Genomic DNA, 144,179 nt, shown 5'->3' on the forward strand with positions numbered 1-144,179 from the left:
AAAAAAATTAAATACCCTTGTGTGCTGACTAAATTTAAACTTCAATACTCCTTCAGCAAACACCGTTCTTTTCTGTTTCCACCTCATTTGATCCAGCCCGTGTAGTCTGCAGAACCAGAGGTCAGTGGAACTGAAGTCTCATATCTGTCCTTTTTTGCATTTAATTTGTTTCCAACTAAGTCAATATTCCTCCTTACTAAAGATATATCTAGAACAAAAAAAGTGATAAAAAATAGAAATGGAGTTTAGCCAAGGAAATTTTGCTTTCTTGTATATTTTTTGCAATTATTTTCAATAACTAAGGGTGATTGGTAAAAGTAAACTGTTAGTGAGTGAGCACGTGAGTATCTTTTGATATGAAAATTAGACTGAAATAATGTTATAACCTGGCAAAAAATACTGAAGGCCCAACACCAAAGGGAACAAGCAATTCAAGAGAAAAATCGCCTGGGGAATTTTGATCAGAAGTCAGTAAAGAAGGCACCCCTCACTGTCCAGTGGTGGAGTCTGTGTATAAGTACCAAGGCTGCAGCTGGGAGTGTATTAGAAATGTAGGAACCTCACAGAAGCAGTTTGAACATTACTCATATCACCTGATGATGCATTTGCCTATCAATAATGAAACTTAGCTAGTTTGTGATTATAAAACGTTATGCAAGGGATGGGTATGTGGCTCAAATGATAGAGCATATATCAAGCATATATGAGATTGAGTTTGATATCCAGCACAGCATACCTTCAAGCACCCCTTAATTGCACAGGCAGTAGGCCCAATAACATTAAAAAAATTAAAAATAGAGGGCCGGAGAGATAGCACAGCAGTAGGGTGTTTGCCTTGCACACTTCCGATCCAGGACGGATGGTGGTTCGAATCCTGGCATCCCATATGGTCTCCCATGCCTGCCAGGATCCCGGCATCCCATATGGTCCCCCATGCCTGCCAGGAGTGATTTCTGAGTACAGAGCCAGGAGTAACCCCTGAGTTCCACTGAATGTGACCCAAAAACCAAAAAAAAAAAAAAAATTAAAATAGAGTAATAATTATACGTGATCAAAATACTCTAAAAATTAGAGTCCAATGATTAGGGCATTTGCCTTGCATGTCTGTTACACATTTATTCCTTTGTATGTAGAAATCATGTAGATTTATATGTGTATAAAATGTAATATAATGTGTAACTATGAGTTTCTTCAGAAAAAAGATATCTAGATATTGGGGCTGGAGTGATGGTGCAGCGGTAGGGTGTTTGCTTGCATGCGGCTGACCCAGGATGGATCTCAGTTCGATCCTTTGGCCTCCCATAAAGTTCCCTAAGCCAGGAACAATTTCTGAGCTCATAGCTGGGAGTAACCCCTGAGCATCACCAGGGTAAAAAGTAAAAAAAAAAAAAAAAAAATCTAGATACAGTAGTCAAGTATATTCAAGTCATAAAATCTGTAGATGACATATTATAACCTTGAATTATCTTCTAACCAGAAATCTTACATTATATAAAATCTTACATTATATAAAAATACTATACATTAGATATTTTCAGGTTTAAGTTTTTGTATAAATACTATTTTCAATATTATTCTATGATGAATTTTAAATAAGAATCAGGTTATTTCTAGAAAGGCAGAGATTTTATTCTCCTGTTGTTATGGTATTTTAATTTTATACATTTATTAAGCAGTTAAGTATTTTTTATAATTGGCTGTATTTTTAATATCTATGTTCTGATTCTAAATATAGGCTTCACTCTAGGAGTAATTTAAATACTGAGAATAGAATCCAAATAGTCATTTCATTGTAAGTTACCATTTTTAAAATCTTAGTTTCTTATCCTTGATTATATTTAATTTATTCAATCTCTAACATGTGAACCATAAAATATGCAATGGTAAAGTGAACTCTCTATTTTCCATTAGTCATTCAGTTATGCAGCACCATCTGCATAGATGAAGTCCCTTTTTGTTAGAATATTAAAACACATTAGCATCAAATGTTTTTACACACAAATAACACCTTGTTATCTCTGAAGACTTAAAAATCATGACAACATATGCTACAATAAAAAAAACTGTGAAATTGAATTATACCATGATAACAAAATATAAAAATGTTCAGACACAAAGGAGTAGTACTGGATTTAGAGCCAGAGTATATTAGGAAGGGCACTTGCCTTGTAAATGTCCAAACCAGGTTTGATTCCTGGCATCCCACATGGTCCTTTGAGTGCTGCTAAGAATGATTCCTTAGCACAGAGCCAGGAAGCCTTAGCACTTCTGGTCTGGCTCAAAACAAAATGAAACAAATAAAAGAGAAAGTAATGTAAAAGTTTAATTTACAAGTACATAGTAATATTTTATCATCCAAGATACTAACATAATAATTTATGCCCTTTTCAATACAAAGTATACTTCGTGTGTAATGTATATATAAGAAGCCCTCACATTCTATAGCTTGAATTTTATGTTCTTAATGATGAATTTAGAGAAACATATGGTCTTAATTTTAATTGAATTGAGACTATTAATCTTGAGTTAATTATTTGGTTCTGTTAAAAAATTATATCCTGAGCTTCTAAAAATGTTTGCTTTTACTTTCATATTTGCATTTAATTTCTTATTGGTTTTTATTGCCGCATGGTATTGCAATTAACTATTTTCCCTCATGGATATTAAACATCACAAAATTATATTTGGATCATTATCATTTTCTACTGTAATTTCTCACCACTTTTTAGAGTACTTTTATTATCAGTCAAATGTCCAGTAGCACAGAGTTATGGTTCTGGATTCTTTATTCACTTGCTTACTATAGTTTTACTTTTTGTGACAGTGTTATTATATTAATTATTTTAGTTATGTATATTAAACCTTTCATTAGAGATTGAATTTGCTTAATAGAATATTTCTTTTCTTTTTATATAAATGTAAGCAAATGTTATTTTTCTAGAATATCTAACAAACATTAATAGAAGTTTCAGAAGGAAAAGAAGAAACTTGAAGACAGAACAACCAAGAATTTTCTGTAGTTGACAAAAATCTCTTATTCATAGATATGAGAAACTCATGCTACAGTCAAGATTGTGAAGTAAGAGGCAGAAATGTAGAAAAAATGATAAAAGTAGTCACACAGGGCTAGGAATGCAGCTGTGATAGAGTACCTGCTTTGAATCCTTGAACTGAAAAAAAAAAAAAAGTAATAAAAGGAAAGAAAATGGAACAAAAAGTGGAGTACACCCTCAAGATGATGCATTTTAACTTTTAAATTTTTGATGTTAGTCATAAGAGTCCTACACTAGTTAGATTGCATGTAAATGTTCTAAGTGCAGAACCCATCTGATATTTTTTTACACTGATACCAACCGCAATTTATGTTAATTAAAGTACATTCAAGTGTGAGTCACCATTGGTAGGGTCCAGTGTCAATGTGTTAAAGTCAATCTACTGCCTCTTCAAGAGCTCTTTTACTTCTGCTTTACTTTAATTCTTAGAACACAATATTTGGAACCTGCATATATATATTTGGGAATTTTTAAAACTCCTACCACTGATGGGCTCATAAATAAAACCACTGTTACCTCTTCCCCCAATTCCTTCCACAGTGCTGCTTGGAAGCCTTGCTAACAGTTCAGCATTCACTAAAGCAGCCACAAAGGCTGACTCAATGTGCTAGATACTTTTCTCATTTAGTAATTATTTGTTTGCATCTTGATTATTTTTTAAAAATAACCTATTTAAAAAATAGCATATTTTATGCAGGACTATTAGTTATCCCATATGTGAAGAGTGGTCTGTTTAGACTGGAGTGCCACTTCTGGTAAGGTACGACCCCTTTTAGTATTTTTTGACAGGTATGAAGGTTATCATTGCACTTCTTCCTAATCTAGTTAAATCTAGATTAAATATATTCTAGAATATACAACAAACATTAATAGAAGTTTTAGAAGGAAAAGAAGAAACATAAAGAGAGAACAGCCAAGAATTTTCTGTAGTTGACAAAAATGTCTTATTAAATCTAGATTAAATATTATTAAATCTATATTAAATTCACAAAATTTTACACTTTTAATTTTACATTGAAGTTGAATTGGGAATTCTATGAATATTCTCCCATCCTAAATCCATGATATTACGCTTGGTTGCTGAATGAATAAAATGAAAACAAGACCAAATGGTACAATCAGTTAACAGGCTCTTGGAGACAACTATCAGAACATAATGGGAGTTAGTTTAAAATAGAGTCAAAGCTTCTCAGTTTATCCCCCTCCCCTTTTTTTTAAATATAAGTAAGAAATGCACAGTTCATTGGCAAGGATGAGCTCACTTACTGAATTTGAATAAACTCAATTTTGCTTAGTGCAAAATCTGTTCAAGGATGTTTGCTAACATTTGAGGATAGATAAAGTAGCTTAATAAATAAAATTGTGGGTACCTTTCTAGAAGTTTTACCTATGTAAATGACATATATATAAAGCCTAAGCCATGCAAGTTCCATTAATTAAAGTATGCTCTAGAAACTTAAAGTTTATTTTTAATACAATTGTTGTAATTAAGAAAAATAAGACTCTCTAAGAGTCATCCACATTATGAAGACACTAGGATAATTATATTTCAAACAAATACAATATGAAGACTATAATAAAAATAACCTTGCATGAAAGACTAAGCTTGAATTATAATTATGAGATGGAAGAGGGTAGCTGATGTTCCACAAAGAATAAATTATCAACAGTAAGTCAAGATATACAATCAATCAACCAAAAAGTCAGTGGTCAGGATTGGTGAACATTTATTTATAATGGCAGAAGTCAATGATAAAGACATTTGAATATATGATACAAAAAGTTGAGTCAGAATTCATTGTTAGCAGAGTGGTAGGGTATTTACTTTGCATGTGGTCTATCCAAGAAGGACCCGGGTTCAATTCCCGGCATCCCATATGGTACCCTGTGCCTGCCAGGAGCAATTTCTGAGTGCAGAGCCAGGAGTAACTAAGTGCAGCTGGATTTGCCCCCTCCATAAAAAGAAACTCACTGTACCTATTCATCTTCTAATTATATCAGACTTTGAGATTTAGAAATTATACATGCTTGATGGCCTGGTTTCTACCAAAAGACATCCTTTAATGTTAGCACCTATCATGTATTGAGCTTAGATCTAAGAATACTGGGTGAACATTAAATCTAAGTTATTGCAGGGCCTGGGAATGGTTCAGTGGTAAAAGGACCCCCACTAGGAGTAGAAAACTGCAAATTTGACCCCTGCTACTCACATATGTTGCACCTAGTAACTCTATTAATTGACTTCCAGGCCACAGAGCTAATATAATTTCTGTTGCACTATTGGCAACTGTATTGAAGAACCACAACAAAGTGTGAGGCCCTTATGATTCCTTCTGCCCATGAGCTTGTAGGCAAGTTCCAGAAAAAATGTAGTTTACCTCTCCCCACCCCTGTGAATACTCAGCAATCATGTTTGCATGAACCTTCATCATAGTAACAACAAAGGAAAGATTTGGGGAAACAAAATTAGAGATCACATTCGAGTTGTGTGGATATGTCAGTGGAAAAACTAAGAATTTTTAAAGTCAGACAGCAATGTTCATCAGTACTTGCCACTTCCAGCTAAAACATTTTGCTCTAACCTAATTTGACCTTGATAACTTGATATTATAAGCCTAGCTGTGGAGACCACAAAAAATTAACTAAGGCTGAACCATTGACCTGAGTTATCAAGATGCCTTTGGGAGTTCTGCTGAAAAACAAGCAATAATGATTAAAAATGGCTTCCAAGGTACCTCATCACAAACATAAAGTCTCATGGTCACATCACAGTGCCTATGAAGGCTTGACAAAAAGTGTAAATGAGAGTACCCTCCACTTCTTAGGTACTTATGTCAAAAAGTACTTGTCGGGAGCTATAGTGCACTCTTGCAAGAGTAGATTGCTTGCTTTGCACAGAGCAAGAAGCCCTGAGCAGTTGGGTGTCATTCCAAATAATAATAACAACAATAACAGCATCCCATCTGGCAGTACATGGGGGACCATATGTGGAGTCAGAGACCCAAGCAGGATAGGACACATGCAAGGCTGTCTTCTCAGCAGCCTGAATTTACTTTCAGAAACCCAGGTAAGTGAAGTAAACTCATTATACCCAGGTAATGCAGTCAATTTGGAGAGGCAACACTAGAGGTCTCCCTTCCCCATACTCAGAATTTTGCTCATGGTGCATCAATCATAATGGGTGGGTGAGCAGTCCTGAGACATGAGGTGCTACTTCTGAGAAAATTAATATAGTCAGGTGGCCATCTATGAACCTGACAGAGTATCTGGCTTTCTCTCAGCCTTTCTCTTCTGCAACCCTCTGGAACTTGACATCTGACAGAGTACATGGTATAATAAAGTTTCTTTTACTCAAATCTTCAAAATACCATCAACAAGCAAGAAGAAAGATGGTTTTACAGAAATAATGACAAAAGTGTGACACGTTTTTGTTTGGCCCCATACTCAGTTATGCAATGTGAGGGGCCAGAGTGGTGGCGCAAGCAGTAAGCCATCTGCCTTACCTGCGCTAGCCTAGGACAGAATGCTGTTCGATTCTCTGGCCTCCCATATGGTCTCCCAAGCCAGGAGTGATTTCTTAACACATAGCCAGGAGTAACCCCTGAGCGTCACCAGGTATGGCTCAAACACAAAAACAAAAACAAAAAGCAACAACAAAAAGAGACAATGCAATGTGAAGCTCATTTTTAAAAATTGATTTGAAAGCATCTTTGTGTCAATTTCTGTGCCAGAAAATGGTAATACTCTTCATTTTTTTCACTACAGTGCTTCATTAAAAAAACTTTACGTTCGATAGTCTGGGCCATAAATCTATGGGACATTATAACTATAGAAATAAGCTATAGTTTAAACTCAATAAAATATTTATACAAGGGGCTGGAGAGATAGCATGGAGGTATAAGCATTTGCCTTGCACGCAGAAGGATGGTGGTTCAAATCCCAGCATCCCACATGGTCCCCCGAACCTGCCAGGGGCGATTTCTGAGTATAGAGCCAGGAGTAACCCTGAGAGATGCTGGGTGTGACCCCCAAAAATATTTATACAACAGGTTTTATTTTGAGTTATTGTATATAATAATGGATATACATAGAAAAGTACATTTAGACATTTTTCCTTTTTTCTTCTTTTTTCTTTTTTTTTAATCTAAGTCAGCTTGCTTTTATTTCATGACTCTGTCCACCATGCGCATTTCCTCACATCTGCTTTCTCTGCTAAGCTTTTTGCTGCCCCCCCTTTGCCTTTTTCTTATCTATCTTGTACCCCCTCTCTAGAGCTCTCTGCTGCTTCTCCCAAAGCCAGCATGCTTTTATTACCTATTTAAAACAGCCTGCCCCTGCTGCAGGCGTCTTGCATCTCAGCATCTCTAGTGGGGAGCAATCCTTCACGACAGGAAAACGGGTAACACGAGCGGCCGAATATGAAATATGAAATAATGAAACCACACAGAGTATGTGGGGTCAACACATCTTCTGGCAGAGTGCGACAAGTTTAATTTTTTGAGCAGGGGAATTTATAGGGGTAAAATTATCCAGAGGTAAAGAATAATTATAATCACAAAGTATAGTACAACAATAACAATACCTAAGCTATGAGTGTGACTGTAAAAATTCTAGGTTACAAAAGAGAAGGTCACAACTCAGGGCAACTCCTTGCAAGCTTACTTCAAATGCAAAATCAGGATTAGGAGGAAGTAGGAAATATCTAGAAATTTGATCTTCCTGGGCTGGACTCTACTGCTTTAGAGGTTAAGTAAAGGGAGGAGCCAAATCCCCAAAAGTGAGTTTCCCTATTTCTAAAGGAGGGTCAATAGTCAATAGCCAGGATCTGCATTCTGGTTACATCCTTGATTAGCAGAAAATATAGCTGTGGGGGGAACGCCAAACCCTACCACTCCAGCATCCATACTTTTTCTTGTTTTGTTTTGATTTGTTAGTTTTTTACTTTATTTTTCTTCTCTTTTTTCTTCCACTTTTTCTTTTTTACTCTTGTGGTTATTATTTAGATATTTATTTTATTTTTATTTACTGGGTCCATTTTTTTTTCTTCCTTTTTTTTTTTTTTTTTGCCTTTTTTCTCTCTCTTTTTTCATTTTGGGTAGTTGTACCAACATTTTTTTCTCCCTTTTTTCTTTTTTTTCTTTTTTCTTTTTTTTGGTTTTTGGGCCACAACCGATAACGCTCAGGGGTTACTCCTGGCTATGTGCTCAGAAGTTGCTCCTTTCTTGGGGGACCATATGGGACGTCGGGGGATCCAACTGTGGTCCGTCCAAGGCTAGCGCAGGCAAGGCAGGCACCTTACCTCTTGCGCCACCGCCCGGCCCCCTCCCTTTTTTCTTATCCTTTTTATCTCCAATGACGGTGGAATAGATGCTCAATCTACAACAAGCTGTAAAGTGGAGACCAGTTGCACTAGCATTCAGGGGGGGTAAAAGAGGGAGATATGGGATGCATACTGGTAACAGGGGCTGAGGGAGGACAGCACTGGTGGAGGGAATGCCCCTCATTCATTGTCATTATGTACCATAAATGATGCAGTGAAAGATTTGTAATGCACTTTGGTCACAATAAAAATAAAAAAAAAGAAGAAGAAAATGTAGCTGCAAGGACATATTTGAAAAAGAGAGAAAAAGTATTTGCTTTTAGGGCTGGTTATTATCCAGAAAGGGGTTCTCAAACTTTGGTGCTGGAATTTCTGGGCCAAATTATTTGATAGAGGCCAATATTTTGCCTGATATATACAAAGGAGAGATAGTCAAATACTGGCTGAAAATATAATGCCAGGCATCTCTTTGGAAATTCCTCAACCATCCATGCAGGGGAAAAAGGTGTCCACAGCGGGCCTTTTGAAGGAACCCCATGGGGGTTAAATTAGTTCTACCCACCAGGAAAATCTGAGGATACATCTGGTGGGCTGAGCCCCCCTAAAAGCTTAGGTATGCCCTGGCTTGCTCCATCTCATATTTGGGCGAGTCTGATCATCCAGGTGGGATTAACATCTCCAAAGAACTCTTAGATTGGGGGCAGGGCTATAGGATCCCAAGATGTAGAAGTCATTTATGAGGTCAGATACCAAGTGAGTAGAGCACTCACGAAAAAGCATCTGACAATCACTTCAGGAGAGTAACTCCCTACATATAAACTTTTTTTATCACTGGGCCAGAGCAATAGTACAGATTTTATGTTGCTTGCCTTGTAAGTGGCCTGCTGGGGTTTGGTCCCCCAAACCCTCTATGATTCTTGAGCTAGCCAAGAGTATTTTCTAAGCTCAGAACTAGAAGTAAGCCCAATCAGGAGTGACTCCCCACAAAAATTTCAAATTTTATTATCAATTGCATGCAAATTAATATTTTAAAATATCTGCCTGCTTTTAAAAGCGTTTAATCATACTATAAACAACATTTAGAAGTTGTTACTTTCTTCTTTTAATTATTTTTCAATGACTTTTTTATTATGAACATACTCATTAATAATACTATAACTAAAATTTAATATATTGCAATTTTAAAATGCAACAGAGTAGTAAGGGAGTTATTATAAAATTTTTTTCTAAACAAATCATTACAAAGGTGATACCCAAAAGGTCTCCATCAATTTCATAGACTCAAATCTCTATCTCATGTTTTATTTTATATAAATATAAAATACAATATAATAATAAAATAAATTAAAATATAAAATATTTCCCGGTATATAAGACTTTTTAACCCATGAAAAACTTCTTAAAAGTCAGAGGTAGTTCTTATACACCAGTATACGGCATGTTGAAACTTACTCCAGCTTCAGGGATGAGTGATCCGCCCCCCTCTTACCAATGCATCCCATCCAGCTGCCAGCCATAATCACTCAGTCCTCTGCTTGTCCTGATTCATCTTTCAGGGCACACAGAGGAGCTGAGTTACCAAGCGTCGCATCTCATCCAGCTGCAGGGTATGCAGCTTTCCGGTTCTTGGTCCTCTGTTGAGTTTTTATGGGTCACAAAGGAGGTACTTTCTACCTTTAGCTGTCCTATTAATCACTGCACCCTAACCAGTTGCTCTTGGAGGAGCCCCCTTTCCCTGCTCTCAATGTAGATCACAATTAAAAAAAATCACAGTCACTCACTACAAAGGACAAATGTAAAATGATTGTCGGCACTCCAAAGTCTAGCTTTATTAAACATATACTGTTAACCTTTGAGAGTTCTACTCTTTTTCTCTTACATTTCTTAATTTCCATTTGGTCTGTGTTAAAAGAGAGGTAGTTTTATATGGAGAATATAGCACAAACCCTATATTTTAACAGAAAAAATAAGGGGTCATATTATATGCCCAGTCATCTTATACTCCGGAAAATATAGTATTTATATTTTATTCTTTGGATGAGGGTGGGAGTTGGACCACACACACTATGACTATGCTCAGGGCTTATTTCTGCCTCTGTGTTCAGGGATCATTCCTAGTAAGTCTCAGAAAATTTATATTTGGTGCCTGGGATCTAATCCAGGCCTGCCACATGCAAGGCAAATGCCTTAAGCCTTGTCATGTCTCATCATCGGCTACTTTTCTTTCTGAATTATTTTGGAAATCACCCTCTGGTGCTCTGGGCCACCAGGGTCATACTTGGCAGTGCTGGGGAGCAGGTTGCAGGTGATTCTGGGATTGTATCCATTGTCTGTTGGCTATCTGTGAAGTGCAGATTCTGACCCTTTAAACCTTGAATTTATACATAAGGAGGGAGATGCTCTTTGTGTTTAAAAATCTTACAAACTTTCCCTACAAAGTAAGTATGGAAGAAGATGCAAAAACATTAGTGGTGCGTGGTGAATGGATCGAGTCAAAAACTCAGATGTGAAGGAAACAGAACTGGCTCTTGTCATGCTGGTCCCTTCCCAGTGGCACCTGCTGAGAGGAGCACTTTCTCTCAAACTCATATGGCTCACAGATGGGATTAGTCAGTGGCAATGGATTCATTATCCTCTTGACTTCAAAGTTTTCTATTCCAATATTTTCACCACCACAAAGTTCATCCTTAGCAGCTTGGGAAAGGAACAGTCGGTGCTTGCATGTAAAGATGCATGATGCAACACACATTACCTCAGATCTTTTAGGCCTAGACACTCTTCATAAAAAGGGTCACTCTGGTCTTGCTGCTTTCTAGAACTTTCCTTGTCGCTGGCCAGCTGAGTTGGCCAGCACTGAGAGGGGCTTCAGGGTTATTTAATAGGAGGATGGGAGCAAGGAGTCGGCGAAGAATGGGTTCTCAGAAACCAAACACACTCAAGAGTAGTTGGAACTGAGTTCGATTTATTGGGAGTTATGCTTCATATTTAAGCAAAAAGTTGACAATGGAATGAAGTTAGGTAGGTCAAGTGTAACATGCTTTTTGCTATAGAATAAACATTACGTGTGAACATAATCATTAGTAAATCATCTAAACGGTATATGTATATTGTAAATTCTTGTCATCAGTTTCATTTACCATAAACAGGCATCAGAAAAGTACTTACTATTTCATTTTGGATATGATTCTAGGTAGTCAACAGAAATCAGAAAAATACTTATTCTTTCTTCTTGCTAGTCAACTATTAATTGACAAAATACAATGCCATTGTCCATTTAATATTATACCAAAGAGCTATAGTAAGGAAAGGGCAAATGTAATTAAAAGACCAAACACACCTGTAGGCTACACAATACTAAAAAACTGACTAAAAATATTATTATTGATTCTATCAGCTTGGAAAAATCTTATTGTAGATTCTATGAGCTTGAGAAAAATATTATTGTAGATTATTTTTATTAACTTAGATTAAAAAGGTATTTTCCAGCAATTCTTGTTTTAATGCAAGGGACAAAGGCACACAGTTTGTTTTACTTTATGTACTTGGCACTGTTAATCCTCATGATACATTAATGTTTAGTAAGTTCATGATTGCTATCATACCAAGTGCGAACTTAAGGCACAACTGGCTTTTCCTCAAAGTGTCTGCCAGGACCGCATCCTCTTTTTCAGGGAGAAGCTTGGCTGTACCCAGCATTCCTGCTATCATGCCTGTAAGGTTGGGGACTATGGCATTTTCTCACACTGGGATTCAGAAATCTTCCTTCAGCCTTGAATGTGAAGATTTATTTTTCTTCTTCATTTCTGGTGTCTGGCTTCAAAAGCCAGCCAGGATACAGAGCATGTTCCTGGGAAACAGACCAGTAGCATCTTCTCGTCTAGCCAACTTTCATATTATCTCCAGAGACAGGTAAAATGTGTCTGGCAGAGTACTCTTCTGACAATTAGAGATTAAGTACTGACATCTGCTCATGTCCTCTTGTCTCCAAGGCCAGCGCTCTTAGGTACTGGATGGATGTATATTGTTCTGGCTGATGAAAGGTGGTTGGAGGGAAGGGAAGGAGTGGAAGCAAGGATCCTGGCATAACTAGGAGATTATCCCACCAACTCAGACTGATTTGAAAAAAAAAAAAAAGTCAGAAATGAGCTACAGAGGCGGGAGAGATAGCATAGCAGTGGGGCATTTGCCTTGCATGCGGTCAACCTAGGACAGACCTGGGTTTGATTCCCAGCATTACACCTGGTAGCACAAGCCTGCCAGTAGAGATTTCTGAGGGAAGAGCCAAGAGTAACCCCGCAGTACTGCTGGGTGTGACCTCCCCTCCCCCCGCAAAATGAACAAACAGAAATCAGCTACACAAGTTTAGGGGAAAGCTCTTTGTGGTATGAAAGGCCAAAATACGGATCTTACATCTGCCAGACAAGAACTCTGTTATTAAAACCACAGCCTTTGTAGAAGAGGAAAAGCTTTTAAATGCTATGGAATTATTGATGTTAGAGGAACTGTGGTGTGAAAAGTTTACACTTAAGAAGCAATAGAATGAGTAGAGCCTCGGGTAGAATAGAAATGTATGCATATACCCAGGCAAGAGGCAGACTGAAAAGTGAGCTTACCAAGATCCAGTTTTTTAAGATATGTAATTGTATTTATTTTTGCTTTTCCCGCTAAAGCTTACTTTTAATTTTTTTAAAAGCTCTGTGGGATATAATACAGTGGCCTTAAATTTTCATTCTTATTTTTACAGCATATTATTTGGCATTCATATGTAGTTATACAGTTTTAAATCTGGAAAAATTAAAAAAAAATATTGGAAAAGGAATGAGACAGCTGCTCAGTGAAGATTTACAGCCCTACCTTAGATGTGTACAAGTATTAGGCGTGGGAGTTCCATTCCTTTCCTTTTTTCTTACATTGATCTTTTCGGGTTGTCACTAAAGTATCACTTGCATTTTGGGGGGTCACACTCTGCTGCGCTCAAGAGTTACTCCTGGCTCTATGCTCAGAAATCGCTCTTTGGGGCCGGGCGGTGGCGCTAGAGGTAAGGTGCCTGCCTTGCCTGCACTAGCCTAGGACAGACCGCGGTTCAATCCCCCGGTGTCCCATATGGTCCCCCAAGCCAGGAGCGAATTCTGAGCGCATAGCCAGGAGTAACCCCTGAGCGTCACTGGGTGTGACCCAAAAACCAAAAAAAAAAAAAAAAAAAAAAAAAGAAATTGCTCCTGGCAGGCATGGGGAACCATATGGGATGTCAGGATTCGAACCACCGTCCTTCTGCATGCAAGGCAAACACACTACCTCCATGCTATCTCTCCACCCCCTTGCAATTTTAAGATATTGTATACGTTAAAACTTAATTGCCGGGGCCGGGCAGTGGCGCTAGAGGTAAGGTGCCTGCCTTGCCTGCGCTAGTCTTGGACGGACCACGGTTCGATCCCCCGGTGTCCCATATGGTCTCCCAAGCCAGGAGGGACTTCTGAGCGCATAGCCAGGAGTAACCCCTGAGCATCACCGGGTGTGGCCCAAAAACCAAAAAAAAAAAAAAATTAATTGCCACCACAGTCCACATTGGATTTCTGTGTGTAGCCCAGTTGGCTCAAGCTCTGCCAATTATGTGATTGCTTTACACTAAATAGGATAATATGAATTTTATTCTACACAGTAATGGAGAAAAGATTCAGACAGCAGTCCATAAAGGTATTATATTCATTCAAGAATCAACAATCTGCTTAGACAGATGAGAAATGGATGAACAGCAGTATTTCTGAGGTGAAAACCCTGCTAGACTTGACCTTGAAAGCTGACTGCACAGATACTGGGCACCCCTGCAGTAGGCAGCCAGACATATGTACTTGCAAAACAACAAATCAGTCTTGAGCTATCCTTTCCATATCATCCATCTTGACATTAGAAAGATCTTTAATCTCTCCCGGAAAGTGCCATTTATATACCATATGACAATATTTGTTCTTATAAAGATTTCTCCATAATAAATTTTTCTTTACTTTCCCCTCCTACTTCTGCTGAGTGCAGCTGCTCTTTCCATCCGGCATGGGGCATGCCTTACATATGAACTTGACTTGGCTGCTTTCCTGGAAGTCCCCAATGGGTTTTCTGTTTGAGTAAGTACATCAGGATATTTTCAATGACAGGTAAAAGGAAATTCTTCAAACTAAAGTGCCTTTCATTGCCGGATGGGATAAAGATCTGGCAAGAAGAAATTGCAGGAGTGTTTCAACTGGAGATTTTGCTGTTTCTGTGCAATGCTTAAATGTGTTGCTGAAACTGTGTTTCATTAGTTCAAACCCTCAATAATTCTAACATAGCTGTTACTAACAGGGCAACCAACCTGAGTTACCATTCACAGCTGTGTCTACTAAAAGTAAGGGAGGGAGGAGGACAGATAGTCCAGCAGGTAAGCCACTTGCCTTGCAGATAGCCAACCTGAATTCAATCATTCCCTGGCACCTAATATGAACCCCTGAGCTCCCCAGGATGATTTCTGAGTACAGAGTTAAAGTAAGTCCTAAGGGGCCGGAGAGATAGTATGGAGGTTTGCCTTTCATGCAGAAGACCAGTGGTTCGAATCCCGGCATCCCATATGGTCCCCTGAGCCTGCCAGGGCAATTTCTGAGCTTCGAGTCAGGAGTAGCCCTTGAGCACTACCAGGTGTGACCCCCCCAAAACAAACAAACAAACAAAAGTAAGTCCTGAGCATAGCCAACAATCCTCATCACTACTACCAAAGAGTTGCATTATTCAGATTTTTGGAGATCAGATGCTATATTCTCATGCAACTAGACTAAAATATATTGAAGATGATGCACCAAAGCTAGGTAAAGAAGCAATAATATAATAAATAATTTATGTCAGGCTGTCTGAATATAACAAAGAGGCAATTACTTTATAATGTTGCCAAGTAAGAAGACTGTAAAACTCACAAGCTAATCCAAGAATGTTTATGCAGTTTATTTATTGACATTGCACAAGGGATTTTTGTTTGTTTGTGGCTCCAGCCCCTTGAGACTATAACTTACATGAAGAAATTATTTTACATTTTACATTTTGTCACTTACAAGTTATGAAACATATCTCTATAGAAAAATGGAATTGTTTACTCAGAATGTACACTGTTAGACATACAACCAAGGTTAAAAAATAATAAATAAGCAATCTAATTGGTTCCATTTCCAAATCTGGTGGCATGGTTTCAGGTACCTTTCTGGTAGAACTCCCTTGTTTTCATCCATAGTGCAGGTTGACACTATAGTAATCTCTTTGCTGCTTTTCTTATGTCAGACCTAATTGACACATAAGTAGACAGAGGTACAACCTCTATTAGTCTTAACAGGTCTGTCTCATACATAAATCATACTATAAAGCCCCCAAGAAGCATATTTAAAGAATAATTTTTCTTAGTATGTATCTGTAGAGATACTTTCTTTTTCCCTCCCTTCCCTTCTCTTTCTTTACTCCCCCACCCCCTTCCTCATTCTCTCTCCCTCCCTTCCCTTTCCTTTCCCCTTATCCCTTTCTTCCTCCCACCTTCCCCCTTCCTCCATCCCTCCCTCCCTTCCTTACTCCCTCCCTTTCTTTCTTCCTCCCTCCCTCCCTCCCTTCCTTCCTTCCTTCCTTCCTTCCTTCCTTCCTTCCTTCCTTCCTTCCTTCCTTCCTTCCTTCCTTCCTTCCTTCCTTCCTTCCTTCCTTCCTTCCTTCCTTCCTTCCTTCCTCCCTTCCTCTCTTTCCTTCTTTCATTCCTTCCTACCTCCTTTATCCCTTCCCTCTTCCTTCCTCTTTCCCTCCCTCCCTCCCTCCCTTTTTTCCTCCTTTCCTCCTTTTTTCTTTATTTGTTCATTCCACCCTTCCTTCCTTTCTTCCTCCCTCCCTCCATTCTATCCTCCCTCTTTCCTTCCCTCTCTCTTTCCCTCCCTTCCTTTCTTTCTTCCTCCTCCCTTTCTTCCTTCCTCCCTCTCTTCCTTCATTTCTTCCTCCCTTCCTTCTTTCCTTCCTTCCTCCCTTCCTTTCTTCCTCCCTTCCCCCTCCCGCTTTCCCTTCTCCCACCCTTCCTTCCTTGCTTCCTCCCTTCCTCCCTCTTTCTCTTCCTTTCTCTCTCCTTCCCTCTTTTCCTCCCTCCCTCCCTCCCTCCTTCCTTCCTTCTGCCTGCTTGCCTGCCTCCTTCTTTCCTCTCTTCTTTCTTCTCTTCCTTCCTTTACTTTTACAATTTTTATTCAATTTTGACAATCAGAAATTAAGAACTTAAACTTTTCATTTTAGCTTGAATTAGCTAGTTTCCTTTTTGTAAATAGAAACATAATTTCTATAAAAATAAAAAAATAGAAAAATAATTTCCTACTAAAAATATCTGTTTCTGAAATTCTCTGAATTCTCACTTGACCTTTTTACTTTTTGAATTTCTACCATTCCCATTATACTCTTCCTGAAAAGAGAAGCTCTGTTTTTTTCAAATCCCTCCTTACAAAGTTCTAAGGGCTTAAATTCTTAGAAATGCAATTCAGAAAATCTCTCTTCCCTTGATTTCATCCAACTGAAGTTAAAGTAAATTCTACTTTTCTTATTTCTTTATTCTTCTTCCACGTGGCCATTCATACTGATCAAAGATTACTTGAGGAGATCAACTGCTACTTCTTTCTATTTTCCCCTCCTTTAAACAATTTCTCAGTATTTCCTTTGGAGCCAGAGAATAATCCCCATAAAGAAGGAGTCTGTAATACTTAGACACTTATATTTAGTAGTAACTTCATATCTTTTGAAGGAGCCATGTTGCATTTTCTTAAGTAATCATACATAAGGGAAAGAGAATACCCAAAACTTTCTAGAAGTGTTTTCTAAAAGACTGCATTTAATGTACTGAAGACCAAAGATAAATCATGATCTTACTTCAGAATCAAAGTTAATAACATTCAAAAATTAAAAAGGGGGCTGGAGTGATAGAACATTGGGTAGGGCATTTGCCTTGCACATGGCAGACCCAGTTCAATTCCCGGTATCCCATATGGCCCTCCGAGCCTGCCAGAAGTGATTTCTGAGCACAGAAAGGGGTAATTGTTGCAGAGCATAATAAATCAAAGATTCCATTAAATTATTTATTTTTGTATTTTATATTATTTTTGAGTCCTGAATTTATAACACTGCCCTTAACTAAATATACTCTGACACACACACACACACACACACACACACACACACACACTGATATATATACTTTTCTCTTTTAAACAAAATCTTGAATTTGTGAACTGTTGAATGTTGTTTCTCCCAATACAAAATCTTCCTCATTCTTTTTTTTTTTTTTTTTTTTTTTGATTTTTGGGCCATACCTGTGGGGCACTCAGGGTTTACTTCTGGCTCTGTGCTTAGAAATCGCTCCTGCCAGGCTTGCGAGACCATATGGGATGCCAGGAATTGAATGTGGTCGTCCAGTGTCAGCAGCTTGCAAGGCAAATGCCTTACTGCTGTGCTATCACTCTGGCCTCAACTTCCCCATTCTTTTAATTTTTTTTCTGAATTACAATATCACAATCTTATTTTTTCACAAATTATGTCAATTTGATTTAGTTTTTAAAATCTTCTGCTTTATATAAAATAATTTGTGTACTGACCTTAAATTTAAATCCTCTGTCATCTTATCTTCCTAAATAAATTAAAATTTTTCTGTGTAGAATTTATATTTTCTTAGTCTATTTTCTGTTGTTCCTGTTATTGTTATTGATTTATTACTAACACAAATAAGTACTTTAAAATTCTTTCCTGCTTACTCCATCATCTGGGTCATTTCACTCCATAGTTTGAGTCATACTTTTCTTTTTTGGGGGGAGGGGGGTCACACCCAGCAGTGCTCTGGGGTTATTCCTGGATTTACGCTCTGAAATCACTCCTGGCAGGCTTGGGGGACCATATGAGATGCCGGGATTTGAATCACTGTCATTCTGCATGCAAGGTAAATGCCCTACCTCCATGCTATCTCTCCAGCCCCTGAGTCATACTTTTCTTAACAATATATATATATATTGTATATCTGGTAATCTTAAAGACTCTCCTAACTATAGGGAATGTTCCATACTTCTGAAAAATACTGATTACTAAAATTTTGTTTTAGCAGACAATTAAACAAAATCTGTATATTTATTCTTTTGGGGTCCAACTTAAATCATGGATAAAACATTTTACCTTTAATGAGTTGTTTGGAGTCTGGTTGTACAAGGATTTAGTAAGTATGGTCAGAGGAGCTTTTGAGAAAGTATTTATCTATTCTTGGTCTAGTCCCACAATTTCCTTCTTTTGAAGTGATTCACACTTGTGGCTCTAGCTTAAAGTAAACAATAGAGCCTGGTTCTTAAATTTGGGATAAATTCACATATTATCACAATCCCCTTGTTATATATTTTCCTGTTAACTCTCACAAACCTATTCAAAATTCAGTCTGTTGTGCTGAGTGAAAGAAGTCAGAGGGAGAGAAGTAGACACAGAATAGTCTCACTCACCTGTGGGATTTAAGAAAAATTAAAGATAGTATTGTAATAATACCCAGAGGCAATAGATGAGGTTTCCCAAAGACAATAGAGGTGAGGTTTGAAAGGACCAGCCCATGATATGAAGCTTACCACAAAGTGTGGTGTGTGTAATCAGAGATATAACCACACCCACAACTATTATGACAATGGTAGTGAGTGAAAGAAATAGAATGCCTGTCTGGAAGACAGGCAGGCTTGGGGGAGGAGGGAGAAGTGGAGTGGTGGGAAGGTTGCACATTGGTGGTGGGAAGGTGAAGGTTTTTTTGTTTTTTTTTTTTAATGACTGAAACCCAACTACAAACATGTTTGTAGTCATGGTGCTTAAATAAATATATTAATTTAAAAAATCTGTTATTTTGTGTTGTTCATTTATTTTTTTGTATTTTTTTTGGCCACACCCAGCAATGCTCCAGGGTTACTCTGTGCTCACTCCTCCTGGCAGGCTCAAAGAACCAAATGGGATGCCGGAGATCAAACCCAGGTCAGCTGTGTGCAAAGCAAACACCCTACCTGCTGTGCTATTGCTCCAGCCCCTCAAAGTCTGTTTTGCCTCTTCATCTTGATGACAAAACCAAAGTAGTTTATTTTTCCCTGTCTGATTAGTAGTCTAGATTTGCTGGAGTTTATCATCAAATCCATCTCATTTATTTATCTTTTAAAAATTCTGAAATGTTTTGTGATGGTCAGTTTTTCTGCTTTGTTGTATTGTACTTTTGCATTTTCTACATTATCACGATTTAAATTTAAGGGAGATGGAAATGAAAGATCACATTGACTGGAAATTCATAAAATTAATAAAAACAGAACAATAACTTAAAACACATTAGTAAAGATGACTTTATTGGGGACAGGGCACATTAAAATCAAATAGACAAAATTTAATATTTATGAGAAATTTTAAATATTAAAAGAGACATTTTAATGTGTCTAAATTGTTATCCATGTTTATAACTTACATTTTTTAAGAGTAAGGCAAATACTTAGTTTTTCAATAAATAATCAAAGAGTTAAAAATAATCTTCATTAAAAATAATAATCTTCATTAAATGCTATTATCAAATAGAGCAAATTAGTTTTTATATAATAGAAGACTATTGAAAAATTATGGAAAAATTAGCACACCAAAGAATAATACTCTCACACCTCCTAAGAAAGTGTAATGAAAATCTCACATATAAAAATCTTAAAGTTTTATCTCTTCTTTTATTATTTGCTCATAAAGTTCTTTGGTCAAGGGGACATAAGATTTTTTCAAATTATCCATGAAGTAAAGTGGATCAGAAATCTTCAATGGATTAAATCCTTCTTCCACCAATTTAAATTTCTGCATTTTGAATGTCCCCGTAATTTCCATGATTTCCTATAAATAAATTTCTGTGATTAGTGGAATCATATAATATTATATATAACATGAATGATATAATGATATAGAATGAAATATTTAATCATATTTTATGTGTAAGAATTGTTTATATTTACTAAGATGATTTAACATCAGAAAACAAATGCTCTCTAGAGCATTTCCTTATAGTGTGTTTTGCCAGTGAAATTTATTCAATACACGACTTATGACTTATTAATTACTAGAGATGTGCATAAATATACTTACCACTTCACTGCAATACCAGTGCTATATTATATAAAGTAGCTGCTGCAAAGTCCCAGCTGGTAAAAGTCATGCAAGTTAGCAATCTATTCCATAAAGCAAAATTCTATGAGAACCAGAATATTTAAAGAAAGCTTGAAAACTTGGGATTCCTGCTGAGATGGCTTGTTGCAACTCATAGTTTCTAGGGCAGGGGTCTCAAACTCGCGGCCCAAGGGCCGTTTGCAGCCCTCCGTACAACATTTTGTGGTCCGCGGCCAGCCTTCAAATATCGCAGTATTCGCGATTATTCGCTTACCGAATAATCGCAATAAAAATCGCATTAGTAAGAAAAAATCGCATTAAACATTCACATACCCCGAGCAGTTCCGTTCGGGGTATGCACATGTTTGATGCAATTTTTTTGCGATTTTTTTTCTTACTAATGCGATTTTTTATTGCGAATATTCAGTAAGCGAAATTCCTTATGTGGCCCTGCCTCACCCTGACTTTGCCTCCTGCGGCCCCCAGGTAAATTGAGTTTGAGACCCCTGTTCTAGGGTCTTCAAGAATTACCCAGTGATACCTGTTAGTCATTACTGGAAAACTACCATTTTGATATTAGTTAATTCTACATACTACTCACAGATGTCACAGCTATATAATATATATGATTTTTGTGGCTGTTGTAATAAAAATTAAGCCCAGGGAATAGCAGAACAATAAAAAGTATATGCCTTGTGAGGGTGTTGACAAGGATGTGAGTCTAATTGTTGTCCCTGCTTCATATGTCTCCCGTGCTTGGAATACCCAGTGCCACATCCATGTATGCAATCCCTGGATTATTACAATAAAGGGAAGATAAAAAGGAGGATATAAAAACAACAACCAAAAAGGACAGCTCAAATAAGCAGAGTCCTCTCTAGATCAATCTAATTTTAAGCTTTGAATAGTTGCAAATGCCCTGGGAGTTAAAGATAAAATAAAAATAAAATTTGAATAGATTGATTATATCCAATGGAAAGTTTTTTTCTTTCATTTTTCCATGCATTATTTATTCAAATGGTAACTGACTGGCTAAACCTAAAAACTTATGCATTTGTTTTGACCTCACTACTTACTAACATTAATGTTTAGATATTTGATTTAACCAGAGTGACATGAACATTTACTTATAATAAAAGATGGCCATTAATCTAGAAAATTTAAGAATTTAGTTGAAGGTTTTTAAAGGAGATGGAAGTATATGGGGAAGCTTCAGGTAAAGGAAAGAAATCTTGCTTTTTGTTTATGGTTTTAGACAGGGGACTGAATGCATAAGGTCATAACAATAACATGTATTCTACTACTGAATCGTATCCTCAGCCCAAGAAACTTTGTTTTAAATGAGATGGCAGATAGAGATCTAGATATGGATCATTTTAATTCTCACTACACTAACTGAAATGCCAAATGCTCTCTTATTGTCTTTCCCTGATCTCTCTTCACTGTGGCTCATCCATTCCTCAATACTGTCATCACAACTTTAGATGTGGTTAACTATAGAGACGAACTCTTTTTTTCTTTTGAAAAACATTGTTTAATTTTTATTCTTTATGTATACCGTGTGATGTTCTGTCTTTTAATAAAGAAAAATATTTTAACTGTTTATTTTCCAGGTCAGGAAACTTTCACCCAGAGTTATTTTTAATGGTTTTATAATATATTATCTAATTATAATATATTAATGTTTTTCTCTTTAAGAGAATATTAAAAGATTTTTACTTTAAATACCACTTCAAAGAAAATTTTACAATATCATTTTGTGTGTCTTTGATTACATTCTAAAGATAATTTTGGACCTAAAATGTCTGTCAAAATACAGTTTTTCCAGTCTGATCGCATATATTAAATTGTTTTCTAAAGAGCCAATAATCAATTGTTTACATAAAAGTTTAAAAACAAAGTAAAAAGAAACTTAATATTGGTCAAGCCATAATGAGTATTATCACATTAATTTGTGGGGTTAAATTGAAAGTTTACAAATCATTTTTAAAATTTTGTGAATAAATTTGTGTGTGTGTGTGTGTGTGTGTGTGTGTGGTGTGTGTGTGTGTTTGTGGTGCTGGGGATGGAACCCAATGCTGCACTAATAAAATGTAAATGTTCTACTGTGAACCAGATCTGGGACTATATTTTCATATTTTCAATACATAGTTTTGTTTTATCAAAGTAAGATGTTTACTTTGCTATGTTAAATGACTTATCAGTTTATTAATCTGATAGACTGACAACTATGTGTCTTGCATTATGCTAATAATAGCAAATATGATGAATGTGACATCCAGGCTACCTATTCTTTTAGGTGTTGAAATATTTTCTAAATGTATAAAAATTTGTATACATTTGTACGAAACTAATGATTTAGTTTCTTAACAAAATATTTTCTTTGCTATTAAAAGAATTCTAAGTTGTACCAGAGAAAAATTGTTTAAAAATATTATTTAATTCATCAACTTCCCCCTTAACCAATTTGTTTCTGGAAGTATTTGTTTCAAGAAGTGCTGACATAGGGGAAATATGAGAGAAATTTCTACTGAAATTTTTTTACATTCTGACCCCGGTTATTGGTGCATTAAACTGCTTTGGTAGTACCATGTTTATAAAACAATACACATAAATATGAATGAAATAAAACAGGAAATCTTAAATAAGATTGGTTATTTGTAGCGAGATCATATCCTGGTTGTGATAGTATTGCAAAAGTACTATCCCCTAGGGAATCTGAGTAAGGGTACATAGGATATTTCCATACTATTACTTCCCACTATATGCAAATCTATGATCATGTGAATAAAACTTTCATGTAAAACTGTTATTTCTGTTTTCTAATAACTTATTTTCAGAATTTCTGAGGACTATTCCAAATATTATGAGGCAAAATATATAAAAGCTCTTAAAAATTAAAGATATATGGGCTGGAGAAATGACTTAACACGTATTAGGACCCAAATTTAATTTGTCTCTGCATGACACATGAGAGCCATCAGGAGAGGCCATAGTTACCCGCACATTACTGGATGCAAGGAACACAGACCCAAGTACAGAACTGGCATACGCACAACAAGGAAGATTGGTGTTAGGAGTAAACCTCAAGTCTCAGAAGCACTGCTTGAGAGACAACCTCCTCCCCAAATAAAACAAATACATGCATATGTAATACAAACTTATGTGAATGCAAATATGGGGTCTTATTGGCCCAATAGTGAATGACCAGACCATGAATATTTTAAGTCCCTTTTAAGATACCTGTTTTACTGGATTAGAAATCTAGTGCAGACAGAAAATTACCTTAATTCTTAAAAATCGAGGGCAGGCATAAGATGGTAGGAATGTCACAACGTGTTCATAAAAATTTTTCAGGTCTAATGACTTATTTGCTTTTAAGATAATAGAAGCCATTCCTGCTTTTCCTTCATAACCTGGAGGGAAATTATGAGAGAGTCAATTTTATAAATACTAAATGACTTCTAAAAATACTCCAGTTATATATTGTTGCAATTACAGTAACTGCAAGAAGAGACATTTACTTTATTATAAAAATAATAACATACCCTTATCATAAGTGATTGGGCACTTTCTTGTACAAATGCTTCTCTCCTTAAAAACAAGTTAGGATGGGCTGGAGTGGTAGCACACCAGTAGGGCATTTGCCTTGAATGCAGGTGACCCAGGATGGACCCCGGTTTGATTCCTCGCATCCCATATGGTCCCCCAAGCCACGAGCAATTTTTGAGTACTGAACCAGGAATAACCCCTAAGCTATGCCCTGTGTGGCCCCAAACAAAGAAAAAAAATTAGAGGCCAGAGTAATAGCACAGCGGTAGGGTGTTTGCCTTGTATGCAGCCAACATAGGACAGACCCTAGTTCAAATCCTGGCATCCCATACATTCTCCCAAGCCTGCTAGGAGTGACTTTTGAGCGCATAGCGAGGAGTAATTCCTGAGCGCCATCAGGTGTAATCCCAAAACAAAACAGCTATTCTTTGGGTACAGCTGTCCTTTGACTTCCATACCAGGTGGTATTTTCTTTCTATTTTCTATGTTTATACTTTCATACTTTCAACTTTCTATTTTCATCATCAGCAAATAAGTAAATATTAAAAAAATAAAACAAGTTAGGAATAGGAATGCACAAAAATTATTTTTCATTATCTGCACTACAGAAATGAAGTAGGTGGAATGAAAAAACACCACAAATGAGCCATAATTCACACCATACTACCCTCAGTGTAAAATATTAAGAAAGAAATCACTTATTAAAGCAAATAAGTTTCAGAGAAATGCCCATGTTAAATATAAATACACAAAATAAATACACAAAATAAAATGGCATATTTTACTGTTAAAACTAGCAATTGGTATTTTCCATAACTGAGTCAACAGATTCATGATATCTGCTTAGCGTGCCTTGACATAATTTTTTTCTTTTTGGTAGTGTTTTGCTACCAGCATTTCTCCAGCACTCACTGACTATCTGCTACAGTAAACATCTTTCTTCTCCACAATTGTAGTTCCTTGCTTCTTAAATGGAATGTAGAGGGGGAGTGAGTCACGAAAGAAGAAAGGAAGGAAGAAAAAAAGAAAGAAAAAAAGAAAGGAAGAAAGAAAGGAAGGAAGAAAGGAAGGAAATGAAAGAAAGGACGAAGAAAGAAAGAAAGGAAGATGAAAGAAAGGACGAAGAAAGAAAGAAAGAAAGAAGAAAGAAAGAAGAAAGAAAGAAAGAAGAAAGAAAGAAAAAGAAAGAAAAAAGAAAGAAGAAAAAAAGAAGAAAGAAAATAAGAATTGTTTAGGGGATATAGTACAGTTGTTAGGCCACTTGCCTTGCATATAGCTGACCTGAGTTGGATTTCAATAACCTATTTGTTCTTCTAAGCACCACAAGGATACAGAAAAAAGAATATGTTGGGTGAAGCCCCCAAACCAGGAGAAAATAAAAAAGAAATGTTTCCAAATGTATTTCTTTATGATTTAGTACCAGTAAACCTATATACTTGCGATTACATAGAAATTTCCAGGTGTAAATGGTTTTACATAGAAAGTTTGAGACCCTTTCCTAACAAACATCCCCAAGTGCATTGAAATTATCTTCATTAGTTGGAAAATATTGCCAATTATAAAACACAGTGGAATGGTACAGCTGTCCTTTGACTTCCATACCAAGTGGTCTCTTTCTATTTCCATCATCAGAAAACAATAATCATATGAATATTTATAGAAAACAATAAGACCTCCACAGGTCTCAAAAATGTTTTTCTATTTTTTTTTCTATATGGGCCACACCCTGTGATGCTTAGCTGTTACTCCTGGCTATGTGCTCAGAAATTGCTCCTGGCTTGGGGGACCATATGGGACGGTAGGGGATCTAACCAAGGTCTGTCCTGGGACAACCGCATGCAAGACAAATGCCCTAGCGCTGTGCCATCACTGTGTCCCCTCAAAAATAGTTTTTAAAAATTTCATTTAGGGGGCCGGAGGAATAGCATGGAGGTAAGGTGTTTGCCTTGCATGAAGAAGGACAGAGGTTCGAATCCCGGCATCTCATATGTTCTCCCGATAACGCCAGGAGGGATTTCTGAGCATAAAGTCAGGAGTAATCCCTGAACACTGCTGGGTGTGGCCCACCCCCCAATTCCATTTAGACAAAGCTCTATTATTAAGCATATTATCTAGAAAACATTTTAGTGACAAATATAAAATCTAGTCATAAAGAGAAAAATTAAATAGATAATCAAAAGCTGGACATATTTTAAACTAGTAAATTACTGACAGATTTTTTCTAATGTGACTGAATGCACACATATGGGGCATGCGAGAGGGTACTGTTGGTAAGGCACTTGCCTTGCTTGTATCCAACACAAGTTTGATGCCTGTCACTACATTTGGCACTTAAGCACCAACAAAGGTGCCAAGCTAGGAATAAGCCCAAAGCACTGCTGGGTATGGCCTTCAAACCAAAAAAAAAAAAAGCAAACAATATAAAATTAAAAATTTTTACAATACAAAATTTTAAACAATACGAGATTTAAATACAATACAAATATTAAAATTCAGTAGATAACTCTACCCTAACAAATCACAAAATTTGTTAGCTCTATTTAAAGCATAACCTGCCTAGACAAGAATGAGTGAGCTATCTGTTTCAACATATTAAAAAAAATGTTGACTTAGATCATTGCAAAAGTCAATAGTATTAGCACATTCCATTCAGGGAATCCTTCACAACTTGAACTGGACTCATACCTGGTACTGCCACTCCATAGACATTTGTTTCCTCTATGAAATCCAGCTTGCCAATAACATCAGCGACCTCTGTTGTTGCGACGTTCTCCCCTTTCCATCTAAATACAAAAAAAGAAAAAAAAATAGCTTTAGTCACTGCACCTTTATCTGAAGAACTAGACACCAGTGTTTATTTCACTGACTCATATTTCACTCTATGCCAGAGCCTCCTAAGCTAAAATAGTGGCAAAATAAAAGGCTTTTCAGAGTCTTGTATTTATTACAGCATTTTGTCATGTCTGTCTGGACTTCCCTATTCTTTCACGACTAACAAGTAAAGCAGAATGATTTCACAAGCCTGAAATAATCTTAAGGAATTAGAAAATAAAATATAAGAAAAGGAAATTTTTGTTTCACTATGTTTATCACTAGATAAAGAATTAGGCCATCATTTGACCTCAATGATTTCTGCTTTAAACTAAAAATGGTGCTTCATGTCTGCTGTTTTATTTTTTTTTAATTCATTTATTTATTTTTACAAAAAAGAACATATAGGAGTCAGAACGATAGGGCAGCGGTAGGGCATTTGCCTTGCATGCAGCAGCATCCCATATGGTCCCCCAAGCCAGGAGCGATTTCTGACACTGACACTTAGTGTCACTGGGTGTGACACTAAGACCAACCAAGCAAACAAAAGAAAAAACATATGCACAAATTGATTTAATTAAATTAAAATAACATTACCATCAATTTAAATTAATTTGTATGTTTTGATGTAGAAACAGATAGGTGCTGACTTGTTATGTCTTCCTTTTCTCTTCATTTTTATTTATTTATTTATGGTGCCAGGGATTGAACCCAGGTCTCAAGTGGCATGCCATATGCTGGCTAATGAAATTTTTCTAATGAGGTGCTTTTATGAAGATCTGCTTTAAAAATTGACTAAAGTCTGTTTTATGAGGATCTCACAGAGTCCTGCTCTTGACAAGGTTCATTCACAACCCAGAATGAGCAGTCCCACCCAAGAGGTTCTGTACCTAAAAGTATCTCCAATACGGTCCCAAAAATAGAGAAAATTCTGATTTTCAACTATTAAATCTCCTGTGTTAAAGTAAACATCTCCCTTCCTGAACACATCACAAAGCAACTTCTTTTTCGTTTGAGTCTCATTCCCAGCATAACCGAAAAAGGGACTCTTGACGCTAACTGGAGAGATGAGAAGTCCTGGTTCTCCTGAGAGAGAGAAAAGGCATTTTCAGTATTATATTTGAAGCCATATTACACACACCATGTATGCATCTAAATCATAATAGATAAATACAACCTGTGCTGTTCATATTAAGTTACTTTAAATTTTAATTGTATTACATATAACATTAACTTATAGAGGCCTTCCACAGATTGCCAAGAACATAGTTTACTCTGGGAAAAGTAACCAAAAAAAAAAAAAAAAGAATGCAAAGAAAAGTATAACCTGCATGTACAGACCAATGGCTACTTTGCTTTTGGATCATGTGCATATTAATGTCAGAAATAATAAAAATCATATAAATAATAATTTAAATAAAATTATATTAAAATAGTAAAATGATAGTTGTAATATTTGTTGGGAACTCTCTTTATATTAATCACCATGAACCAACTGAAATATCATTTAAAATATTGTTTATAAAAATACTTTACATTGGAGCTGGAGTGATAGCACAGCTGTAGGGCATTTGCCTTGCTTGCGGCCAACCTGAGACGGACCCAGGTTCGATATCTGGCATTCCATATCTGGGGATCCCCAGAATCTGCCAGGAATGATTTCTGAGCATAGAGCCAGGAGTAACCCTTGAGTGCTGCTGGGTTTGGCCCCAAAACTAAAATTAAAAATCCTTTACATTAACATTATAATATGGATATCACAGAAATACTTATAGAACTCACATCAGATCTCTAAGATTTCACAAGTCTCCTGTATATTATATGCAATCTAATACTACATAACTAGACGTTTAAAACATTATAATATTCTTCTACTATGTAATTTGGGGATTTTTTATAAGATAGAAATGACACATGAAATCTATTAATTTTACTTATAGTTAAATACATGCTTTGGAAGAGCTATTCATTTAACTTATTTAACATAATCTAGATTTTGCTCAGCAAACTGTCAAGATAAGAAGCATCTTCCAAAAGAAATCAAGAAAACAAATGGAGCAGCAATTTCTAGATAAGAGTATTTTAAGGCTATTTACTTGTTTTGTGTTGCCCTCTGTGAAAAGTAGACATTCTTAGGCTAGCTCAGATGGACTGAATTCTAGAAAACTACAAAGCAATTTGTGTCAGGCCAGAGAGACAGTACAGAGGGTAGGAGATGGTTTTGTATGTGGTCAACCTACATACAACCTGGCACTACATACGGTTCTCTGTCCTACCATAGATGATTACTAAATGCAGAGCCAGAAGCAGTCCCTAAGCAGAGTTGTATGTGGCCCCAAATGAAAAACAAACAAGGGGCCGGAGCGGTAGCATGGCATAGGGCGTTTGCCTTGCATGCGGCTGATCCAGGATGAACCTTAATTTTATCCTTGCACCCATATGGCCCCCCAAGCCAGGAATGATTTCGGAGTGCATAGCCAGGAGTAACCCCTGAGCATCACCATGTGTGGCCCAAAGACAAAAAACAAACAAACAAAAACAAAAAAAAAACAAACAAAGCAGTTCACTACATTTCTATATTCTTCATTCAACTCTTATTCTTCTTCCTGAATGCCCTGGCTTCCACGTGGCTACAGATCCACCATAGCAGAGATTCTTCAGTGTTGTCTCATCATCATCATCATCATCATCATCATCATCATCATCATCATCACCATCAGCATTAACATGACTACCAGCATCATCACCACTGGCACCATTATCACCATCACTACCACCACCACCACCAGCACCATCACAGTCATTATTACACTAAAGTGATCATTTTCTGGGGGCATAAACATAACTTTCCATGTTTTATGTATGCATCCCACTTAATCTTTACTATAAGCCTAATACTGTTTTATAGATCAAAAAAAAAAAACTGAAGAGAAAAAAGTAATTTCCCTGATGTAATATAGTGGATTTTTGAGAGATTGGGGTTTGAGGCATTTTGTTCTGCTTTAAATCAGGTCTATATGATTCTGTACCCTAACTTTGCTCACATTTTATTAGCCTACACTTCCTGTTAAAATAAAGAATCTTTCTAAGACTCTTCTATTTTATTTCTCTATTTATTTATTTTTGTCTTTTGGGTCACACCGGTGACGCTCAGGGGTTATTCCTGGCTCTGCACTTAGAAATCACTCCTGGCTCAAGGGACCATATGGGATGCCAGGGGATAGAACCCAGGTCTGTTGTGGGTCAGCTGCATGCAAGGCAAATGCCCTACTGCTGCGGCATAGTTCCTGCCCCAACTCTTCTATTTATTTTTAAATAGATTCTTTTTCATTTTCTTGAGAACACAGGTGATAAATCTTTTCTTGACTAATTATTCAAAGTACTTGAAATGTCCATAGTACATTTCCTAAGGATAATTTATCCTATGTAGATATGATTCAGTGGAGGAAAAAAAACTTGAATAACCTATAACAGAATATACCAAAAGTGAGATAGTTACAGTCAATCTGCTTTTTAAGAAACTCTAAGGTTGCAGAAGAATTCTGGGATTCAACTTTCAATAATAGATATTATGGTAGTATATATAACACACTAAAAAAAGAATGTTTGTTTCCTTTTGTAATCTTTTGAGAAATTGCATTTCTCTTGGATACCGTTCAGAGTTGAAATGGAAAAAATATTTGATAAATATTCTTAGGCTTGTAATTCAGGGAACTGGGCAACTTCTGTCTTTGTTTTTGTGGTTTGGGGCCACATGTGGTAGCGCTCAGGATCTACTCCCAGCTAAGACAGCTGGTGGGAGACTGAGATGGGATTTCTCATTCTATCTTACACATGCAAAGCATGCTCTGTATTCCTTTGAGCAATCTTACTAGCCTAGTCAATTTTTTTTTTGGATAGAGTTTTTAAAAATTGGTGATGGGGGTAGCACACATCCAATTGTGATGAGAGCTTATTCCCAATTCTTCACTCAGGAAACACTGCTGGTATTCTCAGGGGACCATACGGGATGCCAGGGAAGGTCAGTTGCATGCAAAGCAAGTGCCTTATATGCTGTCTTATCTCCCTTGCCCCTAAAATATAGGTTTAAAAACAAAATAAACAAACAAACAAAAATCTCATTTACCAGAAATAGGGTTGCTGGTTTGCAACCTCTATTTATTTCTCTAACTTTGGAATTTCTCAGAGTACATTCTCTCCACAATTCTTCAGGGAAAGAAAATCTCCTCAGAGTCAACTGGGAGAGTGAAGAAAAGGAATTTATAACTGCACAGTGGAAATTAACATTCATTGTGCAGTGTCCTGTCTTGGATTGGGAAGAATAGAGCTAAAATTCTGAACTATGGGGTGAAGGTGAGGAGAGAAGTCTTTCTAGGAGGAAGAGACGATGTCTTCATATTTACTCTGCAATAAAGATAGTTTTCTCAGAGAATATCTCTTTCTATCTTCAGATAACTCTACACCTGGCTAACACCCCCACAGCTTTCATTCTTCAAGTCAGGACAAGGGAGGGGTTACAGTCAGGAGAAAGGCAGGAATTTAGCCTCTCTAGGGCCTCTCCTGATCACAACTCAAAATATGTTTTCCAGATCAGAAAAATGGGGCTGGCCAGTCTATCCTGTGTTTTGTTTTGTTTTGTTTTGTTTTCTTTTTTCAGGGAAGAGTGCACACTCAGTCCCCCACTACCATAAATTACGCAGTCGAGTTTCCCACATTTGGGGAAATCGAAGGGGTCAGCACGCCCAGAGTACAATGAGCGAGCCTCACCTGAGGGAAACCACCTTCCTGATCATGGAATCGCCCCTTCCAGGAAAGTATGTGTACTGTGTTTTCATAGCAAAGAGATTAAAAGACAATCATCTTTATCACCTGGATGCTCCAAGAATGAGCCACAAGAAAAAGACTCGTAACAGTGAGTGCCGGTGGGGATGTGGTATAAAAAAGAAGTCTCAACACAGCTAGTGGGACTTCAGCCTGTTTATAAAACTGTTTGGAAGCTTTTCAAAACATGAGGAACTTGGAAAATAACTTTAATAACAGTGATATAAACTATAATAAATATTAAAATAAATAGTAAGAGAAATGGATGATAAAAAGTAGAGGCATCCTAAATTATCCTCAGAAGTGTTTGTTCATACAAATTTAAAACTGCTCTAAGATTTAAAATATAATTAAATAAAGGGGGAAAAATCAAGGTAACCCTCTCTGTATTATTCAAAAGCATTAGAAGAAGTGAATGGGGGGGGGGGGCGGAGAGATAGCAGAAGGTCGGTGGTTCGAATCCAGGCATCCCATATGGTCCCCTGAGCCTGCCAGGAGCAACTTCTGCACATAGAGCCAGGAGTAACCCTTGAGCACTGCCGGGTGTGACCCCCCCGCCCCCCCAAAAAAGAAGTGAATTTGGTGCTGGAGTGATAGCACAGCAGTAGGGAAGCAAATTTGATTTATTTAGACTTGATTCCTAACAAGCTCTATGTGCAGCTCTCCACATTTAAAGTTCTGAATAGGCAGTAACAAGTTAGTTGAAGTGTTTGCATGCATTAAAATTTGTAATCCAAAGTGTGAGCCTTGTCTCTTCCTAGTGAAGTTGGAGGGAGAGGGAGATAAAAGAGATTGAAGAAGGTCTTCTGTGGTCTTATATGCCACCATTACCTAATTTCATCATCAAAACACATCGTGTGAAATAAATACTTTCCCCTCCTCTTTATAGATAAAAAAAAAAATGAGACCAGGTTAAGTGGCTGCCCCAAATTTTACAGTTGTTAAGTGTCAGAATGCACATCCAAAGCCAAGACTGTCTGCCTTTTCATGTTTTTTTTTTCAGTGCTAGAGATTCAATCCAGGGTTCACACCTGCCAGTAGTATTATATCACTGAGCTACACCCCTGTTCCTCTGTTCTTCACTATTAGGTTTCATTTTTTGACACAAAGGAGCACTCATAGGTAACTAGATAGAAATGATAGAGTAGGAAAATATAAGCCACCATTTTTAATTTTTAACAATTAACTATTCAAATGACCCATTCAAGGATTCTTACATTTGATAGGTCACATTCCATTTATGAAATCATAATTTTTTCTTGTATAATTTTTGTTGTAAATAAAGAGAAGTTCAAGAAGCCTGCTTGAGGAGATCTCAACAGACATAAGATTCTTACCTTTTTTCACATGGCAGCACCAGCCCTGCTCATTTCTAATGGGCTCATCTTTCTGAAAATCATACTTTATTATGTCAAATTTGAAAATCAACTGCAAAAACAAAATCAAATAAAGAACAAGAATTTGGTTATTTACTTATGCAGTGACATCCACGTGTTGCAAATTTTATGCTCAGCTATTTAGGAATTTGAATGTGAAATGATTAAAATGAGAAAACAGTCCAGATAAATATTTGAGAACATGGCAGAGAAATATTAGCAAACATTCTCATTTACTGGCAGTGAATTTTCTATTACTGCACATTTCCTTACAAACCATTATGAAGCTTTTCCTTGAACAAATGATCAGGCAAACATGCAAGCCATATATTTAAATACAGTCTACTAACTATTGATTAGGAGATCACTTTCTTGCCTTTTCCTTTTGCAATCATTAAAAAACATATCTTGCAATGAAATGTTTTACTAGATCTAAATGTAAACTTAGCAAGTTCAAGAATCCATTAGTTATTCCTCCCCCTTATGATTCCAGATAAAAGAAACTAATACTACAAAGGATTTGTTTGAAACTTCAATCTTTGCTACCCAGGGCCTAGAACTTGTAAAACAAGTTGGGAATTGTGTTAGAACAGTCTCATCCTAGATTATAAAAATAGTCACCTAATATAGCATGACTAAAATGTCAGGTGTTACATTCTTTTTAGTTTTGGGGCCATTCCCAATAGTGTGCATGGATTACTCCAGTCTCTATACTCAGGGATCATTCTCTGGGGCTTCTTTGAACCATCTATGGTGATAGGTATCCAAACTGTGTTAGTAAGTGCCTCACTCATTGTACTATTTCTCCTGCTCCAGTTATTATGTTTTAAATTCTCTTACTAGTGCAGGGCATACACATGCTTGTTTAGGTGTGATATGTTCATAGCATTGCTGCAAGGTCTCCCTTTCCTGAAGATCTGGGTAAATGGAAATCAACGGAACAGAACAAGTACTTCCTTTGTGTCTGTGCCTACTGGTTCCAGGAGTCCCCACCACAGAGTGGTTTAACTTTCCATATTTAGATTTATGTAGTGAGAAAGTTAGACAATGGACACAAAAATTATGTGCCAGATGTATATGTGAGAGAACTTTGAATCAGGGTTGAATCAGCATTGGGACTAGAGAGAGCCCTGGTCATAGAGATTCTAACTTAAGTAATATGCTTCCAAGTTACACATAGGTGCATCATCCTAAGCAGTAGAGCTTCAATTTATCTGATATCATAGATTGAGGTCAGTTTCTGTCCTTAAAACAAAGGCCTTAACCATACATAGACACACACAATAAATATGTTAAATTTGTAGATTTATATACTTTTTATATTTTTGTGAAATTCTGAGCATTCTTAGGATGCAGTTGTGCAACTGCAGAGTTTTGAATGGTTTTCAGAGCAAACTGCAAAGCAAAATATTTAAAACCAGCCAAGCAAAAGAGAAAAAAATAAAAAAAAAATTCAACATTTCTACAAATCTCAAGCAAAGAGAATCTATTATAAATGGTGTATTATAGCCTCAGCATACTCTAGATATTACATTAAAGAGAAAATGGACCAACTCACTCCTCTGTTCAGACTATGTGCTTACTTCAACATCTCTATCACATCTGGTCCCTGATACTTGTCATGTATGTGGCTAAGACCATCTACTCCTGCACTAGCAATTGATTCTTTGCCCAAATGACTGCAAATCTTTACATATTTTAAATTTAAAGCAAGGCCTGAACTCCTTCTGTAAAACCACTGAATTAGAGCCTTCTTTAATCCCAAGATATTTCTTTCCAAAACAATATAAAAGTTCATGAAAATATTAAGACATGCCCATTCTGGGGGCCGGAGAGATAGCACAGCAGTGTTTGCCTTGCAAGCAGCTGATCCAGGACCTAAGGTGGTTGGTTCGAATTCCGGCATCCCATATGGTCCCCCATGCCTGCCAGAAGCTATTTCTGAGCAGATAGCCAGGAGTAACCCCTGAGCACCGCTGGGTATGATTCAAAAAAAAAAAGAAAAAAGAAGTGAGTGCTCCTAGAAGCACCTTGAATTTATATGGGAGGAGGACATATATATTGGTGATGGGTATTCCCCTGATTCAATGTTAATATGTACCTAAAAATACTACTGTGAAAGATATGTAAGCCATTATGGAAAAAAATTTGTGTTTTTAATCTGAAAAATAAAGAAATGCCCATTTTGACTAATTTTCTATTTTATCTGTTAAGTTGCCACTACACAAAATGATAGTACTAGTATAAGCTTAGAAGTATGTACACTTCTCTCCTCTCAGTCAACTTGCAGTTTTTTGTCAGTGTTCTAATCATTTTTAAGTTGTCAGGATTGGTGTTTCCAGTCTATCTTCAAATAAAAATCAGATAAATTCAATAAACAATTTTAATGTATTCAATGTTCATAATCAAAAATTTCCAATGGTGGTGAAATACTTTTAATTTCTAACCTCTGATTTGAATAATAGGTTAATCTTTAGGTTGTCCAGAAATTTTTGTGATTTTTTTTGAGTATTGCATTTATTGAAAATATGTGTTATATTCTCTGATTTCTTACAATTTGGAGAACCTTCTTTTAGTTGTTTTTAAATTTGTTTCTTGTGGTTTTATTTATTTTATTTTGTTCTCTTCCCATACTTTGGTTGTTGTTGATTCTCATGTTCAGCAACATGGGTCCCTCTGGTGCTCTCACATTTACTTGGGGGTTGGTCACACACCTAGGAGAAGGCCCTGTGCATCTTTAGCAGAAGTGCTTGATGGGATACTTATAAACTTTATTTGTGAGGCTTATACACAGTTATAGGACTTTGCAGGAGAGGAGTTTGAAGACAATTGCAGTGCTATAGGCCCCAGAACAAAAGCACTCCAGCGACAACACCTGGTGTATGTGAGTGGCAATGGGGATTGAACTCTCAGCCTCATTCTTGAAAGGCAGATGGCTCTGCCACTGAGTCCTTATGGGCCTTTGCCTTTATTTATATATAAAGTTCAGAACAAAATTCCTCAGTGAAAATGTTACTTTCTTTTTTTTCTGGCCTCGAGCATTTTATTTGTAAGAAATGCTTGAGAGAAGTGCACACACTTGCTACATACCTTGCTATTTTCCCGCCTCAGATTCTCCTTATAATTCTAAAATTCATATCTATTATCCCACCCAGATATATTTTTATGATGACAATTTTGTACCATATTTCTTTATCTCATGGCATGCAATGTTCTCTTTTGTCAACTCCTTGAGAAAGCTTTCTTACTATGTTTGAAATTTTTCCTGATTTTTTTCTGCAGGAACACCAGTTATGCTTTCAAAGTTTATATTTATATTGATATGATATTATTTGCTTATTATTTTTATTATGTTTGTATATATTATTACTTTATATTTTATTATGTTTGTATATATGATTGTATATATTATTATGATCATTTTAAGCCCTTTAATGTGGCATTCAACTCTATATTTTTATTTTTCCTTTCTTTTTTCCTCGAATTGAAATGCTAATTTTAGTTTTAATTTTAATATTGGTTTATGTTTGCTGTGAAAATTTTCATTTTGTTTGAGCTATTTTTTGTTTTGGTTTTGGACTCACACAGAGGTGCTCAGGGGTTACTCCTGGGTCTGCACTCAAGGGTCATTATTGGTGGTGTTCAGGGTACTATGTAGAATGCTAGGGATTAAACCCAAGTCAGCTGCATACAAGGCAAATGTCCTACCTACAGTTCTGTTGCTTTGTACTCTGAACTACTATTAAAAGAGAACACAATTGCAATTTTTCTAGCTTATAGAATATTGTTTTTCTAAACTTTTCTAGGCCATTTTCAAAGAACTATTACTATGTTATACACATATTTTTGACTGCCTTTTACCTACATTTTTAAAATTTTAATTTTCATCTAGTTTTTAGAGAAGGAGGGAAGAGGGGGATGAGAAAGAGGGGAGGGGGAGGGAGGAGGAGACTGAGGAGGAAGAAGAAGAGAATGAGGAGGGAGGAGGATGGAGGAGGGAAGATGAAGGAGGAGGAGGAAGAAGAGGAGGAAGAGGAGAAGAGGGAAGATAAGGGAGAGGAGGAGGTAGAGGAGGAGGAGGAGGAGGGAGGAGGATGGAGGAGGGAAGAGGAAGGAAGAGGAGGAGAAAGAGAGAGGAGGAAGAGGAGGGAGGAAGATGGAGGAGGGAAGAAGGAGTGAGAGGAGGTGGAAGAAGAGAGGAGGGATGAGGATGGAGGAGGGAAGAGGAAGGAGAAGGAGGAAGAGGAGGAGGAAAAGGTGGAGGAAAAGGAAGAAAAAGGAAAAAAGGAAGGAGGAGGGAGAGGAGGAGGGAGAAGAGGAAGAAGAGGAGGAGGGAGAGGAGGAGGAAGATAAAGGAGGGAAGAAGGAGGAGGAGAAAGAGGAGGAGGAAGAGGAGGAGGAGGAGGAGAAAAAGGAGGAGGAAGAGGAGAAGGCTTTTACCTAAATTTATATTCTCCTTTTTTCCAATTGCTCCACGAGTTTCAGGTTTGTTCTTTTTAATTATTAATCTCAGTGTCAAAAAGGAGAAGGTAGATATTAGTTTTTACCTGCAACTACAATGTTAACAATATTTTTTGTGTGTTGTCTGCCTGAGGAGTGTATATGGAACATATATTGTTTCAGTTGATTGTACTTATATAGTAAGCAGAGCAACAAGGACATTTGGGTCAGTAGAGTTATACTGCTGCCTCATCTTTTTCCTTCACCTTTTATATCATCTTTGTTACAGGCTGAATCCACTCGTAAGTCATAAATTCATTCTTATTAGGCCTCAAGTTTTGAAAGATATAGTTACCAAATATCTCCATGAAATTATGAGCTAGTTATAGTTTCAAAATATTCCGGTTACCTTTTATATAACAAAAAATATTTAAATAAAAACCCACAAGCTAGAATTTATTTCTTAGATTTGTTAGATTACCTTTTAGATTAGATTTATTAGATTATCTTTCTTATTTCTAATCAGAAAAGACCCTAAAACTACAAATAAATTCGTGACAAGCATCACTCTGCATTATTATTGTTATTACGGTTTTATAAAGAATGTGAAAATTAGAAAATGTTAAGTCAAGCTAGTAATAAAAATGCACATGTACTCTGTACTCCTGTATGAGTGATTCTGTAGCCAGTAATTTCATACTCTTGATTGAGTAATTATGAATTATGAATCATTCAGTGCACAAATAAAGTTGTTTTGTTTTATCAGAGAGAATACTGGGAGGTAATTCTTGGTCAGTTTTCCATGAACTATGCGGTTCCTGGAACTAAACCTCATATTTTTACTTGCAAAGTATTTGTTCTAGCAACCTGAGCAATTTTCCCCATCCCCGACCAAGGAACTTTAATGTAGTTCATTATATATTCTTCATACATATGCTTTCTTTGAAGTCAACAGAACACCCCAAATTCATCACAAAAATATTTTGCATTTCCTTAGGTTTTAAATGTTATGGAAATTTATATCTGCTTACATTAAAAAGTTTAAATTAAATGTTTAATTAAGTTTCATTAATGGTTTTTATTAAAACATAACTTTATAATTAGGGCCAGAGAGATAGTATAACAAATAGGGTGCTTTCATTGCACATGGCTGAACTGGATTTGATCTCCAACATCTTATATGGTTCCCTGAGGACCTATCAGAAGTAATTTTTGAGTGCAGAGTCAAGAATAATCCTAAAAACTGACAGGTGTTGCCCATAAACCTGAAAATAATTTTTATTATTATATTATCTTGGAACATTTCATTCTATTTCATTAATTCCTGCTCTTTATTAGAATTTTTTTTTAGTTTTTAAATTGTTTTGGTTGTTTTACAAACTAGACACAGAGGGGACCACTTATACTAGCAGCCCGGGGAACAAAGAAGGAGGATATGGGATGCATGCTGGGAAAAGGGGGGGGAAGGGAGGACAACATTGGTGGTGGGAATGTCCCTGATTCAATGTCACTATATACCTAAAATTTTACTGTGAATGATTTGTAATCCACTTTGGTCAAAATAAAAATTATTATATAAAAAAGAAAAAAATAAATTATTTCAGTTGTTTTAAATTACCTTATAAAATGGATATTTATTTATTTATTTAAATTTTTAATTTTATTCAAATCATTGTGATTTACAAAGTCCTTCATAGTTGAGTTTGAGACATACAATTAATCAGGATCAATACTACCACCAAAGTTCACTTCTCTCCACTAATGTTCCCCAAGTGTGTCCCATATGACCCCCCTAACCCTCAGCCTGCCAGTATAAAAGGCTCATTTTAAGTTTAGATTATTAAAGTTTGGGTCCCTTGATTTTATTGTTGTTTCCTGTGACTGGATATTTAGTTCTGTCTTTTTTTTTTTTTTTGGTTTTTGGGTCACACCCGGCGGTGCTCAGGGGTTACTCCTGGCTGTCTGCTCAGAAATAGCTCCTGGCAGGCACAGGGGACCTTATGGGACACCGGGATTCCAACCAACCACCTTTGGTCCTGGATAGGCTGTTTGCAAGGCAAACACCGCTGTGTTATCTCTCTGGGCCCAATTCTGTCTTTTTTTTTTTTTATGGTCATAAAGTGATTTTATTTTAATTTCAAAAGGGTCTATCAATGAAAATAATTCACAGGAAGAGAGAAAAGATGGGTGATTTTAGTATCTTAGCTAAAATATGAAGTAGAAAAGCATAATTATGATAATATCTGGGATATAAACTAGAGGCAGATTTTTGGTTTAGCTTTAGGTTTGGACCACACCTACTAGTACTTGGTAATTACTCCCACCCTGTGCTCAGTGGTGGTTGCTTCTGGCAGTTCTTGAGGGACTATGGGGTACTGGGCATTGAAGCCTGCCCTCCAGTATGCCAAGTTTTGCTCCTATCTTTTGGACTTTCTCTCCAACCCCCAAAATATAGATTAAAAAACAAACAAACAAAATACAGATCTCACAGACTTAAAAACACTCCTGGTCCACTAAATGAAAACAATAATAATAATAGCTCAGATTTGCATATATGATGTATATTATTATATGAACTTTAATTTCTTATGGATCATAGACTTGAAAATAAAGAAAGCCATAATTAGAAATTGTGCATGGCAAGTGCATTACCTGCTCTTCTAGCTCTCTGTCCTTAAGCCTTATTTTTTTATTTTTATTTTTTTTTAATTTAAACACCTTGATTACATACATGATTGTGTTTGGGTTTCAGTCATGTAAAGAACAACGATAAGATACCACCTCACACCACAGAGAATGGCACACATCACAAAGAATGAGAATAAACAGTGTTGGCAGGGATGTGGAGAGAAAGGAACTCTTATCCACTGCTAGTGGGAATGCCGTCTAGTTCAACCTTTATGGAAAGCGATATGGAGATTCCTCCAAAAACTGGAAATCGAGCTCCCATACGATCCAGCTATACCACTCCTAGGAATATACCCTAGGAACACAAAAATACAATACAAAAACCCCTTCCTTACACCTATATTCACTGCAGCACTATTTACCATAGCAAGACTCTGGAAACAACCAAGATGCCCTTCAACAGACGAATGGCTAAAGAAACTGTGGTACATATACACAATGAAATATTATGCAGTTGTCAGGAGAGATGAAGTCATGAAGTTTTCCTATACATGGATGTACACGGAATCTATTATGCTGAGTGAAATAAGTCAGAGAGAGAGAGAAAGACACAGAATGGTCTCACTCATATGGGTTTTAAGAAAAATGAAAGACATTCTTGCAATAATAATTTTCAGACACAAAAGAGAAAAGAGCTGGAGGTTCCAGCTCACCTCAGGAAGCTCACCACAAAGAGTGATGAGTTTAGTTAGAGAAATAACTACATTTTGAACTGTCCTAATAATGAGAATGTATGAGGGAAATGGAGAGCCTGTTTAGAGTACAGGCGGGGGTCGGGTGGGGAGGAGGGAGACTTGGGACATTGGTGATGGGAATGTTGCACTGGTGATGGGTGGTGTTCTTTACATGACTGAAACCCAAACAGTTCTGTCTTTTTTAATGTTACCAATGTACCTGAAAGTACTTGGCCTTGGCCCCCTTCCTTTTATATTTGTGTTTCTCCTCTTAGACTCAGTTTCTTTCTTTCTTCTTGCTATACTTTGGGGCCATAGAAATGGATAATTAGCTCATAATTTTTTATCTGTGCTTAGCTACATTTATGTGTTTGGGGGGTTGCGCTGAGGCCACAACCAGCAATGCTCAGAACTGACTCCTGGCTCTGAATCACTCTGAATCACTCCTGGTGGGGATTGGGGACCATCTGGGATGCCAGGAATTGAGTTAGACAAATGCAAATCAAGTGCTCTACTTGTACTATCACTCTGGCCCTGTACACAGTTTTTGAAATTTTATCATTCAGCTCAAATTATTTCCATATTTTGACTACTATTTTTGTTAATTCATATATATTTGGAGATATTTAACTCTCTAGTAAAAAAGAAGATGATTATTTTTTGAGGGGCTAAAATTATGTTTTTTTCAGTGGCAACAAGGACCACACCCATCTTTGCTATAGGGATGGTGATGGTGTACACAGGGACTGAAGATGTGGCCTCTCCCAATTGAGTCACATCCTTTCTTCAAAATTATCTCTTAATTAAACTGTTGTCAGAGAACATAGTTAATATATATTTGATTCACTGAAATTTGCTGAACGTTTCTAAGTGATACAATTGTTAATGAATTATGAATGTTTCATAAATCATGAAAAAGAAAGGCTACTCTGCAGTTTTCAAGTATAGTGTCCTACCTATGTCCTTTAGTGCAGGTATTTTACTGCATTATTTAAATATTCTTAATCACTGAAGATTTTTATTAAAATTTAAAAATTCTACTGTGATTCTGGATTTGTTTTCTATATTTGGCACAATATGAATTTTGAAAACTTGTTTTTCATTTTTATTCCTTTAAAAATTAACTGTTTTAGAACCATATAACTTGAATCATCTTGCTTTGTCTCCTAAATTGAGGGGGGATAAAAGATGGTACCAGGACCATACAGTCCTATAAACATGGAGCAGAAATAATACATGATCAGACTTAAACACTAAACCCAAAGTCAATGACATCGGAATCAATACCCAATCTACAACAAGTATACACAAAGGGGACCAGTTACACAAGCAGTCCTGGGGGCAAGGGAAGGAGATATAGGATACATGCTGGGAATGGGGTGGAGAGAAATAACATTGGTGGTGGCAATGACCCTGATCCAATGTCACTATGCACCTTAAATATTACTATGAAAGACTCGTAATTCATTTTGTTCACAATAAAAAAAAAAGGCTGCTATGCTTCTTCTGAGGAAACTGAGGACCTAAAGAGAACCCTGTCCTGTGCTCCTCTGTCTTTCCTGAATCCTTCAAGCTCTCCTCAGAGCCCTGGGAAGCAAACCCCCAAAAAACTGCATTCTGAAGCTACCCAGCGAGCGAGTGAGTGAGTGAGTGAGTGGCTGACTGTGGGGACTGCCAGGTAAAGTGCTGACTGCTTCACCTGTGGAGTCTCTGCCCTGCTGTGTTCTTCTGAGGAAACTGAGGACCTAAAGAGAACCCTGTCCTATGCTTCTCTGTCTTTTCTGAATCCTTGAAGCTCTCCTCAGAGCCCTGGGAAGCGAACCCCCAAAAAACTGCATTCTGAAGCTACCCAGCAAGCAAGTGAGTGAATAAAAAATGGCTGACTTTACAAGCCCAGAAAGGGGAAGTTGCTGAATTCTGCTGGAACTCAGATGCCAGCAACCCTATCTGCCTGTCTTCTGTGCTGTGCACCATTTTCGGCCTGATTTTATCCTGTGTGTGGCTCATCTGCAGATGGCTCGCCTTCCCTGGAGCCTTCCCTGGAGGTGAGCTTACACGCCCAGAAAGGGGAAGCCACTGAACTCTGATGGAACTCAGATGCCAGCACCCCTATCTGCCTGTCTTCTGTGCTGTGCTCCATCTTTGGCCTGATTTCATCCTGTGTGTGGCCCATATGTTGACGGCTCGCCTTCCCTGGAGCCTTCCCTGGAGGTGAGTTTACAAGCCCAGAAAGGGTGGAGCCAGAGGAGCACAGCCCCTACGCTTCACTTCCCGAACGTGCACATCATTTAGCCAATGAATACAACCACAACACATAAAAAAACCCACAATACAAGTCTGACAATGGGGAAACAATGCAGGCCAGCGCCAGTCATAGAGAATGATGATGGCAACTCTGATGACTTGAATATGACCAACTAACTAGTCAGTCCCTCAGATAAGGAGTTTAGAATCACAATATGGAAGATGTTCAAAGAACTCAAAGAAAGTATAGAAGAGAACACTAATAAGAATCAAGAGAATATGAAGATAGAAATCAGAAAACTCCAAACTAAATTTTCAGGTCAAATAACAGGTCTGAAAAATTCAGTAGATGAATTGAAGACAAACATGGTTGAGCTTTCCCATGGGTCAACAGGAGCTGAGAATAGAATTAGTACATTGGAAGATGAGATGAATAACAATTCCATACAGCAGAAGAAATTGGAAAAAAAGCCTTAAAGCAAACAATCAAACAATGGAAAAATTACTCAAAGAATGGGAACAGATGAAAATAGAAGTCTATGATAAGCTCAACAGAAACAACTTAAGAATCATTGGAGTCCCAGAGACCCAGGAAGAAAATCTCCAGGAAGAATCAACGTCAAGAACATCATTAAAGAGAAACTACCAGAGCTAATGAATACATGCGATCAAATCCTGCATGCCCGAAGAGTACCAACTAAAAGAGACCCCAGAAAAAAAACCCCAAGATACATCCTAGTCACAATGACGAATTCCACAGATAGAGACAGAATTATGAAAGCAGCAAGATCAAAAAGAGAAATTACATTCAAGGGAACATCCTTGAGATTTACTGCAGACCTGTCACTAGAAACACTCAAGGCCAGAAGGCAGTGGTGGGACATAGTGACAAAACTCAATGAAATAAATGATTTGCCTAGAATACTGCACCCAGCAAAACTCACTTTCAGGTTTGAAGGAACAATACATGGTTTCACAGACAAACAACAGCTCAGAAACTTTAAGACTCAAAACCATTCTTAAAAGAAAAACTGAATGGCCTACTCTAAGACAAGACTGACCAACAGACACACCAAACTTTGATACAGAGATGACACTAACTCCCAGGACAATTCTTTCTCTCAATGTCAATGGACTAAATGCACCAGTTAAGAGACACAGAGTGGCTAAATGGATCAAAAAACTCAAACCAACCTTCTGCTGTCTACAAGAAACACACCTGAATAGTCAGAACAAACATAGACTCAAAATAAAAGGCTGGAAGAAAATTATTCAAGCAAACAACACCCATAAAAAAGCTGGAGTGGCCATACTAATATCAGATGATGCAAACTTTATACTCAGGAAAATTGTAAGGGACAAAGATGGACATTTTGTATTAATCAAGGGATATGTACAGCAGGAAGAAGTCACTCTCCAAAACATATATGCACCGAATGAGGGGCCAGCAAAATATTTAATACCATTGTTGACAAATTTGAAAAATAATATCAATAATAACACAATAATTGTGGGAGACCTCAACACAGCCTTGACAGATCAACCAGACTGAAACCCAACAAGAATATACTAGACCTGAAAAGAGAAATGGAAGAAAGAGGCCTAGTAGATATAAACAGGACACTCCACCCCCAGAAGCCTGGATACACATTCTTCTCTAATGTACATGGGACATTCTCCAGGATAGACTACATGCTGGCACATAAAACTTACCTCCATAATATGAAGAGGATAGAAATTTTGCAGGCTATCTTCACTGACCACAAGGCCCTGCAATTGTATGTGAACCAAAAAGGGACACAGAAGAAAAACTTTAATACCTGGAAGTTAAACAGCCTAATACTGAATAACCAGTGGGTCCGAGATAAAATCAAAGAGGAAATCAAAACGTTCCTAGAAACAAATGACAATGGAGACACAAACTATCAGAACCTTTGGGACACAGCAAAAGCGGTACTGAGAGGAAAATTTATAGCTTTGCAACCACACATCAGGAAAGAAAGGGCAAACCTGAATAGCTTAATGACGCAGCTCATAGAATTAGAAAGTACTCAACAAAAGGACCCAAAAATTGGGAGACAGAAGGAAATAACAAAGCTGAGAGCAGAAATCAATGAAGTGGAAACCCGAAAAACAATCCAAAAGATCAATGAAAGCAGAAGTTGGTTCTTTGAAAAAATAAACAAGATTGATACCACTGGCAAAATTAACAAAGAAAGAGAGAAACTGATAACTCGTATTAGGAATGAAAAAGAAAGATCACTACTAATATGGTAGAGATCCAAAGGGTAATCAGAAACTACTTTGAGAAACTCTATGCCACTAATATGAAAACCTGGAAGAAATGGATGAATTTTTGGACTCTGACAATCTTCCATGGTTTATTGAAGAGGATGTAGCATATCTAAACAGACCCATCACTATTGAGAAAATTAAGACAGTAATTAAATGTCTGCCCAAAAACAAAAGTCCAGGCCCAGATGGATTTACTAATGAATTCTTTCAAATCTTTCAAGAGGAACTTCTACCAATCCTGGCAAGACTCTTCAATTAAATCAAAAATACAGGAACACTTCCAAATAGCTTTTATGAAGCCAACATCACCTTGATACCTAAAACAGACAGAGATGCTACAAAAAGAGAAAATTACAGACCAATATCACTGATGAATACAGATGCAAAGATCCTCAACAAAATCCTGACAAATAGGATTCAATGCCTCATTAAGAAGATCATACATGATGATCAAGTAGGTTTCAACCCAGGAATGCAAGAATGGTTTAACATCTGTATTTCTATCAACAAAATACACAACATCAACAACAAGAAAATAAAAATCACATGATCATATCAATAGACGCAGAGAAAGCATTTGATATGGTCCAACACCCATTCTTGATCAAAACTCTCAGCAAGATGGGAATGGAAGAAACCTTTCTCAATATAGTTAAGGCCATCTACCACAAGCCAGAGGCAAATACTGTCCTCAATGGAGAAAAACTGAAAGCCTTTCCTCTAAATTCTGGCACAAGACAAGGCTGTCCTCTCTCACCACTCCTATTCAACATAGCGCTGGAAGTACTCACTATAGCGATTAGGCAAGAAAAAGATATCAAGGGAATCCAGATAGGGAAGGAAGAAGTCAAGCTCTCGCTGTTTGCAGATGACATGATACTCTACATAGAAAACCCTAAAGTCTCTATGAAAAAATTTCAGGAAACAATAGACTCATATAGCAAGGTGGCAGTCTACAAAATTAACACACAAAAATCAATGGCCTTTCTATACACTAATAGCCATAAGGAAGAAATGGACATTAAGAAAACAACCCCATTCACAATAGTGACACACAAACTCAAATATCTTGGAAACAACTTGACTAAAATGTGAAGGACCTATACAAAGAAAACTATAAAACTCTGCTCCAAGAAATAAGAGAGGACACATGGAAATGGAAGCACATACCCTGCTCATGGATTGGCAGGATTAACATCATTAAAATGGCAATATTCCCCAAGGCATTATACAGATTTAATGCCATCCCTCTAAAGATACCCATGACATTCTTCAAAGAAGTGGATCAGGCACTTTTGAAATTCATTTGGAACAATAAACACCCTAGAATAGCTAAAGCAATTATTGGGAAAAAGTATATGGGAAGAATTACTTTCCCCAACTTTAAACTGTACTACAAAGTAATAGTTATCAAAACAGCATGGTATTGGAATAAGGACAGGCCCTCAGATCAGTGGAAAAGGCTTGAATACTCAGAGAATGTTCCCCAGACATACAATCACTTAATTTTTGATAAAGGAGCAAAAAATCCTAAGTGGAGCAAAGAAAGCCTCTTCAACAAGTGGTGTTGGCACAACTGGCTAGCCACTTGCAAAATATAGAACTTAGACCCCCAGCTAACATCATGTACGAAGGTTAAATCCAAATGGATGAAATACCTCGATATAAGACCCGAAACCATAAGATTTATAGAACAACACGTAGGTAAACCACTCCAGGACATTGAGACTAAAGGCATCTTCAAAGAGGAAACTGCACTCTCCAAGCAAGTGAAAGCAGAGATTAACAGATGGGAATATATTAAACTGAGAAGCTTCTGCACCTCAAAAGAAATAATGCCCAGGATACAAGAGCCCCCCACTGAGTGGGAGAAACTATTCACCCAATACCCATCAGACAAGGGGTAATCTCCAAAATATACTAGGCACTGATATAAATTTACAAGAAAAAAAAACATCTAATCCCATCAAAAAATGGGGAGAAGAAATGGACAGACACTTTGACAAAGAAGAAATACAAATGGCCCAAAGACACATGAAAAAATGCTCCACATCACTAATCATCAGGGAGATGCAAATCAAAACAACTATGAGGTACCACCTCACACCCCAGAGATTAGCACACATCACAAAGAATAAGAACAAGCAGTGTTGGCGGGAATGTAGAGAGAAAGGAACTCTTATCCACTGCTGGTGGGAATGCCGTCTAGTTCAACCGTTATGGAAAGCAATATGGAGATTCCTCCAAAAACTGGAAATCGAGCTCCCATACGACCCAGCTATACCACTCCTGGGAATATACCCTAGGAACACAAAAATACAATACAAAAATCCCTTCCTTACACCTATATTCATTGCAGCACTATTTTCCATAACAAGACTCTGGAAACAGCCAAGATACCCTTCAACAGATGAATGGCTAAAGAAACTGTGGTACATATACAGAATGGAATATTATGCAGCCATCAGGAGAGATGAAGTCATGAAATTTTCCTATACATGGATGTACATGGAATCTATCATGCTGAGTGAAATAAGTCAGAGAGAGAGAGAGAAAGACACAGAATGGTCTCACTCATCTATGGGTGTTAAGGAAAATGAAAGACATTCTTGCAATAATATCTTTCAGACACAAAAGAGAAAAGAACTGGAAGTTACAGCTCACCTCATGAAGCTCACCACAAACAGGGATGAGTTTAGTTAGAGAAATAACTAAGTTTCGAACTATTCTAATAATGAGAATGTACGAGGGAAATACAAAGCCTGTCTAGAGTACAGGGTGTGGTTGGGTGGGGAAGAGGGAGATTTGGGACATTGGTGATGGGAATGTTGCACTGGTGATGGGTTGGGTTCTTTACATGACTGAAACCCAAACACAATCATGTATGTAATAAATTTTTTTAAATAAAAAATTTAAAATACATATAAAATAAAATAAAAAAATAAAAAAGTTAAAGGTAAGTTGCAACAAAAAATGTTTTAATTGTAGTTTTAGAAACTTGATTATAGCTGCATTTACTCTGTACATCAAAGTGGCTTTGATATACAAAATTATGCTACCTTCACCAACAATTTTATTCTTTACAAATCTTTTTGATTATAAATCCTTTGCTGACCATTATTTCTTTCAAGCTAGCTGAAGACTCTGCCACAGTCTTCAATGACTGCTGTTCAACGCAGTTGTTTACTGTATTTTTTGCACTTACAAAAGTAATTCTGTAGAGTTTAAGATTATTTATGGCATCTTAATATAAGATATTTAAGAGATATTATAAGCCTATATTAGCTACATTATAGCGAATATTATATTAGGTATATTAGTTATTATAAGCCTATACATATTTTGAGTGATATAAAAATAAAAGGTAAGCATAAATAGTGCGTCAAGAATACTCAAGAGAAATGGATTAACAATGACACAGGACAGTGGTGGTGGGTCATAGGTACTTTGGAGGTAGTAGAGAACAGTAACTTTGCACAACATTACAATTCACTTTAACACTATTGTAACCCTGTTACCTAAGCTATAATAAAAAGTAATCAAAAGAAAAAAAGAGTCAAAATATAGAGCCTATATACCTATCTACTTATCTATCTATCTATCTATCTATCTATCTATCTATCTATCTATCTATCTATCTATCTATCTATCTATCTATCTATCTATCATCTACCTTAGTTCATTGCTGTTTGTTTACATATTATGTCATTGAATTGAAAGCTATTTCCAAGAATTAGGTGTAATCATTCACTTTAACAGAGGAAAACTGGGAGACACCTTCGATTTTTATTTATGGCACTATAGTTCATCAAGACCATGACACTATTTTAAAAAGTTTTCACTTTTGGGGCCAAGTGATAGTGCAGCGATAGGATGTTTGCCTTGCATGCAGCTGACCCAGGATGGACCTGGGTTCAATCCGGCATCTGATATGGTCCCCCAAATCAGAGGCGACTTCTGAGTGCATAGCCAGGAGTAACCCCTGAGCATCACTGGGTGTGGCCCAAAATGCAAAACAAGTTTTTTTCACTTTCAAAAAAAGGAATATATTCATCATAATTTTTTAGCACAAAATCTATAAAAGCAATAAGCAGTCTTTAAGATTTTCTTTGGTAAGGATATTACTTTACTTACATTATAAAAGAAATTTGTTCTTCCAATGGATCCAATTTTCCCAGTGTGATTCATAAAACAAATGTTTCCTTCAGTTGACCCATAAAGCTCACATATCTTTATATTTCCAAATCTATCTAAAAATTCTTCCCATACATTCCTTTGTATACCATTTCCAATTGCCAGGCGCACCTTATGATCCTTTTCACCTTCACTCTGTTGGAAGAAAAGATTGTATTTGCAATTTATTTCATAATAGGTATAAATTCTTTCCTTCATTACCATTTGATAAAGTGTAAATCTATAGAAGTTGCTCATGTATAATAAGATAAAGAACAAAAACAAAAAACAAAAGCAAGTTACAAAACTATGTCAAACAGCCAGGGAAATTAACACAGCAACAAAACAAAATAGCTTTTCTCTTCCCATGTTTGGGAAAAGTGCTTCAAAAATTCCATATTTCAAGGGCTAAATTTGCTAGAGATCAGGGACTGGTGAGGTGTCGCTACAGGTAAGGTGTCTGCCTTACAAGCGCTAGCCAAGTAAGGACCATGGTTTGATCCCCTGGTGTCCCATTTGGTGCCACCAAGCCAGGGGCAATTTCTGAGCACTTAGCCAGGAGTAACCCCTGAGCATCAAACGGGTGTGGCAGAAAAAAAATTTTTTTTGATAGAGATCAAATAAGAAAGAATGCATATTTCACGTGAGGGAGAAATAACTGAAATAAAAAGATAAACTATATGAGCTTGAATTTTCAAGTCTAGCATTTTTTAAAATATTTAATTACTTGGGTCACACCCAAGTAGTGCTCAGGGGTTACTCCTGGCTTTACGTTCAGAAATCGCTCATGGTAGGCTTGGGGACCATATGGAATGCCAGGAACTTGGTTGGGAACTTGTTTAAGTAGATTTAAGACTCTTAGTTTAAGACTTAAATTTGGTGGAATTTGCTTAAGCAGTAATACTCTTACAAACCTAACTGGTATATCTTGGAGCCAGTTCTTACAACTCAGTAGTCAATTCCTGGAAGCTCACTCTCAGCAAAAGTCAAACATGGCAGAAGATATTTTGGATTGAGAAATTTCCTGAGAACAATAGTTTTCAGTGAAATTCTGAAGACTATTTAGTGAGCTCACAGAACATTTCTGCTTTGATCTCAAGAACAAATCATTTAGTTACATCAGAAAGAATATGGCTCACATTTGGAAGGAAAATGACTGGTTCTTGAAAGCATCCGAGTTGAAATTTTCAAGGGAAAAAACTCAGAAAACTGATTTAAAGTATTTGAATATGACTGGAGAGATAATACAGTGGGTAAGGTAACTTCCATATTTGCAGTTGACTTGGGTTTGATTCCTGGCACCCTATATGGCCCTCAAAGCCCAAGATTGGTGTAAATCTTAGCCACATATGGTCCTCCAAAAAACAAACAGAAATTAAAAAAAAATCTTGAACAGTTGTTAAATATAAGATGCACAATTTAAGATGAATTAGTGACAGGCTCATAAAAAGCTAAACAAAAATAATGCAATTACTAAATTAAGAAATTGGCAATAATATGTTATCATCTATGATACTTTAAACAACTGATTAGCAATATGCCAGAATGTTTGGAACACTTCTGGCTCCTCTTTACTCAGGGATCACTCCTGGGGATGTTAAGGGGAATATATATGGTGGTAGGATCAAATTTCAGTTGGCCACATGCAAATCAAATGCTTTATCCATGTACTATATCTCCAGCCCCTATGAATATAGGTTTTTTTTTTTTTTTTTTTTTTTTTTTTTTGGTTTTGGGTTTTGGGTCATACCCGGCAGTGCTCAGGGGTTACTCCTGGCTGTCTGCTCAGAAATAGCTCCTGTCAGGCACCGGGGACCATATGGGACACCGGGATTTGAACCAACCACCTTTGGTCCAGGATCGGCTGCTTGCAAGGCAAACACCGCTGTGCTATCTCTCCGGGCCCATAGGTTTAAAACTATTATACATTGTCAATACTGGAAGAAGTCTGTGTGTGTGTGTGTGTTTGTGTGTGTGTGTGTGGTATGTGAGTAGAAAGCAAAACAGATGATAAACTACAAGCTAACCAGGTAGTAGATTAAAATAGGGAAAAAATAAGGAAACAGCTATATCTCATACATTATTCTGAAAAAGAAAAGTTTATAACAAAAATTTCTAAAAATTAGTAGTCACTCTAGAAAACAAATATGGCAATATGGTAAACTGTTCATCTCACAGGGAAGTTTTGGCTGTCATTTTCAACTACAAAAGTACTAATTTGGTAAAAATAGAAATTACATAAAATATACAATGAGATGATCAAGATTGGGGATACACAGTATATTCCAGTATATTTCATTAGAAATCTAGGCAGTTTTGTCCTATTTCCCATCTTCTATAAGCATGTCATATATTGCTTATTTGGGAAGGGAATAGCTGTTGTATTTCCACCACTATTTTCTGCATAAAACAGTAGTGCTGCCTGTATTTGAGACAGGGGTGGGGGAGGAGGGTGATGGGGGACACTGATAGTGGAATGCTGCACTAGTGAAGGGGAATGTTCTTTTTATGACTAAAACTCAACTACAATCATGTTTTTAATCATGGTTTTTAAATAAAGATATTATTAAAAACAAACAGTAATGATGCAAAATTTTAAGTTATTCTCCTTAAGCAGAGAACAATCATTTATATGAAATAACTTGATGCTTTATAGGCCAGAAATTAATTTTAACAAATAACATTGTTTATTTAAAATGTGTTCGCATGGGGCCGGAGAGATAGCATGGAGGTATGGTGTTTGCCTTGCATGCAAAAGGATGGTGGTTCAAATCCCAGCATCCCATATGGTCCCCCAAGCCTGCTAGGAGCGATTTCTGAGTATAGAGGCAGGAGTAACCCCTGCGCGCTGCCAGGTGTGACTCAAAAACCAAAAACCAAAAATAAAATGTGTTGGCATGCTCTGGAAACCAGTAACAAAGTGGTTTATACCAAATTTTGTAGGCTTTAACCTGTGGGGCCTACACTTTACTAAGTAAGAACAAATATTTATCAAATATAAAGATTCAATTAACATAGAGAAGCATAAGATCATAATCAAGATAAGACTCTTATATAGAAATATCAAATTTATTTATTTTACACTCAAAATAGATATATTCTATTTCACTCTCACTTGAAAGAAAATTCATAAGACTGCATTGTGGCTTATAAAGAAAGCTCAACCAACTCATTATTTACTGTTGTCAGGGAAACAGAGAGTGTATATTTCTGATATTGAAAGTCATGCATACCACAGAAAATCAGAAAGTAGAAATTTTTAAAGGATAAAATTATGACTATTTTAGTTCTTTTTAAAAATCAGGAAGGGGGCCAGAGCCATCACACAGTGGTAGGGCATTCACCTTACAGGTTGTTAACCCAGGACATACCTGGGTTTGATCCCTGACATCCCATATGGTTCTCTGAGTCAGGAGTGATTTCTGAGTGCATAGCTAGGAGTAACCCCTGAGCATCACTGGGTGTGGCCAAAAACAAACAAACAAAAGAATAAAAGAAGTATTAAAGAGGAGGATAATTAGAATGACACAAAGAAAAATCTTCCTGATTGGCAAAGGGTGCAAGTATGTAACCAAATACATAGCTATAGAAAAGAGACACATAGAACAGAAGAGAGAGAGAATGCTAGTGACTAAGATGATGTGACAAAGAGATGCATCATAAGTTATGCATGAGAGATAGAAAGTAGGAAAGACAGAGAAGCAGACTAACAAAAGATATCAGATACTACAGAGAGCATATGCACAGAAAAAAATACACCATGATCTGAGGTACCACACAGAGCTACACAAATGAGAAGAAGCTGCTCAGTGTGACACTAGAAGTGATACACAGATAGTAAATACTAATATGCTGATACTAAAATAGTGAGGAGTGCAGAAAGCTGGCAATACAGAAACCTAGATTACACAGGAAGACCACGGCAGTCATGTCTGCAGCCAAATCAGAAGAAGTAATTTGTCAATGACTATATTTGAACTCCACATCTGCATTTAATCATGACAATATTATAAAATTGGAACATTAAATCAAGGTCAGGTTCAAGGCTACAGATTATTTGACAAGAGAATCTGAAGTCACAGAAAGGTTACAATTATGTGGGCAGGGACTGTCACCTGTTGGGTCTTCTACTGTCTCCCATTGCCTAGGACAGTGGCAGGGATATAAGAAAGGGTCATATCCAATCTGTGGAATGAAGAGAGAGTGATAAGGAAAGAGAGAGAGAGAAGGAGGAGAGATAGAGTTGAAGAAAGGAGAGAGGGAATGGGAAAAGGAAAAATGAAGAACAAAGGAAAGCAGCAGGTATTATTTTTTAAGAGTTTAATAATACTTTTATTTAAGCACCATGATTACAAATATGATTGTAGTTAGGTTTCAGACATAAAAAATACACCCCACTTCACCAGTGCAACATTCCCATCATATAAGGTACCATACTCAGGCCAGGTCAGTACAGGGACTAAGTCAATTCTCTTGCACAAAGCTGAACTTGGTTTGATCCCTGACACCACATTTGATCCCCTGAAGTCACTCCTGAGTGTAGCCAGGAATAGTCTCAGAACACCACTCTGGTGTGTGCACCAACCATGCCACTACCCTAGCCCCCAAATCCAGGTTCTACTTTGTCAAGTCTTATCTCATGACTTTAATAATAAACAATCCAAATAGAGTTTCTAATTAAGGAGTTGTGGCTTAAATGCGTGTACACTTCATTCACTTAATATCTCATTAAAAATGTGAAAGAGTATTTGATGAATTGGTCAAAACTTTTAATATAGAGCACAGGGTCTTGCATTTCAATGGAAAATGCTTGCAAGCAACAGACATCAAAGTAACATTATAAGACCAGTAAAGGAGTGATTGCAATTTGAACCAAGGCTCTTTCTCCAGAACCTTCTTTGGGGGCTGTTTCGCAACACCGGTGGCAGAGTTAGTGGTTGAACTGCAATTACCTCCTCTTAGGTCACAGATTTATTCCTTCTCTGCTTCAATACAGGCTTATATCAATGTCCTCAGAAACAAAGTCTCTTTCTTCCAGAACAAATACTTAATCCTATTCAGAAAATTCCTAACATCTGGGTCTGAATAACCTCTTTATATAGCAATGAAAAGTGAACCTCTGGGATTCTGTTTAAATGCAGGTAATTTTGTATCAAGGTTACTCAGAAAACAAATGTCCTTTGACAAGAAAAGAAACAAAAGAAACAGCAATTCACCTTCAGCCCAGAAATAATCCACCATTTAATGCACTATATCTTTATGGGGCAACTAAATGTGCCCTGTCTGGGGGATTAATCTGGGGGATTAATGATTTCTTCCACTCAGATTCTATTCAAGATAGGACCGTTTCTCCTTAAAAAATACAGAAAATTACACTTTTCTATTTCAAATCAACATACCTTAAGCAAAGCAAAGAATTACAATATTTTCTGCAGTATAAGACAACTGGGCATATAAGATGATCCCCTACTTTTCCTATTAAAATATAGGGTTTGGGCTATATTCGCTGTATAAAATTACCTCTCTTTTAATGCACACCAAATGGAAATTCAAAAATGTAAGAGTAAAAGAGTAGAACCCTCAAAGGTTAACAGTACGTGTTTAATAAAGCTAGACTTTGGAGTGCCAACAATCATTTTACACTTGTCATTTGTAGTGAGTGACTGTGATTTTTTTCATTGTGATCTACATTGAGAGCAGGGAGAGGAGGTTCCTCCAAGAACAGCTGGCTGGTGTGCAGTAATTAATAGGACAGCTAGAGGGAGACAGAGTGCCTCCTCTGTGTCCCAAAAAAGCTGAACAGAGTACTGAGCACTGGAAAGCCACATACTCAGCAGCTGGATGAGATGCAGCGCTTGGTAACTCAGCTCTTCAGTGTGCCCTGAAAGATGAATCAGGACAAGCAGAGGACTAAGTGATGACACCTGGCAGCTGGATGGGATGCGGTGGTAAGACGGGGTGGATCACTCATCCTTGAAGCTGGAATAAGTTTCAGGATGCTATACTAGCGTATAAGATGACCCCTGACTTTTAAAAAGTTTTTCATGGGTTAAAAAGTCTTATACGCTGGAAAATATGGTATATACATTTTTAACAGTTGCTTTTCTTCACAGACACTCAGCCTTCAATAGAAGAACAATTTTGGAAACTGCCAAAAGTGAATTTTGGGGGCTATACAAAATAACAAATGCAGGCACTGAGATAAGTAGCCTTCATGTACTAGAGCAGGAAAAATGCTGGCGGTGACTGTAGTGATGGGGAAAGAGGAATGGCAGGGATCATATTTGGAGAAAAGACTGAGAAATACAGGTGCCTCTGCATAGCACAAGGTTGGGCGCAGTAGAGCTGAAAATCTCTGTTATAGAAGCTCTTGACTCCATAGGGGTCTGAGAGATAGTACAAAGGAGTAAGACACTCTTATTGCAGCCAGCCTGTGTTCTTATGTGGCAGCACATAAGGTCTTTTAAGCACCACCTGGAGTGATCCATAATCACAGAACCAGGAGTTAGCTCACAGCACCATCAGGTGTGTGCCCCCCAGCAAACAAACAAGTTAAAAAAGTATTGACTTCCCCCAAATTAACTACAAATAGCTTGCTGTGTGTCAGAAGATTTGCCAATGAGGTAAACCATTAATCACACCCTTTGAACTTTATGTGCATCATATACAATATTCTTACAGCAAAGTTGGTAAAAGTAAAGGAAAAATCATAAGAAATTTATCAGAGTACAGGGGGCTGTGGCATTAACAGACAGCTTGAAACTGAAACTGTATCACTGAGCACAGTCTCAAACAAGCAAATAAGTCAATATAAAAAAAGATGATTATTTTTATGTTTTGTATGCTATTTATGTTTTGTATATGCTGCTACCAAAAATGAATAATTAAATATTAGAAGTAACACTGATTTCACTAGATTTTAGGTTGCTAACTATTTTTTCTTGCCTTCCTTCATATTTATATATTTGTAGCTTTTAAACAGAAAAGAAGTTTCTGGTACTTTGCTATCTTTTCTAAGTGCTTTTATTAAAGTACAGTTTACTAAATTTAAGGAAAACAAATTTTAAAGGGTAGGTTATTTTCTCAACCACATGATACAAATATTTGAAGAAAAATAATTTAAAATTCCCAAATATATTAAAGACAAATAGGTCCTTGAAAAGAACTTTGTTTTGAAAGCTGCAGAGAAGGAAACTGGTAGTGAAACAAATGAAAACACCTTCACAAGTCTACATTAGTTTGAAAATGTCCTTTGTAGGTTATGTGTGAAAAGAATAGTTTCTAAAGCTTAATGTCTTGATAGTGACACCTTTTACAAGATGTGAAGTGGAAAGAAACTTCACAGTGGAAAAACATTGAGAATTAGGTAGGAGTTAAAGTGAAAATATTGTGAAAGAACCAAGGTTTTAAAACACCTAGACAAGCAAAGGGAATATAAAACATTCATTCAGTCTGTAAATATCTTTACACTCCCTCAATGAATATTTGGTAAAAAAACAAAACAAAACAAAAAAAACAATTAAGAGGGCCAGAGTGATAGGACAGCAGCACGACATTTGCCCTGCATGCTACAGTTCCGGGAAAACACACACACACACACACACACACACACACACACACACACACACACACCGAAAACCAACTAACAAGTCTAAAGATGAGGTCAGCACCATTTTTTCCTGCCCATGGGACCTTGATTCTTTCAGTACAAAAAGCAGCTTCCTCATTTCACTGATCGCTTACTGCCAATAGGGGTTCACTCTGATTCATTTCCATCCTCCCCATCACCTCATTCTAATTTGTTTTCTCAGAATTCTTTCATTCTTTCCAATTGTTCTATTGCTTTGTTTCCTCTATTAACACTTTCTCTATTTACTGACATGTAAATTCCATGAAAAAGAGGGTTCTGTGTCTATATTTTGTGTCTCTATATGTTCAAATTTACATTACTAGAATGAATAAGTGACTGAGTGAGTGGCATTTGATCCTATCCCTAGCTCAATGGCCAATTGCCAATTCCCCTTGGTGGAGTGTTTGATATAAAATGAATCTATAGCAGGAGGCTTCTACAGGCTCGTGGATGCCACCAAATTCCTCACCAATTAATGCGGCATTAATTCAAAAATATGAAAAACAGAATCTGCAGATCCATTAGCAGTGGGTATGATGGTGACTCAGTAATGCAGGAAAACTGGAAGCCTGCCTGGAGGGAGATAGGATTGAGCTATTTTTCTTGTTTCAGGTGAGAGTAATATATCTCTTGCTGGTGATATTAACAGCTACCTTCCATTTTATATTTAAGTTATTTTTATTATTCAAAAATTTTTACTTTAGGTCACACCTGGCTGTGCTTAAGGCTTATTCCTAGTTCTGTGCTCAGGGATCACTTTTGGCAGAGCTCAGGGACCCATATGCAGTGCCAGGGATTAAACCGGTTCCATGTATAAAGCAAGTGCCTAACATTACCTGACTATATAGCTCGGCTTCTGCTCCAGCAATTTATGGAGGCTTACTTCAAACCAACGGAACATTTGTAACTGAAGTTTTGAAAAGGAAAACAGGATGGAATTGGGTGTATTAGGGTGAGGATGGGGAGTGAATGCTTCCAAAGGCACCCTGACGTGTTTCATGCAAATCTCCATAAACACTCAGATTTCTTCCTGCAGAGATCTTCTGGAATCAATTCTTACTCAAATATTGAAAAGAGGTCTGGACTGACTTAGTGAAATTTTGGTTTTGTTTTCTTTCATGTAACGATTTATTTTAAGTAAACGTCTATAGGACTTTCAGCCATGGCCTTTGAGACACACAACTTTTTGAGGAACAGACTACTCTACCTGCTCACTCTGTTCTCCTGATTGCTGCTTTGTTGCTGTCCAGGCCTTCAAGGGAAAGTGTATGAAAAACAGAGAGAAGAAAGGCAAACTGTTCTTGTTTCCTTGAAAGAGTAAAGTGTTTTTATAATCTGCAATTTCAATAACAGCTTGTACTATTTTCTGTGAAATTACTGAAGGGAATTAGGCAGTATGATGCATCTCTGCATTAAATGATTATTGTTTACTACGGGAGGAAGTTCTATTTGCTTCTCTTCAGTTTACATTCAGGTAAATGTTTAAAGATGCTTTCACAAACACAAACTTATCTTCAAAGAAATTTGATTAGAAATTAAAATCTTTACTAACTAAAATCAGGAATACTATCCTCAATTTTTTAGTTATCTCAACTATCCGGATGCTATGGTACTTCCTTTTTATTCAAAGAAGTTGAAATATATTTTCTAAAAAACTGCAAAGGATTATACAAACCTTGGAGTAAACATAACAAATCATTAGTATCTTCATTAAAAGTTCAGATAAATAAAAGCATATGAGATAAATGATTAAAATATACAGAAGAGACTTTTATTGTTTTGCTTTTGGGCCACATCTGGCAGCACTCATGGGTTACTCCTGTCTATGCACTCAGAAATCGCTCCTGGCTCAGGGATCCTATGGGACACTGGGGATCAAACTCAGGTCTGTCCTAGATTAGCTACGTGCAATGCAAATGCCCTGCTGCTGTGCTATTGCTCCAGCCCCCAGAAGAGACATTTCAAAAGAGAAATACAGGTTAGGAAACAAAAATGTTTACTTGTAGTCTACAAAATTTAAATATTTTTCCATTTAAAAAACTCATCCTTCATCCAAGCAAAGTATTACTAAGACAGTCAGGAAAATTAAGTTTTTAGAGATTTTTATTGTCACCTACACCTAAAACACAAAAACATTGATTCATAAAGATTTGTGTACTTCTACATTCATTTACAATAGCCAACATCTGGAAAGAACCTGCAAACTCAGGAATGGAAAAGTGGCTAAAGAAACTGTGGTGGGGAAGCTGTACTTAGAATTTAACTTACCATCTTGTCCCCATGTGAATCACACAGCTGCCCAGCTAAGCCCCAGCTTAACTAGAAGAATTTAGCTGTGCAATTTTTCACCTCTTCATATCTCACTTACTTTAATTAAACACAGTGGTGACAAAGTTGTTCGTAATACAATTGGTTTTAATTGTTTATGTGGCATGAGATGATGCCTCATTGCTGTTTTGATTTGTATCTCCTTGATGATTAATACTTTGGAGCATTCTTTTTCATGTGTCTTTTGACCATCTGTATTTCTTCTTTGAGGAAATGTCTGTTCACCTTGACCCATATTTGGATGGAGTTATATATTTTTCTTGCTAAATTCTACCAGTGCCTTGTATATCTTGGATATTAGCCCTATATCAGATGACTCAAATAAGCATATTCCCACAAACCTTGATGAGATTTTAAATCATGACAATCACTTTGAACAGCAATATAGGAACATGTCATAAAAATAAAAAAGGTATTCAACATTATTCCACGAACTTCACTTTAGTGAAACCCATACAAACTAAAATATATAAAGACACTAATTGTAGCTTTACAACAGCAAAACTTTGGAAATGACAAAATAAGCTTTCCAGAGCAAGTCTGAATATTAGGAATGGTTGGAAACCTGTTTTGGCAAGGTCATGAAAAAGTAGATTGTAGAACCCAGTATGCCTTTTATTGAAAATGGCTTCTATGTTACCAGATGGCAATAATTTCTTTTAGTATCCTAACTTAGATCATTGCATTGTCAAGGAATACAATACAAAGGAATAACAGAAAAGGAAACAGTAAATTTCTGGCATTATTACTGTTTCTTTGGGGCTTTTAAGGTAAGACTCCAACCTTGATAGTAGCAATCTCCCCCAAGAAAAACACTTTAGAGCATTGAAACCCTTGACCTTAGATTATAAAATTCAGAGCACAAAGCAATGCCGTAGAGGCATGAAAAGTATTAAAGTGCTGGACAAACATGATTGTAACCATGCTATATTAACTATAATAAAATAGTATTTTTAAAAAATAGAAATAAAAAAGGACTTTATTATGGTGAAGCAAGGGGATTTATGGCTGTGGACAAATCCCAATAACAATAAAAAGAATTCTGCCACAAGGAGGAACCTAAGGAAGGCTCTTTGGAAATTCCAAATTATAAATGAATAAAAACATTTTACAAACAAAATAATTAAGTTTTATGTTCTTTCCTGTGTGATATTTCCTGAGCAATCTTCTATCTGTAGAAAAGTTATATTTCAGGACCAACAGAGTGGTATCAGCTGTGCTGAGGATAACTACAAGAGGAATTCAGTGTTCATACATCAGTGAGAGAGCACAGAGCAGATTTCCAACTCACTACCCTATAGCTTCAGAGAGTGGGGTTCCAACAAGACTGATATATGAGGACCCTTTATCTAAAAATGGCATTTCCAAGGTACTTCCAAGGTCAAATGCAGGTCAGGAGTTCGCTCCTACTCTGCATCGTGATGCTTCCTTTCTGTAAAGAGTTGATTTAATTTAGGATAAGAAATTTCCTCAGAGCCCCAAGAATTTTTAGAAAATAAGAATGAGAAAATAAGCAACTTCAGAATATAAATGAGGCCAGTAAAAAGAAAATAACTTCTGAGGTGCAGTAAAGCAAACAAAGCAACTGATGTCAGCTGCTGCAACTCTTCTTCCTGTCTAATTACAGATGGAAGAGATTGGAGAGAAATATGTGAAAATCATACATACTTTTAAGTTCCACAGAAAGTGAGATACACACAAATATTACTTTTGAAAAATATTTCATAGTTAAGTCAAAGGATTTTTTATAATAGAGAAATGAGAGAGAGAGAGAGAGAGAGAGACAGAGAGACAGAGAGAGAGAGACAGAGAGACAGAGAGTCACATGGTTAAGAGAGAACATGGACTTCTCCAGAATCGAAAAAGCCAAGGAGAGAAAGATGTGTCCAAGAAAGAACACAAGCTTGAAGGAAAAAAACCCCACAAGCATTCCTTCTATCTGAAACTACTTTTTCTCTCTAATAACAATTACTCTTATTTACCTTAGGTTGTTTGCAAAGGTAGCGACAGAGTTCTCCAATATATTGAAACACAGTCACATTATACTTTCTGCAATCATTCCAAAATTGGCTTGCCGAAAACTTCTTCTTTAACACACAAGTAGCACCTGTGAAAAAAATGTCAAAGAGGTACTCAGGAAGAAAAAAAAGAAACTTCCAAGGACAGAATTAACATAAAACACAATGATATTGCTTTGGACTACTTTTGTTTAATTTCTGAGTTTTTTAAAAAAAAATTTTATTGCCCATTTATCTCAAGTTCATTTGGAAACATCAAACTTACAGTCCAAAAAATCTTTCAAAATCTTTAAAAAGTATTCATATGGGGCCGGAGAGATAACACAGTGGTAGTGCATCTGCCTTGTACGTGGCTGACCCAGAGGGACCCAGATTTAGTTCCCGGCATCCCATATGGTCTGCCAAGCCTGTCAGTAGAGATTTCTGAGCACAGAACCAGAGTAACTCCTGAGAGCAGCTGGGTGTGGCCCAAAACAACAAAAAAAGTATTCATATGAAATTTTTTATTTTCATTGCAAATATGGTCTCTGCAACATGGGATGAAAGAAGTATTAGTACACAACAGAAAAGGGCCATCCTTCCTCAAAAATGCATAAATGCTTATTTAATTTGATCTTGAATATACACATATTATTTATTTTTATAAACTTTATAGTAGCTTCAATATCTTTTTAAATTAATATCTTTATCTAAGCACCTTGATTACAAATATGATTGTAGTTGGGTTTCAGTCATGTAAAGAACACCCCCCTTCACCAGTGCCACATTCCCATCACCAGTGTCCCAAATCTCCCTCCTCCCCACCGCACTCTCGCCTGTACTCTAGACAGATTTTCTACTTCCCTCATTCATTCACATTGTTACTATAGTTCTCAATGTAGTTATTTTTCTAACTGCATTCATTACTCTTTGTGGTGAGCTTCATGTCCTGAACTGGACCTTCCAGCCCTCCTCTCTTTTGTCTCTGGGAATTATTTTAAAAATGTATTTTATTTTTCTTAAAACCCATAGATGAGTGAAACTATTGTGCGTCTCTCTCTCTCTCTCTCTCTCTCTCTCTCTCTCTCTCTCTCTCCCTCTCTCTCTCTTTTCTCTCCTTTGGCTTATTTCACTCAGCATAATAGATTCCATGTACATCCATGTATAGGAAAATTTCATGATTTCATCTCTCTCGACTAGCCCCAAAATCTTGAGTGTTAGAGCAAGATATATTGAAAGAACACCAAACAAAAATTTTTACTGACAGAGAGATGGTATAGCAAAAGAGAACTTGCCTTGCACACAACTGGCCTGGGTTTATTTAAGCCACTACTAGTTATTCTATACTGACTCAGGAAGAGGAGTCAGGGAAGCACTTAAAATATTATATAGCGGAAAGCCCAGACAATAACTAGTCAAATCCCACCTTAGGGAGGGACAAACTCCCAGAGCACTGCTCTTTATATAATGCTCTTCAGAAATACACTGTGCAGGTCATTAAACTGTGTTCTTTAAGAAAATATTTTAATCAAGCATACATACCAATTAACCTGAATTCTATCTACAGCTATAGTTTCAACCATAACCAGAGAGATAGTAAGACTCTTGCTCTGCATTTAGCCAGCCCTAGTTTGATTGCAGGCATCTCATATGATTCTTTGAGCACCACAGGAGTAATCCCTAAAGCAGAACCAGAAACCAGCCCACAGCCCTCTTGACTGTGGTGTCCCTTTTGCACACACACACACACACACACACACACACACACACACACACACACACACACACACACACACACACCAAAAATCCAAACCCCAAAGCACAGCTTACAAAATCCAAATCTTACCTAATTGAATGCATCCAGCAATTCCCAGAATAGAACCCGAACCGTGATACAAAGGCAGGGTTATATAAATGATGTCATCAGAAGAGCAATCATGAGCCCACAAGCAGAAAGAGCCTTTTAACATCTGCAGCTGAGGAACTATAGCTGCTTTTGGTAGACCTAGAAGAAAAGAAAAAAATACAATAGAAAGCAAGGCTTCATCAGAAGATAATGGTGCAAGGTGCCAGATCAATAATACAGTGAGTGGAAAGGGTGCTTGCCTTGCACAGGGCCAGCCTGGGTTTGATCCCTGGCATCCCATTTCTGAGTGCAGAACCAGGAGTAATTCCTGAGTATCATCAGTTGTCTTATCTGCCTTTCCCCCCAAAAAAGCTGTGGTGCAAAGCAGTGCCATGAGATGTCTTGTAGACAAGTGTAGATAGAGAAGCCAGAGGTAGGATCAGAATGAGGACTGGAGGCCAGAGCTCTGACTGGCCTTTTACTCTCCCCAACATATGGGAAGAATTCCACTGGTCATTCATTAAAGGGCAGATAACTAACATCAGGGGCTCAGCACACCTGTTGATTCACATGACTTAAAATCATTTGTAAATTCTAGAAATTCCATCCTGATCATCTTTTTTCCAATCTAAAGTAAATCCTTATTTGCCTGCTCATCAAATACTAGAGCCTGACATTAAAACACATTCCTACATCTAGTTTTCAAATTTCTTTTAGTAAAATTCTTTTTTTTTTAATTTTTAACTTTTAATTATGAGAACAATGATGCAAAGAGGACAAGGTAAAGTTACAGTGGAAGGACAATCTCCCATAAATAGAGTTCTCAGAAGAAATTCCTTTGATGATGCCTAAATATTGAACTTACAGTCAAAGAACATTAAGAAAAATAAGGCAGAACCCATGTACAATTACTTTGTCCAGAAAGTCCCCAGATTGTAGTACATTATAACATTTCTTAGCAGTACACAAAGCAATCTAAAGCCATAAAATTTATGTGACTCCTTAAACATTGAAGGCATAGTATTTTTTTTATATTTTCATGCACATGCATATTGGTTTAAGTTAACATCAAAAGTTTAAGAGGTTTTATTTTGGGGGGGGTTAGAGTCAAAGGAGCACAGTAAAAATGGTGTTGGAGTGGCAAATATTGTTTGCATAGGCTCACCAAAATATGGGGGATATGGGAAGGCAAAGCCTTGGTCTAAATACAAGGAGACCCTACCCTTGAAGTTTCCTGGCATAAGACCAACTCTAGGCTCCAGGCAAACTAGTTTGTTCAATCCAAGTCATTGTCTGTAGTGCCAATACAGTTTTATTTTTCATGCAGTCTCTATTGTTGGCATCAGGTTTTTGTATTAAAGATCCTGGAATCTGCACAATCCTACATTGAAGTCAGGTTCAAACACTGGAAATTTATTTGGGTCAATAAACATCCACAATATTGCTAAAGCAATCCATGGGAAACAGAAGATTGTAGATACCTTCCCCAACTTTAAACCATACTATGAAGCAGTAGTCATAAAATAGCATGATAGTATTGGAATATAGACAGATTCTAAAATCAATGGAATATACTTGAAAATTCTGAGGCTAACCCACAAGTCAGTCAAAGATCAATTAATCTTTGATAGAGGGTCAAGAAACACAAAGCGGAGAAAGGAAAGCCTTACAAAAAAAAAAGTGGTGCTGGGAAAACTCATCAGCTACAGGCAAAAAGCAAACTCAGACCTCTCTTTAACACCGTGTACAAAGGTCAAATCAAAATGGTTAAAGACCTTGATATCAGACCTGAAACCAAAAGATGCACAGAAGAAAATGTAGCTTATGTAATTACAATATTTACAGTGTAGCTTATGTAATTACAATATTTACAGTGTCAATATGCAAATTTATATAATCCAGTTACCCCCTTTGTGGGTATTTACAAATAATATAAAACATTGTTTGGAAGAGGTATTTGTACACCCATATTTATCTCAACATTGATCACAACACCAAAAGGTAAAAAATTTAAATGCACGAAGACAACACAAATAAATGTAGTATTTATACATAATGGAATAAGACTGAGGTGTACAAAAAAAAAAAAGAAAGAAACCCTGTCATCTGCAACAATCTATTGGCACTTTCAGACTTTTCTTAGTGAATAATTCATAAGGAGAAAGAAAAATATGGTTTAATTTCATTCATAGGTGGGGCATGAAGGATTAAATGAATCACACTTAAACATTTTTAAATTAAAGAAAAACACATTTAGATTATAACCCCAAAGATTACCAGAAAAAAAGGGATAGAAATGGGTAAATATGAATTAGAGATCATCTGAATTTAGAACCAGACTTTCAAAGGTGAATATTCTTTTTTTTGGTTTTTGTATCACACCCAGCAGCGCTCAGGGGTTTCACGGGTTACTCCTGGCTCCATGCTCAGAAATCGCTCCTGGCAGGCTCAGGGGACCATATGGGATGCTGGGATTTGAACCACCGTCCTTCTGCATGAAAGGCAAACGCCTTACCTCCATGCTATCTCTTTGGCCCCGTGAATATTCTTTTTTCTTTTCTTTTTTTATCCCCCCCTTAACCTGCCAGGAGAGATTTCTGAGTGCATAGCCAGGAATAACTCCTGAACGCCTCTGGGTGTGGCATTTTATGTGATTGACCTGAGTTCAATCTCCATTACCATATATGGACTCTAATCCCAACCAGGAGTGAACCCTGGTTTTATTCCCATTTGCATGTGATTAGAGAAGAATGAAAGGCAGTGGTATAAAAAAAGATTAGGGCAATGCATGTTGAGAGTTAATCTACGTAGCCCAGCAACAGACGACATACAAAGCAGCAGCAACCAACAAGGGAATAGAGATTCCAGCATTCCAGTTTGCAAACCTTAGAATTGCAAGGTATATTCTGGAATTCAGCCCGGGGTAAAAGGGCTTGAGACAGTGGTGCCACTATATTTGAAACTGATTACTCTGGACAACAACTGGGTGATGAAAGGAGATAAAGTGATAATGATAACTATAATATCCCTTCATTAGAAATAATGAAAACCACGGGAGGGGGGAGAGAAAGAGAGCGAGAGAGAGAGAGAGAGAGAGTGCAAAGGTGAATATTCTAATGTAGTCTATATGAAAATGCACACCTGAACCCATATAATGTTAGAAATGAATGTTGTATTTAAATACACCTAAAACATAAACAAATACAATGTGTGGCCTAGATAAAGTTATTATTACCTTTCCATTAAAAATATTCAGAGGACAAACAAAAATTTGTTAAATTTTCTGAAAGCCCTAGAAAGCTCAGTAACATACTAAACACCTCCAAAATCCTGGGAATTCAGAACCTTTTTACATGTTAATGGTCAATCTCTTAGATGCCTGTTATTGCAAAGACCTCTCTGCTGCAAGTCTCTTCTCAATCTCAAGAAGACCAGGGTGTGGGATGAAAATGCACCCTGGATCCCACACCCCACAGGAGAAGCTCAAAAGACAAAGGGGAACCCTATGCTCTCAACATAACATAAGCTTAAGACCCATATAATACTATCTCATAACATGCTTACCCCCAAATGGAAGGTAGTCTCCTGCATCACTTTGTTCCTTTAATTATTTTTTTAATTCAGTTAAAAATTTTCATTTTCTTTATATATGTGTGTGTGAATATATATATGTATATATTCTTATTTTTTTATCTTATTCTTGCCATCTTCTCTTTCCACCCCCAAATACTACAGCAATATAAAGTAGCACCATTTCTTCCTGCAAAGGCATACTAAAAAGGGGAAATTTTACATAGAAAAACAAGCTCTTATCTCCTAGAGATAAGAACTTACATTATTTTTTTTACAATACAAGGGCACTTTCTACCTTAAGCATGTGTTATGTGGACACAACTTAGACTCTAGGAGATTATATCTGACTGTCCAACCTTGAACCCTGGATTCCAGACATAGAAACGACATAGTTCCCACAACAGCTCCAGGAACCACACTCCCTCTGGTACATCCTTAATACTGCTCTGACGCCAACATGATCCAGTTCTGATATGATATCCTAATAATGAGATAATGCCAACAATGGGACCTAAGAGCAGGTTGTCTTTACCTCACCATCTAACGATAAGACAAAATCAGACGACTTGTCATCTTTTGATCTGTGCAAAAGCCAAGATAGCTATCTACAGATGACTGACTGTGACAACCATGAATGGGCAGAAAGTATCTTGCCCTAGTCCAGAGTTCAACCTATGATCTGTACAACAACTAAGATTTCTAACTCCAAAGGTATGACTGAGACAACTGCAACTGAACGGGTCTCCTGGAAGCATAAAGAAAGACGCCATTCTAGGCTCCATCTCTTAGGTTCAGCACAACGACCAAAACCACCAACTACAGAACACTGATTAAAACGACAATGAAGAAACTGAACTTCTAGAGCTGTAAAAAAAAAAAAAATAAAATAAACTTCTTCATAAACTCCATTCCTTGACCTGTGCAGATACCAAGATCCCTTGATACAGAATTTTGATTTTAGCACTCATAATGGAGCATAGGTCTCCCATACATCACAGAAGGATCTAGGGGAGAGTAAATGAACATACATGGAGTCTGTAGTTAATCCCATGACAACATACTTCAACAGCAGAGAAACCCTGTATCACTTAGGTCAAGGGAATTCCCTTTCTAATTTCCCCAATATTTACTGTGCCTATGAAGAAGGAAAGAAAAAAGAAAAGAACCAGCACAAATTTTAGGTTTTTTTTTGTTTTTTTTTTCTTTTGTTTTTGTTATTTTTGTTTTTGTTTGTTTTTTGTTCTTTTGTTTTTTTTTTTGGTTTTGTTATTGTCATTGTTGTTTCCTTTCTTTTTTTGTGCTCTGTTTTGATTTTTTTTCAGAAGCGTGATTTTGTGTGGTGCATGTATCTATCGCTGTAGTGCTCTTTGGATTTCTTGTTTGATTTTTCTTTTTGTATTGTTGTGGTGATTCTCTTCCTTTTTTCCTTTCTTCTCCCAAAACTGATGTTTAGATCCTCTAGTCTAGAAGGACTCTGCTCACTTTTGGCCTGTGACATTTTTACCCCATTCTATTTCTTTCTTTCTTCTTTCTTTCTTTCTTTCTTTCTTTCTTTCTTTCTTTCTTTCTTTCTTTCTTTCTTTCTTTCTTTCTTTTCTTTCTTTCTTTCTTTCTTTCTTCTTTCTTTCTTTCTTTTCTTTCTTTCTTTCTTTCTTTCTTTCTTTCTTTTTCTTTCTTTTCTTTCTTTCTTTCTTTCTTTCTTTCTTTCTTTCTTTCTTTCTTTCTTTCTTTCTTTCTTTCTTCTTTCTTTCTCTCTCTCTTTCTCTCTCTCTCTCTTCTCTCTCTCTCTCCCTCTCCCTCCCTCCCTCCCTCCCTCCCTCCCTCCCTCCCTCCCTCCCTCCCTCCCTCCCTCCCTCCTCCTTCCTCCTTCCTTCCTTCCTTCCTTCTTCCTTCCTTCCTTTCTTCTTTCTTTCTTTCTTTTTCTTCTTTCTTTTCTTTCTTTCTTTCTTTCTTTCTTTCTTCTTTCTTTCTTTCTTTCTTTCTTTCTTTCTTTCTTTCTTTCTTTTTTTCAAATAGAACTACATAACTGGAACCATCTTGCTCTGCCCTCAAATTGAGAGGAAAATAACAGAGGGTACCAAGTCCAAACAACTGTATTATTATTAAATAGTAATAAAAATGATCAGACTTGAACACCAAATCCAAAGCCAATGACAACAGAATTGATACCCAATCTACAACAAACTAGATACACTTATACTAGTAGCCCGGGGAGTAAAGAAGGAGGGTATAGGATGCATGCTGGGAATGAGGGGGAGGGAGGTCAGCCTCAGTGGTGGGAATTCCCCTGATTCAATGTTAATATGTACCTAAAATATTACTATGAAAGATCTGTAATCCAAAAAAACAAAAACAAAAACAAAAAACAAAAAGAAATTAAAAAAAACAAACAAACAAGGGGCTGGCATGGTGGCGCTAGAGGTAAGGTGTCTGCCTTGCAAAGGCTAGCCAAGGAAGGACCGCTGTTCGATCCCCTGGCGTCCCATATGGTCCCCCCAAGCCAGGGGAAATTTCTGAGCGCTTAGCCAAGAGTAACTCCTGAGCATCAAATGGGTGTGGCCTCAAAAACAAACAAAACAAAACAAAACAAAAAAGATATGTAACCCACTTATTCAAAAATAAAAAAATAATGCAATAAAAAAAAAGGAAATGACAGTCACATAAAATTTTCTTAGGTGTGCTGAATTTGTTCTTTGTAGCCTACTAATCTATGTGATTTTGATTTGTTTGCTTCAGAAGCCTGAGGAGGGTGAGGTTTGGGGAAATGTTCCCCTAGGTGCAGTATCAATTAAACATTTAGTAAGAGAACCTATTCTATTTAGAGATATAGAGAAGATTGCACAAAGAAAGATCTAAAATTATTGAATATTGTTGGTTTGGGATGGAAAATAGGGACATGAGCATGAAACTTTTCTATAATATTTTTAGCTCTTAAATTTGCTTATCTCTATGTTACACAACACTAATACAAAATAGTAACATATGGGAAAAATCTGGTATTGGGTTTGCTTTCGGCCTATTGTGTAGATGTAGAACATATTCTGGATTTTATTGTGAGCAACAAAAGCTATTCATAGTATCTTTTGGCCTGTTCTTTGGGGTGAAAAGGGGAGAAAACAGTCTTTTTTTTTTTTTTTTTAGTTTTTCAGGCCACACCTGTTTGATGGTCAGGGGTTATTCCTGGCTAAGCGCTCAGAAATTGCCCCTGGCTTGGGGGGTGGACCATATGGGACACCGGGGCCGACTCCGAGAAAACAGTCTTAATGAAAAATTACTTAAGTACCTTTTGCAGGAATGTTTCAAAGCCTGTCAATTCCAAAACCATATACTCTCTGACAAAGTCAAATACCACAATGAATTTATGCTGATAATCTGTTGACATATTAGTATTTTCCAGGTAATTTATCAAAGCATGGTCAAAATTACATTCTAACCCCAGTTTTAAAGAGACATTACTAGGATCCAAATAGTAAAATAATCAAAAGAAAAAAGAACAAAAAAGTAGCAAAAATCTATTTAATCAATGAATAGTAACTTGGCTTACAATATTAGGGTACATAAGAAATCAGCAACAATAATTTAATATGTATAATTTATCTCTTTTCATGCCTATCTATCATCTTGATATTAGTTACAGATGATAATTTAGCCTATTGTAAATACCATTCCATATTTCAAAATTAAAAATCAATTTAAAACAATTATTAAGATATTTGTGCGGTTTTACTATTTGTTCATTATTGTTGCTTATGCAAAAATTGTTTCCTAAAATGCCTCCCCCCCCACTATGGGATGATACAGAAATGATGCAGGGTATACAGCAGTGGCCTTGGGTAAAGCTGTTGCTGGTGGTGTTTTTCTATTTGGTTAAAGAATATAGATTTCGAGGTAGATACTGAGTAACTTTTCCTGGAAAGAGAACAGTAGACCAAATAGACTTGGGAACCTCTGAAAAGGACACATTATTTACTTGATTCTAGAATATGTTTTCTCCCAAGTTGATACTGCCTTCAGAACTTCTGATTGCCACAAGTTCCAATTACCCTAAAAAAAAAATCAAGTTTGCACCTATAGATGTATTGTGTTCAGGATTCAATACTTTACACAGAAGATAGAGATCCTTTTCAAATTTAAATAAGTTTTTAAGTACCAAAGAATAATAAACATTTAATATATTCATTGTCTAGTATCTAAAGGACAGAGGTTACTAACAAAAATTTCACCAAAGAGATCAGACATATTTCACTGTTTCCACTATTCCCAAAGTCTTCCAACACTCAAGTGCCCTTTGTAGTGCCATAATTCAAACAACTTTGACAATGGCTAAGTGAATACAGCAGCTGCCAAGTTAAGAGTAAAGCAATTAACTCATTTCATCCAAGCTTGAGAATTCTAAATTCAGAGAAATATAGGATGCACGCTTTCTTAGTTGTTTGAGGACCACACATGGCAGAAGTTGGTCCAAGATTATTGCTTTGCAACCTCATTTCTTTGCTTTTAAATGTTAAGAGACAATGAATAGATAGCACAGCGGTGTTTGCTTTGCAAGCAGCCGATCCAGGACCAAAGGTGGTTGGTTCGAATCCCGGTGTCCCATATGGTCCCCCGTGCCTGCCAGGAGCTACTTCTGAGCAGACAGCCAGGAGTAACCCCTGAGCACCGTAGGCTGTGGCCCAAAAACCAAAAAAAAAAAAAAAAAAAAAAAAAAAGAGAGAGAGAGAAACAATGGATAATACCTGTTGTTCCTGAGGTAAAGATGTACAGGCAAGGTGATTCGAGGTTTGTACTTAAGTGGTGACTGCGTGGTAGAGGCTTGTCAGATGCTGTGCTCAGTTTTTCACTGAGTGAAATTATGCCTTGTGGGACTGAGTCTTTCATTGCCCAAACACTGATTCCTTCTGGGATGTTTGGAAGAACTTCCTCTATACTTTCAAGCAAATCTGAAAAACAAACATTAGGAACAGGTAAGCAGCGTTTCAAACCTTTCATCTTGTACTTTGTTTTGTGTCTTGAAACAAGGATGAAAAGTAAATGTGTGCTGATTTCCTTTTTAAGGAGAGTAGCACCACAGGCAATATGGGATTCTGTACCAACAGGACCAACTTAAAGGAAAATCCCACTATCACTTGATCAAGCAAATGAGCAAATTCAGATGGAATTCTGGAAATGGAATTCTGGAGAGCACCTCTAATGGGTTTTCCACCAATTATAAAATGAAACTCTATTAAGAAGGGATCTTATCTGGCCGCTCTCATGGCTCTTTACTCATGGATTATTCCTAGAAGGCTCAGGTGACCATATGGGGTTCTGAGGATTGAACTTAGTTAAACTGTGCTAAGGCAAGTGCTTTACCCACTATACTATTTTACAAACCCAGGAAAACTTTTAGGTTCTGTTTTAAAGTACTCACTTAACATTTTCCTTAAAATACAACTTGGTAGTTTATCATTCCAAAGATGCACCTGTTTTTGTTCCTATTTAATTTTACTCTAATACAAAAGAGATCCCCGTACCTGGCTGAGACCATAAAAACACTAAACTTACAGATGATGGCAGAGCCAAAAGTAAAATCAGGAGATTCAGAGATGCCATTTTCTCTGGATAAAGATAACTAAAGGTTAAAAGCCTCCAAAAGTAAGAGAAGGATTAGAGAGAGAGTTTGCCTTGCAGAAAATTTGCCTTGCATCCAGCTGGCCCAGATTTAGTCCCCAGCACCCCAGATGGTCCTTCAAGTCTACCATACTTGAGCACAGAGCCAGGAGTGTGTTCAGTGCACTGGCAGTTGTGTTCCCAAACAAAAATAAAGCATAAGAAGAAAAAGAATATGCACAGTAGTGTTGTAGGGGCAGTAAGTTTCAGTGTGTAAGGGAGAGAGAGCTCAGAGCTACATTAGAACCTGAATTGATCTCCTATCAGCAGTGACAGGCTCCAATGAACAATAGAAAATAAGCTATTCAGATTGCCTCAAAGATGCTCAAAAGGGGCAGAGATGTGCTCAGTGGTAAAGCACATGCCTAATACCCATGAGCCCCTTGATCACCTGGCACCAAAAAAAAAAAAGCTTTATTTTACATAAATCTAGCATATACTTTTAAGAGTAAATTTTACCATATGGGCATACATTTAAACTTTAAAATATATGCATGAGCACACCTAATATGAAATTCAAGTATAAATGATTTTTGTATACAGCAAAACAATACTTACACAGAATTCAAATAAGGTGTTATACTTCACACACGCTAAGAACTATCACTCACATCAGGTCAGCTCAACTGGTTTTTCTTAAAAAGCATGTGCAGGCTAGCAATGGCTTCTAAGAAAAATGATGCTTATGTAATGTCTGAAAGCAATTCATAACATAAAGTTCACGCTAACACTTCATATCAGGTCAACTCTCATGAATGTATTAGTAATGGTACTCATCTAATAGTTATTGCTATAAATATTATTTTCCATTTTAATGAGATTGAGCATCATATTTGGAAGGCAATTGGAAGACAGAACAATTAACTTGACAAAGTTAGGGACTGATAGATCTTGCATTTTATTTATTTATTTATTTTTTATTTTATTTATTTTTTTGTTTTTGGGCCACACCCGGTGATGCTCAGGGGTTACTCCTGGCTATGGGCTCAGAAGTCGCTCCTGGCTTGGGGGACCATATGGGACACCGGGGGATCGAACCGCGGTCCATCCAAGGCTAGCGCAGGCAAGGCAGGCACCTTACCTCTAGCGCCACCGCCCGGCCCCAGATCTTGCATTTTAATGCAACCACACTGAACCTCAAAATCTGCTCTCTGGAATTTAAGACCTTTAGTTCATTGTACGTAACTCAGAGATATTTTATAAATTGATAATTAATATGCTTTTAAAATAAATTTTACCTTTCACATTATTAGGACATATCTGTGTTATTTGTACTTCTCAATTCTCTGCATTGATTTTATGCTCTTACTTTATACTTTTAGATTCTTACATAAAAGTTTCACTTATTTCAGCTTTGTTTTTGAAAAGGTCTTCTCAGCATTTCTTAGGGTCTGGCAGCAATTCCTGGTGATATTTGGCTGGGAAATGTGAACCTGGAAGTTTAGTCTTTGGCATGCTGATGAAGAGCTGCTGAGACCTTGAGGTGCTGGAGACTCCACAAAACATAAGTGGGAGTGCTTGGGGTTCCTGGTGCTGGGCCCATGCAGGGCTGGGGACTGAACTCCAGGCCTCATGCAAGTTATGTGCTTCAACCTTTCCATTATTTCTCATTGTTTTCAATCATTTGCATGCTACTTTCCCCACATCAAGATAAAATTTATAATCAGGTTGTCAAAATGTATTGTTTAGCTGGAGGAATAACTCAAAGGGTTGGGGCACACGGTTTCTGTGCAGAAGGCCAGATCAGGTATCTAGAAATACACAGACACTAGGTTCCAAACACCTGATATGATTCCCTGCTCTCTACCCTCACCAAATGCACTGTTATGATACAAATAGGAAATTAGGACAAAAATTAGGAGAAAAAATGTTGGTTTTCCAATATAGATGTAGAGACTGGAGTCTATGAAAAAGATCTGAAGACTAGAAAAAGTTCAAACTTGGGAAACAGGGAGTTTACCCCAAGAATGGGATCCAACATGCTGAGCCCTTGTGTCTTAAACCTCCAAAATGTAAGCAAAATAATGAATTACAGGTTGATTGCTTATAGCCTTTCAACCAAAACAATTTAGCCCCACAAACTTCTTTTTCCACTTAATAAACACGAGAATGTAGGCAAGCCACTTCACCCTCAGTCGCTGCTTTCTCAACCTTAAAATGACTTCTTGAAATTCATTCTTCCAATTGTGGAATCAAATAATAGTATCTACAAAGCATTCATCATGGCGCCTGACACAGAACTGGCCCATAGTAAATGATGGCTTTTTGTGTATTTCATATTACAACTATGATTGCATTTTGGGGTGATTATACTGATGATTAAATACTCTTTCAAATGCATTAAGCAGACGGCCAAGGAATGAAAAGAAGGGATCAGAGATATTGAAAGACAGAGGAATGAAAACCTTGTCTGAAAAACAGACTTGGTTTCCATAATCTGTGAAAGTCTGTGGAGTACTTCCAGGGAGCAGAATTCACTATACTATTTCCAAGGCAAACCATGGCTCTTGCTATTGATATAGAAGAACACAAGACAAACATTCATTTGGAACTCTAATTCTCAGCTAGTTGTCAAAGGTCTAAAGTTGAGATTGGTAACATAATTTCTGCCAAGGGCCACTTGGATATTTTTAACATCAAAACAAAACAAATAAAAGGAAAGAGACAAAATCAGATGGCCTGATTTATGTGTAGGATATAAAACTTTGGACAATATGATGAACAATATTAAAACTTATGGACAATATTAAAAATTAAACCAATTCACAGCAGAATTAAGGCAACCTGTGGGGTGGGAGATTAGTGACAAGGTAGGAGTGCAAAACATGATGGGATTTATTTGTAAAAATAATTTTTTAAAAGGCTGGTGGGAATTCATTTTGGGGAAAAATAAGCCCATAAAAAGATGACAAAGATAGACTCAAGAGCATTGTATAAATAATGTGTATTATATATAATACTATAAAACAAGACCCTTCTATATATGTTAAGACACAAAATACTATTGGATTTAAAGTAAGTGTATTCAGGGGAAATTGAATGAGTGTATATATACACAAGTTTATATATATATAAGCTTATATATATAAATAATATATATTTATAACATATACATTGATAACATATAAATAACATATAGCACATACACACATACTCTCTTAAGGACTCTAAACTAGTCTCAAGGGGTCCAGAAGCCACTGCTAGCAATTTTCAGCCAACCAGGGAGCATTATGTTTAGCTAAGAATGTGGTGCTGTTTGGGTCCAACAGTGCTAGGCTGTGCCTGACACTCTGGGTGTGCATGGAGGACCTTCAGGGCTATATCTAGTGGTGCTCAGGAAACCATAAGGCCAGGGATAGGAAAAAAATCTAGAGTCTACCACATGCAGGGCACATTAACCCCTGAAATATTAATTCTCCAGTCACTCAATTCTATGTTCTTAAAAGACAAACCCAAGATGCTATTTCTGGAAGACTCAGATCCCAATAGATCCCTTCCTTCTTTGTTACCAATGGAAAAAAGAAATCTCCACTCTGCAAGAGAAGATAAAATTGACAGTGTTATCAAACCCAGTCAAGAATTACTGGGAACAAGGCCAGAGAGATAGCATCTAGATAAGGCATTTGCCTTGCATGCAGAAGGACGGCGTTCGAATCCCGACATCCCATATGGTCCCCTGAGCCTGCCAGGTGCGATTTCTGAGTGTAGAGCCAGGAGTAACCCCTGAGCGCTGCTGGGTGTGACCCCCCCAAAAATAAAAGAATTACTGGGAATGGGGGCCTGAGAATAGCATGGAGGTAAGGCATTTGCCTTGCATGCAGAAGGATCATGGTTTGAATCCCAGCATCCCATGGGGTCTCCCGAGCCTACCTGGGACTATTTCTGAGCATAGAGTCAAGAGTGGCCCCTGAGCACTGCTAGGTGTGACCCCCCCAAAAAAAAAGAAAAAAAAAAGAGGGGGTTGGATAGAAAGAAAGCAAGTGTAAAAAGGAAGCAGAGTAGGTTAAAAGCAGTTTTCTCAGGTACTTTGACATGTGGCTCTTCCTCCATCTAGCCCAGTAACCACTGTAAACTCTAGAGAGATGCAAAAACTGCAGGTATGTCTCTAGCATCTTGCATTAAGACCACCTTAAGAGCAGTTTGTAAATAACCATTTATGGAATACTTAGGTGGTCTTCATCCCCTTTAATATGCATCGCCTCTATTCCCCATAACATTCACTATCTATTATGTGTTAGATGCCAGTTAATGGCAATATTAGGATTCAAATCCACAACTGCCTAATCTTTTTTTTCTTTTAAATATTTTATTTAAACACCTTAATTACAAACATGATTCTGTTTTGGGGTTTCAGTCATGTAAAGAACACCACCCATCGCCAGTGCAACATTCCCATCACCAGTGTCCCAAATCTCCCTCCTCCCCACCCAACCCCTGCCTGTACTCTAGACCTATCTGCCTAATCTTAAAATGTCTTTTTTTTTTTTCATTCAGACTTGACACTTCTCTGAGGAGGCATATTCCTCCAGGCAATACTCAAACATTATTCTCTTAGGTTAAATATACATCAATAAAGTTCTACAAATAATCTCACGATCAAAATCTCTATAATCTGTGAAGAATAAACCTTTTCAAGTGAGTGAGCCATCCAACCACTTAAACTGCTACCAATATCAATTCCTTTCTTTTAGAATTGAGGCCATCTTTGACATAGCTTAAGGCTAAATAGAAAAAAAAATAATCCAAACAACCATTTTTTCTACAACTACAAGTAAAAAATAGAACTACCATACGACTGGGCGTATAAGACGACCCCCCTAATTTTGCAGTTAAAACATAGGTTTAGGCCTATATTCGCTGTATCAGACAGAACGTTCCTGTGCTGCAATTGTATGTACCACAGTGAGCCAATCACAACAAGCAAAGGTTCAGAGGTCATACTGTAATAAACTTCCTCTCTGACGCTGGCCAATCTGAGCAGGCTTTTTACAGTGTAGGTTTGGGTACAGAACATTGTCTAATTTGCATGCATCAAAAGCCTGCTTGGATTGGCTGAGTTAGAGAGGTGGTCCGAGCAACCTTGCAGTGATTGGTGCAGGATCGAGTTGGAAAATTCGTTTTGTGGCAATATTCAGACAATTTTCGTTTAGCGGCATATTGAAACATTTTTCGGGATATACTCAGTGTATAAGAGGACCCCCGATTTTCGGTTGACTTTTTTTGTTTCAAAAGTTGTTTTATACGCCGGAAAATACGGTACCTAAAAAGTTAAAATAGATGTATATAAGATTTTCCCAGTTCCTGGTGAAAATAATAGTTATCTGGGAGATATCTCATGTCTGTGATTACACATCACTTTCTTTAAAGAATAAGAGGGTCTTTCTTTCTTGTCTAACTCCCTTGAACTTTAAAAAGCTGATGCCTTGATGGTTGAATGTCCTTTGGAAAATCACAATGTCTCAATTGTTAACTGAAGAATTAATCAGGCCTAGTCTGAATGTGGCAGTTCATGAAAATGCAAAGGGCAAGATTATAGAGCCAACAACACTGAATGTTTACTTCTTGTGACTAGAAATACAAGACTCTTCCATATATGTTATTGGATCTAAAGTGAGAGTATTCAGGGTAAGTTGAATGAGTATGTATATACACGTGTATATAAACAACAATATATACATTAATTCCCTATATATAGTATTTTACATGTGGGAAGAAAAGTAAAATACACTTCTGAAAGTGAAAATGAAGCTTTATGGAAACTTAGTGAATATAAAACACTCTAACTTAAAAAAATGGATTCAAAAACAACAACAACAACAATAAAGTTTACTGATGTTACTACTCACAAATGGAAAACAATTCAGGGGCAATTAATTGGCCATAGCAGAAAAACAAAAAATTAAATTACTGTGGGTATCAGGAATAGCTCATAATTAAAAAGCATTTGTTTTTCAAGTCGAAGGCCTTTGAAGCTGTGATTCGAATCTCATGCATCACCCTACATGCCTGAATATGATTTCAGAAGCTCTGAGTGTCTGATACTCCAAGTGGGCCATCTCTGGTACACCTCAATCAACGTATACAACTATGTAAATAATGCAACCCTTGTTAATGACAAGGGTTTGTGAGATTAACAAAACAACAATAGAGAAGGAAGGTAAATGCATTTTGAATATGTTTTAAAAATATTAATATTTTTGAACCAGAGTGGTGGTGCAGTGGTTGTGCATTTGCCTTGCACACGGCTGATTCAGGATAGATCATGGCTTGATCCCCCAGCATTCCATATAGTCTCCCAAGCAAGGAGTAATTTCTGATGCATACCAGGAGTAATCACTGAGCATCACCAGGTGTTGCCCAAAATCCAATATATATATATATATATTAATACTTTAAGTTACTGGATGATTCTATGCACCTCCTCATTTTTCATCAGATCATTCATCTTGACAATAAATATTTATTGAACCCTCCCCTCTGTGCTCAGTTCTGAGTTTTTGAAACTAAACATAAAATAAGTTTCTGTTTTTTTTTTTTGTTTGTTTTTTTGTTTTTTTGGGCCACACCCGTTTGACACTCAGGGGTTACTCCTGGCTATGTGCTCAGAAATCGCCCCTGGCTTGGGGGGACCATATGGGACGCCGGGGGATCAAACCGTGGTCCGTTCCTTGGCTAGCGCTTGTAAGGCAGACACCTTACCTCTAGCGCCACCTTCCCGGCCCCTAAAATAAGTTTCTGAAGTTCAAGAATTTAAGGGTTTTGATGTCAAAAACACGAAGCAGTTACTGGTAAACTGGCAAAGAGAACTTTCTAATTCCCTTAGGTCACTGTGCACAGCCATAAGCTTGAAGAAATACAGGTTATAAAGTAAAAGATGCTTTTAAGCAAAGGGCTTTTAAAAGAAATCATAGTGAGTTATTAGGGTTTTTGTTGTTGTTGTTGTTTGGTTTACTTTTTGGGACACACTGGGTGGTGCTCAAGGGTTACTTTTGATTCTGCATTTAGAAAACACTCTTGGCTTGGGAGACCATCTGGGATGCCAGAGATCAAACCTGATTTCGTCCTGGGTCAGCCACATGCAAGACAAATGTCCTACCACTGTGTTACCACTTTGTCCCCAGTTATTATTAAATTACTATTATTTAAAAAATTACTAATATGTCAAAAGACATAGTTACCTACATTGATATATTATATATAAACATCCCAATCCCTTTTTGTTAAAATAGATGCATATATAAATGGATAATGATCTTAGCAGGAGGCACAATTACCAGTATCAAAATTAAAATATTTGGAAGGTGGGAGATCAGTTTTCATTTAAGACTATTCTTTAAATGCTGAAGGTTTTCAGGGAAATTTGTAAACAGTACTTGGCCCATCTTATAAAATAAACTACACATATATGGTCCTCTTTGAAAGTCTCATTTTGAGTTTTCATTTATGAGGGAAGGAATCATAGTTTTATTAATATTTCTTTTTTCCTGTGAATAAAAAAATCTGTTCTCTTCTTTTTTGCACCCTTATTTTACTGGGGTTTTGGGGGTTTTGGAGGGGGTAGGGAGCCACATTCAGTGATGTCTAATGGTTACTCTTGGCTCTACATTCAGGAATCACTCCTGGTGGTGCACAGGGTACCATATGGTTGCTAGGTATTGAACCTGGGTTGGCTGGTTTTAGGCAAGTGCCCTACCTGCTGTATTAGCTCTCTGGTCCCTTCAGACCCCCCTTTTTATTTTCATAGATAATGCATACATTTTTCATAGTTAAGTAAAAAAGAAATGGACAGCTCCATAGGTATCTGGACTATATATTATAACAGACTTTTATATCAGAGATCAGATTTGAATCTTGCCTTGCCATGTACTAACTTATGTCAACCAGGAAACAACTAGGTAAATTTCTTTTTCTTACTCTCTTAAATACAACCCTGAACCTTACTCTCATCATCACTAACTGACATGCTTTCCACTCTGCTTTCCATCAGTGGCAACTGTTTTTGTGATTAGTAACAAAAGGAAAAAAATAAGATGTGCCTAGTAGCTTAGCTGCATATCCTTTATTGTGGCTTCTTCCTGGAGAACTATCAGACACCTGACAAGTTGGAAATCTTACTACTGAAGTAGTAGTAAGATACTATCTGAAATGTCTATGGCCTGCCTGTAAAACCTGTCTGAAGGTGGTCATATACATACACTGGAAAATAAACTTGTATTAAACCATACCAGAGAAAAGTACTGCAAATGAGATACTGACTAGTATTCTTTAAAGCTAATGTGAAATTAGGCTGTTGCAGCCAAATCCAAAGGAGATCCCTTATTAAAAGTCTCAAGTGACTCTATAATAAAAGCAATTATTTCTATTCACCAAGGACCTAGTTAGTACATACCAGGCACTCAGCTAGCCACTTTACAAGAGCTAGGTCATTTAATCCTCAGAACTGCACAGGGAAGTAGGTAATATTATCACCATTTAACAAGTAAAGTCAAACTCAAGGCAATTTAGGATCTTATCTTTAATCACACAGAAAAGACAATGTCAACCCTAACTGACATCTAGGTCTGGTTATCTTTTTCTTTTTGAGGAGAGGGGTGGGGGCACCCAAGCAGTCCTCAGGAGATCCAGGCCCACCCCAACCCCTTTGGAGATTCTCAGGCCAGTGGTTCAGTACTCAGGGCCTCCAGGGCAACACAGTATAAAGTTTAGCAGCCTGTCATTTTAGGCTTCAAACCAAGATCAAGTGTGCCTTAAGCTCTATTCTATTTCTTTAGTCATCTCAACCTTTAGGCCTATCTTTTCACATGAATGCACACTCCTTAGAAATACAATGCTTTAATAATAGTTTCTCCTTCAGAAATATCAAATGAGAATCTAAAACCATTGACATTTAAAGTTCTGAAAAGTAAATGGAAATGATGTTTACTTGATTACTCTCAAGAGACCAAGAGTTTTTGAAAAACATGTACCATATATTTTGGAGGCATACTAAAAACCATTGATAAATGTTTAAGATTTCCATGAAATGTGGTAAAGTGACTTTCATATACAAAACCCGATTTCATGGGCAGGATTAATAGCACAGTGGTAGGGCCTTTGCCTTGCATGTGGACGACCCAGGATAAACCTGGCATCCCATATGGTCCCCCAAGCCTGCCAGGGGTCGTTTCTGAGCACAGAACCAGAAGTAACCTCTGAGAGTTTCTGTGTATGCCCCCCCCCAAATCAAAATAAATAAATAGATAAATAAATAAATAAAATGAATCCTTTTAAAAAACTGATTGCAGGTGTTAAAAACAAAACAAGGGAACAATGCAATTAGTTATTGGCAAGCATGAGAAAAGTTGGCACAAATAAAATTGCAAAATTAATTGGACCTAATTAAGCAACAAAGTTTAAATGCTCTATTTTGAGAGGTAACTAAACCTCATACACTAGATGAGGACTACCTCAGGAGACCTGCCGAGACACACTTCTACAATCTACCTCAACATTGCACTCACAGACATCTTTTTTAGGGCTCCTATGGGTTTATGGGTTTGCTCAGTTTGCACTTCTAAATATCTGTCTTTATCAAGTTATAAACAGAATTTCAGATTTGAGTTAGAAGCTAATGAAACCTGGAACATATCCTATGCTGAACTGTGGTATTTTTTTCTTGTTGCATTACTTTCTCACTATCCCTGTACAAATTTGGTAAACAGTGTTCACCATGTTACCAAAATTCTCTGACTCATTTATTCTATTATTTTTATGCCCTAGTGGCATATTTTTTTCAATCACATGATTTAGTTTCTTCCTAAAATGAGCTACCAAATCTCAATTTTGAAGTCTATGACCACTGCATAAAAAAATGAACCAAAAACAAACAAAATGCTTTCTGTTTTCTTCATTCTTGTAGCTTAAACAAGAGAAGTCAGTGTTTGAGCTTACTTTTTTTTTTTTTTTTTTTTTGGTGGGTCATACCTGGCAGCACTCAGGGGTTACTCCTGGCTCTATACTCAGAAATCACTCCTGGCAGGCTCAGGGACCATATGGGATGCCAGGATTCGAACCACCATCCTTCTCCATTCAAGACAAACACCTTAGCTCCATGCTATCTCTCCGGCCCAACATACATATTTTCTTATGCTATCAGGTCATACACGTTGAGCTGGTAGAATAACTGGACAGAGCTAAGTGAAAAATCTTTAATGACTAATCCTTTCTTTTGTGATGTGAAATTATTATACAATAAATGTTACCTTAAAATTTTTAACTTTAGAAAGCAGTCATGTATAAATTAATGACTTTTTCTACTCTGGTGTGTGAACCTAGAATCATCACATGAGATATTAATACATATCAAGTCATCCTATATGCTTCTCTTTTCACAAAAGTATTTTTTGCTGTAGTGCTTCTTCATTCTCCTTTTTACTGTCATGCAAAAGGAACATGCACAAAACCACTTAGATCATAACAAGAAACATTCATATTTTAATTTCATTTTGTTAAAGGACCCGTCTTCCTATGCCCTTTGTTAATTAGGCACTGAGGGTCTTTTCTTTCTTAGTTTGATGTCAACATATGCACCTAAGACAATTCCAGGGGGAGAAAGAAGCAATGTAGAGCTTACTAAAAAGAAGTGATGCACAGAGAGGATGTGAAGCAAGAGAGAGAAGGGGTCCTGGAGCCTGCCACAGCTTCCCATGGACTGCCAGTGGGAGCTGGCAGTGCAGAAAAGAATCGAAATGAAGAATGCAATCTACAGGGACTTCAGAGTACATTTGTTTTGCCAATGTAGTCCATCTTGATAGTGTTCATTATCAGAGGCATCTATTCATTTTATAATATTGTCAAAGTAACTTTCCTACCCATCACATTTTTTGGTCATGTCTGAGCCCATTTAGGACTTAAAAATTCTCTTTGTGTTTCATCCCTCACTAAAAGTATCAACAGCAGAGATGGAGAGACTGAACAGGGATAAGACACATGACAGGAATGACACCCGAGTAGCCCCTGAGCAGTGCTAGGGTGGCCCAAAATCCCACTCTTCCCATCAAAATGGCAGAAACATGGCACCACCATCATAGTTGACATAAGAGCTTTCAGAAAATCTTGATAATTACTAAACAATAGAGGATGATATCAACCACCATCCACAGAACTGTAAAATTGTTTTATATGTTCACAATGCACTCTTCATCAAACACTCGTGAACTATTCTAATGAAAAGTTGTGGGTGGGTGGGAGAGATGACAGAAGCCACTGTGCATAAGCAGACCATACCCAATACTTTACCTGCGCCCACAATGAGGGCCTTGGGCTCACAGCAGCCGATGCAATGCAGCAGAGAGTTGGAACGAATATTGGAATTGAGGAAAGCCACCACGCAGCCCAGCTTGGCCAAGCCAAACCACACATGGAGGAAGTCAGGCTCATTACTCATCAGTAGGGCCACAGTGTCCCCCTTTTTCAGCGTGGAATGGTTGAGCAAGGCATGGGCCACTCTGCTACTCCTTTTGTCCACGTCCTGATAGGTGTAGACGTCTCCCTCGTAGATGATGAATGGTTTCTGGGGCTGCTTCTTGACATGGCAAAGGAAATTATCCAACATGCTAAATAGCTGCTCTTTTTTGCTGTACATTTGCAGATGAATTCCAAAGCAAACTATCTTCAGCAGGAACCAAAAGTCTTGCCAGAAGTAAGGGAAGGCAAGTTTCTGCACTAAGTGCAGGAAGACTATTCCAGCGCCTAGTCCTGAGAACCATGTTAGAAACATGGGGCCGCTGGGCTAGAGACAGCTGACACCAACCCTTACCTGGTCTCTTAGTAGGCTCAGAGCTTGGTGAGGGAACAGCTGGATTTGGTGCTTAGGGCTATCGCCTGCAGTTCAGGCCTTGGCTGGAGTGGGATTCTGGAAAAAAAAAATCAAAAGTCGCAAAGGCTGGATCACCTGGCAGCTGAAGGGTGATGGGATCTCGTGTGAAATACACCCTGTACCCCATAGTTCGGCAACTGTTGAACCTCGCGGAGTCCCTGGAACTCTAAAGGCAGGTAGCTTGCACCCTGTCTGTCTGCTTATCTCAGGTGCTTCCTAAACCTCTCCTGCACGCAGAGTCAATTCTCACACCTCTGGGGCCCTAAGCAATCCTTCCTCCCACACCCTCCTGTCACTTAAAGATCTGGAAGCAGCTGATCTGGTCCTCGGGCTAGTCTCACCAGCTGCTGCAACCTGCAAGCCAAATCCCAGCCAGGAAAAGATAAGGTGATGATAGCTGAGAAGCGCCCTTGTAGGATCTGGGGCCACTTTTTGGCTCCTCCCAGTTATTTTTCCCCCCAAAGCCCTGCGGAGCTTTGCACCTGGCAACACCGCCGGGTCCCCAACAAGGAGTCCCAGAAACCCCCCTTGAACTCACCGGTCTCCGTGAAGCACTCCCGGGGAGCCTCCGCGAGGGCAGAAGGTAGCAGCCTGCTTCTTGCCCAAATTCCCTTCCTTATGGCCTGATATCGGTGTCGCATCAGCCCACACCTCATGTGCCATCAGCCGCCCTCCGCCCGCCTCCCGGCTAGGAGCCAAGTCCCCCGGGAACAGCCGGAGAACAGCCTAATCCCAACTTATCTCGCCAGCTCCTCCCTCGCGGACCACAGCCCCATGGTGCCAAGTGGGCCAAGTCGGGGAGGGGTGGGGGCACTTTGTTCTCGAAAGAGAAGTCCCCAGTAGAGGATTCTGGGACTCTGAGAAAGAGGGGAAAGAGGTGCTGGGGAGGGGATCCGTTCAATACTGCAATAAACGAAAAATGAGTCTGAAAATTAAGAAGATAGGATTGGAGGGGAGGGAGGGAGAGAGAGAGAGAGAGAGAGAGAGAGAGAGAGAGAGAGAGACAGAGACAGAGACAGAGACAGAGAGAGAGACAGAGAGAGAGACAGAGAGAGACAGAGAGAGAGAGACAGAGAGAGAGACAGAGAGAGACAGAGAGACAGAGAGAGACAGAGAGAGAGACAGAGAGAGAGAGAGAGAGAGAGAGAGAGAGAGAGAGAGAGAGAGAGAGAGAGAGAGAGAGAGAGAGTTTCTCCACTTCTCCCTCCAGATGTTGGGTTAGGGACGGTGGGAGGGAGGAGAGAGGAAAACTAAGATTATTTGTAAACAGATTAGGAAACAGTGAACTCTTCACAAAACATCACAAAATTGTTGCGCAATTTAAAAATCATTCTCGAAAACAATTAGATTGGCATAAACATCTGTTGAAAATCCATCTTTAGAGTGCCTAGACTAAAAACTTTTTACAAAGTTTTGCTAAAACTTGTGATCTTAAATGACTATCTTCTTTCTTTTTTCCTTCCTTCTTTCTTTCTCTTTATTTTTCTGTCTTCCTTTCTTCTTCTTTCATTCTTTCTTTTCTCTTCTTCCTTCTTTTTTGTTCTTTTTCTTTCTTCTTCCTTTCCTTCCTTTCCTTCCTTCCTTCCTTCCTTTCTTCCTTCTTTTCTTTCTTTCTTTCCTTCCTTTCTTCTTTCTTTCTTTCTTTCTTTCTTTCTTTCTCTTTCTTTCTTTCTTTCTTTCTTTCTTTCTTTCTTTCTTTCTTTCTTTCTTTCTTTCTTTCTTTCTTTCTTTCTTTCTTTCTTTCTTTCTTTCTTTCTTTCTTTCTTTCTTTCTTTCTTTCTTTCTTTCTTTCTTTCTTTCTTTCTTTCTTTCTTTCTTTCTTCTTCCTCCCTCCCTCCCTCCCTCCCTCCCTCCCTCCCTCCCTCCCTCCCTCCCTTCCTTCCTTCCTTCCTTCCTTCCTTCCTTCCTTCCTTCCTTCCTTCCTTCCTTCCTTCCTTCCTTCCTTCCTTCCTTCCTTCCTTCCTTCTTTCTTTCTTTCTTTCTTTCTTTTTTCTTTTTCTTTTCTTTCTTTCTTTCTTTCTTTCTTTCTTTCTTTCTCTCTCTCACTTTCTTCTTTCTTTTTTTTTTACATAAAATTCTAGGACCATGGATGTATCCACTAGTCTTTTTGTTTCTTTATTTTTGTTTGTTTTGTTTTTTGGGCCACACCCAGCTGTGCTCTGGGGTTACTCCAGGCTCTGCTCTCATAAATTGCTCCTGGCAGGCTTAGGGGACTATATGGGATGCGGGAATCGAAATGGATCCATCTCAGGTCAGCCACAAATGTAGGAGTTTGACTTCTTAGAACTGCAAACATATTTTGCCAAAATTCATACTGTCAGAAACCAATGTTGTGCCTTAAAACCTCACCCCAAAATAAGAAATCAAAGACAACCTCGAGGCAGCTAGCAGTATCATACACATATCTGTAACAGCCCATGCACTTGCTCCTATTTTTTTCCAGAAACTGTGTACTGGCCTTCAAGTAGTGCCAAAGAGAACCATGTAAATAGACATATTTATTTATTAAAATTATGTTTAGGGGCCAGAGTGGTGGTGCAGTGGTAGGGCATTTATCTTGCACTTGGCTGACCAGGACAGACTTTGATTCAATCCCCTGGCATTGCATATGGTCCCCCAAGCCAGGAGCGATTTCTGAGCTCATAGCCAGGAGTAACCCCTGAGCGTCACCGGGTGTGGCCCAGAAACCAAAAAAAATTTTGTTTAAAAATGGAGAAAAGACAGTAAGAGGTGGTTGCAAATGAGGGACGTTATCTAGCAAAAATAAGGAGAAATAAATATGCAAATAAACTAAGATATCTGTCAACATTATTTTTGTTCAAGTTCAATGCAATGTTTTGTAAGTTCCCCATCAGCAAAAAATATTTCAATTTATCTCTGATGCCATTTGAAAATAGGTATTGTACCTAATTGTAATTCAACACACAAAATAATGTTGCTTTATATTTTATGTGCTTTTCTACCCTTTTTCCCACTTTTTAATTTTTCTTTCTTGTCTAACCTACTTTCTTGCTCTTGTGCACACCTGATAATTATTACAGATGAAGTCTTAATTAGCTCAAAGCAAAGTGAACAAATAGTACTGTGAGTTCAACCCTGATATCTGTCTTGCACCCATAGGTGTTTACCGCAGTAACTTAGAATTCTGAGTGAGCAATTAAATTACTTATTTCAGTTGTCCTCAGATAAACTCTAATAGTGGTCATAGTTTAGATAATGTGAGATTATAGATTGTGAGAGAGGATGGAGGTCTGAAAAGGCACCAAAAGAGACTATGTTGGTAGCAAAGCATGACCTGACAACTGTTTACACTGAGCTAAGAATCTCTGAGTACATGACTGAAGGTAGAGCTTATGGATCTGGATGGGGTAGAGAAGACAGTGTCAGGGTGTTAGTGTGCCCCAAAGTTGAGGATGAGAATAATGAAAGGTTAAGAGACATCATATTTTCTAATTCTGTATAAGAGCAGGGTCTTGCTCAGGTTTTAGTCCTGATCATAGAGTGGCTTTTAAGGGGAAATTTACTCTTCCTACAATCTGTTTTCTGTTTGTTTATATTAATGAACAATCATACCCCTAAAATATTCCTCACAAGGACTCATGAACTTGTCATTAAAGACGTGGAGTACCTTTACAAAGTTGGGGGCCATAAACATTACCACATGTCTTGAACACATCAAACACTTCCTGAAGTGTAAAATTGTATAGCACCAAATAAGCAATCTTATAATAATAGTCTTGAGAACAATTTTCAAACAAATCAAATATATAACTGTTATTTTTTACCACAAACTATAAGCAATGCTTAAAAGAAATTCATTCCAATCAGGATCTCAAAGACAATATTTTTATACATGAATTTTAAGTCAGTTTTAAGTCATTTTTTAAAACCAGTTTACTTATAACCAAATATTTTATAATACCTTCATCAATGCTGGTGCAGTATGTATTATGAAATAAATATTCATATAAAGTTTTTATCATTGAAAGGAAGCTTTATTGCTATTTGATAAGTTATCTACATAGAACTAGAACATTCATTCTTTAATGAGATAACTCAAAGGAACTCTTTTTGGCAACTTATATTAGGAATTAACAATATTCCAAAGTTTCATTAAATTTTTCTGAGGATTTTCATGAGAGAAATTTTTTTTGAGAGAAATTTCTTAATGTTAGATGGATTAGAGGGAGAAGAAGCATTTCTGAGATTCAGAGTGCATGTTTTATTTTTCTATATTTTTGCTAGCATGAAAATTCTTATGCCCAAGAACTTAATTACAACAATTATTTCTGCTAAGATGGGCAGGTGTTCTAGTGCTAAATGATGGGTTATCCAGGAGAACTTGTTTATCTTCAACCTGTGCCTTCTTCTAATAGAATTAAGGCAGCTGCTCCAGCATGCTCCCTCGACCCCCTCACTCATACACCTTGTCAAAAACAAAGATGACTAGAGAAGTTACAACATCTTGATGTTTTATTTATTTTTATTTTTAAAAATAATATCTTTATTTAAGCACCATGATTACAAACATGTTTATAGTTGGGTTTCAGTTACATAAATGAACCTCCCCACTTCACCAGTGCGACCTTCCCACCACCAGTGCCTTCCATCTCCCTCCTTCCCTACTCCCTGCCTGTATTCAAGTCAAGCATTCTACTTCTCTCACTCACTTTCACTGACATGATAGTTGTTAGTGTAGTTATTTCTTTAAATGCACTGACAACTCTTTGTGGTGAGCTTCATACTTTGGCAGGTCCTTCCAGCCCTCATCTCTTTTGTCTCTGAGTGTTATTACAATACTGTCTTTTATTTTTCTTAAATCCCATAGATGAATGAGACTATTCTGTGTCTATCTCTCTCACAGGTGTTTTATTATAAATGTATTTACATATTATATATATTTAGTTACAATTTATTTTTCCTATTACTAAACAATCTCTAATGAAAATCAAAGTACAATGTCTTATATAATTAAAAGCACAATAAATGTCATTAGAATTATTTCTTTTATCTCATTTTGCATTTAATAAATTTTCTAGTTTTCTTGTAGTTTTTTTTTTTTTCCTACCGAGAGCCCTTCCTGACTTCCAGAGTCTCTGTTTTCAGTCCCTGCTGTCTGTTTTTAGTCTCCTACCTTCAAAGATTACAGAATTTTCCTTCCTAGGAAATTTCCCTAGTGCTAAACCTTCTGGCAACCTAATATTCTTTTGTTCATCAAGTCACTTTAATACTATGATCCTGTCATTTAATTTACTATCTTTTCACTCAGTGTCTTCTTTATGAACTTGTTAAGTCCTTGTTAAGGACTTGTTAAGTCCTTTCTCAGCCATTTATGTTAAGCCATTTCTTGTCAGCCTCAATTCTCCTGCTTAAATGAGAGAAAAGAGAGGAACAGGAAGCCCAGTAGCCTAAGATATCATAAAATATTAAAACATTAAAATTATTAAATTAATAATGATTAAATTATTAAAATTCAAATATTAAAATTATTGGAACTATGGATGAGTTATTATTTTGGGGGGGTTTCAGAATTTTACCAATTTTGTAAGATGAGCACATGCACTTTATTCTACTCTCCTACAAAGTGAAGTCTGTGGAAAATTTGTCATGCTAAATGTTTATTGGAGAAGCCATAAAGAAGCCATAAAGAAAGAAGAGAGTGGTGAGCCAAGTGTCAGGAAAAGAGGAAAAACAAATGATCAGAAAAGCAATTCCAAAATGTTGTAACTTTATAATAAAGCATACTGATGGATAGTTATTTAGGACATCCTCATCACCAGAGAAGCCATATGAAACTGAATGTTAAGGAAAGAGATGCCAGGAAGGAAGGAGAGGCATCGACCCTTCTGCTGGTTGAATTTGACTCTGACAACATTACCCTAACCACAACTTCAGATCCCCTTACATAGCTCCTCTGTCAGGAGGTTTTATTTCCTAGCATGATTTATTTTATTTATTTATTTATTTATTTATTTATTTATTTATTTATTTATTTATTTATTTATTTATTTATCATAGATCTGCCCCAGTCAGTTTCAAGGTGCTGCCATTTCTCCTGGCACTTGGCACAATACCTGATGAAGCTGCTCTGACTAGGGAACGTGACAAAAGCCAAAGCCTATAATCAAATTACTTTTTTTGTGTATTTCCATATATCAGATTGGGAGAAGTGTGAGTAAATCTACAGATAAATGGAGATTGATTATGAGATCACATAAGTAAGAAACTGACAAAACTTGAGGGCTTTTTTTCTTAATTCAAGTCTCTTAATTATTTGAGGGTACATAATGTAAGTGTAATATAATAGTTTTGTGGATTTTAGAAAGTATTATTACATTTTTATATTTTATTTTATTTTTTACTTTAGTGCTTTCCAATTGATGCTCAGTTGAGGAAGCTCAAGGATCCTCTTCCAGATGTTATTGGCTAAACAGACTAGTCTTTTCATGCAAGGGCTGGAGATTGGGTGCTCCTTTGGGCCATGTGGTACAGGAATTAGCTGAGACACTTCACTAGTTGAGCAGGGGTATCGAGGGTCATAATCACTGGTGCTTGGGGAACTCCATGGCTGTACTCATTGAAGTGTAGGGAATCATGTCAGTGAGGTATTACAAAGGTTAACCACATGCAAGGTATATGTCTTAATATTTTTCCAACCTCTAATATTTATATTTTGTAACTAAGAATTTATTTGAAGCAACATGCTAGGAGAAATCCACCCATTTATCATCCAACTTACTTCATCAGCTTCTATTGTACTCTCAGCAAAACTAGTAGCTTATTTCCTGATATAATCTAATTTACTGCTCAATACCTGTGATGCCTGTGTGTCCTTAGACTATAAAAGGTTTTGGAAAAAAGTAAATAAATAAAATAAATCATGCTATTCAGTGGGCAACAAACACAGATGCACATATATAGAGAAACTGTATTTTTTAAACATTCATAATAGTTTATGGGATCTCTATTTTAATCTCACAACAATGCAGGAAAGTATGTCTATCATTACTAATCAGTTTGTATTTTTAAGAATTCATATAAATTAGTTAGATGACACATACTTTGATCTGCCTTAGTTAACTCAGCATATTTATTTTTATACTAACCCACATTGCTGCATGTGAAATAGTTTATTTATGTAAAACAGAGAAATATAGTATTGTACTGAATGGATATGCCATGATTTGTTTTCCATTCCCTTTATAATTAATGAACATTTGAGTCATTTCCCAGTTTAGGTCATCACAAATAAGGTTGCTATAAACACTGTTATACACATATTTGCGTGGACATATGCTTTCAATTTCCTAGAATAAATAGCTAGATCACTGGGTAAGAATCCTTTTAACATTCAAAGAAACTGCCAAAATGTTTTCCAAATTGCTCGAATTTTTTTTTATCCTCATTACCAGTGAACAGGAGTTTCTGTTGCTATACAATCTGATCAATACATAATAAATTAAAATATTTTCTTTCATTAGGATTCTAATAACTGTCTAATGATATCTCATTGTGATTTTATGTTGCAGGTTTCTACCAGTAATGATGTAAGCTACTTTTTTGTTTTGTTTTGTTTTGTTTTAGGGCCATACCGAGCCTGCACTTAGGGGTTACTCCTGGATCTGAAATTGCTCCTGGCAGGTTTGAGGGACCATATGAGATGGTGGGAACCAAATCTGGGTTCATCTTGGGTCTGCATATGAAGGGCAAATGTCCTACCACTGTGATATCTCTCTGGCTTCAATGTAAGCCATTTATAAGTGCTCCTTTGTCATGTAGTTTTCTTGATGAAATATCTATTCAAATAATTTGGTTATTCTTATATTATATTTTAATTTTCTTGTAGAATATTGAAAAGAAAATATTTTAGGTCACCCTAGCAGTGCTTATAAAAAATTTCCAGCTCTATGCTCTCCAGGGGTCTTATGTGACTGTGCTCAGAGGATCATATACTCCCAGGGTTTAAATAAGGGCCTTCTGCATGCAAAGCAGGTACTTAGCCTGTTGAGCTGTCTCTCCAAATCTGAAAATTATTTTTATATATTTTATAAAAGGTTCTAACATAGGTTTTGCAAATACTACACTCTAACCTTCGTTTATTTAGCTTTTTTTCTAATAAGGCCTGGGGAATAGACCAATGGGGTAGTGCTGGGATTAGCCCCTGAGTACTGCTGGTTGTCACCAAAACACTGAAGAAAACAACAACAAAAGAATGTCTTTTATTATTTTATTTTGGTTTTGGCTCCAACCGGGTGGTACTTAGGGATTACTCCTAGCTCTTCGTTCAAGGAACACCACTTCTGATGAGATTTGGAGGACCCAGCAGGATGCCAAGAATTGAACTCATGTCAACTGCATGCAAGGTAAGCACCCTGCCTGCTGTACTATCTCTCCAGCCCAAAAAATGTCCTTAAAAGGATAGAAGTTATTTATTTTTAGGATTGGGGATTACTGCCTGAACACATTTGGTAGACACCATTAATGTTCCTACTAGAGGAGATAACATGATAAATGACATTTTTTTAATCCATAAATTAAAAAAATAGATGGTATAGACCAATTCAAACAAATCCTCTCTCTCTCTCTCAAAAAAAAAAAACTAACAAAGCCAAGTCATTAAAATAAAAAAATCAACTGAAGATTGAAGTGAGAATATAATACAAGTCTTTTTTTCCAGAAAATTGAAGAGGAAATAATGCTTCCTAATTTATTCTATGAGGCAGAAATTTCTCTTCTGTCTGACAATACAAGGAACAAAATTTAAAACCAATAATATATGCAACCAAGTGAGATCTCTTTTTCCAGGAATATAAGGTGATTTTTCTCATGAGAACACAATGATAAAAATTGCCAGAGTGATTGTGCAGAGGCCTTGCAAGCAAACAACTGAGTTTGATCTCCAGAATACCATATAGTTACCAGAATCTGTCAGAAGTAATTCCTAAATGCAGAACCAGGAGTAACACCTGAGCACTACCAGGTGTAGTTCAAAAACGAACAAAAAAAGCCATATGAACATCTCAATAGATGAAGAAAAAGAATTTGACAAAATTCTTGGATTGACAAAATCAACAGTTCATGGGTTTGATAAAATGTTAGCTATGACAAAAATCCATTAGTTCTTCTTAAATTCATGACATACTAAGTTCATGAGAACTTCCTCAATTTGATGCGAGATCAATAGAAAAATCCAAAGTTAACATCATATTTAATGATGAAAGACTGAACTTTATCTTCTTAATGTCAGAAATAAGATTAAGGAGCAGCTCAATGGCTCTTTTGCAAACATGCAGCCACTAATTCAAATTTAAGTATTGCCACATGTTCTGGCATGATCCTGGCAGCTGTGAGATCTGAGATTCCAGGTACACTCAATGATTTCTTACTATATGGCAGTTTTGTCTATATAAGCACCACAAAGTGGGTCAGATCACTCAAATATGTGAAGCAAGCGAGAGTGGGAAGAGAAGAAAGAAGAAAGAAAGAAAGAGGAGCAGAAGGTTGGAGAAAAAGGGAAAAAAGCAAGAAAATAAAAAAGAAAAAGATGGTGAGAGATAAGAAAGAAGAATGGAGGTTCTCTTACCAGTTAGTTGCAGTCAACACAATCTGAAAGGTTCTACTATCATAACAGAAAAACAGCAGAGGGCTGGAGTGGTGGCGCAAGCGGTAGGGTATTTGCCTTGCGCACGCTAACCTAGGACAGACCGTGGTTCAATCCCCCAACATCCCATATAGTCCCCCAAGCTAGGAGCGATTTCTGAGCACATAGCCAGCACATAGTTACTCATGAGGAGAAACCCATGAGAATCACTAGGAGTGGCCCGAAAGCCAAAAATAAAAGAAAAAAGACTAAAAAAAATTGAAACACCCAAGTTTGGAAGAAAGGATTAAATATGCATTCACTGATAAAATGATCATCTTTGTAGACACTCCAATGGACTAAACAAAAATTCTTATGTAAGTTCTTATGTAAATTAAGTGAACTCAGCAATAGCTATAGGATATAAGTTTAAAATACACAATATTATTATAGCATAGGAAAGAGTATTGAACATAGTTTGCCATGCATGCAACTGACTTGGTTTCAATCATTGGCACCACCTATGATCCTCCAAACACTGCCAGGAATATTGCTGGGTATTGCACCAGAAGTAAGTTCTGAACACTTGCTCCCAAAACAAAACAAAAAATTCAATTTTTTTCTTTACACCAAAACAAACAAACAAATCAGCATTAAAAATTATAAAGAGTCAAAAATCAGACATATTTCTACAATTCTGGAATAATCTGATATAATAATGCACCATAAACCACAGAGACTTTGCAGATGTAATGAATGAAAGAATCTTTTTTTTGGGGGGGGGTCACACCTGGCAGTGCTCAGGGGTCACTCCTGGCTCCACGCTCAGAAATCACTCCTGGCAGGCTCCGGGGGACCATATGGGATGCCGGGATTCGAACCACCGACTTTCTGCACACAAGGCAAACGCCTTACCTCCATGCTCTATCTCCTACCTCAAACGAAAGAATCTTAATATGAAAGCTTATCTCAAAATCAACATGTGAGCCCAGCGTCATCACATTGATCTCAACCCTGTAAATGGCAGTATTAGCAGAGAGCAAGCCAGAGCAAATTTGACCACTGTATATCATAAACTTTAAATATTGAGAAAAGAAGCATGGCCCAAAGAATTGAGTGATAATCTAGAATAAAGAAAAAGTATGGGAAGAGTTTTTCTCCTAAGGCCTTCAGAAAGAATACAGTCATACCAAGTCCCTAACTTAGGGTTTGAACAACGAACTCCATTTTAAACTTCTTTTTTTAAATTAATATCTTTATTTAAACACCCTGATTACAAATATGATTGTAGTTGGGTTTCAGTCATGTAAAGAACACACCCCCTTCACCAGTGCAACATTTATTTTAAACTTCTGACCAAGAAGTCAGGTCCTGTCTTTCACCTGGACTTTGATGATTTGACAAGTTTACTTGGTCTCTGTTTTCTTTAGTTATCACTTCTTAGCCACCGAGAGCAGTGAGACAGCTGAGACACACTGATATAAAGAAGGGTATTAAAATGGATCCATCTTGAAAGCAACACTTGCCCGATATTTAGTCATTTCAGTAATAAGGAAAACACTACTTTGCTCTGGATTTACAGATAAGGACAAGCATACACAAAGATGCTGATCAGTCAGGCACACAAGAAATAATCTCCTGAAATAATTTCTGGCTCTTGTGGAGACATAACATCCTTCATTTTTATTTGCCATGACTTAACATCTGAGCTTCCCATTCCTAAATAGAGCAGGGTTCAGAAAATTATGATAAATTAAAGTTTTAAAATCTTCACGTTGTTGTATCTTCCCAAATTTTTTAATTACATGGATCAAAAATAATTTTTGTCACATTCTAAAAATATTAATTATTAATTAAAATAATATTATTTCATTTTTATGCTTGATAATAATTGATGAAATATGAAAATCTCTGAAGATAATTCTGACAGTTTTAAGGAACTAATTTTAGCATCTGGTTCATAAGCAACAATTAATGTCCAACATATTAATACTTTATTGAAGTATAATGGTCCAAAATTATTTCCCAGCATAGCTTAGAATGATAAACATTAGTCATAATCATATTTTGGGTAGATCTTTTATTCATACTCTTAAAATCACTATTGTATAAGAATGCAAAGGAAGATTGCCCAATGCCCTATAGATACATCTCATAATTGTCATATAATGAATTTCTAAGGAAATAAGTATAACTAAGTCTATATGCTGAAAATGAAAAACTCCTGGGTCTAGAGATCAATTATTGGGTTGAAGTGCAGGCTCTGCATAAAGGAGGTCTGGGTTCAATCCTTGGTTACACAAAGTCCCTGAACATTGCCAAGTAATAATTCCCAAGCCATCAAGCAAGTCTTGGCTCAGAGTAAACTCTGGGCACTGCCAGGTGTGTCCCCAAAACAAAACAAAGTACAATGGGAAAATTCTTGAGATCAATGACAATAAATATTCTTTCACAAATGTTACAGATGAAGTTATGAGAACAATATATTGATTTTATTTTCATGTTGACTTTCTAAAATAAATGTGTAAGTTTTACATGAAATACTTTTGCTACATCTCACTTTTATTGGCCTTTTATTCATTTCATCTTTGGTTCACTATATGTTTCACAAGTGTGTATTTTCTACAAGTACACATTTGAGTTCATTGGGCTTGGAAGCAAGCAGCTAACTGCCACATTCTCACATATGCCTTCATCCCACTGTAATGGTAGGCTAATGAAGGTTTGGGCATGAATTAAAGTTGTCGATATATCAACATTAAATTTATATTCCAAAATTTACTTTGATATCTCTTATATAATAAGGAAGGTTATATATTAAAACAGTGTTTTGAAGAAAAAAAAGTAATGATGGAATTTTAGTGTTTTTCTAACAACCTGTGACTTTGAACTTGCGTACTCTTTGCTCCAATCTGACTGACTTGAAACTTTTTTGGTATTGAGACACCATCTAGTTGAATCAATCAAGAAATTTCATAAAGCTATTTAGACATTAGCTTGAAGCTAGAGAGATAATACAGTGGGTAGGGTGTTTGCCTTGCAGGCTGCCAACCTGGATTTGATATTTGGCATCCCATATGATCCTTTGAACCTATCTGAAGTAATTACTGAGTGTAGAGCCAGAAGTAACCCCTGAGCACTATCAGCTGTGACACCAAAACAAACAAAAATCCCAAATTGAATAGCACAATCTTCTGACAAAATGTAATTAATAAAATGTTTATGTTCAGATAATTACTCAGAGGTACTAGATATATTTTAGCTCTATTCATGCATACCTAGAATTAACCTCTTTCATGAGAAAAAACTATCTCAGGGATAGCCATATAACTGGCTTTTATTTCAATCACCCAGTATAACTTTGACCATCAGAGAGTTTCCTATCTTCCTTTTCATAGAATTTTCAATGCACATCTTACAAGAAGATGTTAAAGTAGTCTTCCTTTACAGGAATGAAGCAGAGCTAAAATTTGTACTGTCTAATTAAACCTCAGGGAAACTGATTTCAACTGACAGCCATCAAGATAAATCAACTGAAATCTTGCATATTTTAACAGAAAGGTAACTTCCAGAAAATCTGAAGACTTACACACAACAAGGTAATCAAAGAAAGCTAGGTACAGAGAGGCCCACCAACTGTGTGAGGAGAATGGATACTACTTCCAGTTCTTGCTTGAGACTACAAGCACGGAATACACAAGCTCATAGGTCTGGATAACACTGTAGAAATACAGTTACTGCTACCAAGGAAATTCTTGCTGCAGAACAAGACCCTTGAAGGTCACATTCAACTTTCACTTCCAAGTGTTAGAGAGAAGGGAGGGCCCTGCTCCCCAGTGTCATGAGGTAAAGAACTTTTGGAAACATAGGAAGAAATTTCAACAACCCCAGGCCAGAGAGATAGCAGGGTGGGTAGGGCATTTATCTTGCTTGCTGCTGATCCCAGGCACCCACTTCGATTGTCCCCTGGGAAAGAGCTCAGAGATGTCCCTGGAGACCTGGAGGAAGCAGAAGGAAGGTTATTGGTGGTAATAGAAGCACTGTAGCCCCATTTAAGCATTAAGTGGAAGGCATTTAGCATGAAGCTTCTCAGTTCCCCATGCCAGCAAAAACCTCTGGTTGCCAGAACAAAAAAAAGTTGGGCAGTAAGCTGGGATCCAGAAGTTTGCCAGCCTTTTCCCCAAGTCTGCCCCTTTTGTGCTGGGTGGGGGTTAGGGAAGGACTGGGTTTCCTTTAAAGTCTTCCCAGCACCCATCTTGCTGGCCCCTTGGGCGGGTGCTCAGGGATGACCCTGGAGTCCGGGGAACTCCCTCTCTTGAGGTTGAATTATTGTTGAAAGAAAAGAACACAGGAATATTACAAAAAACTTAACAGAATTTTTGCTTTGTTTTGTTTTGGGGCCGTACCTGGCAGCACTCAGGGGTTACTACTTCTGACTCTGCACTCAGAAATCACTCCTAGCAAGCTCAGGAGACGTTATGGGTCCTGGGTCAGTAGCAAGCAAGGCAAATGCCCTACCTACTGTAATATTGCTCTTGCCTCCAATAGAAATGTTTAAAATGAGAATAAGGCCCTTACCTGTGGACTTGCTTGCTAATGGATTCTGCTTTTGAGAGACCCTCAGCTATAAGACATTTCCTATTCTGTGACTGCTGGGAGCTATTTTTCAAACTTCATAAGACCTTTTTGCAGGCAAAAGCTGTGCTCTGAATTTTATCTCCCTCTCCTAGACTATTTCAAAAGGCTTAAAGGATACTTGTATATTTCCTTTGTATATTTTCTTATATATTTTTCTTAATAAGTATAATTTTTGTATTTTCTTATGTAGATGTAATTTTTCCCCATCCATTTTTATTTAGTAGGAAATTCTAGTAGATAAGTTTCTCTTTGGTTCTGATCATGTTTGAGCCATGTAACAGAATTGTTTAGCTTGTTACTTTTTCCCCATATGCATCAATAATATTCTATGACATTGGGGTTTTTTTTTTTGCATAGACACATAAAATGGGGAAATATAAGGTATAAAAAGAAATTCTTATCTAATAGGTATAGGAATGCCTACATTTTATATTGCAGGGTGGCCTTTCACCCTGAAAATTTTTTTCATAGTGACTTGATATAGGCTTCAGATGATCAGACATAGGTTCTTCACCCCTGAATCTTAGATCCTGTCTTTGAAACTGACATGGTTTTCTAGTATCAGTATCAGGAATCAAACTTCTTTTTTTTTTTTTTTGGTTTTTGGGCCACACCCGTTTGACGCTCAGGGGTTACTCCTGGCTATGTGCTCAGAAATCGCCCCTGGCTTGGGGGGACCATATGGGACGCCGGGGGATCGAACCGCGGTCCTTCCTTGGCTAGCGCTTGCAAGGCAGACACCTTACCTCCAGCGCCACCTACCCGGCCCAGGAATCAAACTTCTCAGGGAAGGCCTTAATGCTACCCTGGCACCGACTTGCTCCAGGGTGGGTTCATATGACAGCCTGATGACTTGGAACCATCTATAGCTTGCTTTCAGGGCAAGTTTCCCTGCCCTGCCACTTAATAGTGATATGAAACCAAAAGATGCTCCATGTCACACTGACTTCTACATAGGATCTGTGCAAAAACTAAAATCTCTGCAGAAGTCTGACTGTGACAACCATGATTAAGGAGAACTTTTCCTGAAGAACCTGAGAGCCTTTCATAAAGAAAGACTTTGGGGTTAGACAACTTAGTATAATCAGTGCCTGTATTTGGTCTTATGGCAGAATGCTTCATGAGCAGGGACATCCTTTATAAAAGCTAATGGTTTTTTCCTTTCTATTTTACCCAATTTTTGCTGAACCTATACAAAAAATCTGCCATGACCCCTTTTTTGAAAATCTTTTAGCTAGGAGCCCATGCCTTTTTCATAGAACTTTGGAACACAGATTACTTTGTTTTACCTCATATTTTACCTCATATTTCTTAATTTTTTTTCTATAAAATTAAGAAGGAAAAATAAAAAGCAGAAATTGGCCAGGGGCCAAGTGGTTTCAGGTGCAGTGGTAGAGAAAAATTAAAAAAGGAAAGAACTAAATACCTAAGCCAAAGTCAACAACATGGAATAAAGAGACCTAAATTTTAACAATCTAAACTTAAAATGGACCTATTATACTGGCAGGCCAGGGGGACAGGGTTGTTTTATAAGATAAGAACATTGGTGGAGGGAGGTCAACACTGGTGGTGGGAAATCACTGTATATATGAAATCCAATTATGAAGAACTTTGTAAATCACAATGGTTTCAATAAAATAAATTTAAATTAATAAAATAAGAACAAGGGTAGAATTCTACCATTCTCCAGCATAATATTATTTCCTTTGTTTGAGTAACTTCTGTTTAACTTTAGTTAAACTCTTAAAAGTGTTTAGAATTAGAATAATTTTCAGTTGTATACATCAGATTATGTCTATGCAACATGGATTTACATAAATTAGCACTTTTGTTCTCGCATGAAAGAAATCTGGAGGTAGGAAATCTATTCATTTATAGCCTATGTTTTTGTCAAAAAACCACAACTGCTATCTTTTGATGCTACAGCTTAAGGCAATGTTTCCATCTTCAAACTAAATGTGATTATAAGGTAATTTGTAGAACTCCACCATCTTCATTGTGTGCTGAAAGTCAGTGAGGCAAAAAAAAAAAAAATGGAGTACTTCTTTCTGAGCATGCTCAGTTAAAAGTTAGGGTTATAGATTATAAAACAAGGACAAGATCAGGGACATGTGGCATGCCACTAATAGTTTCTTCCCAGTGCCTATTTGACATGTAATTTATTCCATAAATTATTTCTTGTAATTTATAATCTAATGCCATCTACTCTTTCTTTGAGTTCCATATCATGCTTCGATACTTCTGGTTTCAGATATTCTTATCAGTTCCATATTGCCTCGTAACCTGTTTTTCATAATTTGATGGCTATATTCTTTTTTGTTTGTTTGTTTTGATTTTTTGGGGGGCCACGTCTATTTGATGCTCAGGGGTTACTCCTGGCTAAGCGCTCAGAAATTGCCCCTGGCTTGGGGGGACCATATGGGACACGGGGGATCGAACCACGGTCCTTCCTTGGCTAGTGCTTGCAAGGTAAACACCTTACCTCTAGTGCCACCTCGCCAGCCCCTGATGGTTATATTCTTAAAGTACTTTGTGGATTCATATAGCAACAACAATAATTTTTCATTAAGTAAATATTCAGTGAAAGTACAAATGGAACCTCTATTTCTTTAACAAGAAAAAAAGAATTATTATAATCTTCATATTAATACATAGCACACAGGTGATTTCCCAGTCAATAATAGTGTAAACTTTCTAGTAAATAGACCTATTTAAAGATTTATTTTAATCTAAGTCCAGTATTGTTAATAGAGATATTTTTATTGCAAAATGTTGATGTTTGGATAATACAGATAATTCATATGTGTTATCATGTCTGCTTTCAGGGAGATTCTAAGCAAGTTATTAGGCTACCTAGTACATAAACAATATGAATACTAAAAGCACATTCCAGTTTGGGGGGAATGAGCAAATTTTGGCTGTGCCTCATGGTCCTCAGGGCTATTGCTGGTTCTGCACTGGAGTGAACACTGGAGGTGCTCAGAAGACAGTATGATGTGCCAAAGATTTGAGCAGGGGTTGTTGAGATGCAAGTCAAGTACCTTAATTTCTATACTATCTCTCAGTGCCCCTAACATCCATGGCCTTAGTTATAATGCAATTAATATAGGAAAATGGCCATTATAAGTGGGGTATATTAGTGATTTGTCTTATATGATTACAAAAAGTTGGTTTTCTTCTCTTTCAATAAGACCAAACACCCATTTATGGAAAAAAAACTCCAAAAATAGGAATAGAAAGGATATATCTCAAGATAGTAAAGGCTATCTACAACAAACTCACAATTGATACTATACTCAGTACTAAAATACTAAAAATCATTTTTCTGAGATCAGGCACAAGGAAAAGATGTCTACTTGTAGAAATTTGCCATTATCCAGCAGATTACTGCAATAGGCTGCAAATTCACTTGCTGCTCAGCTATGGGGTCCAGCTGCGAGGTGGAAATTTGTGCCCGCCCAGGGATGCCAACATGTAGCTAATACCACCAGGGACTGAGAGAGAGGGAAGAGAGAAAGAGAAACCAAGTATCTTTTTTATGCCTTCTCGAGTCTGAGGCCTGCCATCTCTGCCCAGGGGGTTCTGAGAGAGAGGAAGATATAGATGGAAATCTACTGGCCATAGGTAGCACAGGGAGACCCTGGTTCGAGAAAGAGAAAAAAATAAATAAAAGCAGGCAACATCTCTCTGATGCTTTATCTCTGGCTCCCTCTGAACCAGTAGGTGCTGGGCCCCCATTCCAATTGTCTGTTTTTCTTTTATACCCAGCATGATTGGGGGAAGGGTGTGTTCAAGTGGCATATCTAAGGGGCATTTCCAATCTAACTGTCATTAATGGTGGGGTTACCCAAGAGGCATTTCCAAGTCCAACTGCCATAAATCAGCATCTACTGACATTTCTCTCTCTCTCTCTCTCTCTCTCTCTCTCTCTCTCTCTCTCTCTCTCTCTCTCTCTCTCTTTGGTTTTTGGGTCACACCCGGAGTGCTCAGGGGTCACTCCTGGTTTCACGCTCAGAAATTGCTTCTGGCAGGCTCGGGGGACCATATGGGATGCTGGGATTCGAACCACTGACCTTCTGCATGCAAGGCAATTGCCGTATCTCCATGCTATCTCTCTGGCCCCCTACTACATCTCTTTTTAAAAATTATTTTATCAAAGCACCATAATTTACATGGTTATTCATTGTTGAGTTTATATATATATTTGAGTTATAACTATATATATGTTCCAGTACTGATTCCACCACCAGCATCAACTTCCCTCTATGAACGCTTTGAAATTCCTTCCTCTACATTTCGAAGTCTAGCCTGTTATATTAATAGGCACCTTTTAACGTTTGGTTGCTAAAGTTTGGGTTTCACTATTTCAGTGTTGTTGGCTGTGGTTTTATATTTAGCTCTTTTATTCCTTAATACCAAAAATGAATCCAAATCCTCTTGACCTATGTCCCATTGATTCTTGGGTGTCTTCTTCCTCACCCTCTATTTGATTCCTTTTTTTCCCCCTATACTCTATGGACAAGGGTACTGTCACCACTCTTATTCAACAGTTTTAACTGTTGAATTCAATTGCCATAGCAGTCAGAAAACAAAAAGATATAAAATTGAAAATTAAGCAGAAAAACAATTGCCTTTTTAGACAAAATGATACTATAGATAGGAAACTCTTAAGGCCCAACCAAACCCTCCTAGAAATAAGAAACTAATACAGAAACTGTATTTGATTACAAAATTATTTCACAAAACTCTAGCATCTTTTGGACCACTCCCAGGGGTGACTCCTGGCTATGTGCTCAGAAATCACTCCTGGCTTGTGGGGACCATATGAGACTCCAGGGATTGAACCAAAATCCATCCTAGGTTAGTGCGTGCAAGGCAAATGCCCTACTGCTTGCGCCACCACTCTGGTCCCCAAACTCTGGCATTCTTGTACACAAATAGTGAACTAGAAGAAAATTACAAACGGGGTCCCCTTTAAAATAGTGTCCCCACACACAAAATTCTTAGAAATGAATTAACAAGGAAAGTTATACAGTGAAAAGTATAAATTTCTGCTAAGTGATATAGACTAAGATGCAAAGGAACAATGACAACCAAAAGGAAGAAATGGTCCATGCAAAATTGAATTTTGGTGAGAGGTTTTGGGGGGCTTTGGAGTCCTTGAGAAAGAGAGGTTAAAGTCCTGGGGAAGGGTGCATGTTAGAAGTATGTTCCTGGGAAATCAACAATAATAGTATTTGCGGGGTCCTGAAGCCCCCCAGGGGGGCCCGGCCAGCAGGAATTAGCTGGGAAGACTTCTCAGACAACCGCACTCCTATTTTGCTGGGTAGAAGCACAACCACACTGTAAAAAATCTGAGAGAGGTTAATAATAAAGACCCAAGGCAATGTCTCACTGCTCAAGGGCAACTTTATTTGGCTACAGCTCCTTCTTATATAGAGAAGGAGAAGGGGGGCAGTACAAGGGTGATGTCAATCACACTTTTGGCATGAAAATTACTTCATTATTCCAAATAAGGCAAGTGGGCAATACTTCTTGCAGTATCCATGGAAACATCTTGTGACCTTCTAGCTGCATTCCTAATTGCTTGACTATCAGGAGGTGGTGCAAGATGTGCTTGCCTCAGTGATCTTGAACAGACAATGTAGCATATACACAATAATGAATGTCTTGTAAACTCAGGGATATGGTTAAAGGAGTAAGGCCTCTTTTCTGGGAATGGTACTGGGCTGTGTTGCTCTCCTCCGGGCTAAAAGATTAATTATACTTTGCAGCTGCATTTTCCTTTCTCTTTGGCCCAAGAACTTACAGCAAGACTGCATGTAGCCTTTAGGTGAAAGGCTGGATTATGGCAGAAAGAATAGCAAAATGGCCTCAAACAAGTCAGTCCCCAACATCTCCCCCTTTCTCTTCTAATAAAAGAAGGAAAGTCGTGAGCGGGTGGAAGAACCGTGTCTTAGGCTACAAGGTTTGACCAGGTCGGACACGGCCAAAGCCGCATTTAAAAGGTGGCTACAAGCGCCGTGGGTGTGCACAGAGATCCGAATTATGTGTTGTAGCCTTTTAGGGCCGTGTCCTAACTGGGACCTTGCTAATCCCGTCGTAGGTATCTCCACAGCCGAGAGCACAAGTATCGGAGCGAGCTCCGTTTGTTAGCTATGCGCTTTATCTCCTGAAAACTTAGTGGCTGGAAGGGCGGCTTGGTGACAATAGCCAAGTTTTCACAGGAGTCACGTTGGGTTAACTGTTGGTAGTGAACTTGAACAGAGGTTTTTGCCGTCTCATTTACTTGGTTTTTAACAAGGGCAGTAAGTTTGCGGAAAGCCCATGGGTCAAAGGAAAGGAGCAGCATGAGGCTAATAAGAGGGCCCAAAATAGTGGACAGTAATGTATGTATCCAAGGAGAAGAGAAAAACCAACCCTGTTACCAACCTTGTTTTTCATCGAAATGTTTTTGGAAGTCATTTATACCGTCACCAATGTGTTGAACGCTATTCCTAACTAATCCAGGTTTATCTTTGAAAATACAACATTGTTCCTTAAGGGCTACACAGACTCCCCCCTCTTACATAAGGGCAAAATATAAAGTACGACGATTTTGAAGAACTACATCAGCAAGGGAACTAACAGTATCGTAGGGGTTGAGGAGAGAAGCTAAGCTAACAGTGTTCATAATATGGGTTTGTGAGGGCTAGAGCAGAGGCATTTATAAGATTTAAAATAACTTGAGAGGAGGAGGATGGGCCAGAAGGCAGAGTTCGTAGCTCACAACCTGCACAACAGTGAGTTAATGACGCTGAGGCTGAACTTTCCAGAGAAGAAGTTCAGAGTCAGTGGTGTAGATAGGAGGTTCAAACGTTGTGATGCTTTCATAAAACGGCGAAACCGGTGAATTGCAGATTCAACAGTGTTCATAGCTGGTGTTGGAGAGCGCTTGGGCAGAGGCATTGACCATTTGCAGGATGAGGTTCAAGGTGGAAACCGGACCAACAGGTTTGATGGTTATTTTAGGCATTAACAAAGCTAAAACATAATAATCATGATAAGCAAGAAACATTTCAGTAACAATATGGGGAGAAAATGCAGTGGAGTAAACAAAATAAGTGGAGTTGGGGGCTTCAATGAAGATGGAAGAGTTGTTAACAATAATGGTTTGATTGCAAATGTGTGATTGTTGAACAGGCGGGCACATATATGGTTCGAGTAAGCAAAGTTCCACGACCGTGACTTGTTTGCAATGGAGGTTGTTGGTGGCAATGGTGGGCATTTAAGGCAGCTAGGCAGAGTGCTCAATTCAGCATTGTCAAAGGTGGAGTTAGTTAGAAACAGGTTTGCAGGAAAGGCGGCTGGCAGGAGGGGTGACAGGCTTTTTTGAAGTGGATGAAGACAGGACTGTGGAAGGCTGCGGAAATTTTTTGTTAGACTTCAGCATTTAAAAAATTTTTATAATTAACAATCGCCAATTTATCAAAAACTTTAAACTGAACATAAATGATTTTTGTTAAACTTTTTAGTTATTATTTTAAAGCTAGATGCTATTTTTTAGCTATAAATACATATTCTATAGGCCTGAACTTACACATAGCAGGAAAGTTGGGTGACTGCAAAGTCCAGAAATTCTCCAGGGAAAAGTTATCCCCGATGGCCATTGAGAAATTTGGGGTTTGCTATCCTTCACACTTTCCGCCATGTTCTTAGAAGGACAAAGCTAGCTTAATACATAATTTTTAACACATGATTTTTAGTTGCAAGATGCCAGTCTGTGAATTGACCAGACTGAACCAGGTTGAAAAAATTAATTGAAATTTGAAAAATGGATAAGGCTTTAAAAATTGTATTATTATAAAATGTAGAGATAACAAATAAACAGACAAAACAAAACAACACTAAACACAACATTTTACACTTGTGGCCACTTTCATTCATCACAACAGACACATAAACAGACAAAAGGATTGATTTAAGACTTATTTATAAAAAATTGACAAGCGCTTTTAAATATTTAGCTAGCATGTTTGTGAGAAGAAAAAAAAATTTTTGTAGAAAAACTTTTTTAGTTTTGAGAAGTACTTAATGTAGATGGAGTGGAACTTTGCTGAAAATAAATTTTAAGGTTTAGATTTAACACAAAACATTTTTAAAACAATTTTAATTTGAAGTTTAAAACATTAAGTAAAATGGTTAATGAGCACTGTAGAAGGAGTCTTCACTCCAAAGTATGAAATCATTTGCTGTAAATGAATAGGTTTTATTTAAATTGGTTTTGCAGTAGAACAGTAAGACAGCTGCAATAAAGTGTTAAAATTTTTATGATTAAACACAATAGCATGAACTATGATTATTAAAGGTATAAAAACTGATTTTAAAAAACAAACAACTGTTTTTACTATGAAGACTTAAAGTGAATAATTTGTAAAAAATATTATATACTAAATTAACTAAATGCTTAGATTATTATAAAATATAGTTAAAGACATCTGATACATTTACACACTTAGAACTTAAGACTAAAATTATATTTAATACTAGTTAATTTGCTTATAAAGTTTAGTTACTTTTATATATTACTTATAAAATTATATATAATATATTTTTCATTTATATTATTTTTTTACTGCGACACAAATATACAGATTTTTATAATGTGCTGATATTTTGAATGCACTTAAAATAATAGTTCTTTCAATGCAGAAATAAAGAACAACCATTGCTGTAGCACAAAGTTAAAACTAAGGGTACTATAAAGCACACCTAGGTGTTCACTGTGCATTAAATTAACTATATTGTTTAAAAAGGCTAACCACATTATTTTTCACATAATTTTGTAAATACTTTAAAAATTAAAATAAAACTTTTAATAGAAATATAAGATTTAAATTTAACACTTTTGTGTTCGTTTGGATTTTAAAACACAAAGAAGTTTTTCTTTTACCAATATTTTGTTATCTGTAAAGTGACAGAATTATGACCTTGCTTTAAAATTTTCTGAGAGGCATGAGAAAAAAAAATTTATTGCCTTTATCTTTCTGTTGCTTTTTAATGTTTTAATAATTACTTTACACTACTTAATGCACTAAACCTAATAACACATATTTGACGAAGTGTAGGGCTGACAAGGTGAAGCAGAGTTTTTCACTGATAATTTGGGGAGGGGCTAGCACAGTTAACAGCAGGAAGGCTAGAGGCAAATTATTTACAGTTAGCAGGGTGTAATGATATAGAGAAAAAAAAAGCAATCTTTTAAGATTAATTACTAATTTATTGGAATTAGAGGGAGTGGCAACCGAAGAGGGGAGTCTGGGTTGCAAAAGCACTATGGGGATCATGGTTTTATTAATTGATTTGAGAATATGCAAGAGATGCCACTTTTCAGATTTCTTTTGAATAACAAAGATTGGGTATTTCAAGGTGAATTGGAAGGCTTAAAGTGGGAGTGGCAGGGTTTGAGCTGGCTGTTTTCCAAGGCTGGCAGGAAAGAGGCTGAAGGAGGCTGAGGGCTGGTTTGAGCAAAGTAAAGGGTACATTAGGCTCAGAAGTTTTAACAGCAAAGTGTAGATATCGCAAGGTTTTATGGCTTAGCAGATGATACTTTGTAATTATCCTGCTTACTGTGCCCTTAGAATTTTTTGTAGGCACTGCAGCAGTTTCTGTTTTATGGCACTTAGCCTGACTTTTATTAGTTTGTTCCTTTGAATTCTCAAGAGGGGGGGCCTGGCCGTGGAATTCAGTGGGCAGAGGACAGACAACTATAGATTTAGGAGGGGGGGGAACGCCTGAAAGGCAGAAACCTGTGAATTAAGAGAAGCAGCCTGTTTTTGAAGGCTTAAGATTTGTTTAAGATTTTTAATTTGGCCAAGTAGTTTCATTTCTATAGCTTTAAGAGGGGGAGCGGTGAGAGGAGGGAATCTGCCATGGTTAGGGACTGAGCGTTCTCCGCGGTGGAGGCTGCTGAGCAGGCGGGGGAAGACTTTCTCCATTAGGGAGAAAGACAGGAAAGGTAGCGCTGGTTTTTGAGCCAAGAGCATTATCAAGTTTGTTAGAGAGGTGAGAGACCATGGATGTAATTGTGGTGAGTTGGGAACTCAAGTCAGAAAAAGGGGGGGGGGAGGGAGAAAGCAGCAACAGTTTGTTGCCGGTGTGGGGGAGCTGCTGGAATGCTGGCTCTGGGGAGCGACTTCCAGGCACGGAGGGCAGCAAGAGCCATGTTGGCAAGCTGGGACCTGGAAAGTGTGTGCTGTACCTTTAAGGTATGAAAAGAGGCGAGGCCAGCTATAAGAGCTTAGAGATTAGGATTCCTGCCTATTTGCAGGGGCTTTGCAATGGAAAAAAAAAGTTAACTTCTCAAGAGACAAAGAGTTCAGCTTTTAGATTCTAAGCAGGAGAGCGTGTAAGGGGCTTGGGGGCCATAGGAGGTTAAGGCTTGAAACGGCTCTTTGAGGCTTTTCCAATTAAAGGCTTTGTATTGTTGCAATTGCTGGCTAAGGAGGGGAGGGTGGTGAGGGGAGTAAAGGTTTTGGTGGAACAGGGACGGAGCTGAGGCTAGGGAAGTGAAGGGCTGTTTAGGATTTTGCACAGAGGGTGCAGCGGCCTCTTCTGTAGGGGTCTGGGTGCATAGAGCAGAAGCATGGACAGAAGTAAGGGAGGGATATAAATGAGAAGCATTAGAGAGATCTTTAAGAGCATTAGTTACTTTGGAGACAAAGGTAGAAGAATCAGTGGTGGAGGGAGGACAAGGGGAAGTATTCTCAGAGGGAGAAGGGAGATGAGAGACAGAATTAGAACGAGAGGGAGTCCTGGAACACTCACGGGAGACTTGTTGTACATGAGATTCAACGGCATGGATGATGTCTTTGGCGGTTCCGGCATTTTTAGTTACAATGATATCTCTTAACAGGCTCCAATATTGGAACATAATTTTTTCCTTCTGTGAATCATCATTATTTACAAAATAATCACTCATTTCATGTCCTACTTTGTCCCAAGTGGACGCAACAATTTCTGGACAGGTAATAATAAACCAATGACATACATTATGAATAAACATAAGAAAATTACAAGTATTCTTTTTGGTAACCTCTACATGTCTGGCTTTCAACTCAGACTGAATATCAATAATGAATTTAAGTTCAGTACTCAATGAAACACCCATGGAAGTGAAGCCAACGGGCGAAGCCCCAAGAGCCAATCAGGGGCGGTGATCAGAACGACTGAAAAAACTGCAGTTTAAATATTTGATTAAGGCTAACTCGTTTCAACGCCTACCCGGATGGGGTATATCCTGCGATTTACGAAACAGCTCCGGACTCGCCGACCCGTAGTCGTTCGGAGTGTGGCGGTGGTCTTCGTGCCCAGCGTTGGGCGCCAAAATGCGGGGTCCTGAAGCCCCCCAGGGGGGCCCGGCCAGCAGGAATTAGCTGGGAAGACTTCTCAGACAACCGCACTCCTATTTTGCTGGGTAGAAGCACAACCACACTGTAAAAAATCTGAGAGAGGTTAGTAATAAAGACCCAAGGCAATGTCTCACTGCTCAAGGGCAACTTTATTTGGCTACAGCTCCTTCTTATATAGAGAAGGAGAAGGGGGCAGTACAAGGGTGATGTCAATCACACTTTTGGCATGAAAATTACTTCATTATTCCAAATAAGGCAAGTGGGCAATACTTCTTGCAGTATCCATGGAAACATCTTGTGACCTTCTAGCTGCATTCCTAATTGCTTGACTATCAGGAGGTGGTGCAAGATGTGCTTGCCTCAGTGATCTTGAACAGACAATGTAGCATATACACAATAATGAATGTCTTGTAAACTCAGGGATATGGTTAAGGGAGTAAGGCCTCTTTTCTGGGAATGGTACTGGGCTGTGTTGCTCTCCTCCGGGCTAAAAGATTAATTATACTTTGCAGCTGCATTTTCCTTTCTCTTTGGCCCAAGAACTTACAGCAAGACTGCATGTAGCCTTTAGGTGAAAGGCTGGATTATGGCAGAAAGAATAGCAAAATGGCCTCAAACAAGTCAGTCCCCAACAAGTATTGTAAACCACAAAACCTCAACCAAAAAATAAAATTAAAGCAAAAATTAAATTGCTATAAAATATAAAAAATGTTTGTCACCTTCTGATAAAATAATATTCTGTTATAGACCTCATCACTTCTTTGAAATTACATCTATTCTGTGAATAAACCATATGATGTTTTCTCAAAAAGAATTAATATGTTAAACACCTATGAGGTAAGAGCAATGAAGACCCAGGCTAGTGGTGTCCTGGTTAGATACAGCATCCTGGATGAACAGATGAATCTAAGTGTTATTCTTTTTGAAGAATATTATATACTCTGCCTCGTTAGTGTTCCTTAAGTCTTATTTTCTATCCTTGAATTCACCAACTTAGGCTTAAATGGTCATTGTTTAGGGCATACATTTATGCATTAGAACTATTTAATATGTCCTATAGAAAATAAGAAGTATTTTCTGGAGGTAAAGAAGATCTTTAGTTATCTAAACTATGGGTAAAATGGTGAGACAAAGAAAGATCTTTAATTATGTAAAGTATGGGTAGAAACATGTAACATATTCAAAAACAATACTCTTCAAAAATGAGCCCAATTATTTCTTAAAGTAAAAAAATTTTTTTTGTAAAATAAATTAATTTTTTCCCTTTCTAAATTTTACAGTGTAGTTCATAGTGAACTCTCATATAAAACATAACTTAGAAGGAAAGAGAAACCACCTTACCACTGCCTGTCTTTGGGGCAGACATTTTTCTGCTCTCTCTCTCTCTCTCTCTCTCTCTCTCTCTCTCTCTCTCTCTCTCTTCTTTTTCCGTTTTAGACACTGTGGCTTGCATTATTTGGAGCTACAATCAGCAGTTTTCAGGGATTACTCCTAGCAGGCTCAGAGATGCCAAGGTTTGAAATCAGATGCTGTATGCAAGGCAAACATCTTACCCACTGTGCTATCACTAGTTTACTATTATTCTTTGTTTGTTTGTTTTCTTTGTTTTCTTTGTTTTTTGGCCACAACTGTTGTTGCTCAGGGGTTACTCCTGGCTATGCGCTCATAATCACTCCTAAATTGAGGGGACCATATGGGAAGCCAGGGGATCAAACTGCGGTTCATTCTAGGCTAGTGCTTGCAAGGCAGACGCCTTACCTCTAACGCTACCGCTCTGGCCTCCTAGTTTACTATTCTTATCCAAAAAACGTCTTACAACAAATATATGCATTTGTTTATTGGCAAACTCTGTACTCAACATCATTCTTGGTTGTAGAGTTGTAGGTTTATTTTGCTTTATTTATTTATTTATTTATTTATTTATTTATTTATTTATTTTTACAAACTGCAAGTATAATGCACAGAGCACTCAACCAAAAAAAATTATCTGACCCCAAATCTCAAACCTGTCTAAATTGTAATATTTAATTGTGGACAACAAAGAAGCTATTTTCTACTTCTAACTAATAACTGTTTTTATCTAGCAATTATCAGAGCATTCTAGGATTTCATATTGAAATGTATTTTTTTCCTTTTAAGCTTTCACCTGTGATTTCAGGTTACCAGACTACATGGTTGTACCAAACACATGACATGTTCTCAGCACAATGTGTGCCTTTATTCATGGCACTTTGATAAATAAGCAAGTATTCCTGAGTGTCAGAAAAAGTTTTTCTGTACTATCAAGTCACATATTTTTCAGAATGATTGAGCCATTTGCCCAGGTTTTTAAAATTACAAAGTGACCAAATTTAGACATGGGCCAAGTTCAGGCTGACTACCCAGATCCCTGCTAGCTCGACATGCCTTGTGTCTCTGCTACTCTATTGCTGCCCCACACAACTAATTAATTCACATGCTTCTGGAAACCACAACTTAGAAAATTAGAGGAACTTAATTGTCATCTAATTGTATGTAGTAATGGTCTTTACTTTTCCAACCAATACGAATGTCAGTGTGTTGCTTGCATTTAAAATCTAAGATGTGAAAGACTGTTTTTATTGACTTTTCTTTAATGGTCCAGGCATCCTATCAAAGGGCATTCACATTAAAGAGGGCAGACTCAAGCTCAGGGCAGGACACAGGATTCTAGGGAACAGGCAACCTCCCCCACTGTTGTTCCATTTGTGTTGCAGATTGCCATTTCCACTTGTGACCCCTTTTAGCCAGAGATGTTTTGTATAGTTCGGGTATATAGGTATATAAAAATCAGTATGACTCATTTACTGGAAAGGAACAAAAAAGAAATGCATTTTAAAGCTAATTTTAAAAGATCTTTGCTACCCCTACAGTTAATAGAATTGAGATGGAATTTGAATAGCTCATCAGTTGGGACTGACCGTTCCTTCTCCTTACTTTCTTCTTTCACTGTAAATTCCATCTCTTATCATTTGAATTGAGTTATCCAAGTAAAACCCCTTATCCCAAAATATTAAGTCCTTAGGTTTCTTTCTCTTCTCTCTTCTCCTTTCTCATTACTCTGTCCTACATGTGCTATATACATTCCAGGTCTTTTTAATAAAAAAAATTCTCTATATTATATTTTTTCAAAGTTTCCTGATATATATTTTTTCAGGGATCTTGGATTCCACCCTTCCTCTCCAGAGGTTGGAATCAGGGTTCACATATGCAAGGCAGGTGCTCTACTCCTTAGCAAATTAGAAGCTTAGAAGCATAAGGTCAGTCTGACCTTAATATTGCCTTTATAAAGGATTTGTCTGTGGGAAAGTTATCTGTGCACAGGTGAGTCCCTCAGGGTATTCCTTTGTTATAGTTTTACTATTAATAGGTTGTGATGGATGATTTTCCAGTTTTGTCACACCTGGCTCTAATTCTCTCTGATAAATGGGTGTTAATGATTTATGAATATCTCTGTACTAAGTCAGAAAACTGTTCAACTAGACATGTGTTTAAATTTTTCAGAAATTTAAAGAATTTATAGTAAATGCTCCTCACTTAGGACAGAAGGTTTTTTTTTTTTTTTTCAGCTCTAACTGGTATTGAGGAAATGTTTAACAGTCTGGGTCTCACTGGTTATTCCTTCAGGCATCCTAGTAGCTGTATATGTGGCTTGACCATACTTTAGATATTTAAGAGAGGAAAAAAATCAGTTTTATATACCATGTGGTAAAAATTTCCAGTGGTGATTTGTTAGTGTGATTAGTTACACTAATCTTTCCTTGAAATTCTAGGTTACCTCCAAATAATTTTATTCTAATTTTTAAATATTTAGTGAAAACAATTTTAGAATTCTGTCTCTTGAAAGGAGCAATTTCATAAAGGAAGATATAAAGAGTTGATGCAAATTATGCATAAATCACTTTTTAAATTATACCTCTAAAGGAGAGTTCCAGGAAGTAAAAAAAAAAAAAGGCTGTATGGTAGCCAGGATATACAATTTACATGAGAAACAAAACTCATGAAGAATTCATTTATACATGATGTTTGACATTTTGTTCAAAAAAAGAGATCAATCCTGGCCCTGTTTTTAATGAAACTTAATAGAATTATTTAATGGCAAATGTTTATCTCAAAGTCTAATAGTAAAAGAAAATATACTGTTGTTTTTAGCTTCCATTTGAACATTTTAAACTTACATAAGTCTGAGTAATTTTTCCTTTTTCAGTTTAATACCATTCTTGAGAGAGGATGCTCAATTGTGAGAAAAGCCTCCAATTAATCTCTGGTGTTACAGAAGGCATCATTTGACTGTCATCTTGTGCTTTAATATCTAAATCAATAGGAAAAATAGGACAACTTAGTATCATGAAGACCCCAACAAATTAAATAACACCTAATAAAAAACACGAGCTGGGGAGATACTTCAAGAGGTTGGAGCATAAGTTTTGCATGCTGGAGTCCCGAGTTTGATCCCTGCATGGTCTTCTGGCAACATATCCTGGCGCCACACCCAGCACTAAAATGTTAGAAACCCTGAACACCACTAGTTGGGCCCCTAAACTAAAGCTCATCTCTAAATATAATAATTTCCATAAAAATTCCTCCTCATGAATCAGCATGTCAAGTTATTTATTCATAGCTCTTCAATTTTTATGTGTACATATACACATGCATTTAGAAATATGTACATTTATATATTTAATGTACATTTATATATTTATTTGTTTGGGCCTATCAAGCAATATCAAGAGACTTATAGACCATGCCAGAGGTTCTCAACTGGTCAGTGATTTAGTGAAAGGAAAATGAGGTGCTACTTAGGCCCTGCAGTGTTAGAGATTATCTAGCCCACCTTGGATGTGCTCAACAGCCTCTAGAGCCACATCTGTCAGTACTCAGGGGACTCCAGGACCATCCCCAGTGACAGTCTAGCATTAGATTGAATCAGGAAAAGAAATTAGGCTGTGGATGCAAGGTTGTGTTATCTTTTAGCCCCTATTTTTATTTAACAATTGAAAAACATTTATAGATTTTAAGTAAAATGTGTGCTGGAGAGATAGCTAACAGACTGAGCATATGCTATGAATCCAGAAGGCCTTATTTACATTTTAGGCACTACATAGTCTCCAAGGACTGCCAGAAGTGGCCCCTGAGTACAGTCAGAAGTAACCTCCAAACACAGCCAAAACAAAACAAAACAAAACAAACAAAACAAATTTAAAAGTACCTTTTCTGGTGAGAGAGATATTTCAAATTTATGTTGAGAGTGAAATTAAATGCTTTCTGATTTTAGTTGGAAATGAATACTATTAGTTGACTACTTGTCTTTTATAATTGGTCCCTATTTATTTATTTTTGTTTTCATTTTTTTTGAGGAGCACAATCCCAGCAGTGCTCAGGGGTCACTCTTGGCTTTCCACTCAGAAATCACTTTATGGTAGGCTCAGGGGACCATATGGGACAGCAGGAATTGAACCTGGGTCAACCATATGCAGGTTCTACACACTATACTATCATCACTGGTCTCTATTTCTAAGTGCACTAAACAACCTATGCATAATAGAAAATTCTCAAAAGGTCTCTTGTCTTACACACCCTCTTTAGTGTTATTTCAAAGATAATATTTTGTCTGTAAAAATGTAAAATTTTGAGGGGCCTGAGAGATAGCATGGAAGTAGAGCATTTGTCTTCATGCAGAAAGACAGTGATTCGAATCCCGGCATCCCATATGGTCCCTCGAGCCTGCCAAGAGCAATTTCTGAGCACAGAGCCAGAAGTAACCACTGAGCGCTGCTGGGTATGACCCAAAAACCAAAAAAAAAAAAAAAAAAAAAGTAAAATTTTGATTTGTTTTTTTTTGGGGGGCCACACCCAGTGATGCTCAGGAGTTACTCCTGGTTACATGATCAGAAATCACTCCTGGCTTGGGGGACCATATGGGACTCCAGGGGATTGAATTGCAGTCTATTCTAGGTTAGTGCATGCAAGGCAAATGCCCTACTGCTCGTGTCATAGCTCCAGCCCTAAATTTTGATCTTTTTCAAAAATAATGTTTGTATCATGGGACAAAACCTAACCAATTATAGTAAAATATAAACGTGACAAACGGGGAATAGACGAAGCAGGTTAATAAAACCAGATGAATCACTTGGGGTGAGAGCCAAGGTCACAGAAGGCCTGTGGCCTTGGAAATTCATAACCTCACTCAGGAATAGTTTTTTAAGTAGAGAGCAACAAAGACCCTAGAGGTTGAGTACTTGTACTTTTCTCTGTCCTTTTCACTTTAACAGAAGAAGCAATCATTGCTTTTCTTTTTATGACCTAGCAGAATGTTGTTTGGGGACTTAACAAACTCTAGGCTTATCAGTAACCTTTTCTTTTCTCTACCTGAGAAATGCATATTTTAACTCTCAGAGCAAGAGACGAAGGCAAGCAAATGACTGGTCATACAAAGTCTTCACCTCACTGTAACTTTACCTTGTCCTCTTTCTTTGCATCTTTGATCTCATAATAAAAAATATGTCTTCACCTTTCTATCTTCTTTATACTCTAAGTCTCTTGAGACAGGATATATAAATCCATGGTCAACCCCAACATACTTTAGAACTAATAGCCTTTTATACATTATTAATTCTGGGACTTATTCACTTACTAATCTGTCCAATGCTAATCTCTTCATTTGTCTAGTATAAAAGAGTTCAGATATAGTAAGGAAACATTTCTTGAGCCCCAATAAAAGAGGACAGGAAAACATGAGAGCATTTCTAATGATTTTTTTTTCCAAAGGAAGACTCAAGTTAGAAAATTAACCAAAAAAAGAAACATGGTTGGAAATTTTTTAGGCACTAAAAGTGAAGGACATTCCAGCTCATGCCATGTACATTAAAAACTAAGAAATACTGCAGTTGTATGTGTAGGCATTTTGTATAAATGGTGGGTCATAAAATCAGAAGTATGCTGGACTCTCATTTTACTAATCAAATATATTCCTGTAGAATTGTTCTAGATAATAGTTTTACATTATGATGTATTAACTATCAAAATTATCACCCACATAATTTCATTACATACCTCCTTTTAAATTGTGAAAGAATAAATTTGGCCAAATTACCCATAATGGGCCAAAGAGTATTTAAGAAAGGCATCGCCCATTTTGAAGCCATGTGACAGAGATCAAATTCTCATTTCAAAGCCCAAGAGCTGCATAAAGACAAAGTCACAGTGTTCTGAGACAATTTTCAAATTGTCTTTGGTTATCACCAGGGGACAGAGCTCTCTACAGGAAGGAACAAATAAAAAACAAAGTATTCTCTTTACCATAGTAGAGCACAAGCTAACTAAAAATTCATCCCGAGAGAAATTGGCATTCTCTGTAATAGATTCATTGTATTTTGAATTTTTCAGACCCTGGAAGTCATTTTCAAAGCAAAAGAGTCAGCAAAATTTCTGAAGCTTTCATTTATTACCTAATGATTAAAATAAAAGCATATTGTACTTTTTTATAGTTACACAGTTGAATGGTGCTTTAGTTGTAGAACATCAGAGATGTTCCTTTACATGTAAAAAATAAAAGAAGTAAAAAACATTGATCATATTACATGTAAAAAAATACCAAATATAACTTTTTCAGTAGAAAAGCAATCACCCAGGAAACCTGGCCCTGGGGAATAGCAGGAAAGTGAGACTTGGAAGAAGTGTATTCAATAGTTTAATCCAATGAAAATGTTTGACATTTATAGATCCACAAAGAGAAATGTATTTGTCTTCATCTATGCAAACATCTCTGGGCCCAAGCAGTGCTTTCCCTAAGATAAATGTTTGCATGATTTTGTGTAGACAGCCTGCCTGAGTTCTCCCAACAGAGATCTGGAATTTGAAGCTCAGTTCAGACTTCCTTCCATGCTAGCTAAAACGTCCAGTTGCCAGTCCTTTTATCTTCTTACCTTACTATTGGATTAAAAACAGAAAGAGAAAAATAAGAAACAACAATTTCAGGATGAACCTGGGTAGTTAGAGAAAGGTTAAATTGTGTCTAGAGTGACTTTCTTTGCAGGACCACATTATTGATTGGCTAATGGAGAAAAAATAATTTAAAATTATTTGTTGTGACAATGATGACATGAACTTGGTAATAAAAAATACATTAAAAGTGTACTGCCCAACAACCAAAACCCCAAAATGAAAGTAAAACATGCTCCTTACTGTAGTGAGTTGAATAGTTAACCTTTGTACCCTAAAAATCTATCCTTCAGTCTCTAGAAACAGTTCAGAATGCATACATATGTATGCATGTATGCATAGTATAGTCACACACTGCTTAAGCTGTTCTAGTTAATGGTGGACTCCTGAAGATTTAAGGTTGTGTAGTGGCCTAGGTGTGTGGTAAATTCCTAATGGTTTTCTTTTTAGTGTGTGATGAGTGGGTCACACCTTCCTGACTTTGGGCTCGGGGATCACTCCTAGTGGTGCTTGGAGGACTATCTGGGAAGTTGAGAAACAAACTCAGGTTAGCTGCTTGGAAGACAAATACCATACCCACTATACTATCTCTCTAGCCTGATTTCCAATGGTTTTCAATGATTTTACATCTACAGCCTATAGACTAGGTCTACATGAGAAATATTTTACAGACATTATACATTATATAAATTACCATTTATAATAACATTATATATAGATGTTTGTAATAGTGGTGTGATATGATCCAGGAAGACCATGTATTCAACAGCAATACATATTTTGAAGACCAGAAGGATATTTCTGCAAAGCAACAATCATTGATGAACTCGTTACTGAAACCATTAGGCTATAACATCTAGTTTTGATTCGTTTGTATAAGAATGAAATTGCTAAAGATAAATTTCTCAGAATTAATGCCATTGTTAAAAAATGGAAAGCTATGTATGAATGTTTATATCTGTAACCATATATTTAGAGCATAGCTTCCACCAAATAAATCTTGATAACTTGGAATATTATGTAATATTTGGCAAAGACACCCAAGTGCCAGAATGTTTGCATCATTTCTAAATTTATATTTTGAAATCTTCACCCTCAGTGTGATGGCATTAGGAGGTGAGACCTGAGGGCAGTAATTAAGGCATGAAGGTGAAGCCATCCTTAATAAGAATAGTTGCCTTTTAAAAAGTGACAAGTGAGAACTAGCTTCTCTCTCCTGCCAGGAAAGAAGAATTGAAAAGCAGTGTTTTGTATACCAAGATGAACTTTATCAAGAGAAACAAATATATCTGCAGTATAGTTTATAGTAGCTTTGTCATAGCAATCCAACCTGAGTATAACAGTGTCCCAAACTCATTATTTTTTCCTAGAGCATGTTGTGAATAGAAATTATTAAGATTTTATATTACCTTTTTTCCATTCTTTCAGTGGGTTATACCTCTATGAAGATGCCCTGTTAAAGGTAAGGTGCTTAGAGATGTTATTTTCTAAAAAAGATCCTCTTTGCCTATCCCTAAAGTGAAGTTGTATTGAAGTGAAATAATATGTGCATCAATTGATTTTCTGTCGGTGGCAACCTTGTTAATTAACCATGGACTACTTGATATCCTCCATCTTAGTGTGATTTAAACATGATATTCAGTATCGATAAATATCAGTTGTAATTTATTCTACAAATAAGGAGGGGAATGCATTTCCAAAATGTCAGTGTGGAGGACTTAGGTCATAAATACAAGGGTAAATAGAATTTTTACTTCTTTCTACAGAACATATTGCCTTTATGTTCTCCCAAAGAATTCCAATTAGCCACATTCCATATAATTGCTGACATGAAAAGTTCAGTTAAAATAAAAACTTCTATGCAATGTATTTGTGTGAGGAGAGGAATGTTAGAATTCTGGTATTTTGCCCTGGGTGGTACAAGGTGAATTTCTCTATATTTAAGTAGCACATTTTCTGTACATGGAGAGAGATGAGCCTTAGTCATTGATGAAATGTTCAGAAATAACCCATAGAAATAATGATCTGAAAATTATATTTTATTTGTAATGAAGTTTAAGATGCACAAGGAATCTGAGACCCCAGTGCCATAACTGCCTCTTATTTGTGATGATCTTGAAGTTAGTTTCTTATGTACATCTGACCCTTCCCTTTTTGTTAGATTCAGTTAAGCAAGATTATCATAATAATAATGCCACAGTAAATAAAATTGGGGTGATTGTATTTTGGGCCATATCCAGCAGTTTTGTTCAGGACATTTTCCTGATTCTGTCCTCTTTACAAGGATCACTCCTTGTAGTTAGGCCTCAGTGAATCATATGTGGTGTTGGGAATCAAATCTGGGTCACCCATATGCAAGGCATGCACCTTAATCTTGTACTATCTTTTAACCTGGCTAATACAATTTTTGTACTGAGTTGGCATCAACTTTTATAGTTTGAATAAGATTTATGGAATCCATGGTAAGCCTAGAGCAATAGTTCAGAGGCCTGGAGCCTACAGACCAGGTATGCTGGAGTCCAAGGTTTACTATCTTTTACTGAGCACCAAGTTGGGAATAGGTCCCAAGTACCATCAAATATAGCTCCAAAGAAAACAGAATAAATCTTCAAGAATAGTCAAATTATTTTGTGTTTTAACATAAAATGACGAAACTGGAGTGTGAATATTTCTGGAACTTATGTGAGACCAAAAGATAGGAGCAAACTTTGGCTTCAGAATTTGTTTAAATTTCAAATCTACATATAAATTATCTAGGAAGACTCAAATTCAAAACTCTCTAAAGAGACAGAGCATTAGTGGAGGTAAAAATTAGAAGTCCTCCCATGTTTCTTAATTCAAGACCATGGCGTGATTTTTGTTTGTCTGTTTTTGTTTTTGTTTTTCTCTATTTGTTTGTTTGTTTGTTTTGTCTGCTCTGTGTGGTGCTTATCAATATAACTGGAGCCCTCACTAGATATTTGACACTTCTTTTGGTACTAGTGGAGTGTTTCACCTTCTTTTTTTCCATCTCCCAAATTGATGATGAGAGCCTTTAGAAGGACTCCACCCATTTTCGGGGTATTAGACTCTTACCCCAGTTTATTACTTTTCTCTCCTTCAAACAAAACCAAGCAACTTGAACTAGCTAGTCCTGACTCCAGTTAGAGGGGGAAATAAGGGAGGCATCAAGACCAAACAGGTGCAAGACTACTAAGTAGTGGGTTAGATACAGAGGGGACCACATATTCTAGCCGCCCTGGGGTGAGGGAAAAGTAAAAGGGAGGTAGGACAGAAACGGAGGTGTAGGGAGGACAATTTGGCGATGGGAATCCCCCCTGATTTTTATGTAAATATGTACCTAAAATATTATTGTCAACAATATGTAAGCCACTATGATCAAAATAAAAATTTATATTAAAAATAAATAAATAAAGAAAGAAAGAAAGAAAGAAAAAAATGAAAACTATTAAAAAATATTAGAAGTCCTCCCAATGAAAAAATTGGTGCTATTGTTTCTTTGTTGCATTGTAATTTCATACTAACTATTCAATGTCAACTTTCTGTATTTCTCTCACAGTGAATTTTGCAAATTCATGAGACTCCTTCCTTAAAGCTTTGGTGAATAGAATGTATAATCGTTATTGAATACTTACTTGGCTTACTATTTATGAGTTAGTATTTGTTTATTTTCAGTCACAACCTGCTGGTGGGGGGAGGTTATTCTCAGCTCATTTTAATGATTATATAGCAAATTCTAGTCCTCATTTCTCTGCTTCTCATCTTTTATGTTTTTTTTCTTAACAGAATATCTTAAGTGAATCATAAATTTTTAGTTACGTAGATAACGTACATTTCAAACTAAGAAACACTGCAGTTATGTATGTAGGCATTTTATATAGCGGTGGGACATAAATCAGAATTGTGCTGGATTCTCATTTTACTAGTCAAATAAATATCTGTAGAATTGTTCTAGATAATAGTTTTTCATTACGATGCATTAACTATCAAAATTATCACCCATAAATCTTATTATATGCCACCTTGTAAACAGTGAGAGTAAATTTAGCCGAGTTAAACAAAAGGGACCGAAGAGTATTGAAGAGAGGCACCACCCATTTTGAAGCCATGTGACAAAGCTAAAATTTAATGAATACACCTTATATCAAGAAATAGTCTATGACTAAAAAATCTTTGAAAATTTCTTTTTAAAAATGAATATATCATTTCATTATATCAAAATCACTACAGACTCTTATAAATTATGTTAATTAATGCTCAGAGATAAGTTATTTTCTTTTTTTTTTTCCAGTTCAAACTCTCTTTTATTTTTTTTTCCCCAAGAAAAGTGTTCCTTCTCAGGCCAGGCCATAGTACAGTGGATAGGCCTTTATATAATTAGACCCTGGTTAAAATCCTCAGCATCCCATTTAGTCCCAGAGCACTGCCAGGGGTATTTCTTGAGTTCAGAATCAGGAGTAAAACTGATGTTTTGAGCACCACTGGCATAACCCAAAAGCAAAATTTTCTTTAAAAATTGTTCCTTCTAATGCATAAATCGAGTCCATTTGGGGAAGAGAAGATAAATTATGACAAGGTTTTGAAATATTTACTTTTAAAATTTAATACTATCAAAACACCAAAAATGTATCTCAAATTTATTTTATCATTTTCTAGTGCCTGAGAAACAGTAAGAGGGTAAATGATATAAAATATAATAATAATATTGATGAATAAGTCTTTTTATAATTATCTTTATTTAAACACCGTGATTTCAAATATGATTATAGTTGTATGATTACAGTCATGTAAAGAACACCCCCCTTCACCAATGCAACATTCCCACCACCAATTAGAAATTAGACCATTAGACCATTAGAAATTGGTCTCTCATTTATACCAATCTCAAACAATGCATGCCAGTAGAAATGAGGTCAAGTTTTAACTTTAGTATATCAATCAAGATTTTAATAAGACTTTTTTTTCTTTTTATCTTTTCTTTTTTTCTTTTTTTTTGGTGTATTAAGGAAATATAATTTTATTTAAGAAAAGACATGTATTTAGAGACATTCCGTGCATGTTAAACTTTTTTATCTGTTTTTATTGTTAAATTGTCTTTATTTAAACACCATGATTACAAATATGATTGTAGTTGTATGATTACAGTCATGTAAAGAATACCCCCCTTCACCAGTTCAAGATTTCCGCCACCAATTTCCCAGATCTCGCTCATCCCCACCTCACCCACATCTGTACTCGAGACAGGCTTTCTATTTCCCTCATTCATTCACATTGTTAGAATAGTTCTCACTGTAGTTATTTCTCTAACTGTACTCATCACTCTATGTGGTGAGCTTCAGGTCATGAGCTGCACCTTCCATCCCTCATCTCTCTTGTCTCTGAGAATTATTGAAAAAATGTCTTTCATTTTTCTTAAAACCCACAGATGAGTGAAACTATTCTGCATCTATCTCCCTCCCTCTGACTTATTTCACTCAGCATAATAGTATCCAAGTACATCCATGTATAGGAAAATTTCATGACTTCATCTCTTCTCATGGCTGCATAGTATTCCATTGTGTATATGTACCACAGTTTCTTTAGCCACTCGTCTGCTAAAGGGCATCTTGGTTGCTTCCAGAGTCTGGCTATTGTAAATAGCGCTGCAATGAAAATATTGTGGGGAAGGGACTTTATATTGTATTTTAGTGTTCCTTGGGGATATCCATAGAAGTGGTATAGATGGATCATGTGGAAGATCAATTTTTCAGTTTTTGGAGGATCTCCATATCGCTTACCATAAAGGATGGACTAGACAGCATTCCCACCAGCAGTGAAAAAGAGTTCCTTTCTCTCCATATCCCCACCAGCACTGCTTGTTTTCCTTCTTTGTGATGTGTGCCAATCTCAGTGGCATCAGGTGGTACCTCATAGTCGTTTTTATTTGCATCTCCCTGACGATTAGTGATGCTGGGCATCTTTTCATGTGCCTTTTGGCCATTTGCATTTCTTCTTTTACAAAGTGTCTGTTCATTTCTTTTCCCCATTTTTTGATGGGGTTAGATGTTTTTTCTTGTATAGTTCTGTCAGTACCTTGTATATTTTGGATATTATTCCTTTATCTGATGGGTATTGGGTGAATAATTACTCCTACTCAGTGGGTGGCTTTTGTATTCTGGGCACTATCTCCTTTGAGGTACAGAAGCTTCTTAGCTTAATATAGTCTCATCTGTTTATAACTTCTTCCACTTGTTTGGAGAGTGCTGTTTCCTTCTTAAAGATGCCTTTAGTCTCAATGTCATGGAGTGTTTTACCCACACGTTGTTCTATATACCTTATAGTTGCAGATGTGATATCAAGGCCTTTAATTAATTTGAATTTGACCTTTGTACATGGGAATCTGAGTTTGCTTTTTTGCAAGTGGCTAACCAGTTGTGCCAACACCACTTGTTGAATAGGCTTTCCTTACTCCATTTAGGATTTCTTACTCCTTTAACAAAAACTAGGTGGTTATACATCTGGGGAACATTCTTTGAGTACTCAAGCTATTCTACTGATCTCAGGGTCTGGCTTTATTCCAATACTATGCTGTTTTTATAACTATTGCTCTGTAATACAGCTTAAAATTGGGGAAAGTAATGCCTCCCATATTCCTTTTCCCAAGGAGTGCTTTAGCTATTCAAGGTTGTTTATTGTTCCAAATGAATTTCAGAAGTGTTTGATCCACTTCTTTGAAGAATGTCATGGGTATCTTTAGAGGAATCGCGTTAAATCTGTAAAATGCTTTTGGAAGTATTGCCATTTTAATGATGTTGATTCTGCCAATCCATGAGCAGAATATGTGTTTCCATTTCCACGTGCCCTCTCTTATTTCTTGGAGCAGAGTTTTATAGTTTTCTTCGTATAGATCCTTCACATTTTTTTTTTTTTTGGTTTTTCGGGCCACACCTGTTTGATGCTCAGGGGTTACTCCTGGCTAAGAGCTCAAAAACTGCCCCTGGCTTGGGGGGACCATATGGGATGCCAGGGGATCGAACCGCGGTCCTTCCTTGGCTAGCACTTGCAAGGCAGACACCTTACCTCTAGCGCCACCTCGCTGGCCCCTATCCTTCACATCTTTAGTCAGGTTGACACCAAGATATTTGAGTTTGTCTGGCACTAACGTGAATGGGGTTGTTATCTTAATGTTCATTTATTCCCTATCATTATTGGTGTATAAAAAGGCCATTAATTTCTGTAGGTTGATTTTGTAGGCTGCCACCTTGCTATATGAATCTATTATTTCTAGAAGCTTTTTGGTAGAGTCTTTAGGGTTTTCTAAGTAGAGTATCATGTCATCTGCAAACAGTGAGAGCTTGACTTCTTCCTTTCCTATCTGGATTCCCTTGATATCTTTTTCTTGCCAAATCATTATAGCAAGGACTTCCAGTGCTATGTTGAATAGGAGTGGTGAGAGAGGACAACCTTGTCTTTAGAGGGAAGGCTTTTAGTTTTTCTCCATTGAGAATAATATTTGCCACTGGTTTGTGGTAGGTGGCCTTAACTGTATAGATAAAGGTTATTTTCATTCCCATCTTGCTGAGAGTTTTCATGAAGAATGGGTGTTGGACCTTATCAAATATTTTCTCTGCATCTATTGATATGACCATGTGATTTTTTATTTTTCTTGTTGTTGATGTTGTGTATTATGATTATATATTTGTGGATGTTAAACCATCTTGCATTCCTGGGATGAAACTTACTTGATCATAATGAATGATCTTCTTTTTTTTATTTATTTATTTTTCTTTTTTCTTTCTTTTTCTTTTTCTTTTTTTTTTTTTTGGGGGTCACACCCGGCAGTGCTCAGGGGTTACTCCTGGCAGGCACGGGGGACCATATGGGACACCGGGATTTGAACCAACCACCTTTGGTCCTGGATCGGCTGCTTGCAAAGCAAACACCGCTGTGCTATCTCTTCGGGAGAGATAGCAGGGAAGTAAGGCGTTTACTTTTCATGCAGAAGGTCATTGGTTTGAATCCCAGTGTCCCTGTGCCTGCCAGGAGCAATTTCTGAGCACTGAGCCAGGAAAAACCCATGAGCACTGCCAGGTGTGACCCAAAACCACAAAAAAAAAAAATGAATGATCTTCTTGATGAGGCATTGGATCCTGTTTGCCAGGATTTTGTTGAGGATTTTTGCATCTGTGTTTATCAGGGATATTGGTCTGTAATTTTCTTTTTTGGCAGCATCTCTATCTGGTTTTGGTGTTAACATGATGTTGACTTTATAAAAGCTATTTGGAAGTGTTCTTGTTTTTCAATTTTAGGAAAGAGCCTGGCCAGGATTGGTAGTAATTCCTCTTGAAATATTTGAAAGAATTCATTCATGAATCCATCTGGGCCTGAGCTCTTGTTTATGGGCAAACTTGATTAGGGTTTTAGTTTCCTCAATAGTGATGGGGGTGTTTAGATATGATACATCTTTATTCAACAGTGGAAGGTTACAGGAGTTCAAGAATTTATTCATTTCTTCCAGGTTCTCATATTTTGTGGCATAGATTTTCTCAAAGTAGTCTCTGAATACCCTTTGAATCTCTGCTATATCTGTAGTGATCTCCCCCTTTTCATTTCTAATACACGTTATCAAGTTTTTCTCCCTCTCTTTCTTTGTGAGTTTTGCCAATGGTCTATCAATCTTGTTTATTTTTTCAAATAACCAACTTCTACTTTTGTTGATCTTTCAGATTGATTTTTGGATTTCCATTTCATTGATTTCTGCTCTCAGCTTTGTTATTTCCTTCTGTCTCCCTATTTTTGGTTCTTTTTGTTGATTATTTTCTAATTCTATAAGCTGCATTATTAAGCTATTCATGTATTCTCCTTCTTCCTTCTTGATGTGTGCTTGCAAAGCTATAAATTTTCTTCTCGGTACTACTTTTGGTGTATCCCATCGGTTCTGATAGATTGTGTTTTCATTGTCATTTGTTTCCAGGAAAGTTTTGATTTCCTCTTTGATTTCATCTCGCACCCACTGGTTGTTCAGTTGTAGGCTGTTTAATTTCTAGCTGTTAAAGTTTTTCTCGTGTGTCACTTTGTAGTTCACATCTAACTTAAGAGCCTTGTGGTCAGCAAAACAATGTTAGCCCACCAAATTTCTAACTTCTTGATTTTATGGAGGTATGTTTTATGTACCAGCATATAATCTATCATGGAGAATGACCCATGTACGTTGGAAAAGAATGTGTATTCAGGTTTCTGAGGATGGAGTATCCTATATATATCTACTAGGCCTCTTTCTTCCATTTTTCTTTTCAGGTCTACTATATTTTTGTTTGGTTTCAATCTGGTTGACCTATCAAATGTTGATAGGCCCGTGCTGAGGTCTCCCACAATTATTGTATTATTATTGATAACCTTTTTCAGATTTATCAACAGTTGTATTAAATACTCTGCTGTCCCTCATTGGGTGCATCTATATTTAAGAGAGTTATTTCTTCCTGCTCTTCATATTCCTGGATTAGTACATAATGTCCATCTTTGTCCTTTACAACTTTTCTGAGTATAATGTTGGTGTCATCTGATATTAGTATGGCCACTCCAGCTTTTTTAAGGGTGTTGTTTGCTTGAATGATTGTCCTACAGCCTTTGATTTTGAGTCTATGTTTATTCTGACTATTCAGGTGTGTTTATTGTAGGCAGCAGAAGGTTGGGTTCAATTTTTTGATCCATTTCGCCACTTTGTGCCTCTTAACGGGTGCATTTAGTTCATTGACATTAAGAGAGATAATTGTCATGGGATTTATTGCCATCTTTGTGTAGAAGTTTTGTGTGTTTGTTGGTCTGTCTTGTCTTTAAAGTAGATCTTTCAATTTTCTTTTAAGCTGGTTTCGAGTCTTTAAATTTTTTGAGCTGTTGTTTATCTGTGAAGCCATGTATACTTCCTTCAAACCTGAAAGTGAGTTTTGCTGGGTGCAGTATTCTAGGCGAAGCATTTATTTCATTGAGTTTTGTCACTTTATCCCACCACTGCCTTATGAGCTTGAGTGTTTCTGGTGACAAGTCTGCTGTAAATTTCAAGGATGCTCCCTTGAATGTAATTTCCATTTTTGATTGCTTCTTTCAATATTCTATCTCTATCTGTGGGATTCATCATTGTGACTAGGAAGTGTCTTGGGTGTTTTTCCTGGGGTCTCTTTTAGCTGGTACTCTTTGGGCATGCAGGATTTGGTCACATGTATTCTTTCGCTCTGGGAGTTTCTCTGTGATTATGTTCTTGACTGTTTTTTCTTCCTGGAGATTTTCTTCTTGGGTCTCTGGGACTCCAATTATTCTTAAGTTGTTTCTGTTGAGCTTATAAAAGACTTATATTTTTATCTGTTTATATTCTTTGAGAAATTTTTCCATTGTCTGATCATTTGCTTTAAGGTTTTTTTTCCAATCTCTTCTGCTGTATGGAGTTGTTATGCATCTAATCTTCCAGCACACTAATTCTATCCTCAGCTGCTGTTAACCTGTGGTAGAGCTCATACATTGAGTCCTTCAATTCGTCTATTGAGTTTTTCAGACCTGTTATTTGACCTTATATTTCTGTTTGGAGTTTTCTGATTTCTATCTTCATATTCTCTTTATTCTTATTAGTATTTTGTTCTATACTTTCTTTGAATTCTGTGAACATCCTCCATATTTCTTCTGTAAGCTTCATATCTGAAAGACATATTAGGTGGTTGGCCATTGTTGGGTCATCAGAGTTGCCATCTTCATTCTCTATGCCTGATGTTGGTCTATGTAGTTTCCCCATTGTCACGCTTGTGTTGTGGGTTTTTCTACATGTTGTGGTGGTATTCATTGACTAGGGGGAGTGCGTGGCTGTGAAGTGAAGTAGAGCCACTCCTCTGCTTCGACTCCTTAAGAAGTGGGCTTAAGGGGCCCAGCAGAGTCAGCTTTATCTGCAGTCTCCAGCCCGGGAAGACTCACCTCAGTGAAGCAAGCCCTCAGGGGATCAAGACGTATTTTTCAAATTCATTTAGTTTTCTAATAAACCTTCCTTTCATAATTCATAATATCTAATAGTGCCTGCTGTCATCTCACTTTAAGTCCTTAGAAAAAAGTTATCATTTCAAGTTATGCCTGAAATAAACCCATTAGAAAGAGTAACAGTAAATTTAACATACTTCCAAATATAGTTTATTTAATCACATAATTTCCTTTTTCTTATTTTTTTACTTAATTTATTTATTGATTAATGAATTGGTTGTTGGGCCACACTCAGAGGTGCTCAGGGGTTTCTCCTGGATCTGCACTCAGAATTCGTCCCTGCTAGGCTGGGGCCCATATGGGTGCTGGGAATTGAACCAGTTTCCTCCCTGGTAGGCACATGTAAGGCAAATGACCTACCACTCTGCTATCTCTCTGGCCCCACATGATTTTCTTGAAGCAACCTATTATCTTTTTGTGTCTTTGAAATACATTTTTTTAAATTTATCCTGGAAGCCAATTTCTGTAATGTAATATAAACATTTTTAATATGTCACAACTCATTTTGGACTCTAATTCTTACTTTGTTCGCAAAGTACCTCCAAAGGAAATCTAATCCTTCTCTGAATGAGATGGCATGTCACTGATATGTGGGAGAAGAAGAGTGATAAGTTCACACAGATTTTGTCAAGGGTCCCTTGAGTTTTAAGACGAAAACAGATTGACAAGACAAGGGCAGAACCATTTAAGCAATTAGGAAGTGATTGCAAATTTTTCTTCTGAGTCATAGAGATGTGTGATCATAGTTTGGATATAAAAGGTGATGAAACTGACAATGCATATAGATGAACTGGAGTGAAGAATGTTGGTAGAGAAAGGAGAAGTCATGACAAGGCCACAACTTTTGATCTGAATTAACAGAAAGACAGAACTGCCAGTTAGATTTTAGATAATAAAGTTCTAGAAACCTGAGAGAACACACATGAATAGTCAGAAAAACACAATGAATGGGTCTGGAAGGACACTACTGGAAACTGAGATATATTTGGTAAATTTAAGTGGTTTAACATTTTCATTAATGTTAAAAATGAATATAAACATTTATTATTAATTAAGTAGATTATTAAGACCCAAAACATGAATAACAACAATAAAATAAGCAAATAAGAGAACTGGCTACATCCTAGGATGTGGGAAACTCCCTTCTGAATCTTCACATTTAGGATAACAAAAGGTCATTATAACTATATACAAATACTAACAATATTGTAGATACTTGTGCTGCCATCTTGTGGCTCACAAAAACGTTATTAAATGATAAATCTACTTTTGCTTCAGTTGACCTCAAGAGTGTCTTGAGGGAGAAAGCATCCTATATTGATAACGTGCTTATATCAATCTCAACTTATATATGAGACAACATTATTGATTGTCTTAAACATTAATTTAAGTTAAATTAATGTTGAATAATATACCTGAGAAAGTAAAAAATGTAAAGCCATTCGTTTTTTAGGGACACAGCTGACCAGGGTTCAATTCCCAGCAACCCATGGTCCTTCAAGCCCCACCTGGAGCTATTCCTGAGCCAAGAGGAAGTCCTGAGCACAGTCAGGTGTGACTTAAATCTAACCCCTAAAGATATATTATTTGCTTTCCTAAAAACAAATTTATTTTATGTAATACATACAAAATAGTTTGTATTAAATTGCTCCTCAATACAAAAGTACATAATTTTATGATACATTTAATCTATTATACCCAAATATGTTTTATACATATTATCAGATATTTCTTCCAATTTTTTTGTTTGTTCACTTTTGGGTCACTGTCAATTGTTCTTGGGGATCACTCCTGGAACTCTGGAACACAGAAGCTCATTCCTGGGAATGCTTGGGGGACTATGTGGTGCCAGGAAAAGAACTTAGGACCTCACAATTGCAGGGCAAGTACTTTAAGATTAAGTTATAAGACTTAATAAGACTTAAAAATTCAGGTCCTATCTTCCAATTTGGGGGTGGGAACAATGTGGGGAATGCCATGATACATCCAGTAGTGCTCAGAGCTTTTAGCTCTGTACAAGGATCAGTCCTGGATGTACTCAGGAAGCCATCTTCAGTGCTAGAGATTGAAAAGGGCCTCTGTTCTGCTCCATGAGGCGGACATAATTACTCTATCTGAAAAGATCCTGAGAGCACAGCAGAGAAGATCTCCCGAGGGCACACCAGCAAAGGTAGGCTGTATCTGACCACGAAGGGTAGAGCCAGAAGAGCAGAGCAGCTCCACTTCACTTCAAGGCTGCACACATCTTCTAGGCAATGAACCCCAGCACATCATGTAGAAAATGCCACACTACAAATGTGACAATGGGGAAGAAACTCAGGCCTACACCATGCACAGAGAATGAAGATGGCAGCTCTGATGACCCGAAAAGTCCTAACTACCTATTTAGCCTCTCAGATTAGTAGTTTAGAGAAGAAATATGGGGAATGTTCATAGAACTCAAAGAAAGCATAGAGCAAACTGAACGGACCACAAACAAGAATCAATAGGATATGAAGATAGAAATAAGTGCTAGGAGTTAAACTGGGGACAGCTGCATGCAAGACAAAAAAATGTCTTAATTTATCTCCACATTATGCACAGTTTATGTGAGTAATTTCATTCCTCTTCATTTCAATGACTTTCCTCTTATTTGTAACTTGCACATTTTCATGGGTATTTATGAGTACCATTTTTGGAGAAAAGAGTTTCTGTGGGAGAGCAGATGGAGGAGGTAAATTAATCTGTCCTGATGACTAATTCTCTGTCTCCTAGGAAGTTAAAGAATGCAGGATGCTATTGTGTATCATTTGCCTTGAGAGCAAGAGTACTTTGGAGATTGCTCTATTGTAACACAGACTTGAGAATGTGTCTTCACAGAACACTGTGACCAGGCATTCACCTGTTACCAAGAGCCACTTCTTTATTATAAAGGCTTACAGTTTATGAATCTTTTAGAATCATCATTACTTCCATTATAGAGTTCTTATTTTTCTTTTATGTCCCCCAATCTAAATAAAATAAATTCTTTAATTGAATAGCTGTGAGAAACTCAGTTACAAAGTTGTTCATAATTGAGTTTTAGTCATACAATATCCAACACCGTACCTTCACCTGTACACATTTCCCATCACCAATGTCCCAGTTTTCCTCCCATCCTCTCCTTTACTTGCTCCCCTGACTGCCTCTATAGCAGACATTTTACTTCTCTTCCTTACTTTTTTTTTTGTTCCTTTTAGACACTGTGGTTTGCAATATTGCTATTGAAGAAGTACCGTGCATATCACTTTACCTCCTTTCAGCATCCAGATTTTGTCCAGAGCAACCATTTCCAACTATCATTGTCATAGTGGTTCCTTCTATGATCTAGCTGCAGTTAGACAATATTTTTAAGTATTTTTTGGGGGTCATACCTGGCAGCGCTCAGGGGTTACTCCAAGTTCTATGCTCAGAAATTGCTCCTGGCATCCCATATGGGATGCTGGGATTTGAACCACCATCCTTCTGCATGCAAGGCAAACACCTTACCTCCCTCCATGCTATCTCTCCGACCCTAAGTAATTTTAAAAAATCTTGGGAGGTCTGCCAAGCAGTGGTCAGGCTAATCCCAGTCATATTCAAACAATTGGAGTAGGTGGCTCAATGCTAAGCCTGAAGAAGCAGAGCTGCTGGGGTTCTGCAGTGGTGGAGACCACAAGGGTAAGCTTGAAGGTACTTGAGGGCTTCTTCAGTCACACGTAGCAGTGTTCACATGATCTTGTGGTACTAGGAGACAAAACTGAGTCCTGGGGCATGAAAAATACCCCACTTTACATGCCAGTTTAGATCACTAAATTATCTCTCTAATTCCCATGGTCAAGATACATAAATTGGATTTAATTCTTTTTTGTTTGGAGGCCACACTAAGCTGTGCTCAGGTGCTCTGGCTCTGCTCTCAAAAGTTATTCCTGGCAGACTCAAGGGACCACATGGGATACCAGGGATTGAATCTGGGTTGGCCACATGTAAGGCAAATTCCTTATCCACTGTGCAATTATTCAAGTCCCTGGATTTAGCTCGTATAACAGTAACATCCATACCTGTTTAATCTGGGCCCAAGTTTAAACAAATTCACTATATATTTCAAAGATGGACTAGTTGTCTTCTAATTTTCATCTGCTTCCTAGGTTGCCCTGAAATCAAAGAACATTTCCCATCTTTTTAGATGGGAAGGAGGAGTCAGTAGTCAGTAGTTCTGAGCATTAAAGAAATGTATTTTGAAGTCAGATAGTGAGAGCAGAAGAGATAGCACAGTAGGTTGAGTGCATGCTTTCTAACCACAGTGTCCAGAAGCAATCTTCAAGCATTGAGTGATCTCAAAGTACTGTTGGGAGTACTCTTTCACCCCCCACCCCCCAAAAAATAAAACAGTGGTAGCAAGATCAAGATGATGAAATAGATACAACTCATCTCAGCATTGTTAAATGTTAAAGGCAAAAATTACAAGAGGGTCTTGGGCCTTGGTAAAGCAGCAAAAGTAACCTTTGAAGCATGTGGTTGCAAATTTGGTCCCCTTTGCTACCTACTGAAGCTTGGTTATATGGTACCCACCACACCACACTGAAGTATGCAATTTCCAGGGACCATGGCTTTAGCATGACTCCTAATAAGCCTATAAATGAGGAATTTGTGAGCACTATGGCCAAGAATGTGAACATATGTGAGAACATCATGGCATTTCTCCATGAGCTCTCTTATCAGGTGTGTGAGCACCATAGTTAAGGAAGATCCCCGGAAACCCTGTGCAACTACTGCAAAAGAATAATGCAGCCATGACAAGTACTGTAACCATGGAATTTCCCTCAAAACATAAACTTATATCCAGATAGGTTCATTAGTAAATAACCTTCAAAGGTGGCCTGTTACCTGTTCTTCCCATGCTTATTAAGAAAGCTGAAGAAAAGGAATTCTGTCAAACTGTTTCTGTGAGATTAGCATTTGCCTTCTACCAAAAGCAGACAGAGATATATACAAACACAATTGCAAAATAATATCTCTGATTAAAATACATGCAAAAAGTTCAACAATACACCAAAAGAATTACACATCACTCTCAAATGAGATTTCAGAGATGCAAAATGATCCAAAAAGATGAAAAGCAATGAACATAATACACCAAGTACACAAAAGGAAAGATGAAAACTATATATCATATCAATAAATACAAAAAATTTGATGATATAAATTTCCATTTATGATGAAATTATCAACAAGCAGTAAGAGAATGAGCTGTAGTAATATAATAAAATCCATATGAAACAAACTCTAGTAAAGTCATATACTCAATAGGAAAGGACTGAGCTTTTTTTCCTACTATCAAGTACAAAAAAGATGTTCATTATTTTTGACATAGAATTTGAAGTTTTGATGAGACCGATTTTACAAAGAAAATAAAATAAATTTACATTGGAAGTTAGGAAATAAAAACTACACTATTGTGTATTGTGTGATAATACACAGAGAAATAAGGATTTTATCAAAAAGAGTTTGGAAACCATAAACCACGACAGGAAAGCAATAAGCAATAAAACAAATATACAAAAATTATTTGCACTTTGGGCTTGAGAGAGAAATGAAAATTCAATAATTACTTTCATTTCAATATCTACTTTTAGTTTTAGCATAGGTTGTCAGTGATTAAACCTGGGGCCTCGTACATGTTAGGAATATACAAAATTCAAATATTTTAGTCTTCTCCTGGACTTATGCTCTAACTATAAATATGTAATAAATTAAACATGCAGTTTTTCTCTTCAGAAAATAAAGCAGAAAAGCTGAAATAAAAGCAACATTGTATGAAAAATAAGTGAAGAGACACAATTAACTGACATACATTATAAGAAAGGAATTAATTTACATATTATAAGAAGGTGAATTAGAAATTCATTCTTGAATTTGTAATAATAATATACCACCAAAATTCCCTCCGGATAAATTTCCCAAATTGAAGTGTGTAAAAAGTAACTCGCAGAGAATTGACATCATTTCCTGGTCATCGAGCCATGTATAGAGTGTCACATAAAAAAACTAGACGACTCACATCTGGACCAGAGTGACAGTGCATTTTGTGTGGCAGACATGGGTTCAATTCCCAGAACTTCTAAGGTCCCCTGAATCCTGTCAGAAATGGTCTCTAAGTATATCAGGGTCTGATCATCGAAAGTCATCAATATAAAACTCACATCTGGCAAAGTAACATCACATTTACCTCAATAACTATTTTAAAATACAGACCGAAAAAATGCAGCAGTGCAATTATATAAAATTGTATAAAATGTGTTTATGTGTCAGCTTGTGATGCATAACCTTCAAAAGTTTGTTTTCTAAATGAACTGCATTCATTTTCAATTCCTAGATTTCTTGAGCACATATGAAACTGAAGCAATACTGTTAATGAGTCCATTACTAGCAAAAAATACCCCCAAACTATGCAAATAGCCATTAAGTGTTATATGTTCAATAAAGCCATCTGGTGTTTAAAATGAAAAATCAGTTAATCTCATATGAAGAATAACTCAAATAACTTTCACTCAGTTAATGTGGTACCATAAAGAAATGCTTAGTTAATTTTACAAAAGTAAAAAGTTGATACTATGAATCCCAGTTTGATATTTTTTCAATATTTATAATGAAAATACTACAAATTAAACTTAATATTTTCTCTAGGAAATATCATAAGCCATATCATAAGCCAAAACTTAGTTCATTATATCCTAAACTGTGAGTTTAAGATTTTGTTCGTTTGTTTTTCTATGTTCAATACTAAAGGAGAATTTGACCTTATTGGCATCATTTGCTATATTAATGGAGGATGGTCACAATATTTCTGACTGAAATCATTATAAAGATTGCTGAATTTAATTTTAAATGTCTGTAAACTTAAATAGAATTCAAATATGTCATTCATTAAATGTTCTATGTGATAAAGGATAGGCTTACTACAGATGATAAAGTGATAGATTTGCGAAATAGAATTAAATATATAAATTAATTGGTCTCTGAATAATCTAAAAGCAAATTTTATCTGGCTCAGGAGAGACTCAAATTTCAGCATACCATTTTCTTCTTACAAATAGATTAAAAGGTGTTAAGTAGCATTAGCTATTCCAGCATAATCATTGAGTTACTTCCAAATATCTTTTGACACTTAACATTCTTTCTTTGATATTTCAAAGGCTCTAAAACCAAAATATATTCCTTATTGTACAAAATCCTCTTCCTGTAAGTCATCTCAGCTAAACTTGCATAAACATTACCGACACATTATTCTTCTTAAGTCATGATATAAAATGTATCACTGACCACTGTTCTTTGTGCTACCTAAATAGCTATTTAATTTACCCACATTTCTCCATCTCCATCACTATTATTGATAGTTTTTCTAACATGTTTTGCTTGGTTTAGTTTTCTATAATATTTTTTCTCTCTTTGTAGTGACAGGGACTGTATCTATGGCCTCGCACATGGAAGACAGGTGTTAACTGTGGAATGACATTCAACTGAAATATTATTTAAATTTTCTCATGGGATGGGATATTTCTAAGTAATACTCAGGGGATCCAGAGTCACTTCTGGTGACATTAGATCTTCAATAGTTTAGTACTAGGTGCATTACCCACTATGCCCATCTTTCAGCCCTGAAACAGATTCTCAACTGTTCTCTTCTTTGCATCTACTACTGCTCTCCCTAATCTCTCCCCTTTTGTTCCTTTCCAATCATTGTTTACATGTCAATCAACATATTTTTGATAAAATATATGGTTACAATATTTTATTAGTCCAAGAAGTGATTGTTCTAGAGTGCATGTTTTATGTGTGAAAGCCCCAGACTTGATTCTTGCACTGTCCCCTGAGCATTGTTGGGTGTGGGGTTGAAGCCCCACACTTTATCAGCTTCCATTTCTCTTAAATAAAATTATTCTCAACTTGGCCTAAAACTCTGATTTTTATTATTATATATCCCTTTATATTTCTTCATTATTTTAAAACACTCTCTTAACTCCCCCATATAGCTATCATTCCTTAGTTAATAAAATCGCTCTTATTTTTCCTACCATTTTAATTCTGCTTCCCAGAATTTTAACTTTCAATTTTCCGTATACTCACCATAATTCCTCCGAATAACTTGATGACCACCATAAATGCAGTCATTATTCAACTACCTTTCTTTTATTACCTAGGTCCAAGAATACTATAAAATCTACCCACTGTTTTTGAGGAGGCCTCCCCAACATTGCTCAAAGTTCTGGTGGTGCCATGTTCAATGAATGATACTTGCCCAAGGCTATGGGTCTGATGTTTCAGTACTTGAGCTAGCAACACAATGCTCTTTGGGTCAGGCATGCTGGGGTTGGGGGCTGCTAGGGTTATATCCTGGAGTACTAGGGTAAGGAACATGTGATGTCAATGATAGAACATAGGATCTAGCACATGGAAAGAGGCATGTGTTCCAGTCCATTGAGCTATCTCCTGGACCCTGGAGTCTTCCATATTTTAATATGTTTTACAACTCAATTTTTATTAAAATAATTTAAATAAATATTTAGTTTTAAATTATAAAATTAATACAAATCAGATACTAAGGAATAAAATGAGGAGAGTGGAATAAAACAAAAAGCTAGTTATAATAATATTTTTCTGAAATTTTTTTATTTGAAGAAAATGCATCACATAATTGACATAATTGATCATAAGAAATTTGTTTCGAGTTAAGGGAAAGCAAAGTTATTAAAAATAGAAAGAAAATAGAAAGAAAAGCTAAAAACTAAAATGGAAGAGAAGAGAAAAAAAAGAAGAAAAAGTTCAGTAGCAAGTATATTTTTGAAAATTATTTGCATCTCCCTGATGATTAGTGATGTGGAGCATTTTTTCATGTGTCTTATGGCCATTTGTATTTCTTCTTTGTCAAAGTGTCTGTTCATTTCTTCTCCTCATTTTTTGATGGGATTAGATGTTTTTTTCTTGTAAAGTTCTGTCAGTGCCTTGTATATTTTGGAGATTAGCCCCTTATCTTATGGGTATTGGGTGAATAGCTTCTCCCACTCAGTGGGTGGCTCTTGTATCCTGGGCACTATTTCCTTTGAGGTGCAGAAGCTTCTCAGCTTAATATATTCCCATCTGTTAATCTCTGCTTTCACTTGCACACCACAGAGAATGGCACATATCACAAAGAATGAGAACAAACAGTGTTGGCGGGGATGTGGAGAGAAAGGAACTCTTATCCACTGCTGGTGGGAATGCCGTCTAGTTCAACCTTTATGGAAAGCGATATGGAGATTCCTCCAAAAACTGGAAATCGAGCTCCCATACGATCCAGCTAAACCACTCCTAGGAATATACCCTAGGAACACAAAAATACAATACAAAAATCCCTTCCTTACACCTATATTCATTGAAGCACTATTTACCATAGCAAGATTCTGAAAACAACCAAGATACGCGTCAGCAGATGAATGGCTAAAGAAACTGTGGTACATATACACAATGGAATATTATGCAGCTGTCAGGAGAGATGAAGTCATAAAATTTTCCTATACATGGATGTACACGGAGTCTATTATGCTGAGTGAAATAAGTCAGAGAGAGAGAGAAACACAGAATGGTCTCACTCATCTATGGTTTTTAAGAAAAATGAAAGACATTCTTGCAATAATAATTTTCAGACACAAAAGAGAAAAGAGCTGGAAGTTACAGCTCACCTCAGGAAGCTCACCACAAAGAGTGATGAGTTTAGTTAGAGAAATAACTACATTTTGAACTGTACTAATAATGAGAATGTATGAGGGAAATGGAAAGCCTGTCTAGAGTATAGGCGGGGTTCGGGTGGGGAGGAGGGAGATTTGGGACATTGGTGATGGGAATGTTGCACTGGTGATGGGTGGTGTTCTTTACATGACTGAAACCCAAACACAATCATGTATGTAATCAAGGTGTTTAAAAAAAAATATATATATATATATTTAAAGAAAGAAAGAAAAAAAGAAAGAAAAGATCCCCATCTCAAGATTTGTATGTACCTAATTACCTAAATAAATAAATTTCAAGTTCTGTTAAAAAAAAAGAAAATTGGGGCTGGGCGGTGGCGCGAGAGGTAAGGTGCCTGCCTTGCCTGCACTAGCCTTGGATGGACCGCGGTTCGATTCCCCCGGCGTCCCATATGGTCCCCCAAGAAGCCAGGAGCGACTTCTGAGCACATAGCCAGGAGTAACCCCTGAGCGTCACTGGGTGTGGCCCAAAAACCAAAAAAAAAAAAAAGAAAATTATTATATCTCAATAACGTCATTAATAAAATAGCAGAAGGTTTAGTAAGCTCTTTTCTTTTAAAAAGATAAAGAGTCCCCCAGTTTAATGCTTATGATTGAACCATGTCATGGGAATCATTGTGATTGTTCTTATGGCCCCCATATGCGCCAATAACACCATGTGGCATTGCTTCTTATTTGCATAGGCACATTAAAATGGGAAAATAGTATAAATACAAATAAGATCCTATCTAATAGAGATTGGAACACACAAATCTTGTAGTGCAAAGGGACCTTACACCCTGAACATTGACATAATGACCTGGCACAGACCTCAGAAGAAAGGGCATTTTCCATTCTCCCCTGAACCAGGAAAGCCATCCACGAAACATCCAGGCTGGTCTATAACATCACCTGGAAGCAATCCTCTACCACGGAAGACCTACACTGCTCAGACTTCGACCTGCTCAAAAGAGACTTCCCTTAACACTGAGAAGACTTAACAACAACAACGACCTGCTTACAGGACAGGGCTCCCTGCATTGCCCTTTGATTGTGAGGTGAAAGGAGAGGATGCTCCACGTCCTGACTTCAATGTAAGATATGCAGATTCCAGGATCTTTAATACAGAAACATGATACCAACAACAGAGACTGTGAAAAATAAAAGTGTGTTGGCACTACAGACAATGTATTGGATTGGACGATCTAGCTTGCCTGGAGCCTAGACTTGGTCTTGTGCCAGGAAACTTCAGGGGTCTGGTCTCTTTGTACTTAGGCCAAGGTTATTTCTTTCCATGTCCCTCATATTTTGGTGGGCCTATGCAAACAACAATTGCCACTCTAACACCATTCTTACTGTGCTCTTTTGACTCTAATCCTTAAAAAGAACTCACTTAAAATTTGAGGTTAATTTAAGCTAATATGCATGTATATGGAAATGTAAGAAAATACTATGCCTATAATGTTTAAGGAGTTACGTAAGTTTTATGGCTTTAGATTGCCTTGTGTACTGTTAAGAAATATTATAATGTGTTACAATCTGGAGACTTGAGGGACAAAGTAATTGTACATGGATTCTGTCTTATTTATCTTAATGTTCTTTGGCTGAAATTTCAAAGTTAAGATATCAGCGAGGGGACTTCTGAGAATTATGTTATGGGTGATTGTCCTTCCACTGTAACTTTACCTTGTCCTCTTTCTTTGCACCCTTGTTCTCATAATTAAAAATAAAAAAAAGATAAGAGATAAAAAAAACAATAAAAAGGGATGTGTGTGGCAGTTGTTATTGTTGTTTACATAGGCACAGCAAAATATGAAAAAATATAAAGGAAAAACCTTTGGCCTAAAAACAGATAGACCTTACCCATGAAATATATTGGCATAAGACCAACTATAGGTTCCAGGCATACTAAGTGTTTCTCTGTAGTCCTAGTAAAAGCATTTTACAATAACAGTTGTTGCTGTAAAGTTTCTGTAGTTCCATTTCAACTAATATTAGCTACAATCTCACTCTTTTCTCTAACAGGATATCCTGTAATCTCTAGCTACACCCTCTACACTTCTCTTGCTATAATCTCCCTTTACCTTCTTCCAGCTGAAGCATGTGAAGGATATTATAAGATGTTTTATAAATATCACAGATGGTTTATCCTCCCTAAGAAACAGACTCTGATTATGAAGTTTAATTTATAAAAATATTTAGGTTTAATTATAGAGCAAAATATACATGTCTTTTATTCAGAGTATTGGTCTACTCTAGTGATCGAAGACAATTCATATTGTTCCCCCTCCCTGATTTTCTTATCTATGTTTTTTTAGATCAGCCATTATAATATATAAGGAAGAGTATCCTTAAAAAAGATACAAATATTAAAAAATTAATCATACCCCTAAAACTAAACATCACTAAAAACACTTGATATATTTTTTTCTCCTTTGCCTTTGGAGATGATCCAACCATTTTTCATATAAAGCTTCGTAGTAGTCCTCATTCCCTTTGCTGATGTGGTTTGAATGCTATAGTTCTAGCTCCTTGCTCATCTGGAGTGACTTCCCAAGATGATCTGTTTCCTTTCAGACTTCAGACATTTTTACTCACACACTGACAACAGCCAAGAGAGTTCTTAGGAAGATCAAATTAACTTACCATCAAGGATATGTGAAAAACATTTCTGGATCCTAGTCAGTGTTTTTAGATGTTCCTGGACATGACTAAAGATCTAAAACATGCTGTAACCATAGTCACTATAGAAAACAAGTTTTATTTATTTAAAATTAAAGAAGACTGATTTTAAACATTTATTCCCCCCCTCTATAAAAGCAGTTAAGTTTTGCTGTGATGCCACACTTCAAAGGAAGGATTTGAGTAAGAAAATATCCCCAGAACAAAACAAAACACCATGTTTGCTGCATTTGTCCACAGTCCAGGTAGAGTCTAGTTTTGATCAGAACCATTTGAGACATTCCTCAGCTGTGGGCATGCTAATGCAGCTGGAACAGGTGTTTCTCAAACAGAAAATATGATTTTTTTCTGACATTCTCTTTCAACTCTAGTGTAGAGGAAAGAGTCACATTCTCAGAGGCTAGAAAGACAGTTAAGTACTCACAATAGATGAAATAGAATATTTCAATAGAACTATTAGTAACATGGGTCTCTGCTCCTAGCCATCACCCACTCTTGATTACACCTTCCAAATATATCTTCCACTTGTAGTTTGAGCTCAAAAAAAAATTTGCCAGCTCTATTGTTTCAGACACTTGGGCATTAATTATTGACTCCATTTTCTTCTATATCCACGAAATTTAACATGTTCTGTTGCCTTTGTCTTATGTTAATACTTCTAGGATCCTTTCATTTGTATTATTCCTACTTACTCTTTTTAATATCACTTTCAACTCATTCTATTTTAGGGGAGAATCTCAGCCTGACTCTTCTAGTCTTGCTGACTCTGATATTCTTCCTTCAGCAAAGCCAACATATTGATGACCACAGAAAATATTAAGTTCATGTCTGTTTATCTCTGAGTGTTAAGCACTTTGCCGGGACTATTTATTCTCTCTAGGACACTAATTTCTCCTTGTCTTGTATTCTTCCTTATGGTTGGGCTCAGGGTTCAACCTTCCTGACCCTTCCACAACTTCCAGTAGTCTGATGAGTCTACTGCATTCTTTCAGTCCAAAAAAAATTAGAAACATATAAAAGAAAATTGTTTTGACACACTTGTTTAGTTTTACTATGAGGAAAAAATATTTTCCAGAATATTTTATGAATTACTGAAAAATATATACATTTTTATTTGTCCAAATATGTCATAGTGGCCAAGGGCAGAAAGGAGAACTTAGAGGAGTAAGTTGTGAATAATACAATACTTGATTAATGCAGTTTGGAGAATGGAATCTTGTGCTGTCTCACATCAAATCAATCTTGAAGCCACTTGACTTTCAGATTTGTTTATATAAAGTACTAGTTTCCATAAGTTGGCACAGTCTACTTTTAAGCTTTGTAATTTACAAGAGATGTGTGATGACTAAACTGATTAGATTTTAAACACTTAGTTCTTTTTAAAATAGATGGGGAGCATTGGTAGTGGGAAGGTTGCCCTGGTGAAGGGGGGTGTACCTTTTATGACTGAAACCTGACTACAAGCATTTTTGTATATTTAGTGCTAAATAGGTATTATAAAATTTTAATGTAAAAATAAATATAATATATCTTAATTATGCACTCATTTTAATGAAAAAAGACTCAGAATGAGTATATGTTCTAGAACTACAACATATTTTTAGCTAGAGCAAATTATGTTTTATTTATAGGTTTTCTGTCATTATTTTAAATTCTAGTCATTCAAAAAGTTAGTATACCAAAATAAAGGCAAGTAAGTTTAGAAAATTTAGATTCTCTTATCAAAAAGAAAAAGGAATTAACTTTCCAAAATGTCCCATGTAAGTAGAGAATAAATAGTATATAAAAATAGTGCAATCTGAGTCTCAGGGTTCTCTTCACTGTCCAAACTGTGTTCCTGGCCATACTCAGTGATTCTAGGATTATCTTGTGTCTCTCTGCTTTTCCCTATGAGAGCACAACATTGGCTCATTCAAATTCATATGAAAGATCAATTCAGTTTTTAAGGTATATCTTCCATTTGTATATGAAGCAGAAGATTAACTAGACGGACTATGTCAGAGAAGAAGAAAATATGGGGAAGGAGAGTCTCAAACTTTAATGCCTTAGCATAATACATCTTATCTCCCAATGGGGTACGGGAGTTAATTTAGAAACTGTTTTCTCCATACATGAATTAATATTTTATAATAATAATATTTAAGTAAATAAATCTAATACTTATAATAGTACTATGAAATTGAAATAAAAATATTTGAACTTCAGGATTCTCATTCATGGAAAAATTTCTGATGATATGACCTGAATACGTTTATGTTATCTGACAGAAAATTTGAGTTGGTATTTAGTAAGCTACTAATGATATGGTACTTATGGTATTTAGTAAGCTACTAATGATAATGATTGTTGTTTGTCTTTTTTATATTTGCTTCTAATAGGTGCTAAAGATCAATGACTTTCTTTTGTGTTCATGTGGTCCCTCTATTCAGATTGGATAAGTAAATTTATTACTTTCTTGACTGTACAGCTGAATATTTATCATCAATTTTGAGTGCTGGATCATTTATTCTGTTCCTTTATGTCCTCTCCTACCAATATTCTTATTTTCCTGTGTATTTCTCTGAGGTTCTGTTTGATTTTTTGTTTATTTCATTTTTTCTCAACTATTCAGGATTTACGATGTTCATTAACCTACACTAAAGCTTGTTCATGATTTGTTTTATTAGTTCAAATCTGCTGTTGAATCCT

The 144,179-nt window shown here is 36.9% G+C and overlaps 1 protein-coding gene and 2 non-coding genes across 3 annotated transcripts; all 3 read right to left on the reverse strand.

Moving 5' to 3' along the window:
- Positions 1-20,085: 20,085 nt before the first annotated feature.
- SLC27A6 (solute carrier family 27 member 6) lies at positions 20,086-84,387 on the reverse strand. Its single transcript, XM_049786738.1, has 10 exons — positions 83,907-84,387; positions 71,717-71,920; positions 63,408-63,566; positions 61,547-61,671; positions 49,568-49,762; positions 33,054-33,144; positions 27,786-27,981; positions 26,770-26,867; positions 23,818-23,948; positions 20,086-20,262 (listed from the first exon to the last, which is right to left on the reverse strand). The coding sequence occupies exons 1-10, from the start codon at positions 84,385-84,387 to the stop codon at positions 20,086-20,088; spliced, it is 1,857 nt and encodes a 618-aa protein (XP_049642695.1).
- Positions 31,550-31,713, reverse strand: LOC126028868 (U1 spliceosomal RNA). Its single transcript, XR_007502564.1, has one exon. It is a non-coding gene; the product is annotated as a U1 spliceosomal RNA (small nuclear RNA).
- Positions 84,388-107,344: 22,957 nt separating the features above from the next.
- On the reverse strand, positions 107,345-107,474 carry LOC126029344 (small nucleolar RNA SNORA22). Its single transcript, XR_007502959.1, has one exon. It is a non-coding gene; the product is annotated as a small nucleolar RNA SNORA22 (small nucleolar RNA).
- Positions 107,475-144,179: the final 36,705 nt, after the last annotated feature.

This window comes from Suncus etruscus, chromosome 14, assembly GCF_024139225.1.
Source record: "Suncus etruscus isolate mSunEtr1 chromosome 14, mSunEtr1.pri.cur, whole genome shotgun sequence".
NCBI lineage: Eukaryota > Metazoa > Chordata > Mammalia > Eulipotyphla > Soricidae > Suncus > Suncus etruscus.

Excerpts from the sequence above, each read along its gene's own strand:
- SLC27A6 (XM_049786738.1), bottom strand. The coding sequence starts at position 84,387 with ATGTTTCTAACATGGTTCTCAGGACTAGGCGCTGGAATAGTCTTCCTG. Across the intron at positions 71,921-83,906 it reads GGCCCTCATTGTGGGCGCAG|ATTTGCTTGAAAGTATAGAG; the intron begins GTAAAGTATTGG and ends TTTGTTTTTCAG. Across the intron at positions 61,672-63,407 it reads TGCTGGATGCATTCAATTAG|GTGCTACTTGTGTGTTAAAG; the intron begins GTAAGATTTGGA and ends TTTTTTTCACAG.